At 37.5% G+C, this 112,803-nt stretch overlaps 3 protein-coding genes across 14 annotated transcripts; all 3 read right to left on the bottom strand.

The window, feature by feature from the left end:
* Positions 1-6,804: 6,804 nt before the first annotated feature.
* On the bottom strand, positions 6,805-18,944 carry LOC117399907 (gasdermin-E-like). Of its 5 annotated transcripts, none has more exons than XM_059021826.1 (10): positions 18,813-18,944; positions 16,619-16,852; positions 14,921-15,113; positions 14,272-14,440; positions 13,652-13,772; positions 11,797-11,982; positions 10,904-11,031; positions 9,898-10,099; positions 8,824-8,897; positions 6,805-8,176 (listed from the first exon to the last, which is right to left on the bottom strand). In XM_059021826.1, the coding sequence occupies exons 2-10, from the start codon at positions 16,827-16,829 to the stop codon at positions 7,958-7,960; spliced, it is 1,503 nt and encodes a 500-aa protein (XP_058877809.1). In that variant the 5' UTR covers positions 16,830-16,852; positions 18,813-18,944; the 3' UTR covers positions 6,805-7,957. The 5 variants fall into 5 exon arrangements, with proteins under 5 accessions (XP_058877809.1, XP_058877815.1, XP_058877810.1 ...); XM_059021832.1 differs by having other exon boundaries at positions 16,619-16,849; positions 18,813-18,917; XM_059021827.1 differs by lacking the exon at positions 18,813-18,944 and adding an exon at positions 18,069-18,380.
* A 4,281-nt stretch (positions 18,945-23,225) lies between these two features.
* On the bottom strand, positions 23,226-93,351 carry LOC117399346 (oxysterol-binding protein-related protein 3-like). Of its 8 annotated transcripts, none has more exons than XM_059021816.1 (23): positions 93,333-93,351; positions 65,617-65,861; positions 63,240-63,356; positions 62,094-62,147; positions 61,506-61,619; positions 60,309-60,476; positions 58,875-59,001; positions 58,262-58,365; positions 57,999-58,091; positions 57,694-57,853; positions 55,891-56,021; positions 52,478-52,585; positions 44,529-44,663; positions 41,122-41,197; positions 36,615-36,862; positions 34,601-34,738; positions 33,152-33,215; positions 32,728-32,806; positions 32,082-32,226; positions 30,678-30,822; positions 27,191-27,317; positions 25,376-25,498; positions 23,226-25,103 (listed from the first exon to the last, which is right to left on the bottom strand). In XM_059021816.1, exons 2-23 carry the CDS (start codon positions 65,710-65,712, stop codon positions 25,007-25,009), a joined length of 2,649 nt encoding a protein of 882 aa, XP_058877799.1. In that variant the 5' UTR covers positions 65,713-65,861; positions 93,333-93,351; the 3' UTR covers positions 23,226-25,006. The 8 variants fall into 8 exon arrangements, with proteins under 8 accessions (XP_058877799.1, XP_034776493.2, XP_058877805.1 ...); XM_034920602.2 differs by lacking the exon at positions 93,333-93,351 and adding an exon at positions 91,424-91,720; XM_059021822.1 differs by lacking the exon at positions 93,333-93,351 and adding an exon at positions 91,424-91,720 and having other exon boundaries at positions 44,529-44,660.
* A 3,419-nt stretch (positions 93,352-96,770) lies between these two features.
* On the bottom strand, positions 96,771-102,488 carry LOC117400603 (cytochrome c). Its single transcript, XM_034000795.3, has 3 exons — positions 102,239-102,488; positions 101,159-101,334; positions 96,771-99,971 (listed from the first exon to the last, which is right to left on the bottom strand). Exons 2-3 carry the CDS (start codon positions 101,325-101,327, stop codon positions 99,823-99,825), a joined length of 318 nt encoding a protein of 105 aa, XP_033856686.1. The 5' UTR covers positions 101,328-101,334; positions 102,239-102,488; the 3' UTR covers positions 96,771-99,822.
* Between the last annotated feature and the right edge of the window lie 10,315 nt (positions 102,489-112,803).

Below are 112,803 nucleotides of genomic sequence, written 5' to 3'. Positions count from 1 at the left end.
CATACTTGATACACAGCTCCATTCTGTGATTATTTCTGGCAAGTACAACTGTGGAAATTAAGACAAATGAAACCCTTTGTGCCAGTCGATTTTTTAAAACCACCACTGCATTCTTTGATTTTCTTAGTTCTAATGCCAGGATCTTCCAGTAAAAATGAATTATTTCACTACCACATTATTTTAGCATCTGCTTATGTTAATGATACAGACCACATGGTTTGACATTGGGTGTTCATAGTTGGTACACAGCTGTATTCTGTGATTATCTCAGTAAAGTTCCATTACAGGTGGTGTTTAGTAGAAATGAACGATGTCTGCCACATTGTTTTAACCTATAGGGACATATCAATGATACTTTTTTTTTTTTCTTCATTTTTCAATTTAATTTATATTTACAATCAATTCAATATGGTATGACATTTCTAGTTTATGTGGAGCCTGTGTGGTCCAGTTGTTAAAGAAAAGGGCTTGTAACCAGGAGGTCCCCGGTTCAAATCCCACCTCAGCCACTGACTCATTGTGTGACCCTGAGCAAGTCACTTAACCTCCTTGTGCTCCGTCTTTCGGGTGAGACGTAATTGTAAGTGACTCTGCAGCTGATGCATAGTTCACACACCCTAGTCTCTGTAAGTCGCCTTGGATAAAGGCTTCTGCTAAATAAACAAATAATAATAATAATAGTTTAATTTATATTATAAGCATGCAGCTTACACAATAATTGCAATTTCATGCCATATTCTATCTATGGAAATGCCTCTTTTAGTCTGTCCGGTAGAAGGTGTCATTTTCTGGGAGTAACTTGCTTGCAAATAACATTTTTGTTTTGAACAGCACAAACAGCTTTGGTAACTTTGGTAACAGTTTTTTTGGAATTGTTAGGTCAAAATTAGGCAGAAATAAGAGTTTAAAAAAAAAAAAAAAAAAAATCTTTTACCCCAAAATACCACATACTGTTAACTTTTCTGTTTATGTGAACATCTAGGACGTAAGTTTTAATTGCCATTTTTTAAATAGTCATTAGATCCACAATGCATTGTTATGGGAGCAGCTGCTGTGTTGCCTTGAAATCTGTAAGACACATGCTTTCAAAATAGCATGTTTGCTTTTTATTATTAGTTTTCTTAAATTTTTATTTTGAATAAAACAGTACAGTATGACAATTAGAAGTAGTGAACAGCTGGGCTGAAGCCGATTAAGTCTGAGCACAATAATATAACTCAAGATTAATGTTCTTTTAAAATGTCTTAATTTGTGTTTCTAATAATTAATTATATGTTTGAAATTGATGGTTTACACCCCGGTAACAATTTTAAACAGATACCCACCATCTTAAATAAAAAACAAATGAAACATAATAATAAATACTGTTCTTATTGAAACAATGAATTTAATTACAGTACAGTGTATATTCCATTGGGTGATAACGTTATCCATTAGTATGGTTATTTAATAGTCAGCAGTAAGCTTAGTACCATCACAAAAAACAATGCAGTTCTGATTTATTTGGAGAAGGGTATGTATAGTTTTTAGTGGGCGGAACTCATTTGCATACAAACTCCAGATTTAGCTGGCCAGTTAAATATTTAGCTTATATTTAGGTTAAAATATTAACGCTTTTTTAAAAAATGTATTTTTTTTTTTTTTTTACCCACCCCATTTTTCCGGTGTAAATGTAAATGTGTATATATATAATATATATATATATACAAAATCAGCATGTCAAGTAATTGTTTTTACTACTGTGTTCGAAATCAAAGAGTGTGTGTGTGTGTGTGAACCTGTTTTAGAGAAAGTGAGTATTTATTTTCAAGAAATAAAATGTAAGTATTAATATTTTTTGAAGATGCAAGCCCACTTTTTTGTTTTAAAAAATAAATTAACAAGCGCTGTATGTATGTGAAATTTACAGTAACATACGATCTGTGTTCATTTACATGCTCACTCAGCTACAAAATACAAATTTCATTAGCTGACCTACATAGCTACACATAAATGCTGTGTGCATACACAACCAAACAATTTACAGATACTCGCAGATTTGTATTTCCACTGCATGACATACTGCCTTTTTAAAGGAAGTGTCTAACCAAATGTGTTTTTACATCAATTTCCAAGATTTCACTGACTTTTGTTCAAATTCATGATTTTCACGATTTCCGTGGACTCCGTAACAAAACCGTGTCCTTAGTTATTATGCATTAGTACCCTTTGATGAAGACTTGACAGCAACAGGAGTTTTGTGCCTCAAACTGAAAGCTGATTGGCTGAGGGGACTGAATGATTTTCTAATAGGAATGTAATACTCTCTAATGAATTCAATTTAATACAGTCAGTGTATACAGTAGTGTGTCCTGGAAGCAATGCAGCATAGGTTTATAAAACTCTACCCTGTGTTGTAAGTGTAGTGTATATTTCACACTAACCATGAATCTGTCTGACCACCTACTTCTTCAGTGACTGACGCGGCTGGCTTAAATAAATATTGAAAAACGATTCTGGTTGTCATGTTTTGTCTTGCATAACACAAGAGATTGGATGAAACGCCTTGACTTGAATAAACCCACTCTTCCTTCTTTCTTCCAACAACATTCCCTTCAGTTAGCTTTTTAGGAAGATACTTTTATAATAAGTATCTATTAAAATGGAACTAGCCTAGTAAACTAGCATGTTGTAGTGTTTCGGTCCTAATGAGATGATGGAATCAAGTGGGACAAGAATCCATTTCAGGCTGGGTTAAGGCACGTATTTATTCAGAATTCAAAAAGACGACAGGAAAGTGGTCAGGTAAGGGGGGTTTGGAGAACACACACAAGACTGAAGCCAGTTCCTCTCCACCTCCCTCTTTAGCTTACGGGCTCTCTCCCCTTCGTCTCCCTCTCTCTGGTCTACTCCATCGTGGCCTCGCTACCTCTCCCACTGTTCTCTGCTATTCTTCTATTCGTCCCTATTCTTCCCTTACATCCATCGGCTCCATAGCAACCCTCTTGCTTTCCCCTGGCATTTGCAGTTACACCTCGTAACCTCACGGCAGATCTTCTGACCAATTAATTATCTTGTTTTTGTTTGTTGTTGTCATGCTATCTCCTTTATCTCTCATCCAACTGCTGCCCCCTGCACTGACGCGGAGCCCCCTTTATCACTTCGTAGGCCCTGCTCCCAGTCAACCAAGGTTGGCTGGTTCCCCATCGTCCGATGCCCCTTCACCAGTAGTGGCGCTCCCCAGGTGTCACCCTACTGTTGCAATGTCTCTTCCTCGCAGCGTCCGCGAGCCCCCTCAAGACAGTGAACTGTCCCGGCCATTGCCATTTAGGGGCCCGACGGACCCACCTGCACCTTCAGGGAACCACCGTTAGGTCGGATGGAGACGGAGTGATGACTATGGTTAGCGGGAAAGAAGTTAGCCCCGGGATAGGCTACCTGAATAATGGGGACCAGCCTTCGAAGATGGCTGGCCCATGGAATGTTGGTCCTGGGTGGAGGAATACAGACCCTTCGGGGCATTGCTGGAGCCCCCTTTCCTGCCTCCGTCCTTGGTGTGGTCCTTGTCGACCCGAGGGGGCACTTGCTGGGGCTCCCTCCGCCTCCCGCCAGGAGGCTTTCACCGGCCTTCCCCTGTCTCCACTGAGACCCTGTTCAGCCTGGCAGCGTCAGTGTTGGCCTCTCCCCTGGAGCCTGCTGGCTGTTTCCCCCTCACTCATCTCGAGTGTGCTTCCTTTCACCCCTGGATGGCAGCGTGCCAATCTGTCGTGCAGGACGACGCGTTGCCCCCGGTGCCGCTGCTGGACCTGGTAGACCACCTTGGAGAACTTTGCTATCACTCGACAGGGCCCTGCCCAGCACGGTTGTCCAGGAGAGTCAAGGGCAGATGCAGGTCCATCTCATTGGACGGCTAAGGCCTTGTTAAAGCGTTTGACCATGCCATCGCTCTGAGGGTGTAGGGGGTTGGTCCTGGTCTTCTGTATGCCCAGGCACCAGCATAGCTCGGCAAACACCTGCAACTCGAAGTTTCATCCCTGGTCGCTATGGAGCTTCTCTGGCATCCCTAAACAGCAGAACATGCCCTCCAGTAATGCATCTGCGATGGTAGTTGCGCTCTGGTCCGGCAGGGCATAGGCTTCTGACCACTTTGTGAAATAATCGATAGCGACCAGGACAAATTTGTTCCCTGCAGTGGTGTAATAGAGAGAGAGGAATTCAAGCTGTAAGTCTCCCTCCTGGTATTGTTAATGGGCTCACCTGTCCTATGCCATGCACAGTGCTACCCGTGGTTCTTTATCATACACTTATTTATAACAGGTGTTGTTTATGGCCTCGCCGGTTCCGTTGAGTGTGATATCGTTCAGTTGTAAATCGTCACAGGTGTCGGGAGACCACCCGGGACACTTGGGCTTGACCAGTTGTCCATATCCCACGGCGATGTCTTTAATTACACTGATGACATAAGGCCTCCAAGCCTCCCCTTTCTTACAGCAGCTGCGAAAATCAAGCACAGCGTCTAGTTAGTATCAGTTATTGCACCAGGATCCTTGGATCCGGTCCAGTTGACATCTTTGTTTTCAAGTTCTTAAAGGGCATTTCGTATTGTTTTGGCTTTGGGTCCTGGAACCCGTATGCCTTTGCCTGAGCTACATGGAGCCATGTTGGCTCCCTTTGTTTTCCCTTTACCTTTACTGCGATGCACGGTCCCAGTACTTCCATGACATTGTACGGGTCCATCCGTCATGATACAAATGGCACCATTTTGGTCCAGCTTCAAATCATTACCTGTTACACAGGACCCGGCTACCAGATCCTTTTATTCTTTTGATCTAGTTACTGTTGAAGTAACCCTGCCTGTCATTACAAGGCTTCAGGTTATGCTGTTACTTCCTTTAAGAACCGTGTCTGAGTGTACTTCAGACCTTGCCCAATCAGGTGCGCCCCTACTGGGTCGATTGGTAATCTTATGTTTCTCCCTGTAGTAAGGGCTAATTCCAGTTGTGCGTGTGGCTGTGGTCCTGACTCATGAGCACCTGGGGCATATTGCAACACCTGTTTTGGTGATGCTTTTATTTTTAGGGTGTGGTCCATGTGCTCCACCAACCCAGAGCTCTTTGGGGCAGACAGTGTTCACGATCAAGCCAGTAAAATGTGTTCCTTGGTCAGAGTCTATAAACCTAAAGTTAATTTGTAACTTTTCCCATGGGCTGGTAGGGGAAGCTGGTCGTGACAGCCGTCCCTTACCTGATTTTCCAGCATTAACCTGCTTCAAACAGTTCAGATTGTGCTTCTAATAGTAAGATTGTCTGTCTGTGTGTTTCTAACACTGCTAACATGCTTTGCTTTGACTCAGACAGCCTGCCAGAAAATGTTTTAATATATATTTGCTGATGTTTCAGTGGGCTACCCGTTGCAGTCTCCATACCTCTTGTTGCCCACAACGTTAATCCCCATGCATACCTGATGTCATTATAAATTGTTAATGGGGAGTCAATTGTGTAACCTTTTGTTCCCTTAACATGCATGCCTAAAATGTTTCCTTGCTCATTTTTCATTACCCGCAGTTTGTGCTTAAACGTATCTTTGCCAATTCATAGCAGCAGTTTGCTGTTCCCCATTTACTCCTGCCATTCTTTATCAGGTAACTACTTCATTCCTTCTTTATTGTCCTTGTCATACGCACCTGCAGTAGTCTTTCTTATCATGACAACTTGTCATCTCTGCTTTCTGTTTTCCCTTATTCTCTGCTCCTCACCCCTTGTGCGCCATCCAACAATTCCACATACTCTTACCCTTCATCAGACACTTTGCATCTTTTTGGACAATCTCTCAACTAATATTCTGTTTTACATTTGCTCCTTTTTACTGTGATAAAAAATAAATTTGTATTTCTTCCTTCCCCTTTCTAATTGTTCTACTTCATTTTTACATTTGATCAATGTTCATGTTAACACTTGTTTTGTTTTTTCAGCACACAGACACAGTAATGCAGCAGGAGTTTTCTCTTATGTACTGTTGCTCTTCTCTGTTTCCAGACAAACATCACATCAGCCACTCCTTTATCACCAGTGCCATCAAATATACACTCTTTGGCTACTTTCAACCAAATGTGTAACTCATTTCAAATCAGTTTTTGTCTTTGGGACCACTTCCCTGCATCATGCTTGGCTCTTTGACTTAACCCACAAACCTTTGTAACATACGTTCTGTAATGGCTACCCCTGAATTAGATATTGTATAACCCTGTAATCTGTTAGGTGTTATCTCATAACCCCGTAATCTGTTAGGTGTTATCTCATAACCCCGTAATCTGTTACTTGTTATCTCATAACCCCGTAATCTGTTAGGTGTTATCTCATAACCCCGTAATCTGTTGGGTGTTATCTCATAACCCCGTAATCTGTTAGGTGTTATCTCATAACCCCGTAATCTGTTAGGTGTTATCTCATAACCCCGTAATCTGTTAGGTGTTATCTCATAACCCCGTAATCTGTTAGGTGTTATCTCATAACCCTGTAATCTCTTACTTTGTATTCTTCAATTCTATACAACAGCCTATTACACCATGCACATAGTATATTCCATTCATATATAGCTATATGATACCAAAAGACCGGTATTAGCCCAGGGAGCAGATGACCAGAACTATATAAGCATGTGTTTTATAGGCTTGTCAGCTCTGGGTGTTTATTTAGAAAGCGTGTAGTAGTAGTAGTAGTAATAATAATAGTAGTAATAATAATAATAATAATAATAATAATGTGTTTATAAATGCCTGCTGGAAATACATATAAAACTCAGAAGAAAAGCACAACACTCACGATGTAAAGGACACTATTTTATTAATTGTTACATAAAAAAGAGAGTACTCTGATGTTTTGGCCAGCTTTGCCTACATCAGAGGGTACAAACTACAGAAGAAAAACGACCTTAAATTCAAACATCAAATCAATTACATAATTACAAACTGATATGTGTACTCATCACGAAAAAGCACATATTTATAGAAGCATGTGTTTTATAGGATTGCCAGCTCTGGGTGTTTATTTAGAAAGCACAGATATTACAATTTAATAATAATAATAATAATAATAATAATAATAATAATAATTTTTTGCACTGCTGCCTTGTATATTTAATGCTATAACTTTTCAACTTCCCTCTTGCAATGTTACGTTGTGTATGTTTGATAAATTATTAAATATATGTAGTTCGTTGCGTGTTTATCTTACAGGAGCTGCTGATCAATGGCAGCTGTTGCGCGTTACCACAGTACTTGCTAAAATCAGCAGACTACGTGTAGTGACTGGAAGATCGCTCTGCACATGCGCACAATGAGCAGGGGGCACTGAATTCAATACTACACCAGCTCCAGTGATCCCGGATGGATCCCATCCATTTTTTGATCTTGTTAGTACAAAATAATCACAAAGTTAATAATTAAATAGGAAGCAATATTCCAAATAGCAGCATTACATTAAAAATGCTGAACGGTTTCCTAAAAGCCTTTACTTACAAAATACAAAAACAGCTATTTGGCGCCATCAGCTGGAAGTTACTGATATAAAACAGAACTTTTCAGCACAGTAAACATGCTCTAATAAGGAGTCTCAACACATTTAAATCTGGCTGCAGATCCCTTTAGACACTTGTGATTATCAGTTATCTCTTAAATATATCTAACTCATTAAAGTCCAATGCTGAAAAATAAAATAGCTTAAAATACTTTTAAACTTTCTTTAAAATATGAAATAGAATAATCAAACACACAATTTTGAAAACATCTTTCTACTCAGATTAGACGTGTTGCTATGTTGTTTAAAAACTGTAACTGTTTTACCCAAACATGTACTTCATGAGTTCTAAAACATTTTTTTTTTAACTTTACACCTTGTAAGAAATTTATGTAAATCATTGTAAACTGTAAAAACAACTGTTTAAAAAACACATCCACAGTTCATCTCGTCTCTGACACACATTAATGGCTTTCACTGAGTGTGGCCAGTCCACTCACAGCTATACACAGGATTAAAGGAAGGAATCCAGGCTGTTTTCCCGTCGTTGCTCTCACTGCAGATTGATCCTTCCGCAGATTAATGTTTGATAAAGCAAACAGGTGCTCAGCTATGTGGAATGTCTTCTCATCAATCAGAGGGGTCTCCAGTGAAGAATTGCCTTCTGCTGTAATTCTGCTTAACTGTAACAAATAGGGATGTCAGTATGTGCAAATGCCTTCTTGCAACCAATATCTGTGCAGGTTGTTTAATCAAAAAAAGGGCAAATAGATCTGCAGATACAGCTTTCAGGAGCCCAGCCAATCAAAACTAGGGTACCACTACCTAGTAGAGGGGTGGCCAACCCTGCTCCTGGAGAGCCACAATCCAGCAGGTTTTATAGGTAACCCTTAATCATCAATTTCTAAAGACTTGGAACAATTTCATTTCGACTAGTTAAGCAGTGTTTATTTTTCAATTTAAGTAGTACATTTGTTCAATTAAGTAATTCAGAGATCATTTGGAACAAAAACCTGAACGTCCTGCAGCTCTCATGGATTTAACTGAACTTGCTAAATTCATCAACAACTTGCATTCTAAAGCAATGAATGATTTAAGGGTTACCTATAAAATCTGCTGGATTGTGGCTCTCCTGAACCAGGGTTGGCCACCCCTGACCTAGTACATATAACAGCTAAACAATACTGTACCAGGAACACAAAATACTGGTATTTCAATTAGTATGCCGTGTGAGGCATTGGTGCAAATACTGTTGGTTATACATTTTTAAGATCCTGAAGATTTGCATTTAGAATTAGAAAAAAATGTATTAGGAACAGAAACTACTTACCAAAGAACACAAAGCTTGTATTATTTGCAGGTCACAACAGCTGCCAAGTTCTGCAAGACTAATATCGGACATTTCTGGAAAAAAAAAAAAAGTTAAATATTTTAAAAAGCTATTTTCTTTTCTAAACAGCATACTTTGAGTGAGGAAACAACTAATTGTGTGATAAGCTGAATCCAACTAATATGGATATTAGGAATTATTACTGCTATTATTTTTATTCTAATAGAAATGTGCTGCAACTATGGTACAGCTTTGAGCAACATACACATTTAACTACAGTCTAACTTCACTATTACAAACCCTTCTTACAACAAACCACCTTTTTTAATGATCCAAGCAGTAAGAACCGTTTTTTTCAATGGAAATTAGCCTTATTAGAATAATCACTTTTACAAAATCTACCCGGATAAAACGATCTCGGTAGTGACTGACACTGAAATTTCTCCAGTGTGAATGTGTTATTCTCTCAGTGAAAACAAAGACCTTGGTAGGCTAATTCGAAGATAAGGCTGATTCATAGATAACCTGTTGTAGTGTGAATCATGTGTGATGTATGCAACCATTGCTATCTTCACACAAACTGCAACCATGACAACAGGCGTGAGGAGGTAACAAGATTGGAACAGCGTGCATTGAGAAAAGCATGACAAATATGAATCAATCTACGCTGGATATGCTTTTCACGAGAAAGGGCATGTAATTACTGTATTCAGCATGTAAGTGTACTTTTTATGTTTTTCATTTCTTTACTGTCTTCTTTTACATATACAGTTTAAATGTTGATCAATGTGAAGTTGTCTTTAAAGAACCACTGTATACTGTATAAAGATGTTCAATTCAATTTGGGCGTTTCTTCATTATTCTGATACAGCAAATTGCCAAACCCTATTATAGTGAACAACCTGATATAACAAACATTTCTCCAGGTCCCAGGGGGTTCGTTACAATGAAGTTAGACTGTAATGTGAGAAAAGGAATTACAGCCTTATGTACATTATTCCTTATATTATCATCAGGGTGAGAGTCCAGAATGATATAAGCAATACATCACACAGATTAAAAACTCAAAAGTACCTTCCATGGCACTGACGAGGAAGTGTGTAGCAGTGAGAAGGCGAGGAGATCTGTGAAGACTGTCCGTCTCCATCAGCTGGCTCTGCTCTTCACAGCTGTATCCGATGGCCTGCAGCAGGGTGGTCGCACATGCTTTCTGAGAGGGGTTTAACTCCTCCAGTTCTGTGAGATCTGGCTTCTCACCCGAGCTGAGCTGCTCAAGCTGAAACACAAACAGACACACCAGGGGATCTCAACATGTTTGCAAAAATAATGTATTATATTCAGTCAGCAGGATATATTACAGTTAAAACATGCCATTAGATAAGGGTGCAAATAAAAATAGATTGAATAGTCAGACTTTCTGCACATACGAGTAGGGGCATGGCAGACATTGAGGTAAGATCCTGTACAATTCTGATACAATCTGCTCCATTCACTCCTTCAGAATGTCTTTGCCGGATTACTGGAAGACACAATGGGCCAATTTCTGCATTTATTAAGTAAAAAACTAAAAAATCAATGAACACACATGCTGGCTTATTTCTTCAAAGTTATTAAACATTAGCATTTATGTATTTCAAGAATAAATTGAAGTGCAGTGAAGCAGCTGTTTAGACCCAGCGTGTGTTAATGTAAATTCAATTACCCATTGAAGGAGACAGAGGCCTCAACATGTGTTCCATGCAAGAGTCATTTGGGCAGTGCAAGATGTGACCACAGTGGGGGTCTATTCAATTGATATTAACAGTGGCCGACCTACCAGCCCTATATATATTTTAAGAGGCCCAAACCTGGCATTTTACTTACATTCAATGAAGAATTACACCAAAGAGACACTCACACACTGTTATAGATGTGGGTTCACACAATGCACTGTTGGTTTAATGACTTGAACAATGGCAATACCTAGATCCTCCACAGTTTAAACCAACCCATTGTCTTCAGACACAAGTCCAAAGGTAATTTCTTTTCAGTTACATAACCATTACCATTGTTCACCTGCTTCCATGAGCTGAGCACTTACCACATTCTCCACAACGATAACCACTGCTTTATCATGCAACACTTTATTCACCATTTTGAACAATGTGGCTCGTTTGTCTTCAGGCATTTCTGCAAATGGTTTAAACTGTGTCTTAAAATCCTCTAAATCTGTAATAAATAAATAAATAAATAAATAAATAAATAAATAAATAAATAATAATAAACAAACAAACAATGATTATACTATGATTATAGCTTCTTATAAAACGTATCAAGTACAATACAATTTGAAAATATATACATCAAAAGACTGCAAACACATCTTCACTGGATTTATTTCAGAATCCTGCACAACAAATTAAAATGATGAAGCTGGGCTCCCGAGTGGCGCATCCAGTAAAAGCACTCGCGTAGAGTGCAGGATGTTCCCTATAGTTTGGACGTTGTCGGTTCGAGTCTAGGCTATTCCTTTGCCGACCGAGGATGGGAGCTCCCAGGGGGTGGCGCTCAATTGGCCGAGTGCCGCCCGGGGGGAGGGATGGTTAGATCGGCCACGGTGCTCTCGGCTCACCGCGCACCAGCGACCCCTGTAGTCTGGCCGGGCACCTGCGGGCTTGCCTGTAAGCTGCCCAGAGCTGCGTTGTCCTCCGACGCTGTAGCTCTGGGTGGCTGCATGGTGAGTCTGCAGTGTGAAAAAAAGCTGTCGGCTGACAGCACACGCTTCGGAGGACAGCGTGTGCTCGTCTTCGCTGCTCCCAAGTCAGCGCAGGGGTGGTAGCGGTGGGCTGAGTTAAACAAAAATAATTGGACACTATTAAATTGGGGAGAAAAACAAACACACACACAAAAACGAATTGGCGACTACTAAATTTAAAAAAAAAAAAAAAATGAAGCTATAATTACCAATACTACACAGAGTTTTAAAGAAATGACCTTGTTTCAGGACAGCGAGTGGAGCTTCACTAGGGATGTTTCTGACATCTTCAGAACGCTTCCTCCGAACGCTTCCTCCGTCGGACTCCATCGGCCCATCCACAAATGATATGAGATCAGGAGAGGCAGATTTCTTCCTGGCTTCAGCTTCAAAGCCCCCACACTTGTCAGGTAGCAGACATAACTCTGTCAAAAAATAGATGCATATACTGTATACAACATACCAAATGAATGCGTCTGTCACCAACTGTTTCCAAAAATGCCACTTAGATTCAAGAAACTATTCACAAACAAGATCATTACTGTTTCAGTGTGGTTTACTTTATTCTCTAAACTGTAGAAGGTATATGTAAGCAATATAGCATGTCGGGGGGGGGGGGGGTATATCGCCACGCCTTGGGTGTAAGGTATGAGGAGTTCCTTCAACAGCCTGAGAAGTGGTGATAACCCACAAATCACACCCATCCTGGAGTGCCATATTGCCATTATACAACGGCTATGAGGTCATTTTAAATGTAAATCAACCAACAAAAACAGGTTTAAAAGAGAACCATGGCCATGTCCTGAGGTTTCTCAAACCACACTGGTACTTTCAGCTCTGCTCTATCACTGGGTTTAGATGGAATTTATACACCAGATAGAGAGAAAGATTTTTGTAAGGGTTCTTTTTGACAAGCTCTTCCCTTGAAGATCTGAATGCTCGGTTTAAAATTAAAAAAAGAAGCGTTTTTTTGGAGGACTGCTGCTTGTAATACTTTTGAGAGCTTTGTGGATGACAAATGCACTATATTTTGAAAGGGATTACAGTACCTGCTCATGACGAGACGCAACATATAATATTCATTTTAGACCAGCAATATAATATTTAAACATGCATTCTCTAGTTCAGCACGAACACTCCCATTTTATAAAAAGATTCACTCATCTGAATAAGGGCGTTTGGCACGAGCGATATTCCATGCCATGCAAAACTCGCTTGAGTCGTTACATCAGCTTCTTTACTGAACTCCGAAAGGAGAATCTGCTGACTGCTGAGGCCAGCTTGTTCCTCCACAAGTCTGATCCAGGAGGATATACAGATGAAAGTGTGTTGTGATTTGTTTCATAATGACGTTTGAGGTTGCTCACTTTGTACAGTGTGTAAGCGATTTGTTGCAGATGAGACTGGGAGCCGCACTTGAACTGCCCAGGAGCCACATGCGTCTCACGAGCCATCTCGAATCTATTGTTTGTTTTACCCTGACTTTTCTACTCTCCTTTAAGAACGGATACCTGTTAAACCATTTGTGCAGATCAATCACAACTGAGAAACGTGTTAATAGTAAAACTGATTTGATTTATGTTTGCACTCCAAAATCTATTCTCAGGTGTCATTTACCAACACATTTCAGTTAACTCCCTCCCAGCACACACGTGTGCTACAGTAACCAATTCAACCATGTGTGTGTTCTACATGTCATATTTTTAGTAAATTACAATGCTAAGATTTAAAAAAAAAAAAAAAAAATAATCACTTCCCTAAATTAGTAAAAATGATTTAATGAAACAAACACAAGGCATTTTTTTACATTTTTCCCATAAACAAATAAAGAAATAAATGTTTGTTTTAAAACAGTGTTGTCAAAGATATCCTTTTGAAAGTGGTAAAACACACGTTCATTTTGCAGAAACCAAAACCAAAAACCTAAGTAAAACACATGTAGTTCTTTTAAATCGCTCAAGGGGGGGTTGTTTTTCATTTTGTAAATATGAACATGATTCCCCACCCAGTTTCCAAAAATAGGAGTTTATTAAAGAAAGGATGAAACGCTTTGAAAATATGGCCCATCACCCATAAGGAGAAGCACTGACTTACTATACTGTCCATCAGTCTTAATACTCAGCTCAATAATGCTGTAAGCTAGGACAGTTTCCGGTGGAATTTCTAACACCACATTGCTGTCCTTTTGAATGTTCCTATTTTCTTGGACTGACACCTAAAGAAAAAAACAAACACGAAAAGAAGTTTAATTTCACAGAAAAAAAGAACTGGCGCGATTATTGGTACTTAATAGGTATAACAGTGGCCCTGAAGTGTATTTGTTATATGAAGCACTCCATAGTTATTCTCTGAATTAGCCCTGAACAGTTTGAGATTGCTGCATTCCCAGTTTCTGTTCTTGAAGTCTTTTACTTTTTATAATGATTTCAAGAGGTGTGTTCAGTACCCACACGTATGGACAGCACTTTTAACCCTGAATACATAAATGCTCTGAAAACCACACGGTTTGGCTGAATCAGGACATTTCCTTTTTTTAAAGTTACATTTCCGTCATGTTAACTCAGCAAAACTAATGTCAACACTGGGCTAGGTTTGTACAATGACAGTTTCATTATATTAGCTCCTTTCTTTTCATAGCACCAATTTAAAAAAGGGTGTTATCACATTAAAATAGAAATAACAATAATCATGTAAACCCATTTTATTGTTCTTACATTAATCTGTTTAGCTCTAAACCACAACATACTGCCCCAATGTCCTTCTTGAATTTGCTCAGAAATCGAGCACTTCTGAGTGGTGATGATTTTTTCTTTAAGAACACCACACACTTCCTTGGGCCTTTCACGAGTCTGCTGTACAAAGGGGTGGTCCATGTTTATCACCCTAAGAAAGAAAAAAGTAATTTGAAAAAAATGACTGCTTTATACACAGCTATGGCCAAAAGTTTAGAATCACTATAGAATTATCTAATTTTACTTCATAAAGTTAAATGAAACCTGCTGAATAATGTTACCTTAACATACTGACTTGCATATCGCTTTGTAGTTTTCCATATACTTAATGGAAAACTGACAAAAATGTTAAAATGTGACGTTTCAGAATCTAACATGAAATACTGTACTACTATTATGGCTTCCAGTAGACTTTTGTGATATCACTTTGTAGTTTCTTTGATTAAATGACTTTAAATAAAAGATTTTATATATATATATATATATATATATATATATATATTTTTTTTTTAATTATGTCTCAATCCTAAAACTCTAGGTGATGCAAAGCTTTTGATCATAGCTGTATATATTATTTATTTATGCATCATTAAAATTAGTTTGCAGCATACACTGTACACAAAAAAGTTACCTTTTTTCAGAGTCTTGCAGGAGGTTAAGAACATCAACTTCCTGCTTCCTTAAGTCTCCAAATGAAGACTGCAGTTTTGAGGAACCTTTTCCTTCCCCCTTGATGTTGAGGCCTCCCACTTCAGTTTCGACATTCCCTGCGATGGCATCCCCAAATGTGCCTTCATACTTCAAGAAATCAGACTCCACCACAACTGAAAAACACAAAGTCAACTTCATAATCTAGAAACAGGCAATTCAAAGTTCATAATGGGATGCAAAACATAGCACTATGCAACTTAAGTAAAAACTTTATTTGAACAATTGTCTGTTCCTGCATGTAGACTCAGGCTGTGTTCACACTGGGTCCGTTTTGAGGGTTTGGTCCAGTACAGTACATTTGGTGTGATGTGTGAACAAAGTACGCTTGAGAAACAAACCATACTGAGTCCACCTAAAGAGGGGTTCTCGGTCCGTTTGGCAAACGCGCCGAGTCTAGTTCGCTTGTTAAACCTCAAGTGAACAACTGTTGGCCTCGGTCGTTTTTCACAAGTAGAAAAATGCATCGACATGCTCAAAAAGATAAAAGCAGAATCATTTATTAGGTTGTGTTAGTACCATTAAAAAATAAAATAAACAAACAAACAAACAAACAAACAATCTTATGGATTATGTGTTTATCACGTTTAAATGGTAATACCAAGAGCTGATCTATTTTTTAAATCTGGATTTTTGTACATATTTAACATGTTTTGAGATCACAATATAAATAAAATAATGAGTTATCATCTGCAATAAATACACCTGTTTACTTTTTAAACTATCATTGTGTAATTATAACCTTTAAACGGCTTTGGAGTTGGTATGGCGTCAGTGAATTGAAGAAGAAAAAAAAAAAAACCTCCCAGTTTTTCACTCTGCAAATCTGATAACCCTAATTACATGAGCAGTGCGAGAAACTAAAGCTCTGATATCAATTTGGTCAGACACAATCCAAGCCGAACAACCGGACAAAACTCAAAATATATATTCAGTCTTTTCTTAAATGAATGCCAGTAGGTGAACCAGTGCAGTGCGTAACTGAATACTGCACGTCAACAGAAGTATTAATTCAATTAGCAACGTGCTCCCCCCGCGCGCCTGCTTTCTTCCACAGCAGTATGTAAGAATCTGCAATAGCTGCCATCTTTCAAGATACTGTACCTTGCAAGATACTGTAAACATTCGGTTCACAGACCATATAAACAAACCAAGTGAACTTGTGAACACAAAGGGACTTGGTCAATGGAAAAGGAACAAGAAAAATAAAATAATAAATTTTACCTTGCATCCAAATGAATTCGGTCCCTTTGCTCACCAATAAGTGTGAACAACAAGCACCTTGATACCTTGTTTTAAACTAAATGAACCAGACTGAGTCTGTTTGAAACTGACCCAGTGTGAATACATTCAAACTTATCTGACCAGACACTTCCATCTGCTTGTCACAATTAAGGTTACATTTTATTGTGCTAAAAAAAAAAAAAAAAAAGCATTTTAAAAAATATATCTATATATATATTTTTTAAAACTACAGCACATCACTAACAGGTTTGCAAAAAAAAAAAAAAAAACTCTTAGTGCTATGAAATACTTGGTTGGCCCTGATTCAAGAAGTTATACTCATTATTAGCAATTCTGCACATTGTGTTGTACTTTCTAAAAAGACAAAGCCCCTTACCAGGTTTAATAGGCTTGTCTCCAGTAAGCACATCGCTCAAGGTGAATGGTGATGAAATATACTTTGGCTTCTGCCAGAACCAGAATCTCTTGCGTTTAATCACCAGACACAGAGGCTGAAGCTTGTCAGAGTCATTCAGCCGAGCAACAGGAATCAGCTCTCCATCCGAGTCTATCTGCTTCACAAAGTTACTGGTGGCTTTGGCAAACATCTTCGGCAATTACCCAATACCTGCTTAAGATCAGAAAATAAAAAAAACAATAAAAAATCACATATTCAAATCAATCAATCAATCTTTATTTTATATAGCGCCTTTCATAGAGGACCACCATCACAAAGCACTTTACAAGATAGTGAGGAACAATGCATAATACATTAAATACAGTGAAATACAGGGCATCGTACATTAAATACAAACAGTAATTTTTTTTAAAAAAGTCTAATTGGAAGATGATTATTGAGGTGTTTTCAATATTATTATTATTTTTATTTATTTCTTAGCAGACGCCCTTATCCAGGGTGACTTACAATTGATGTTTTCATCACTAAGGAGAAACCCACAAAAGAAAAGTTAGCGATTTGTTTGAAGTCTGACTGTAATCTGCAAGACACTAAAAATGCATTGTCTAGTCTTTGTTTTATGTTTTTGATACTTCAACTGAATCAGAAATAAGTAATAAAGTTTTAAATATAAAATAGAACAGCCCTGAATACTGACACTATCTCAAATTGTTTGCAATGTTAGCAGACTAAACCAATATTACAAGTTTTAGGGAATACATAGTTCTGCATTGAAACTGTTTTGTCTTTTTTTTGTATTACAATAGGCAAGCAAATCAGACCTTTTTATATTCAAATGTAACACGTCAAGGGCAAAAGTGTGGTTATATATATATATATATATATATATATATATATATATATATATATATATATATCCTGTCTGGCATGCAACTGTATTCAGTAAATAAGAATCAACCATTACTAATGAGCACAGATGCAAGTCCTTCAACCATTACTAATGAGCACAGATGCAAGTCCTTAAAATTATTTTCGAAAACTAAACCATTGCTTAATTTCCCATGAACTGTGCTTTCAGCCAGGACTCAAGCTTCCTCTCCTCATGAAACTATCCCTGAGTCAATAGGGAGCAGTACGGGATTACACATTAAATATTCAAGCCCTGGAGGGATAAAACAGACGTTTGTTTGTTTTTAGAAATATTGTGTTATACTGTACATTTTACAATCGTCTATAAAGCTGATGTGATTACAGTATGCGATTAAATAGGCAACAACCGCATTTATGTAGAATCGGTTTTTTTTTTAAATAGTAAAGTGACACTTCACCTTGCAGAACATCATGTTTACATATCCTGGATCCTGGAATGAGTGCGTCGCCGCTTGAAACAATCACATTTTATTATCAACAAAATAAACCCATCACTTACAGTACACACGGGGTCAGTCTTAACACGTAAATTATCATCATAACTGCCCTCTCTTGAAAGGCTCAAGGGTTTGCTGAACTTTGTTTCCACGATTCTGAACCTGTTTTTATCTCCAGTCCTCCACGTGACCCACGTTTGCAAGTGGGAGCTGCCCTTTTTAAATCAACCTTGTGGATCTACAGTACACTGCGACAATGACTAGATTACTTTCGCAACATTTACTTGTTTTCAGTTCTGTTGGTCACCTGTAAAGTTACACTTGCTACAGCGCTACAAACTGCACAATACGTAAACTACAATCTGGATTTTATTTTTAGATCCACTTCTGCACAGAGAATAATGCCGCAAAAACATTTATTTGGCAAATTGTGAAAAACAAACACTGAACATAAACTTAACGAATTGTTATGGCTCTGAATATATATATATATATATATATATATATATATATATATATATATATATATATATATATATATATATAAGTGCTTCCGTTAAATAATATTACAAATACAACACAAGTACAGAAAAAATACATAAACTGAGTAATACATTACAAACGCATTTGTTTTGTTATTAAACTACAATTCAATGACACGTTGAATTAACATTCAACGTAATACATTAATTGTATAAAGAAAACATAGCCTAGTAGTACAAGCATTTTCAATCATAAGGATAGCCTATACCGGCATTGTACCGATACGTTCCTCCTTTCAAAATAGCGATAGCATCAATACTCACCTCTCCAACGCTGTAATGATTTGCTCTTGCCAGGGTGCTCGATAGTGTCTTAAACCAAGCAGTGGAAAACCCGCCCAGTTTACCATATTGTTATCTCCAATTGGTCCATCACAATATGTGAGAAGCGACCTGACTCGATAGCTGTAAGGAAATTGTCAATCATGACCTTGGTTTGGAGACGGCCAACAGTCCAAATGTGGGAGGTGACTGGAGGTGAGGGCCTCGGGGAACTACTTATTTTAAGAGATCGTAGTTAACTACAACATTTTCTATCAAATAAATAAATAAATGAATAAATAAATAAATAAATAAATAAATAAATAAATAAGCAAACAAAGCCACCTGCTCTGAAACAAGAACAGGCATGTCAACCCCAGGCTTTTTAAGCCTAGGCACATTTTTAAAGAATAGACTTAATTTTGAAAAAAAGGAAAGTTTCAACTTGAGTAATACAAAGCACTCAATACATTACAGAAAATACGAACAACCTACATTTAAATTAAAATGTTAACATCCACCAACGTGGATTACAATTTTTCAGAACGTGAGTAACGTAACAAATTAAAATGATATAATTTTGTAGCATAAAACACTTTATTAAAATGAGTGACATTGATTGAACGTTCTCCTGTGGTACGAATTACATTATTATTATTATTATTATTTATTTCTTAGCAGACGCCCTTATCCAGGGCGACTTACAACCGTAAGCAAATACATTTCAAGTGTAATGGATACATGGATGTATGTTCAGTAGCTTTTTTGTACCAAACGCCTGTAGCTTAATACCAGTTAAGGTAATGATTATCAAGTTTATATAGCCCTTTGTAAATTAGTTTAAACACACACAAGCCATAAACCATGCATGCAAGGTCACAATAATGAAGATCCTGAACTCAAGAATTCAAGATGTTAACAGCATGTTTTCTACAGCTCCACGTGACTCAAGGAGGTGTACAGCACTACTGTAATAATACCACGTATTATTTTTGTTAGCCGATTCCCAAATGATCTTTTCTACATCACTTTTTTTGTCACACCACTTAAGTAGGTATCCTAGCAATTTACCTTCTAAAACAACAACATAAATATTACATTACTAAATATATCAGTTTAATTATTACACTTATCAAACTAGAAACAGAATACAGAAGCAAAGAGTGTCTACAATCATCCCTCTATAAAAGTCAATCATAAAATATGCTGACATGCCCTTCGTGACATTGTAAAAGGCATATCTTACATTACAGTCGTACACGTCAGAGATTTTCATAACAAATCAAGAACATTATTGTAATATTTTACCACTCACAAGGGTTAAAGGTACCAAACAAATGAAGCAGCGAAGTAGCCAACACAAACGCCTAATGGGAAGCGTCAGGTATGTATAATGATTTGATTTCCATTACAAGACAGTAGATGTTAAAACTTCATGCTGATTTGAACTCGGCTCTTGCCAAGATAAGCACCAACTAAGACGTAGCTTTACAGTAAACTAATGTGATCCATCCACTAATGTGATCCATCTGTCTCCATCCAATTGCGTTTCCTTCCATATGATGATGTAAATATCCTTCTGTCTGGTGTTGATGGCTGAAGTGTAATGCTGGCTCCAGGGATCAGCTTATTGCCTCCCTAGCGCATCAGCACACACAACGACTGCGATGCTGGCTTCGGGGATCAACCACAGCGCGGTCTCCCCCAGCGCATCAGCATGACAACCGTAGGGTACATCTCTGGGGTCTCGAAGTGGGCACCTTCCATCCTGTGTTTCGTCGACTAGCCCACGACACCTCAAGAGGTCTCAACAGTGATTCTGGCGCCCCAGCATCACCCCCCTCTGTCCCCCGCTCAACTCAGACCAGCTCACTCACCCGTACATCAGCGTTTCTTTTTATTGTGCTTGAGATACCCAACCAGAATGCAGTGTACTTGGCATTATATAGAAATAATAACTGAAGATCAACCACCAGTCTCCTGGTTCAAAGGCAAAGTGGCGGTCTGACATGTTAAAAGAGCCTGCTCCATTTGCAAAGCAGACGGGCAAGAGTTCTGTTACCCAACTCAGCCAGCTGCCTCAGCTGCAGTTTCATCATCCGTGGAGGATCAGAGACTTCGTCAAACTTCAACGCCAAACTGATCAGGAGAGGAGTTAAAATTGTGCAAAAAGAATAGTTGGCAATCTACTCATATTCCAGACAGGCTCAAAGCAAGCTCAAAGCCAGGTAAAGACAGATTTATAGGAGAAAAAAAAAAAACATTACAACTCCATATGAGAGCAACAGAACCTAGAAACACTCAGAGTGTTTGCAAACGAAAAATGTAAAACATACACACATTAATCAATAACATGGATTACAATGACTCCAGAAGTTACTTTTTCTTTAAGCCACTCCACAGTAATGTGTGCAGTCTTAAGGCCACTGGCATTATAACGCTATTGGGGATACAAACTGAATTAATATACTTGAGAATGTGGCTGGCCATGGGCATGTATCCTCCTAGGAATGATCCACTTACTTTGGCCAGCCAAGCAGCAGTGAAGTAAACTTGTTTCCCTCAGATCCTGAAACAGCTCTCTATTGCACTGCCGGTCTTACAGCTAATTGCTTCATAATATCCTGTGACTGGATAACTGGATGCAATTCAGACATTTACTTTTAAAATACTAGGCCTCAAGTTATCTTTCTAAACAGACACTGTGTGTTGTACTGTTATCAGCTTTGACTTGAACTAGTCATCACATAGTTTAGTTTATGAGACAGTTGTAAAAGGCAATGATCACTCCACTTTGAACACGGCATGGCAACCACAAGTATGTTTTGCTTGACAACATAATTATTATTTCTTGCATTTATATACAAAAGTATCGCAAAGCACTGTACAGTACATAGCAGAAAAAAAGAACAAACCACAATACATTTGTATAGCATGTCACACATACAACTGCCACAGTCAGACCATTTAAATAACAGTATACACATCATAATACAAAAACAGCAATTCTAATGTTACATTAAAACCCACTAAGGTAAGAAAGCCATTTTATAAATGTGCGTTTTTAGTCTTGACTTGAAAACTGTAACGGTCCCAGCTTCCCTGACAAACGAAGGCAGAGCATTCCATCATTTAGGATTTCTACAAGAAAAAGCCCTACCTCCCGTGTTGCTTTTGTTGACCATAGGAATAACCAGCAGCCCCACATCCTGTGATCTCAGAGTGCGGCTTGGAAGATATGGGGTCAGTAACTCCTCAAATAACTAGGTTCTAATCCATTCAGGGCCTTATAAGTTAACAGCACAATCTTAAAATCAATTCTATACTGCACAGGGAGCCATGTAAAGAGGCCAAAACAGGGGTAATATGTTCCCTTTTCCTGATTTTAGTCAGAATTCTAACAGCGGTATTCTGAACAAGTTGCAAGCGGGATACCACATGTTTTGGGACACCAGAAAAAGTGCATTACAATAATCAATTCTAGATGAAATAAAGGCACACATTAGTCTCTCGGGCATCAGATACGTAAATAATTGGTCTAAGTTTGGCTATATAGTCATATACTCATATTTCATTAAATGCAGTTAACTGTATTAACATTCCTTTTTTTTTTAAATGTAAAACTGTGCTACTTGTAGCACATGACTTTCATAGAGATTTTAACAGTGTTTAGTGCCAATAGAATAATGTTGACTTTTGTGCTACTCTGGGGTGTTACACAAGCTCTATAACATTTAACTGGATCAGGGTTGACCTGAACTGTTTATCAAAGAGAACATCATTTAAACCCAGTTCACGGTTGTACTGGGAGAATGAATTAGTACAAATCAGGTCTGGAATCAACCCATATCAAGCATTCCCTTCCAATTAGAAATGCTAAGGCACACAAATACGATGGGCAAGAATGAAACCCATGGTTAACATTACTGTGTGAATCACTCAACAAGCATGTAGCTGTACTTTCAAGTGCATGGCCTTCCAAACTGGGCTAAGTGAAGATCCACAACAAGCCTTGTATATATTGCCTCCTTTGACGCCAGATAATGACTGGCATATTAACATCTTCCCATTGCATCATAACCAATGGCCGATATTTACCAGGAATTACACTGAACATGTTTTTCTAAACAACAGGAATGGAAAAGGATTATTACAAACACTGTTACTTTTGCTTGATCTAGAGCACTAGAGCATCCCACACAAACAAATACAACCAATACCAACGTCTGACGCATACATAGGGCCGTATTCAAAGCCTACCAACCTAAAAGCACACGTGGCACATTGTAATTCATTTAAGTGCATGGGTTTTGTGTGCCATGCAGAAGTGGTTAAAGTTGCATTGCAGAGATTCTTAAAACACAAATAAATATATCTCACACACACACACACACACACACAAGACTGGAAAATCCCTTGTGAGTTTACAAAGATGAGTTTATTACAGATCAGATTACGAAACCCTCACAACCCTGGAAGCTTCAATCTGTATATCTGAGATATTAAAGCCATTACTTTTCTATTGGGTTTGTTATAGTTATCACTGAACAAGGCATGTCATAAATACATTTCAAGTCTAGGACTGAAGTACAATGTGAACAGAATACATAGATCTTAATTTATTAGATAACAATGCACATTTTTAAAGAGCTAGGTGATACAAAATCTAATATATTGAACCTGTAAGGCAGCTGGCAAGGTATGATATACAAAGTGAAGTATGCTGTGTATCTTAGGAGGTAGAAAATGTCAGAGTTAAGACAGTGATTTTATGCAGCAATACTTCTGGAAACTATTACAAACAGAGAAAGAATATATATACAGCAACAGCATTAGTTTGGAAAGGCCTCATAATTACATATTCATGCCATGCGAACCTCTGTATAAACCGGTTATGGAAGCAGTGTGTAGTTCAGGAGGTGCTTTTAATCTACTTGTGCATCATCAAGGCAAACACAAAAAAAGAAACACATACAGAACACATTTGCATATTTCTTCTACGTTCAAAAATTGCCATAAAAATAAACGCTAAAACATATCTTTATTATTTTAACCACTATTTGCTGGTTTCACAGACCCCGATTAGCTCTAATTCTGGACTACCTTAACCTTACTTTAGAATAAGTGTTAAATCAGGGGCTGTGAAACCAGCCGTATATTAAGGCATTTTAGCTCTATGAATTGCAACAAGACCCATTAATAAAAGCAAGGGGAAAAAAAAAGGATATATATTTTATATATATTATATACACACACACACACACACACACACACACACAGTATGGCTAACATTTTTGTATCCCCTAGTATTTTACGATCGAGACTATATGAACATTTTTTAGATCTTTTATTTAACATCATATAATCAAAGAAACTACAAAATGATACCGCAAGTATCTACCGGGATCCATAATAATAGTAGTACAGTATTTCATGTTAGATTTTCAAAATGTCACATTTTCAATTTGTCAGTTTATCGTTCAGTACGGTATATGGAAAACTACAGTGGTATGTAATTCAATATGTTAACATAACATTATTCAGTAGGTTTCATTCGACTTTATGAAGCAAAATATGTTATTCTATAGGGTGATGCAAAACTTTTGGCCAGAGCTCTAATGTGTGTATATGTATATATATATATATATATATATATATATATATATATATATATATATATATATATATATATATATATATATTATATTATATTATACACACACATACAAACATACATACACACACACACACACACTCTATGTGTGTGTGTATATATATTATATAAAATATAGCCAAAAAAAGGCATTTGTGCACTACAATGCTTAATATTGATGAGGTGCTGACCAGTATAAGGTAATTACATGCAACAAGAATTGAAGTCTCTACTGAAAAACAAAAGTTCAGAATTCTTTCAACCAGTTTGTTACATCATGGTTTTAAATTAATAAAGATAAATTTTATTAAGAAAATAAATGAGCAGGAGTTAAATAATTAATCCTTTTGAAGAAAAATGACGACCATGAATGTCTCTACGAAAACTTTTTGGTAAGCCATTTAAACTGGTAGTCTGGCTGAAAGAATTGGGAACTTTTGTTTTTCAGTAGAGACTGCACTTCTTGTTGCATATGCTTATATATAATGTCACCATTACGTAACAGCATCTTGGGAATGATACGCAGATCTTCGTAATGTCCGATTCACCAAAGTACTGGGTTGTCAAGATTGGCAAAGCCAGGGTCTTTTCTCAGATCCCAGTATGTTTGTTTGCTGACCCAAGTATCTTCGCTTGATTTTCTGTCACAAAACAGTAGAAAAATAAAATCAAATCACTTTTGCACACCAAAGTAGATTTAAAAGAAAAGATGTAATGCTAAAACTTTCTTTAAATCTTACTCCTACCTGCTTCGATTTAAATGGAAAAAATGGTTAATGTAGAATAATCCTCTGAGCTCCCAATTTGATTTGTTTACAGAACTTCAGAAAATGTGTTTTTCCTAAATACAGGATCCACAAAGCACAACATGCATTTATTATAAGCAGTATTAAAAGGCAGAGCTGTTTAATACCTGAAAAAACGAGGTTGATGTGTCATATTGTTTTCCTCCAGAACTCTCCTCCGCTCTCTCTGAAGGTGTTCAATTCTTTGTTTCTGCTCTTCTGCTAATTCTACATTCCCTTCCTCAAGTAGCCTACAAACAAGAGGATAAAAAATCTATAAAACAGATGTGTACAGTACATATCATTTCATCTAATCTCTGGTATAAGGTTTTAAAAAAAAAAAAAAAAAAAAAAAAAAGATTTCTAGTCATGTTTGTCAGAAACCTAAGCATTTGGTAAACTGTCTTTTCAGTAACTGGTATTAAATATCTTACAAGTTACCATACATGAATTTTGTTTTTTGTTTCTACAATATTGGTGCAACATTACCATTTCAAGATCAAGACATTTAATTTTGGAGGTCAGGGCTGATTATAATCAGACTTTATAGCATGTGGTTAATGGTCACCAGGTTTAGCTGGCAGTAAAACGTTATGTTTTTTCGTGTGTCGCAACAATAAAGTCTTTCTCTACTTCCACCCCCATAAGCATCATTTTCAAAACCCCACATTTCTTTAATTTCTTGCCAAATCAGATTGCCAAGATTGGTGCTGGAATCCTTGCTATGTCGTCTGTCTCTTTTCCCTCAGTAGTGGAAATGAAATATTTCAAAGTTTATAAAGACAAGCATTATTTGTTTTCACTATTGACTGACATAGCTATCCTGAAAACTTATTATACAGATTACAGTTGCACCCTCCAATAACTTTGCTTCCAAATAAAACCAAGTTCAAGTTAAAGTACACCTTCGGAGCCACTTGTCCAGATTTGGTGAAACTTTTGGTGTAAATTATTCCACATGGACATACAACAGACTCTTCTATGTGCTGTGGATGACTAATGTCCCATTTCAAAACAACTTAAAACAGACTTGCAGTGATGTGTTAGCCATGCAATAGATTTATTTATTTATTTGCTAAATAAATTATTTACAACTGCCGCAAATTACTTTATTCTAAAGGTATTCTGCAATGCTCCCAGACTAGAGTAATCTGATATAGCCCACTGCATGTTTGAGTATTAGGATGTAAACCATGCCAGGATAAACTCTTGAGTTTAACACTTCTGTGACACATCAGTGTTGAAGCACAAATCCTAAAAAAAAAAAAATCTGATCCCATCAGTAAATTGTATGCAAATTAGTATCAACATGCCACTCCTTCAACAAAGAGGATAAAAAATATGCTCGAAAGAACAGATTCAAATGAATGGCACATTAAAATAAATCATGTAAGAGTGCTCCACGTCAAATTTCTGCACAGCTTTACGTTATGAAACTCACCAAATAAACACTTCAATACTGTAGAAGAACACCAAGCTGAAAACATCACATGCAACGAAGCTGTAAAATTGCACTTTGCACATTGGAAGTGTTTGTATGGATGATGTGTATTTTTTTTTTTTTTTTTTTTTTTTTTTAATCATAACTGTGGATACTTACTTTTCTCGATCAGTGTTCTACAGTGCAGAAAATACCTGCTGTAGTGCTGGCACTCCTTCAGAGCAGTCCGATCATCAAAATCTTTAAACTCAAGCTGTTACCAGCACAGGGTTTCAAAACAGTCTGTTTCAGAAGCAAATTTCTCCAAAAAATACTTGAAGTACAATCCACTACACACACACACAAACTAAAACTGAAACCATGAGTGACACCCAGTGGCCAAACAGAGGAACTGATCAATCACTTCAGTAGTGGGCAGTTGTATTTATAGATGTAGATAACGTGTGTGTGTTTTTTTTTTTTTGTTTTTTTTTTTAAATCTAATAAGCAAACTCTGTCTCACCTTTGGTCTTGCCTGAATCTGGTGTCAGTCGGTGGCAGCAGCAGCTTTGTTGCAGGGTCCAGTTCATTTAACTCTAGTGCAAACTTGGTGAATCCATAGTACTGTTCAAAGTCATTAGGCATGGGATCTGGACAAAAAGAATGAATTATTGACTCGCTGTAACAGAATCAATTGATATCTACAGTAGTACTCATCTGCTTGCTTGCGTGCCTGACTCGTTTTATTGCATTGTATAATTAGGGCGTCTGATTTTTGGGTTTTACCCAAATCCTTTTTCCTGCATTCAGTTTAAATGCATACTGTATATGTATAAACGCATGCGCAGTTGTCTGTGATTCAAATGCAACAGAGCAGAACTGGCGCCGATGACGGTAAGATGATTTACCTATTAGAAAAATGTGGCTTCTTAGTGTAATATATATATATATATATAATTTCAAAATTACAGCAATATAGCTTTAAGGTTTTTCCTTTTTTTGCACACTTTTTTCCCAGTTATTTGTTTTATGAGTGTGTGTTTAAGCCAAGATCATTCAGATGTAACAGTCGATCATTTCTCTTTGTAAAACAGCATGGAGTAAAGTTGTTTAGTTTTCCCGTATGTTCTGTGTGCAATTATACTTGCAACTCCACTACAAAATAAAACTTGATTGGAACAGAGAAATGCCTCCATATACAGTATGTGTGTGTGTGAGAGCGAAAGAGAGAGATGGGAGAGTTGTCAAGTTTGCATACCCCAATGTGTGGAAATATACACATGCTGAGGATTTAAACTGCTGACCACAACTTTGTCCTTAAGATTTTGTTTATTTATTTCTTGATTATATATATTAAAAAATCCACCCAATTTCAATTGATTTTTACATTAAATAATTCTACTGATTTTTAAAAAAGCATTCACCCGAACTTGGAAACAAATTTCACCCAAAAATCAAACGCCCGACGTATAATGCATTGTTTTATTGCATCGTATAATGCATCGTTTTATTGCATCGTATAATGCATCGTTTTATTGCATCGTATAATGCATCGTTTTATTGCATCGTATAATGCATCGTTTTATTGCGTCGTATAATGCATCATTTTATTGCATTGTATAATGCATCGTTTTATTGCGTCGTATAATGCATCGTTTTATTGCATCGTATAATGCATCGTTTTATTGCGTCGTATAATGCATCGTTTTATTGCATTGTATAATGCATCGTTTTATTGCATCGTATATTGCATCATATAATGCATCGTTTTATTGCATCATATAATGCATCGTTTTATTGCATCGTATAATGCATCGTTTTATTGCGTCGTATAATGCATCGTATAATGCATCGTTTTATTGCATCGTATAATGCATCATTTTATTGCATCGTATAATGCATCGTTTTATTGCATCGTATAATGCATCGTTTTATTGCGTCGTATAATGCATCATTTTATTGCATTGTATAATGCATCGTTTTATTGCATCGTATAATGCATCGTTTTATTGCATCGTATAATGCATCGTTTTATTGCGTCGTATAATGCATCGTTTTATTGCATTGTATAATGCATCGTTTTATTGCATCGTATATTGCATCATATAATGCATCGTTTTATTGCATCATATAATGCATCGTTTTATTGCATCGTATAATGCATCGTTTTATTGCGTCGTATAATGCATCGTTTTATTGCATTGTATAATGCATCGTTTTATTGCATCGTATATTGCATCATATAATGCATCGTTTTATTGCATCGTATAATGCATCGTTTTATTGCATCGTATAATGCATCGTTTTATTGCATCGTATAATGCATCATTTTATTGCATCGTATAATGCATCGTTTTATTGCGTCGTATAATGCATCGTTTTATTGCATTGTATAATGCATCGTTTTATTGCATCGTATATTGCATCATATAATGCATCGTTTTATTGCATCGTATAATGCATCGTTTTATTGCATCGTATAATGCATCGTTTTATTGCATCGTATAATGCATCATTTTATTGCATCGTATAATGCATCGTTTTATTGCATCGTATAATGCATCGTTTTATTGCATCGTATAATGCATCGTATAATGCATCGTTTTATTGCGTCGTATAATGCATCGTATAATGCATCGTTTTATTGCATCGTATAATGCATCGTTTTATTGCATCGTATAATGCATCGTTTTATTGCGTCGTATAATGCATCGTATAATGCATCGTTTTATTGCGTCGTATAATGCATCATTTTATTGCATTGTATAATGCATCGTTTTATTGCATCGTATAATGCATCGTTTTATTGCATCGTATATTGCATCATATAATGCATCGTTTTATTGCATCGTATAATGCATCGTTTTATTGCATCGTATAATGCATCGTTTTATTGCATCGTATAATGCATCATTTTATTGCATCGTATAATGCATCGTTTTATTGCGTCGTATAATGCATCGTTTTATTGCATTGTATAATGCATCGTTTTATTGCATCGTATATTGCATCATATAATGCATCGTTTTATTGCATCGTATAATGCATCGTTTTATTGCATCGTATAATGCATCGTATAATGCATCGTTTTATTGCGTCGTATAATGCATCGTATAATGCATCGTTTTATTGCATCGTATAATGCATCGTTTTATTGCATCGTATAATGCATCGTTTTATTGCATCGTATAATGCATCGTTTTATTGCGTCGTATAATGCATCATTTTATTGCATTGTATAATGCATCGTTTTATTGCATCGTATAATGCATCGTTTTATTGCATCGTATATTGCATCATATAATGCATCATATAATGCATCGTTTTATTGCATCGTATAATGCATCATTTTATTGCATCGTATAATGCATCGTTTTATTGCATCGTATAATGCATCGTTTTATTGCGTCGTATAATGCATCGTTTTATTGCATCGTATAATGCATCGTTTTATTGCATCGTATAATGCATCATTTTATTGCATCGTATAATGCATCGTTTTATTGCATCGTATAATGCATCGTTTTATTGCATCGTATAATGCATCGTTTTATTGCGTCGTATAATGCATCGTATAATGCATCGTTTTATTGCATCGTATAATGCATCATTTTATTGCATCGTATAATGCATCGTTTTATTGCATCGTATAATGCATCGGTTTATTGCATCGTATAATGCATAGTTTTATTGCATCGTTTTATTGCATCGTATACTGCATCGTTTTATTTTTCAATTTGTAAAACACATACATTATTTAAATGTCTTAAGGCACTCAGCACTTTTATGAGTGGAGTGAGATTTAAAACAAACACAGCCTAACTGAATAACAACACTCCACATCCGATTTAATAAGCATTTGCTCCAGGGCAGTTTGTACAAGTTTTGAAAGAAAATTCATCTGAATGAAGTTAGCCAGAGTTGTGCTGTTTTATTTCTAGTTATGTTCAGCTCTTCCTTCCTTTTAGATAAAGCAGTTCACAATGCACTCATGCCCTGCTTCTACTTACTTGGTCTCCAAACACAATTGGCTGAAGGTGGCACCCCACAGTACACGCCTTCGTGCCATTTTCCAAACAGTCGCTGCACTACTTTCCCATTACCATCTGTTATTGTCCCTTCAACTCCATTCACATCTGAGTTCCAGTATTTTGCCTTAAAGTTGCATTTAAAAAAAAGTTTGCATTGAAAAGAGCACTTTTGACTAATAGAAGATTTGAAGACTTAGGTATTATTTAAATAATTAATATAACCAATAATATTTAATAACATTAACTTCTAAAATTGGAGATATTGTAGGTGTTACGGTAAAAGTCTCTATATTACCAAGTAAATCGGTAAATGTCCAAAATAAAGATGATAACTCTTTACTTCGGACATTTACCGGAATAACCAAGTGGCTTTGGCTAATGACCAAAAGTGAATCGCTTTAGCACATTTCTGTAGTTGCCAACATGACAAGTCAATTGTTTCTAAGCAGCCTCTTTTTGGTGAGTGATTGTTGAAAAAACAAAAAGTCTGAAATGATTTAATTTGCATTTAATATAACAATGTTATCTGCAGTATAATACCCTTCAACACCATTGTGAATTGTTTTATACACAAATTTACCAGAATGTTGGTTGTTCTACGTAAGTGGATCACAATATTGTTCAATACTATGTTGAACAAGTTTAAATTGCTCAATTGTGCATCACTGTAAGCTCATTAATGATTATTTTGTTACTGGAAAATGTGTCTGCAGAAATAAATATATTGTTCGACAATGTTTTGTGTTAATTAAACATCTGTATGCAGAAATACATATATTTTCTTCTACATTAATGATAATTTTGTTAACGGAAAATGTGTATACAGAAATACATATATTGTTCGACATTAATGATTATATTGTTAATTGACCATTTATCTGCAGGAATAAATACATTCTTCAATGATACACCTGCATTTGCCAATATACTTTGTTAAATCATAAGATTCACCGGTAAATGTCTGAAAAGCAATCTATTTCTTCATCATTTTGGACAGTTACCACCTTATTTGGTAAATGTTGATATTTACTGGTAAAACTTAAGATTGACCAAATTCAGACTTTTACCGTAACATATGCTTTAATATTATAGAATAATATTCAGAGTAATCCACCAGCAGAGGGGCTTTGGAGCACTTTGACCATAAAGCAAGGGTGAGGATTTGTAAGTTTATTTATCTTAATCCACGATAGCTAAACAGCAGTAGTTACTATAAACCTGACAAATACATCAAGGAAAAAGGCTTCACATGTATATTGTCATTATCTGAGAAGTTCTGGAATTGTGTTTGTTTAACACACCACTAATTCCCAATGTTCTTAGGCTCAATTTTCAGTAATGGTGAATCCATATGAAAACAATACAGGTTGTCTCTTATTGTACCTTGATAAATGTCACTTTGCATTGACAGATGTCACTGTTTGAATTTCTGATAGAAATCTCTCCATAGTGCTCTATCCACCTCTGGCCACTCAGGATGTTGTGTATACAGGACGTGATCTTATTCCACTCATAGTGGTCTCCAAACCTAGAAATCAATGGACAGGTATCAGCAGCAGAACAGTGGATACAGCTACCACTTTCAAAATGATTTTAACAAACTGATCTTTAGACTATTAACAGTTTAAATATTAAACTAAACCCAAACCTGTCAGTTGTACTTACTTTTAAAAATAAAAATACACTTGCAAGGCAATCACACGCATAGGAAGATGAGGTGGTTTTTCCAAATTGAATGATTTAGTATTTAGATCTGTCACTCTTTGGACCAGTTGAATTTCCCCCAGTGTATCTTTCATATTTTTTTTAGCTATAGTAAGTACTCTAATGCGTATAGGCAATACAGAATATATCTTTCAGTTTGTATGAAATATTGTGTTTTCACAGAATTTTATATACACCGTCTACAAAACAAAACTTTAATTTCACAAAAAGTGAGCAGTGATAGCACAACTAAACTGATGTAGATCAGCCAGACCAAAAAACAACCTAAAAACTCCAGTCGTCATCTCGGAAGTTTTTAACTTACTTGGGCAGCATCACGTGTGTTGTTCCAACCGGGACGATTTCCATGGACTTTCCCCAAAATTTATTTTTCCATCTCATATCTGAAATAGAAAGTTTTAATCTGTATCGAAAGTCCTTTACATACACCCTCCTTTACATATGAATTGCCATTGTATTCCATTAAATGAGAAATATTCTACGGAAACGTATTATTTACTATTGTACATCATTTGTGTCTCTTCCTTTAAAAATCCATTTGACCTAATAGAGAACTAAAAGACTTCTTCTGAAGTACTCAAGCAAGCAATTTCTTGTTGCAATTTATTGTACAGAGAGTGGGGGTAGTCAACAACAACAACAACAACAACAACAATAACAACAACAACATGTAAAGTACTGTATTATTAAAACCCTTAAAAGGTTCTGCAAAGGTTATAAATACTTACCTTGCCAAAAGACAAAGTTTTCAGATTCAGTGTGGCAAGCAGATATTGGTGGGTGATGGCTAACCTAAAATATATACAAAAATAAACAAATGCCTTAAAATAACAGAGGGTTTAATACAGGTACCTTAACTAAGAAACACAGTGTTCATTTGCTGACAGTAAGCAATGGGCTTTCTAATGTATCATTCTGAAATATACAGAAATCATTCCTACAACTATTCTGGGTTTCAATACTTTTATCTAACTAGTTTGAATCTAGTCTGAAAAAACGATATAGAATTTATAAACCATGTATGTTATTTGTGAAACTGGTATTCTTATTTCTATCTCACAAGAGACTTTTGTTTTCACGTAACATGTTGGGACAGACAGTTACGTGAAAACACCTTCTCATGTTGATTTATCATATTGTGCTTCCTCTATTAACATAAATAAAGATTCACATGGACTCCCCACTTCTGTTTCTCAGAACATGTTAGCAATTACTTGTATACATTTGTCCTGATTTTACGTAATCACTGTTTACTGAAATCTCTCTATGTCCCATTTCCAGTCTGCTGAAAGTGCAGATTTATGTCCAAGACGTCCACGCAGGAAAGCAAACAGTGCACCATACGCAACAAAATTGTCTCTTATCTAAATAAGGTGTAATCTTCAATATTTTACAAAAAAATAACTATCATTTTTCTATTCAGATCAAAATCCCCCTGCCTTCCACTACTCTAAAAAGGGCTCTACAGAGTCAGTGACATTCTCATTGGCATGTGATTAACATGCTTTTGCATGTAAAACCACAGCCAAAATGAGGCCAAAACAAAGAATGTTTAATTATAACTGATATAAATATTTAACAGGAACACCAACACACACTTAGCTGAATTGTAATAATGAGATTTACAAAGCAATTTGTTTTCAGTTACTACTTGACCTTTGAAACAAATAGCGTTTGTGATTAAACCTATTCAACAACACAAACCATCAAAAGAGCAATACATCCACATGAATGACAATATTGAGATCAAGTGCAGAGACATTGCTTTCAATGGATCTAAAACAGCACTGGGATTAAATACCTCAATCAGTGGAAGCCAAAACAGAAAAAATTACATGTCAAATAAAGTTTGGAAAGTTGTTTTGAGATGATAGGGTACTTAATACCATTGCTATTTATATCAGTTAAACAGTATTTAAAAAAAAAATGTAAATGTAATTTGATGTTATTCACAACAAGCATAGGGAAAATGTTCTAACCATTTACTCTGATCTTTAATTTCCTATTTTTCTATGAAAAAAGAAACTGCGAGACTGAAGACACCTTTAAAATTATAGATTTAGTGGTTTGGTTACAGCTTTGCCATGTGCTTTTTAAAGACTGGAATGAACATCTTAAAAATATGACCCATAGTGTTAAATTAAGTGGAGAGATAAAAAAAAGAAAGAAAACAGTACCTGTTCTGCAATGCACCTGAAGCCTTTATCTTTCCTTTCACATTCATACGTCTCTCCAAGCACGGGGTTAAATGGTTTACTCCCAGCTCGGTAGTAACTGGAGGCATACGCAGATATTGCAAAAGTAGCTATATACACCTGGAGAGATTTAAAAAAAACCTCTTTATATAAAAGTCACTTTTATGATACAAAAAAGTCTGCGGTGTCAACGAATGACTGCTGACTGGACACACAGTAGGGATATACATATTTGTTTAAAAAAACAGAATACTAGTTACTGCACATTTGAAACACCACCACACGAGTTTCTTTGCAAGTATATTAATAAAACTATATTTGAATGACATTCACAGCCATCTCAAACATTTCCCTGCCTCCTGGGATAAGCATCCTCCGCAGGGTATCATAGCCAGGAGCCAAGACCAACCAGCTTCATTCACAACAGCTTTCATTTGACCTTTCTTGTACGTAACACTATCACGCTTTGCACAGCTGTGAGCTAAAAAGCCATTACAACTGATAATTGCAAACGGAATGATGCGATACAAATATCAATATCATCAAAAGCAATCCCCACCACTTTGAAGGGCATCATCAAGTAATTCTTAACATCTCAAAATATTGTTTTGCAGGTTCTCAATATCAACACAATGGGGCTTTCCATTGGAACTGGAAGATTTGCAAACTGTAAATCACTTGTTTTTGAGAATGTGGACAGGATATAGAAATGCACTAAAATGAGGGATGGATGTGTCAGCTGTCATCTGACAAATTCAACATCATAATGGCAAAAAAAAGCTTTCTTTTCTTAGATAATCAATTGATCTCGTCTTAAGTGTATTGCATTATTACAGATTTATAATAAGAAAATCTCTTCTTGTTTTCTTTTCCTCACTCCCACCCCAAACACATTTTCAAATCCGCTGCAGTGAATGCATGAGCTGCTGAGTCAAGGGGATTTGCAGATACACTGGAACAGAGATCTACAGGTAAGTGAGAGACTATGCCCACTCAAAGAATAATGAGGCTATGCCATTTGAACCAATTCTGCAAAAAAACAAAACAACATAATAAAAGCATCTGTCTGCTTCAATTATCCAGTAAGGATTAACCAACGCTATCCAGTTGTGCACTGAGCCTCCACTTACAACACATTTAGATATATCAACAGACTCAAAGTTTTTTCCTAACCTAGATACATATATTATTTTAATTTCTGGAAACATTAAAAACACACATTGCAAATGAAATGTATATTATTTCTAAAAAATAAAAAAGACTTTATAGAACCAGTTTTCTGCTTCCACACATTTTCCATCTCTTTGGCCATGGGTTATGCTGTTTGAACTGTATAATCCCATAATACTGTGGTGGGAAACCCCACTGTTTTAGGCAGCACTCAGACTTTTTATAACTGTATTTAATCGCATCACTGAAGTGATCCGGTTTCAGCAATCAGAATTAAAAAAAAGAATAATTAAAAGAAAAACGGACTGTTTTTAATATTTAGTGCGTATCTTTGATTTGTTGCTATTACATTTCAGAGTATACAGCTATGGCCAAAAGTTTTGCATCACCCTAACTAATGTTGCTTCATAAAGTTGAATGAAACCTGCTGAATAATGTCACTTTAACCTATTGAATTACATACTATTTTGTAGTTTTCCATACATGAAAAAGACAAAAAATTAAAAAAATGTGATAATTCAAAATCCAATATGAAATGCCTGTACTACTATTATGGCTTCCGGTAGACTTTTGCAATATAATTTTGTAGTTTCTTTGATTACATGACGTTAAATAGAAAATGGTGTTCAAATCTTTTTTTTATTATGTCTCAATCATACAATTCTAAGGTGATGCGCAAAACCTTTGGCCACAGTTGTGTGTGTGTGTGTCTGTAATGTTCGAAAGATGAAAGTGGATTGTGTGTGGTTGCTGTCCCCCCCAGGATGCCAGGCATGAACGAGATGGTGGATTATGAGAGAAAGTATTGAATAAATAAAGCCCTTACCATGCGCTGGAATGGATCCTGTGTCTCTGCAGCCGTGTCCAGCAGCTCGCTGTACTCCAGCTCCTCACACAGACGCTGCAAGGTGTTCAGGGGTTCATTCAGCTGGACAGGCATGGCCACCTTGGACAGGTCTTTTCCGATGTTGTTCCTCAGGATGTTCCACAGGCTGATATTGCTGGTGTCGGGGCCTGGAGCAGGCAAGCAGAAGCGCCTCCGGAACGGCTGAGGGGATCCATTCTGAACACAGCCTGAACAAAGGACAAGACCAGGGGACACTTACAACAACAACATTTCATGTGACTTTCTTAAAGATCCAGTATCAGACTTTAAACTTGTGTTAATAGTGTTGTATGTGCATTGTTTTCCCCCCCAATTATAAACTTTTACCAGAAAACGTGGTGTTCCCTAGATGGGTTTCCTGAGCGATTTACATACCAGAAATACAATTCCAACCATCAAATAACACTGACTCGTTTTCAAAAGACTGCAGGAATCAAAATCTACCTGCTCACCACAATAGAAGTAAGCTATCATTCCAATATTGCCACCTTATCAGTGGAGGACAAAGCTAGTAACAACACAAGTTCTTAAAATCATGTTTGTTACAAACATTTGCAAATTATGAATTCAAAATTAAGTCTAAAATACGAAATGAAACATGTCTAAAACCGATAGGCCATAGACTTCATTCATCCCAGAAGACACTGCTGCATGTGACGCCAGGTTGACCATATCCTAGCAACCTGAGTAATTACTGTCTAACTTATCTCGAGGGATCTCTCAAGTGAGAATAATAAGTGCATGTGCATCTAGTGACTGTTATCCTGGTGCACCTCTTACTACCTGACCAAAAAAAGAACAAAGACCCTAATTACATTTTTGTAGCCAAAAATCTAAACATACCACCAGGCATCGGGAAAGATGGGAGTTTCCCTAAGCAGTTAATACTAAAAGCTATTTTAAGTGATCTGGGAAGATAAGAAACGTTCCCTGAAATAGAAAAGTAACCATTACCACCTGGGTATTTACTTCCTAAAGACCCGAAAACTTGAATAAATTATACCAAAGCTGATTGATCGAGCCTGTGACGCAGTCATGGCCCGCCCCCGAGGACATAAAACTGCACGCACAGATCTCTGCTTCATTTTTCCTTCAAGCCTGCTGCAATCATGGACACAGCGACCTTGAAGGTTAATGGTTACATTTCTATTTCAGGGAACCAGAGTTATGAGAATAACCTAACGTTCCCTTTCAAGTACAAAATGTAACCATTGCCTGTTTCAATAGTTCGGGACAAACACCAATCACAACATGTTTTAGTACAAATATTTATTGGGAATAATGCACAGTATGCAAAATTACACAGAAGTATGTTATATATGCGCATTCATTTGGCATCAAACCTAACTTGGTTTGAGGGCTTGCTGCCTGGCTGATTGGATGAGACGGAGACCACCCCCCCCCCCCATAGATAAAACCTACATTTTTAAAAAAGAGGTGGAGATGGGGAGGTGGTGGGTTATGGGCGTATATGGGTGAGTATACCAAAGCTGTCGCAAGGGCAATATTGCAGAACGACTGGAATGTTACAAGGATAAGCCGAGAGGCTGCCTGTGCGTTAGCATATGGAAGCCCAGGAACAAGTAGCTAGGGGTATAAAATGTAGGGAGAAACTCACCTCTATGCCTGTGTTGTAAGGGTCGACTGAGAAGCCACCCTTAACTTTCTAGTTCCAAAACCAGGGTTTTGAGGATCCATGACATTAAGTCTGTAGAACCTAGTAAAAGGTATGGATGAGTCGCCTACACCGCTGCTGTCCAAATGGATAGCAGACACAGTCAGGACTGCCTATGAGCTGGCCAACTTGCCCCATTTCACCAGAGACATGGCAACTTCGTGGGCTTTATTCCAGGGTGCATCTGTCAAGGACATTAGAACAGGGCTTGACCATGGGACTTTGCCCCATAGAAGACAAAAAATAGTTCAGACTGCCTCCAACTTTTCATCCTGTTAACATAGTATGCCAAGGCCCACACAGTGTGCATAGAGCTGTTGCTCACTGGAAAGGAGTTGGATGGAAAGCCTCCAATTCGACTGGTTGACATAGAATGCGGAGATCATCTTCTGCAAAAAGGCAGGATTGGTACGGAGCGTAACCTTTGTCCTGACCTCTGTAAAAATTAAGCAGGCTTTCGCTATGGAAAATGCCTGCATCTCACTCACCTGCTTTGCAGAGGTGATAGCAAGCAAAAAAGCTGCTTTGAGCGATAAATATTTCAGCTCAGCTGAATGCATGGGCTCAAATGGAGTCAACGAGTGCATTAACTTCCAGCGAGGAACAATGTCCTTCATAGGCAGCCGAAGTCACCAAGCCCCTTTCTAAAATTGCCCTGCCGGGAAGTTAGCTCCTAGGGAGACCAAGGAGACCAAATCAATTTTGACATGGCAAGCCGAAATGGCGTCCGGACCTTTAACAAATTGCAGTATTACTGCCATGGGACAAGTTGTGGCATTGAACCCACGAGGCAAACACCTCGTCTGAAAGACGCCCCACTTGTACCCGTACTGGGAATGTGTGGACGCTGCTCTGGCATTTTGTATGATGTCAATAACCCTATTAGACTGACCCAGACAGCTCAAATGCAGCTGTTCAGGGGCTAGATCCTGAGCTGCAGGCTTGATGGGTTGAAAACCAGAGTCTCCTGGGCCAATACGGGGCTACTAGGAGCACCTTGGCCTGATCCTGCCTGATTTTCTCCAGACACAGCGGGAGCAGGGCGAGTGACGGGAAGGCATATAGCAGCTGCCTCGGCCACTGGTGTGTCAAGGCATCTACTGCCAGTGTTATGGTGAACCAGAGGGGACAGTGGGTCGATTACTGGGAGGCAGAGATCTATCTCTGCTCTCCTGAACCTCTCCCAAATGAGGCTCACCACCTCTGGGTGAAGCCTCCACTCTGAGGCGCTGGGAACTGCTTGCGAGGAGGTCAGCCACCTAGTTTGTACTGCCCGTGGTGAGAGGAGGTTCTCGTGTGCCCAGAGCAAAAGCTTCCAGGCCACTTGATGGAGACTGGGCGACCTGAGCCCGCCCTGGTGGTTGATGTAAGCCACCATTGTAGTGTCTGTACAGACAAGCACATGTCTCCCTCGAACCTCCTGCAAAAAATTCTGCAAAGCCAGCTAACCAAGAGAGTGCCTTTAGACAGTGATGAGACACGGATGGCAATACTCCAGACGGCTCCCTGAAAAGTGGGCCTAGGGCCTGTAGCAGCAAACCCCTAGGGATGCTGCAAGGCTTGTGGCTTGGCCTGAGGCTTCTGTCTCTGTGGTGGGTGGTGGAGCCTATTAGAGCCTCAAAGACAGCCAGCTGGCTGCTGGGGCCACTGCTCTTTGAAATGTGAAAGTTCAGTGTAAAAACAAGAGAGATGAAAGAAACGGCTCAGCATTGTTTCTTGTAAAGAGAAGAATGGAATACTGTTGACTGACACATTGTGAAAAAAAAAAAAAAAAAATAAATAAATAATAAAAATAATAATAATAATAATAATAAAAATGACTATAGGACAAATGTTACAATTTTTTTTTGTCAATAGTACATTGGCCCAATTTGGATCTCCCCCCCTACCCCCCCCACCACACATAAATAATTGTCTTACTAGTAAGATAAACCCTCAACATGCCAAAATACCAGCCACTACTCCCCTACTGTACCCATGAGCAAGGTACGTTACCTAGATTGCTCCAGTAAAAACCCAACTGTATAAATGGGTAATTGTATGTAAAAAATAATGTGATATCTGTATAATGTGAAATAATGTATGTGAAATATATGATATCTTGTAACAATTGTAAGTCACCCTGGATAAGGGTGTCTGCTAAGAAATAAATAATAATAATAATAATAATAATAATAATAATAATAATAATAATAATAATAATAATAATAATAATAATAATATTGTATGTGTTCAGGAGGAGTCTCCACACAGAGGTGAACATGGCATTGATTTCCATGATTAATAGCATGTTTAATGAGCTTCACAACTCACTTCTTTATTAACATATAACCTGCTTTTCAAATGCTACCCAAGTATTAAAATCGCACTAACACAAGCTTGTTGGTAAGCTAGGTGCAGGATGCTTGGAGTTTTATAGCATTTTACAGACATGCCAAGAAGACATTTTTAATAATTCATTCCTTATTACTCAGCCAACTTCCTAATAGCACAACACCATCAATTAATATAAAGACTTACATTACAAACTGTGGGACTGAACTGCTGAACAGTCATTTTTTACTAATGGTTGTAATCATTATGAATGCCACAATGAAAACTGTATTTCTGGCAGCAGACTTAAGATGATTAAACCATGAAGCTAATTGCCTCTTGACAGAATCATCAACCAACCATATTTACTCTACTTAAGTATTGATGTGACAACCGTCAACAAAATCAAAAGCTGTACAAAAGAAAAAGAGAGGCTCATGCTTGCACTCTGTCACTCACTTTCAACATCGTTGCTCAAGTTGTCCACTGAAACGCTGTCACTTATGTCACTGATGTATGACTCATCATCTGAAGCCTGGAATAGAACAGAAAAGACGTGACTAAGACATTTACATAATTAGTGGTCTGGGGCTCCTGATGTCAACACCCAGGCAACATCTATTACTTGCTATTTTAAATCTGGACAACTATTGGTTACTTTCAAAAGCGGTTTCTAATTGAGAAAGCAGTCTCGAAGCTTCATTCTACTTCATGCAGTTTAGACCCTTGGTCTACCTGGCTCATTAAGGAGTCTAGGTCAGTCCTTGGTCCTGTCTTAACTAACATAGTGAATTCCTCTTTAATTTTAGGTACAGTTCCCCCAGATATGAAACTGGCGCAGGTGAGACCTCTTCTTAAGAAACAAGATCTCTCCCCTGAGGGGTTAGGAAACTACCGTCCTATTTCCAACATACCATTTCTGGCAAAAGTAACTGAAAAATGTGTTACTGACCAACGTTATGACCATCTCAGCAGTAATGACTTGCTGGAGAAATTCAACCTGGTTTTCGTTCTGGTCATAGTACTGAGACTGCTTTACTGAGAGTTTGCAATGATCTTCATTTGGCTACAGACTCTGGAATGCTTTCAGTTCTTGTTTTATTAGATCTCTCTGCAGCATTTGATACCATTGATCATGAGATTCTGTTAAATCACCTGCAGTCTCATGTTGGTCTTTCTGGGAAAGTTCTCGATCTGTTTGTTTCCTATCTATCTCATTGTCGCCAATTTATCTCACTGGGCAACTGTACCTCTGAAATAGGTACTGTACAGTTTGGAGTTCCTCAGGGCTTTGTTTTGGACCCTTTGTATTCAGTGTATACATTTTACCTCTTGGGTACATGATTAGAAAATACAATCTTGGCTTTCATTTTTATGCTGAAGATACACAAATCTATGCATCATTTCCTACGCAGGCAGACATGGCAATAAATACTCAAAGTGTTTAACTGAGATCCAAATCATGGATGGCCACAAACTTGTTGAAAATAAACCCAGATAAAACGGAGGTCTTGTTAAATTGGTTCTAAAATGGGTTTAGCGAATTGTAATCCAATCAAAATTAATTTTAATGGCAATTCCATTTTACAAAAATAGCTTTTTTATCATTTGAGAAATGTTGCCAAATTAAAATCTGTATTGGATGCAAGGGATTCAGAGATGTTGATACATGCATTTATAACTTCTCGTCTTGATTATTGCAGTTCTTCGTTTGTTGGAAAACCTGCCACTAAACTCAGAAGGCTTCAGCTTGTTCAGAACGCAGCTGCCAGACTGCTTTCTCACACTCGTCCTTCTCAACACATTACTCCAGTGCTCAAGTCCTTACATTGGTTACCAATGAGCTACCAAATTGATTTTAAAGTTGCTGTAATAACTTATAAGGCCCTTCATGGATTAGGGCCATCCTATATCCAAGAACTACTAACTCTATATGTTCCTAGTTGTTCTTTGAGATCAGAAAATGCAGAACTTTTACTCGGGGTTGCCATGGTGTGAAGGGCGCTATATAAAAATACATTTGTATTGTATTGTATCCTTTAGGACAACAGACAGAAGCAATAATACACTTGTCATGTTAGTATGATCTAAATATATACCTTGTACTTGATGCAGTCTTAGAGGAGTCTGTTAACATTGCATGTGTTATGTGTGGAACAGCATGTGAAATGAAGTATTTCTATAATAAAAAATAACTTCATTTTCTGAATATATAGAATAGAATTTCATGCCTACAATGCTCATTGTTTACTTATGGGGAAGCTATTTTTTAGAAGTTTGTTTTCCCAAGATATACTGCCTTCAATAGCCCAAAATATTAGATGTCAATACAGCAAAAATGGTTAGTATATTCAAAGAAAGCTAAATGGAACAACTGGTCTATGCAAAGTTACAAATGTACATCAGATTTGGGCAAGAAGTTCTGAAGATTTATTAGATCAACCAATCACAGGGCAGAATGTATCTAAAAGTAGGTCACCATGAACCAGATTGATACGACCTCAAAACCTGCAAGTCTTGTGACAAACTTAGGTTTATATGTTATGTTGAGCTTTGTTTCATGTGCATCTCTTTATACATTTTATTTCATTTTTATAATCATACATTTAATTGATTGCTATTTTTGTTGTTGTTAAAGCTTAATAATAAATAATACATAAATAAATAAATAAAGCATTAGATTTTTTAAAAATTCTGTAGTTACAATGTTCTTGTGCCTATGCAGCGGTGTGCTCCAACAGGTACTAAAGCCACAAAGCTGGTGATATGCATGAAACACTGGGATACAGACTGACAGTCGTATGCATGATTTGTATGAATGATGTTTCTGGTAGCAAGTGTACTTTTTGTAACAATTTGCGACTTTTTTTTTTTTGTTCAACTGAATGCTTCCTCCCAGAACAATGAATGAGCTGGGAAGAGGGATACTGAACATTTTCAGCGCAAAGGGTTTTTGTTGTCGTCATGCTCCCAATGTTTCTTTTTCCCAATTTGGAACTGAAACTCATGCAGGGCATAGCGTACAGAAGTGACCTAGAATACAGTCGTCTCCAGCTAAGAGAACACACCCCTCGGGAAGCAAGCAGAGTGTTCTCTTAGCAGGAGTGTTCTTTAAGACGGAGCTGAACACAATGGGAGCTTACAATCGGAAAAATCTGTTTCACCAAAAGGGTGTTCTCTTAGCCGAAGTGATCTCTCAGGAAGTGTTCCTATACGCAGACATTACTGTATCACTGCTTACTGGCTGGTATGTGCTCTGGAGAGCTGTTCTACTGGTCTCAGAACAAATGCCAAGCATGTTAGGTAGATTGTACTATTGCAATAATTAAAACCTCATTTACAGAGGAAAAACAACGGCAATGGAATATCTTAACTAATCTTAACTGTGGAGCTGTGAAGAGACTTGCACAAGGTTACACAGTGAGTCACTCACGGTATCAAGATTAAAGTCCATTTCTTGTCTGATGTTTTAAATAAATGCTAAAATGTGTGTTGGCATAACTTATTACCAAAGGAATTTAAAGACAAGAAGGTTTTACAAATTCTAGCCAATTCTTAAACTTTCATTAAAGAAAAATAACAACTTTTGCTCTATGGCATATCATCGTGATGGCTAGAAATGGTTAAATGTTAGGAACCTCACAGGTTTATATAATGAACCTGGAAGATATGAAACACAAGTCACCTACAGCAACCTTGAGCACAGTGCTCTCCATGTGGTCTGCTTATTCAATGCCTTACTTATCTCTTAGCCACATGTAGTTATCTCCCTCATAATAATGCATTAAAATAAAACAGCGATTGAAATACTGCAAAGCTGATAAGATACTGTCTCTTGCAAAAGCTATTTGCTGCTTTGTACTGACCTCATTTTCAGAAGAACTTGCAGACAGCAACACTTCCTGTGCATCGAAGAACTCCGAGAGGGACTCAGTAATAGAATTCCTGCTTTCATTAGAGGCCTGGTGAACCAGAGGCCTTCTGCCATCAATCGGGTCCTGCTTCCGAAAGAAAACACAAAGTAACCACCTACTTAAAACACGTACTGTCAGAAAGACAAGCTTTATTAAAAGACAATGTACGCAGAGGCACATAAAGGCTTTAAAAGAAGTACCAAAAAACATCAGCAACAACAATACGTTTTGTCATATTATCTTTTTTCATTATGTTTGCCACATTTTTTAAAGCTGGTAAAAGGGAGAGCAGCTCCATAACTAGGGACAGCACAAATTCAGTCGAGCAGAAGGGGCAGTAAGAAACGGAATAGGTAACCAGTACTAAAGTGAAGTTTTGCATACTCAGTTACAGTTCCCACTGTAAATCAAACAAACAACTGGCAATTTATCTCCATATTTGAAACACGCATACCACCTTATCAGTTGGAAGAATGCTTCTAAATTCAATTAGTCACCAAAAAGATCATACATGACACATTTGTCCTTGAACTGAAGTCTGAAGTGAATAGCTTCAATTTAAAACACTACTCTGTCCCTGAGAACAGTGTATACTGCTGTGTCATGAACAATGTCCAACAATGGTGTTAACAACACATTTTTGTTAACATGTGATTGTAACACTACTATTACAATCTATTACGACTGTAACACTACTATTCCTGAAAAAAAATCCACTTGACCCTGTTATTACATAGGGCTTACAACTAACTGCAAAAGTGCCATGCCAGTGGGTGTCATGTTATGGTAATTAAGGAGGGGCTATGCAAATATTTTGATGTCCCTCATAATAAGAACTGTACCATTAATTAAATGAATGTGCATTGCATTAAACAGGGTTTTTACAACAACTTGAGAAGTTTTCAGAATGCTTTTACAGAACGTTCCAATTTGACTTACCCAATTGGGCCCTGAGTGTAATTACTCATTAAATGTTTCCATTAAGATTCCATCTTAGCATAAAATAGATTTGATAATGTGATGTGTAATAATTGTGCCAATAGGCTATAGCTACTAATTGCATTGAAGTAATTTATTGAACTATGTTCTATTAATTATGCATTTCATGCTGTTACCCTTCCTTAACCAGCAATGCAATCATCAGTACCAACGGTAATACAGTGTAATACAGTGCTACCCCATTATAATGCGGTTGTCGGAGTCCATAATTAGGAGACCGTATTATTTGTGTTTCGCCTTATAACAAATATTGGCATGTTTGTTTCCAAAATGATTTACAATGCCCACAAGTCAAATTAATATTGTAGCCTACGGTGGAATATGAATGAAGGAGACACACACAATTTGCAGGTACTCTATCCGGGTGATTATTCCCGGTCCGTTAGCCTGGGCCACACCAAAAACAACCAAGAGTCTTGCACTCACACAGCAGCTTGTTTCACTCTTCAGCGCAGCGCATTTTTTTCCTACAGCAGCTCTCTTTGGAGTCAATCTTATCAAGAAAACCTTAGTTTTTCTTGGTCTTTTAGCCATCCACGCAATGCAGATTCTGCAACATTTATATCTTTTGAAACTGCTGCTTGAGTTTCACCTTTTCTTACTCTGTGCACCGCAACGAATTTCATTTGAACAGAGAAACTTTGTATTGTATATCTGGAACGTTCACGAGTCAAATTGCACTATGGACGAAATGGGAGACACGACTTTACCGTGTTATAACCGATTCCGGACAATAACACGTCATATTATAACAGGATAGCACTGTATTCATTTCAATAACACGTCATGTTATAACAGGATAGCACGTATTCATTTCAAGTCCAAACCTTAAAATCAGCCAGCTCTTCAAAATACTTCAAACTAACATCCCAGAGTCATAAAAGACAACTGCGTCCAGTGGTTCAGAGTGAAATTTAAAATCCTACTATTAATTTTTAAGGCTATGCATGGGTTAGCACCAAACTACATCTGTGACCTTCTTTCACCATATACTCCTATGTGTAGCCTTCGATCTTTTGACTCTGGCCTACTATCAGTACCTAGAACTAAGCAGCGTTCTTCTGGTGACCGAGCATTTTCCTGTATAGCACCTATGCTGTGGAATGACCTTCCGAACAGTGATACTGTTAGTATTTTTAAATCTACACTGAAAACCCACTTTTATACTTGGGCTTTTATTGTCTGACCTGTTATGTGTTCTATGTATTTATTGTTTTTCTTGTTTTATTGGACATTATGTCAATTGTTTAAATTGCTTTTTTATTCTTGTGAAGCGCATTGAGATGTGCACATGAAAGGCGCTATATAAAAAAGATTATTACTATTCTTATTTAAATCCACTAAGGTTTGATTCTACAGCATCAGCAAAGCCTGTACCTTTATTTTTTATTTTTATTTTTTAAACATGTCATGTAACGTGGTGTTACTACAGACAAATAAATAAAAAATAATGGGAAGACAGGTCATATGGTCGTGACAGGGTAGCGTCACGGCCCAAGCTGTTACCGGCAGGAAAGAGCTGGCAGAGACAGATTTAACCCCCTCCCTGCCAATCCTGCACACACCATTTACAGAAGCAGGGCAACAATGGGAATTAAGGCCTACAGCACTTTGCATCTCCCCTTCCACTTTCCTGTCAATATTCATAAATACCAGGCAAATGACAGTGTGCATGGATGGTGAACACACACAGATGTTATCAGTCATAGTATTTGGTTGAAACCCTTTAGAAATACAGGGGTATATTTTTAAAGTGTTCACTCCAGCATGCAATTACTTGCTTGGTAATGTTACAATATATACAGCTATGGCCAAAAGTTTAGCATCACCTACATTTCTTTTTTGTTTGGATGGAGACCCAATTAAATAAATAAATAAATAAAAATAAACAAACAAACATAGATTAGTATAATTTATATATTTTGTTTAACATCATGTAATGAAATAAACTACAAAATGATACAGCAAAAGTCTACTAGAAGCCATAATAGTAGTACAATATTTTATGTTAGATCTCAAAATGTCAAATTTTTCAATTTGGCCATTTTTCTTGAAGTATATGGAAAACTACAAAGTGGTATGTAATTCAACCCTTTTCAATATATATGCTGGTACAGGGTGGTACTTCAGACAATAATTGCGCAGTTGTTGTCATTCAAAACAAACTGTACTTTATTTGTAACTTTTACAAATTAAACAAACAAAACATATCTTCCTTCGAAGATACTATACATTCACTCTCTATTTCCCTCACTGGCAACAGGGCAGCCAAGCTGCTTACCTGTACCCAAAATCTCTCGAATTATCTATTCACACCCTTAATTACCCAACAACCTATTACTTAAGGCGGTGAACCCATTTTAGGCTGATTGCCATTCAGCCCTATAGATTTCTGGGAAATGTAGTTTTCCTGGGCAGCTCCTTTCCTTTGTAGATTTCCTGGGACATCTAGTGGTAAGCCTGGAGTACTACCCCTAGAAACCCTTTATTCTGGGAACAATGTTTTTGTTAACCTCAGGCTTATATATTGGTCTTCTACCGCTTATATACACACACAGTGGTTTGCAGAAGTATTCACCCCCTACCAATAACGTCACATTTTGTTGAATTACAAATAGTTTATGCACAGTTTTTCAAATGAAAGCTGTAGTGGTTAAACTGAATACTGTTATATGAAGAGGAGGTTAAACGTCAGCAAAACTTGCAAAGAAAATGTACAAAATGAAATTTACTGGTTGCATAAGTTTTCAGCCCCTTAAGTCAGTACTTGGTAGAAGCACCTTTTGCAGCAATTACTGCTATGAGTCTTTTTGGATAGGTCTCTACTAGTTTTGCACAGTAGGATGGTGACATTTTTGTCCATTCTTCACGGGAAAATTGCCCCAGTTCTGATAAGTTTGCTGGGGATCGTCGATGGACTGCAATCTTCAAGTCTCGCCATAAACTTTCGATTGGATTCAATTCAGGACTCATTGTCCTGCTGAAATGTGAATTTCCTCCCCAGTTTCAGAGTCTTGGCTGACTCAAACAGGTTTTCCTTAAGGATTTGCCTGTACTTTGCACCATCCATTCTCCCCTCTATCCTGGCAAGCTTCCCAGTCCCTGCTGAAGAGAAGCATCCCCATAACATGATGCTGCCACCACCATGCTTGACAGTTGGGATGGTGTTGACTGGGTGATGTGCAGTGTTGGGCTCGCGCCAGGCGTAACGCTTGGAATTTAAACCGAAAAGTTCAATTTTTGTCTTGTCTGACCACAAAACCTTTTTCCACATGTCTGCAGTATCATCTACATGCTTTTTCGCAAACTCCATACATGCTTTAAGATGAGGCTTTTTGAGTAATGGCTTCTTTCTTGTCACCCGTCCATACAGGCCAGCTTTGTGTACGGACCGCCTTATTGTTGATGTGTGAACACTGACTCCCATCTCAGACACAGAACTTTGCAAATCTCTCAAGGTCATTGTTGGTGACATCCCAAACCAATTTCCTGCTTGCTCGGCTGCTCAGTTTGGGAGGGTGACCTTATCTGGGTAGTGTCTGGGTGGTATGATGCATCTTCCACTTCTTAATGATGGACTTCACTGTGGTGAGAGGGATAATCAGCGCCACTGAAATTTTCTTGTACCCTTCTCCTGCTCTGTGCCTCTCTACCACTTTATCCCTGACTTGTTTCGAAAGCTCCTTGGTCTTCATGGTTGCTTTGTTGGATCACTATGTGAGTTGCAGCTTGAAAGTCTTTATATACCTGAGGGAAATTATCTACAAGTTAACCCTTAGCGGTCCATTTATTCAGCGCGTCTCAGGTTTGTCAGGTCCAATTTATTTTCACACGCGCAGTTTATTTTAGACGCGCTGTTCAAAAGTATTTTTTTCACAGTAAAACAGGTTTAAAAGGCACTGCATATCAACAGGACACTCATTACTGCATCTCCAGCCCTGCCCCACCCCTTGTTCGCTGCATTTTTCACATACCTCTTCATAGTAGTGCATACCGATAAATCATCTCCTGATCACTTGTTTTATCACCAAACTCCTCAATAATGCGATCCAAGTCATTATTTTATTACTATAACATCTAAAAAAAGCTTTGCAAATGTCTGTGATATTCTTTGAGCGCTGGATGCAGAAGCAGCTATCTTGTTTGTTTATGTCCGTGTTATCTATGTGGTGCCGGCGCTATCTGTATTCATGAGATACGCCCCTTTTTTTCCCCCCCTCGGCTTCTCTCGGCTCCTATTGGTCTCACTCGGCCATTGAATGGCTTTCTCGGCTTTTTCCGGAGAAAGAACGACTAGAGGTCTGTTTTTTACGTCTTTTTGATGATGTCGGGCAGGGTCCGACATTGGACCGGAAAGGGAAAATTGCAATGTCGGACCAGGTCCGACATAGGACTGCAAAGGGTTAAACCACTTTGAGTACACACAGACTGAAACCATTTCACTAATTTTGTGACCTTTCAAACAAATCATTTGCACCTGAGCTGATTTAGGGCTGCAGTAGCAAAGGGGTTGAATACTTATGCAACTGAGATTAATCTGTTTTTCTCTGTAAATCTTACTTATTTGTATTCTATATACATTTTTTAACTTTATCAATGTGGAGTAGTTTGTGTAGATTCTACATGTAAAGTCTAATTTGAAAGCGTCGTGGAGTATGCGCAGGTGCCAACAAAATGTGATAACTTTGCAGGGGGGTGAATACTTCTGCAAAGTTGTTATCAAAGATACCTTATAAAAGCAGCTTGGAAAATGTCAATGATTTGATTGACAAGCAAGCACTATTTCATAGATGTATAAAAATGTCAGTACAAACTTACTGGGTCTTTTACAATTTCATGACAAAGGCTTTGCCTCCCCATACACCAATGGCAGACAAACAGCCTGACATACCACTTTAAATAAATTACAGATATCTCAAAATAAATGTAACATGTCTTAAATTGACAAATATCTCAAGATAAATTTCCAAATAAAACAGGAAGTTATTTTATGATTTAAATGAACAGGAAGTAAGTGGAGGTAATTTATTACATGGTTCATCATTTTAAAACAACTCTTAATGACAATTTGGCCTGGTTAGCATAATTCACATTTAGAGATATCTAAAAAATAATGTAAAGTTATCTGCAAATGATATTCAGATACCTTTAATTGATTTGCAGATATCTCTAAATCTATTTTAGATATTTTTAAAATTAGCTTAATTAGATATCTGCACATTATTTAAAGATATCTGCAATTCATTTGGAGATATCTGTAGATGGTTTAGAGATAGCTTAAAATACTGAAAACTATCTTGAACGGCACAGTGGAGTAGATTTCATCATAGAATAGGAGGTTCCAGGAGTCTACAAGACAGACGACCACATGCATTCAAGGCACACCTTCAAAATGACCAGCAACAAGTCTGTGCAAAGCATCAAATCAGTGGGTTATTACAAATGCAAACATACTTCTGTTTGTACCAATCCATTATGCACACTGTGTAACCTACTATTTGTTTTCCTTATTGTTTTGGTTGACAAATAAAAAATCGTATCATTGTTCTGATTCATCAGATTTTTTGCAGATAAAATAATATTGTTCAGATTCCTCAGAATGTGCAAGCTTGAACTTGAACACCACTCGGATCTAGTTTCATTTAATCAATTCAGGTGGGAAAATATGTTTAGTGTTAATATGATCTTCCATTTTAGATTTTGTTTTCTGGGGGTGGGGTTGCATGACTTAGCTAATTTTATAAAATCAACAGATTACTGTACATAATAAAATCACACTTTCTGTAACTGGACCCGTTTCATTTATTTTCGCAGTGGATATGCGTGCCTTAATGGATACAAAATATATGAAGGGGCTTTTCCAACACAACTTAATAACGAGAAAATGGAAAATCCATCCCACTGGGAGATTTTGTCCTGCTGTGATAATTGGAGGAAACAGATGATTTTCCAGTAAAGCCTTTACTGATGTCCTTTCAGTGGTGCTGAAAGCCTTTCAACAAAACTATAGCTCCTGTATATGATGGAAACCATGCACTTGGTTGCTATTATGTTAAACATGTTAAGAATATTTTTATTTTGGTAGACAGCAGTACTGCTTTAAAAATGAATACACATTTCAAGACTTGAACAAGTGCACATGCATGTGTCCCCTTGAGAAACAAAATGGATGACAAGACTGATGTATTATTTTCAACATAATTAATATCACTGGGCACTGGTTTTGAAGTAGTTCAAAAGGCAAGGGAAATTCTCATTGAATTTAAATTAATTTATGATAAGCATGAAAATAACAAGAATACTTACTGTGGTATTGCACACTATTTCATCATTGGCCTTTTATAAAAAATAGAAAAGTATTCTGTAGCTGCTAACTATGTCATGATGTTTTTTTTTTTTTTGCTATTCAAATGAAAGAATGAACCTTTTCACTTTTCATTTTATTTATGAGCCCCATCTCTTTTCTCTTCTATCAGGAAATGTGTGTTGGATCCCAATGGAATGGTAATCAATTTACTGTAAGTAACAAAATAATGGATAAAAACAAGAGTGTGAACGCATGCTTTCCCCTCTCTCCTCGTTTTATATTTATTTCCTGCATGTACAATTTAGTGGTTTGTGGATGCTTATCATGCATTTTTAGATGTATTAATCTAGTTAATCAAGCGAATCCCTGGTGGAAATACCTCACTTTAAATGGCAATGTGTTCTAAGAAAACCATGGGTTGCGATTGGTGGAAAAAAGTGAACCTCTTCTGTGAAAACACCAACTAGTTGTAACCTTTCTTACAATGAAGAATCCCTTTTTTTAGGTCTGTTTTGAACCCACTTTTCTTTAGTTTACCCCGGGATGGAGTGAACTCACCCTGCAGTAATTAGTAAAGCCAGATCCTAAAACCAACCTGCACTGGACCAGAGCTTGTGTTTGTATTGCCAGCAGAGTCTAATATCCTGGACTCTGCGTGAATCCTACACAGCCGGCCCCTCAGCTCTGTATTTTGGGCTATCATCTGAAAAAAGGAATGGTTCAGCAAGACATTACATTAAGCGTTGATGCAATCAATTGAAATCACCACGACGAGTTTAAAGGGATGGGTGTATTTCACCTTGAAAGAGAACTTTTTTTTTTTTTTTTATAAAAGCAGGTTTGTAATACAGTTTACTCGTGTTGATAAAGTAGCACACGTATCTCCAGCAGTCTGCATATAATTTGGTTACGACGGTAATTTTATATTTTATTATATAAATACACCCAGCCTTCTTCTACAGCTACAGTCTAAACACTGAATGATCATAAGGCAAAGGAGAGACTGTACAATATTTTAAGCATGTCACTTTGCCAAATAATCCTCTTCGTAAGGCTTTTATCTGGGTCTAGTGTCAAAACACTGGGACAACTATGACATGCATGTAAAAGCAGAAGGACAAAAAAAGACTATTTTTATTCCTACACAGTCAATATGAAATATGAGTACATAAAGTACTACCTCTATCGGACAGTGATGGCTATCTCAAATTTCTTTCTTTCTTTTTTTAAATGTTAGGAAAAAATTCAGTATGATTTTTTTCCCATTTTACAATACATGGCTTAAATTCCATAGTATTTAAACAAACCAGCAAATAACAGAATTGCAGTACACCATGTAGTGAATATGCTACGTCCGTGTCTGTTAAAATAAACAAAGGTTTCTGTTGGCAAGCCATCAGGAAATGCCTGTGGAGAAAACAAAAAAGCGTCGTTTTTTCTCTGCACGCTCAATTCCTGAGAGGAAGACCTGGGGCCTCAACCTTTGACACAGTCCTTATGAAGTGTTTGTGTGTGTTAACAACTGTTTTTAAAAGCTGAATGACTTCTTTCACCTTTTTACTATATCATCCACTATATCAGCATGAATGGCTGCATTCAATAATTGCCTTCTGCATTTAACACACCTGTTTCATACGACACTGTTCCTTACGAAACAAACACAAAAAACAATATTAATTAAAAAGTGTATATATTGCATGACTAATAAATATCTACAAAAGATCTATGCACATGATTTTGCAGTAGATATTTGCCTGCTTTATTAAGCAAACAGTAGTTTAATGTTATTTTCTTACCTAGATGATCAGTGAACGAGGGCATACAAGGTTAGCTTTTAATCTGTGCCAACACAATTTATACACCTTTAATTTAAAATAATCTTTGAAATTATGCAAAGTATAAATCTATTCACCTACTGTATATCTTCAGATTAATCCATTAAATGAGCTGGACAGCAATACAGCCTGAATATTATTGAATAATCTGCTGTCAGCCATGCATTCCCACAGTGAAGTAGGTGGTCACAGGTAGCACCCTATCCCACTTACATACAGTTTACAGTTTAGATACAGCCATAATAAAGAATGGAACCATATTTCAGTTACAAAACTCCCAATATTAGCAAACAGAATTATAAAACTGGATTTTTCATGCCTGGTCTGACTTCTAAATTGACAGCTCTCTTAAAAGACGCGAAACCTCTTTAAAACGTATTCATATTTCAATCCGGGCAGACGCCAGCCACATTTGAACACAGGATGGCTATTTTGGTATGGAAAGGTTGGGATGTAAAAAACTGATTAATACTCTAGAAAAGGCAATCTTTCAGGACACCACTTGGAATGCATTAGGTAGATTACTCAAAGCAACTACTTTAAGTGATCTATCTAATACTATTGTTTCCTGAGATTCAGAAATTAGAGGTAATGTGTAGACCAAAAAAACACAAAAGAAAACCGAGTAAAACTAACATTCCATTTGTGTAATAAAGCAGATAAATACTGAATTGATTTAGTGGCTTATACCTCGTGTTTGATTTCAATGTTTAGGTGAATGGTTAAACGTTTAGTAGTAGTAAAATAAACTCTACGTGTTTAAATTAGATTTTTTTTTAAAACATGTATTACTAGGAAAGAGGCAGTTCCCAAGAACCTCCCAATGTCATATGGGTCACATGACATTCCAAACGGATGTCTGGGGCAAAGCATGAAGTTCCTAGCTAAAACATTTCAGAATAATGACAAAAAAGTACATACAAATGCCTTGTAACATGAGTGTATGTGTTTGCGTCCCCTTACAACTTCCTTGAAAGAACAAAAGGTAATGTATCTCCATAACCCTTCATGTTGAAATTTAAATTAAACAAACAGATCTATTATAATTGAATATTGTACAGTGCAAGGATATGTCTATCAAAACACTGTGCCTAAAAGGCCCTGTATCAGGTGCAATACACGATAAGGTAAATGGCTCATCAAAGTAACAAAAACATCTATTTGGGGAATACTGAATTCTGAATTACAGAAGCAGCTTTTTAAACTATAAATAAAGCTGCCACTCCAAAGGGTGAACACTGTTGCTGCCATGTTCATTTTACCAGGATGAAGTGTGGAGGGACCTGACACATAGCAAGCTCTGATATTTTGCTCACTCAGGCTCTGAAATTCCCTCTCCCTTGTTAAAATATCACTTTGCCTGTGAAACTGCAGTGAATCAGGACCAATTAGTCCAAGAGGTAACTTTGGAAAGTGCTCAGAGCAGAGAACACAGCTTTTAAAAGCATTTGCTGCTACAGGCCACAATCTGTGGGTTTAATTTAAGCCCTTGGGTACATCCCCATCTTTCAGAGAGGTCATCTTTGATAAGGGCAGTCTGGGGTTTGGTCTGCTGAATGAGTAAATTGTACATTACCTTACTGTATGCAGTTGTCATGGAGTTGTCACCGAGTAATACTACAGCAGATTGTTAAATAATCTACAATCCACTACAAATTTGACAGCCAAAATGTCTACTCTGGCAAATCAGACAGTTGTTGAGGTGGATACTGTATCTCCTGATTTATTTGAGCCATAATGCACCATCATCATATACAGACTGAATGATATGCAACCTGCTGGATGTAACTATATAACTATAAAGTGTTTGAAATGAATGATCGCTTTCAAAAAAAAAACAAAAACAACAACTGACCAATGATACTCTATTTCATTGTGACACAGCTTCAGAACATGCCAGCTCTTGGGAATTTCCAGTCCTTATTTGCATTATACAGCACCAATATATATAGAGAAGATTAGTCAGGTAAAAAGGTGCACCACAAGGTGGCTTACCTCATGATAACACCCGCAGACATTCCGTCACAGCAATGCTAAATGTGCCTTTGGAGACTGTACATCTGTTCTGACAGGCCAAGACCACACCCCCCACAACCTCAACATAAATATTGTCTGAATTAAGAGACCTCTAATTATTCTGCAGGAAACCCAGGAGAGACGAATTTGAGCTTACAGATGCCAGGGTATTCTTCAGACCAATCATCTGTGCGGATGGTGGCTGGCCCGCTTCACAATCCAACGTCTGCTTGAGCTTTCCTCGCTCGGTGGTTATTATACTGAAGGCTGATTTTAAGGTGGAATGCACTGCAAAAAAAAAAAAAAAAAAGGTTCTTGGTTAAAATCTAAAAATCCTGAGAACAGTTTGAATCTTTTATTATTATTTATTTATTATTTATTTCTTAGCAGACACCCTTATCCAGGGCGACTTACAATTGTTACGAGATATCACATTATTTTTTTACACATTATATTTACAAACAATTACCTATTTATACAGTTGGGTTTTTACTGGAGCAATCTAGGTAAAGTACCTTGCTCAAGGGTACAGCAGCAGTGTCCCCACTTGGGATTGAACCCACCGGTCAAGAGTCCAGAGCCCTAACCACTACTCCACACTGCTGCATTGTTTTAATGAACATTTGGGGAAAAAAAGAGAATTCCAATACAGAAAATGCCACATCACATGACTGGTACAAGACAGAAAGCTTGGTGGTGCATTACAGTACGATTAATGAAGCACCCAAGCTTGGAATTAACACAAGTGACTTGAAACTAAATAACAAAGGACACAGCTCATACAAAAGATGAACAAATCCAGACACAGACACACTTCTAAATCAACAACTAGTGATGTTTTAAACATTCTACAACATGAAAGCATACAGAATAACACAATAGAGTACTTCTTAAAATCTATATGGAACAATTCAAATTTGTACAAGCTTCAAAGAAGAACCTACAGTGGTCATTTAAGATTATTCCACTTCATTGCCTGCATCAAACAATCAATCTTCATTACAGCTATAGGCCAGCAAAAGATGAACCGATATGCTTCTAGCATATCACAATGAATTTCATACAGGAAAAGGCACTATCTGCAAACTGACAGGAGAGATAGAGATATCTGAAAAACCGATGCAGGGTCATATGTCTACAAAGAGAGGGCTTTTAAAAGGAATTACTGTGTTAATGATGAATTTAAATTCAGCTAACGGCAACATGATACATTTCAGGTAAGCTGACTGATTAAATTGTACACATGCACTCTAGCAGCTGCACTGAACAATTCTATTATAAGACAATACAATGTGCCTAATATAACTTCACCCAGAGAACTGTAAAGTCACTTAGCTTGTCATCAGGAGACAAAAAAAGTAAAAAACACTGTCTTTGGAAAGGAATGTTAGTTTTAACTTTGATGTTGAGTGTTCTGGAAATTGGTACTGACATAATTAAGCTTATGAAACTCGCTAAGAGAACACTGTCATATGATATTGAAAGTACAGGTCGATTAGAAAGCAAGTTTACCACATTAACGTACCATATCTGATGTGGTAAACTTACTTTCTAATCACCCTGTACACTGTCAGGAAGAGGCCCTGACATTCCTTTGTGATAAGCAGTTGAGTATATATGTTGGGGGCTTCACAGTCTTTGAGACGCCTTTCACTGCAAAGATTCTACATGTTGAATCTAAGGGCCTCTCCCCGGGACTTTCCTTATTGCTGTGCAAATCTGCTCTACCCTTTGTGTGCCGTTGTCTCTGTTCAACCCCTGGGGTTCCAAGAATCTAAAATTCAAATAAATAGTTTTTTCATTCAAAAACAACATCTAGGATAACTGTACATTTCAGGCCAAGGTAGCATTACAAATGTAACTACAAAGTGGTTCATTCCTGCTGTACAGTTTTCATAATCAAGCCAGATGAGAGAATGAAATAATACAGCTTGATACCAAATTTAAAGCAGTTTCTTACAATTGTTTGCCACGTGATAGAAGTCCTCCAGGAGTTTGGAAGCATCTGAAGGAGAGTCTGCGTTTTCGGAAAAGTTTTTGTCATTAGCATGACCTACAGTAGACAGATTGGGATTGGAAGCATGCAGCCTTATCGAACCAGATGGTGTGCAGCTGGGGACCTAGGACAAGAAAGACATACGAGTGTGTGAAGTCAAAACATTCATTTCAGAGCAGCACGATCCATTTCATTTGAGATCTATTTAACAAGGAAGTGGTTGCTGCCAAGCTTATTTATTTGTTTTGTTTTTGGTTTGTTAATTTTACCTGTAATGTTGTTTTAGAATCTTTGCCATAACCCTTGGCACGCCACCTTCTCTGAGTTCTTTTTTCCTTTTTGGGGCTTTCAAAGGTAGAAGCCTGAAAAAATATATATTGTTTTGTAGAAACGGGTCATTCTATACTAGGTGGCGTCCTAGCAACAAACAGAACTCACTAACAATCCACACTGTTCTCATGTTGACTATGAGTGAACAAGCCTGCTGTTCACTCATAAAAAAGGGGCATAAAAAAGTGGGTTTGCATTGTACCTGAAGGACACTGATAGCTGGTGCAGAGTATGTTCTGTGCAGAACTTCCATGCTCTGCAACAGGTGGCTCAGCTCCAATAAATGGGACTGACACAAGGTAAGCTCTGCAATGGGAAACGAAAACAAGGCTTCAACTCCAGCGGAGCAAGTTGCAATCAGTTAAGAAATATGAAGAACACAATACACAAAATATTACTGTTTGATTATTGTAAACTGAACACAACCATTTTTCTATAATAAGGAATATTTCTCTCTTTATCATTTTATTAAAAATTGATTAGTACGGCAAATCCTGTATAACATGTAGATCACGCACACAAGTAGTCATATATATGTCTTTATTTTAAGATTATCCTTTGGTTCACCGGGACAGAATAATACTGCTGTTGTTGGGAAGTTTAAGTCTATAGGATACATTTATATTACAATTTGCTTCTTGTTTTCTACATATTTATTATGTAGATTTATGATATGGCGGGGGGGCACACTCGGTTCCAAATTATAATTGCCTTTCTCAGGAAAACAGTTTAGTTTACTGTTTTTGTTGCCTCCCTATTTCAGAACAGATGGAATATCTGGTGCCAGCTCAGACAGAGCCTGTATCTACGATTACCTGTAGAGCACCTGTCCATATCTTCAGAGGACTGTAAGCAAGCTGACACTTTAGCCTGGCTGCTGTTGAAGGTTAATGGGAAGTTGCCTCCAGTGTGGAGTGAGGCTTGTTTGGCAAGAATGCCTCTCTGTTAAGTACAAAATAAAATAAAATCATTCAAAATTACAAATCACCTTTTTTATATAGTTTGATTTAGCATTACCGATCATTATTGGCTGGTTTCATAGACCCCAGTTATCACAAATCAGGTGCAAATCTGATCATTTGAAACAAGCAGCAAAATCAGGAATCAGGGCACACAGAAAATCAGGCATACTTTATGTGACTTAATTCCATAATTAATTAATTAATTAATTAATTAATTAATTACAAATGTTTTTTCACAGCACACTAATTGGCAGTTTGATCATGAGGACATGTACCTGCCCATCCTTTGTAACACACATCATGTATAATTACCTGGTGTACATCAAATAAATCGCAGTGTTCTTTTTAACAAGGGGACACCCGACCCTGCTTTTGTGACACCCCTTTTCATCTCTACATTATCTATTGTCTTTTTGTATCTGGGAACTCAGGACAGAAGGAATAGCCATAACTAAACTAACAATGAACACTATTACTCACAGAGAGGTATGTAATGACTGGACACAACAATAGAAACACCTGCCATAATTATAATGTGTTTACATTGCTTTAGACTAATAAGTGGACATGTTTCAGTGATTTCCACCACTAACTCACAAGACAGGGCTGGAAGTCTACAGCAAACTCTGATCTCCGGAATGGCCCATGGAGCCAGAAACCTGCACAGCCCAGGACAAAAAAGCATCTGCCAACCCAGGCCCTACTATCATTCCTCTGTTCTGTCAAAGGCTGACTGGCACTGAAATGCCTTTCTACAGTTTATACAAGAATACACCTCAAGGATGCAATTTGTGTAACAATTTACATTAAACCAAATACAGAATAGCAATACACCTGTATGAAGGTCAGTGGGACCAATTTTCAACAGTACGACAAAATTCCCACCTCATAGTTTACATTTACATTTGAGTCAGCAATTTACATACAATTCACCAACAGTGGAAAACATAGGTTTAATATTTAAGCTTATGAACTGAAGCAGTTGTATCTTGTAAGAAATTACTTTGGATCTGAATAAAAGGTTTGGTACAACACAACTAGATTGAGTCGGGGGTACATTACTGTTTTTACATAATTAAAAACTAAAATAATTACAAACCAAAAATAGATTTAGTAATGGGTACAATTTTGTAAAACAAAAACAAAAAAATCTCATTTAAACATTCTCCAACTGCCAGCTCCCTAAAGCAGTAAGATGTCTTAGTAGCAGTCACAAACTATGACTCATACATTAACCAACTGCATTTCCTGTCTATACCCGATAAAGAAACACATTTCTTTAGTTACCTTTCTCAAGGATGAGGAATTGGATGGATTAGGAGAATCATCAGTGGGGAAGTGGGAAAAGAAGTGGTTGTTTTGGTCAAGGGGAAACATTGTGATTTCATTCTGCCGGTACAGTCTGTGATGCCGAAGTTTGGAAACCCATTCATCAAAAAGTTCCTGGGATTTTATCTAAATATAGTACACACAGTCAGACTGGGAGGCAAAAAAAACCATGACACACATAACAAAATGCTACAGCTGCTTTACCATTTCTCTGTTCTGTATTTGTGAGGATTTAGGTTTTTTTTCTGTATTTCTGTATTTATCTACCTAAAAACAATACACAAAAAAACAATACACATTATAGTTGAGTATATATGTGTATCCATACTCTCACAAACAAAGAAAAAAACAAACAAACAAGTAAAATGAACAAACAAACAAATATATAAACTGCAAAACTGTTTGAAAATGTCCAGCTACAATATAATGTAAATACACCTGAATCAAAATTGGCAACCAAAAGGGACTGAACTTTACTTTCCATTTCCATAAACCCAATATGCATGCAAGAGGATCTGAAGTCTGCTAGTACAACAGTACATGCCCTGCACTTATGGAAAGAATGAAGAGATGAATAATACAAGGAGTGCTTGGTAAATTAAAACAGCTTAATACTTAATGTTAGTTAAAGGGTAACGAAGTAATTTCAACAAAATATCCTTGTGACAGGGTAGGGTCACAGCCAAGCTGTTACCAGCAGGGAGAGAGACTCGGAACACAGAAGCTGCAGTTTAAGTGCTATTGCGCACGTTTAATAATAACAAATAATAAAACAAACAAAACACAGGAACAAAATAAACAGGCACGGTGGCCAAAACAAACATTTAGACAAAACAATACACCCTTTACGTACCCTGTGGTTTCAGGCCGAGCAATCGCTTACAATGAAACACACGGCTTCACAAAAACTCTCCTAAACACCAACAGTACACTGCACAGCAATAACCCCCTTCACCCGTATCACAAACATGAAGTCTGAAAAATACCCGTGATTCCCCTTTTTATGCACCTGTGGCTATTCAATTTACAGCTCCAGTCACATTCACTAACACTCACAGACACACAGACACACACACGCATGGCTTCCGCCCTGCCACAATCCTTCAGCCACATTATAGAACAGACGTCTCTTTTAGAATCAATAATTCTCATTACCTTAAGATGGTATATATGTTCCTCTGCATCCAAATCTATGCATTTAGCCCTTTCTTTTATAGCCATGACAGACAAGCCAACATCAATGCAACCATGTAACTTTCCCTTTTCAATCTGCGGTGAAGCAAACAAACAAATAAAAGAAACAGAGCAAGGTTATATTGTTATTGTAGAGGGAGCTGACAGTCTGTTTGCAGAGTCGAAGCTGTGAGGACCACAGCACGGTTTCACTTACAATATTATTCAACACAAAACAAAACACTATGATATCTGCATTTGATCATTTTAATGATAACGCCGCAGAAAATGACAAAAATAACGTCTTACAGCAATTGTTTGTTTTGTCATTTGGTACCTTTTAAAAAGCTGCTATAAGGAGAGTGAGATGACATGAATCCTAGGGATAACTGGAAAGCACAGGACCCTCTGAGGTGGTGTATGTAAGCACTGAACATCCTTTTCATTTTTTGAGCCCTTGGTACTGGAGATGCAATACTTTACACAGTACAGGGCTCAACCTTCAATGTCTATTTATAATAGATCTACTGAACAGTTTTAGCATTTTGGTTAGCAATTCCCCGTACTTACGTCAGCTTCAGATTTGGCATACTTCAGGATGCCTTTTTCTAAAAAGAAGTATCTCTGCAGAAAAAAAAAGAAACCAATGAATCCTCTGAAATGGAAAACAGTGCATTCCTAGATGTCAAAATAAGTGCTTTACTTTTTATCATTTCATCTATTTTTAATTCCTCAGTGTAGTGACCTTTGCTGGAACATGTGCTAGAACTGGCACCTGGAAAGTCTGATGAGTCATCTGGGATTCAGATAGGTTTCTGATTATTCACCCTCCACTGGGATAATGCTTCTCTCATCCTCATTAACCTGCCTGCTTTGCACAGTACAATTTAAAACACAGTACCTAATAAGCATCTATCTTCACCTGTATTGTTCCACTCCAACCCTCCACAGCAATGACGAGCTGACTTTATCAACCACGCTGTGTGAAACGGTTCTTTCTGACAACCTGATCAGGCTTTGTCAGCAAATTAAACCTTGATGTTATCTCATTTTAGTATCCAATTGTACAGTCAACATTATACAAAACTCCACACCACTGAAACGAAGGACAAGAAGAGACCCTTTGATTTTGCTGTCGGCTGCACCAAGAGTACTTCTGAAAGCATGTCATTACCAGCACTGCAGCATTTAGAACATGAAAACCCAGTATAGCTTCCATTATCCCAGCAGCATTGGTGACCACCAATATGATACGTCTAGATGTTAGTGAACAGTTCCAGAACAGGAGAACTTAATGATACTGCAACACCCTCGAGAATTGTGAGGGTCTGGAACCAACTCCCCAGTAATGTTGTTGAAGCTGACACTCTGGGATCCTTCAAGAAGCTGCTTGATGAGATTCTGGGATCAATAAGCTACTAACAACCAAACGAGCAAGATGGGCTGAATGGCCTCCTCTCGTTTGTAAACTTTCTTATGTTTCTTCTTATGTTCTTAACACTCTTTTGTACAATTTCATCAGCTTGTATAATGTATTTTAAAGCACAACTAAGTCATGTCTACAATAACCCTAGGAGTGGGTTATGAGGAACGTTGGAGTGCTTTGTGGTATATTGTAAAGTCTATTCAGGTCTTAGTAATAGACACAACACAGCAGCTTCATACTGCCCAACCAATCACCACCCTTTTCCAGCAAAGCTGAGAAAGGATTCTTACCTTATGCCAGCCTTTCAAGGGCCATTTTCTTCTCTTCAGGAGGAAGCCTTTCTGTTTCTGTGGCTCCTGGATATTACCTGCACCCCCGCGCAGGCCTTCCACAATCTCCCAGCTGTCCTGCTCAAACCAAAACAAACCAGCAGTTCAGCCTTTCACTGTCAGATATATAGTATAACTTTACTTTAAGGCTACCTCAGAAAAAAACGCCACCTTTCAATTAAGTCTGGAAATTCTCCTACTGACGGGAATACAAAGCCACCCCTGTACTCTATTAAGGCCACCGTGAGCAGTCCCAAATATATCCAACTGTCAAATTACTTCTACCAAACCCTCTGAGGCAATATGTTTTGCATGGATTTAGATAGGAGAAAACGAAAACAATAAATACATACATAGTGAGATGTCACTGTATTTGGAGAGTGATGATTATATGTAGGGCTTCTAGGTTTTGGTTTTTATTTATTTTCCATCTCTCTCCCTCCCTTTAAACCTTAATAGTTGTTAAGCCTTAACTGAATACCAGATTGTTTAAATTTGCGACGCACTACTAGAAACTAACACAGTGTAAATTAATAAGCTGAATGCGGCGATTAGAGCCAGAATGAAATGCAGGTTCAAATAGAATCAGGTAAGATCAATGCATGTCGTTCGTTAACTCAATCAAGATGTGAGGGTAAAAAGAAACAACTTCCTTTCATAATTAGTGTTTGATTAAGAAAGCAAATCGGCTCAAAATACGTTTAAAAGGGACATCACGTGATCAAAAATAAAACCCGAAAACTAGAAGTCCACCAAGACCCCCCAGGAGTGGTGAATAAGTTTGTTATTATTATATCTCTCTCTCTATAGGTGTGGTATGCTTTTCAAACCCACCACCAAATACATGGCAGCATGGTTGAGTTTCAAATGAACATTCGCTTTCATTGTTGTAAATAGCAAGCAGTTGAAGTTAAGTAAAAAATCACTATCATTCGTTATTCTGCCAACATGCCGTTTTCGTTGTGAGCAGAATTCTACTGCAGAACATAAACCCTTGATAGATGCAGCCCAGCAACACTCCGTTTATCATTCCAGCCTAGTGCGATTCATGAGTTCACTTCATACGATCACGTCATCAAAACAACCACGCTACAGAATATGGAAAATAAGTCCACGTCTCTTTACGTTTTTCAAAAGTATAACTAAATTGAGAAGACGATTGCCAAAAACAGACTTTCCTAACTGTGAACCACTGCATTTACATTTCTCAGGGCTCCTCTATCTCTAAATGTGCCAGCTCAGTTTTAGTTTTAATGGAACATCATCAACATTATAGACTAATAGCAATAAGATCAATGTGGTGATGTATTCTAATACATTTACAAGTCTGTGGATTCCCATTATTTTGATATTAAACATAAATGAACTGCTCCTTCCTGCAGCCAAGTAATTACTTGCTGGTTCTATGCCAGTATGTTTACTTTATTCCTCATGTAAAATGTGCCTTTGTATATTGAGAACCGTACTACTGCAATTCAATATAACAACTGCAACACCAGCATAATGATAAGGCAACCAGATATATGCTATATACAATCTTCTTATGGTTTGAAGCAATATCAAGCAACACCAATTAAGATATTGTAGAACGGAAAGTACAGTATATTGCCCTCAGCAGCTTCTGTATCCAAGACACTTTCCCTTGATTCACACCACTGTCTTCATAAACACAATCCCAGCACAGAAAAATCCAACAAGCATTTCACAGCAACCTCATTCTCCATGTGGCCTGTGGTAGAATTAGGACACAGAATAGGATGGGGGAAAGCTTAAAATAGTTAATGCAACCTATGAGGGATGTTACAGGTTTCTAAAAATATCCCTTTTCTGGCTGGGTGATTGCTAAGACTATGTCCACAGATGCAAAATATCCTTAAATATAAGGACACCGCAAGGGTATAACCCTAATTCAGTTTTACAAGGACGCGTTCATTTTGCTTGCTTGCTCTAAGAACCCAAATTGGATCAGTTTCCTCTGCCAAGCCAGCTCACCCCATCAGTCTATCAAGGTTTACACACAGTAGTACAGTTTTATAACAAATCAGATTAGGTTGTCTACATATTTTACTTAGCATATTATTTAGCTTCAAGTGTGAGGTTACAGTTATATATTGATGATATGAATAATTATGAATGCTGCAGGCAGAGAATAAACTATTAGAGTGCCAGCTCATTTTGACAAGCCATACTGCTCCACAGTTCTGACTCACAGTGAGTTTGCAGTGACGAATGCCATCCTCATTTCCACAACGCAAACATCAATTGTCTTAATTTGCAGTTCCCGGTTAAAAACGTACATGAGCACAAGACAAAACACAAAACATAATAAGAAATGTACCTGGCGGCTTTCTTGTTTAGAAGAGCAGCTGCTGTTGCTTCTTGAAGGAGAGGAAACTTTCTGAGGCATTGTGACATTCCTGTTCTCACTGTTCATAGCTGTTGGTGAAAGTCTTTCTGCTCAATGGAGCGACTTATAAAAACATTTGAGAAAAGGTGTTCAGCTGTAGAAGGTTCCAAAGCAGCAAGTCTCCTCGGTTATACGTCATACAGGGAGTGCATCCTTTTTTCTGTCAGTTCCAATCCCTACAAGTATACAGAATAAAATATATATATAAAAAAAAGAATCACAGCAATCCCTTTACCTAACAAGAAGCAGTCAGAACTAGCAAGCTATTTAACGAGTGGTGTAAACATAAGAAATTCAAGAACGAGAAAAGGCAATTCGGCCAACTATGCTCGCTCGCATTGGTGCCAATGTGATCTGTCAGCACTCAGGAGAGGAAAAACAAACACACCTAACCAGGTTTGTAGGGGAAATGAAACCTCTGGGAATCCGTGGCTAGACAGACCGTCCGTCCTCCAGGCAGCTGGTTAAAGGTCTCATTGTGGTCACACAGAGTGTTATACAGTATAGTTCATGACAGCAAGCATTAAATAAAGTGTTTAATTAAAGAGTTTAATGAACTGATGTAATCTTACCAGTCAGTTGTATGTTATAACCTGTGCATAATCATGTTAAAACAACTAGAGAAACACCCTGCCCTTGTGCGTATATTGTTTGCTTTGTGTTTGTGTTGTATTATTAGGATTTAAATGTTATTATGCACTGCTGTTTTAGGTCGGCAGGGAAGGGTTACTTACCTTCCCTGCCAAATCATTTCACATGCAGAATGTGCCCGAGCCCGACAATGATTGACGAGCAATCAAGCTCAAGCACAGCTGCATAAAAGAGGCAGGAACCTCTCAGGTCGGGGTTGGGTGTTGTTCAGAGGAGGAACGTAAGTTAAAGATATACAAATAACAATTGTTACTCACTTATTCACTGAGTTTAACTATTGTGCCTGTTTGTTTTGGCCATTGTGCCTCTTGTTTTGTGTTTTGGGTTCAAACCTTTTATTTTATTTACAATAAATACTCGCAACAGTGCTTCATCCTGCAGTACTGGTGTGTGTACTTCCTGGTGTGACGCCATCACCAAGCCACCCGGTTCAACATGCTTTACAAATATAGAACATTACAGTCTGTAGGAATCAATACTGGAATTCAATATTAAGCATATTATTTGTACATTTTTAACAGAATATTGAGCTATCCTAGAAGAATGCCAGTATGGCGATTGATTTAAATATGATTGACTAATGCAGTTGGCATTAGGTTTTTCTAGAAAGTCATTCATATCCTTTTATTAGGAAATAGCTAGAGGTTCCAAGATGCCTTAGCAGGGTAGCACTCTATAGTAAAAGGAAACAATAGACAGGGCAGGTGATGTAAAGGCTGCCGTTTGTATCAGTGACATCATTGAGCAAGTGCAATAGGGAAGAGGAGGCCTTGGTCTCAGTTTGGATCTCCAGGACTTGTCTGTTCAGTTTGTCTCAGTTTGTATGTTACATGTATTGTAAGGGGAACGGGTCACACTGTTACTTAGCATGTGTTTGTTACGTGCGTGTAAAATGCTCAGGGGTGCAAATTTGGTTTAGCTCATATAGTGCCAACAACATTAAAATCTTTCGACAGTAGACATGTTTACATTTTTTAAATTCCTTAGCAACCATAGATGCTGACAGTTTTTCACTGGGTCTGGACTACTCACATGACCCACCCACACACACAGGAGAGAAGGTTCTTGCGTGTCAAGTGGGAAAGTGGTAGCAAACGTGCTGCAGCGCACCTTTATACAGTTATCAATTACATCTGTCAAAAAGGTATGTGGGCAAAAGTAGACTTAACAGGTAAAAATACATTGTAAAATAAGGTATTGCGTTCGCCAGCCTCTTATTTATCGCGAAAGTTAAGCTTTGCTAGTTTACAAACATGTTGTTGATTAAAAAAATGCTTTGGTTAGATGCATATAATCACAGACTTATGTTAAATCCAAATCAGTTGTTGCAGCGAATGTTAATCGAATCTATTAATACAATTCAATGAATTCATGAGCTATTGTTTTCGTTAATATGTCGAACGATAGGGCTACTCATATCTGCCATTTTAGGCTTCTTAATCCTATCGCAATTTTGAGCCGACAGACCACTCCAGTGACAGCTGCTTCTGGTGAGCGCAGCGTTTCCAGGCTGAAATTGATCAAGACATATTTGCGCTCAACAGACTCAAAAGTTTGTAAAATTTGGCCATATACTGTCAAATGAGAGCGAGGTTGCCAAGAATTTAGAATACTCAGATTTGATGACTTTGCTGCTGAGCTAGGAAAATGTATTTGCAATGTATGTTCTTACGTAATATTAGAACATAAAATGGAAAAAAATAAATAAATAAATAAATAAAAATATGATAATGCCCAGGGGTTAATTTGTTAAAAAAAAAAAAAAAAAAAAAAAAATTAAAAAAGTGACATTGCACACAGTGTCAAGTGTCAAAGAGGGATTTTTTTTTTTTAATGATTATTATTTATTTCTGTCTGGTTATTCTCGTTTCCGACCTGTCAGAACCCACTTAAATCGGGCATTACAGTATATTTCAATTTTGCAATTTGAGCAAAATAATTCTCAAAAGACCAAAATAACCTTTAATTTCGTTCTTTGATCATTTTTAAACAGATTGATCGAGTCCTGACTCTGGGTGTAACACATATAATTAATATAGTAACCTACTGTACTACCTCCCAGGAAGAAAAGCACTTGAACACTGAATGCATATTGCTACCCGATTGCATTTGTTTTGAGGAGTTTCCAGTCTCTGTTGTGTAAATGTGCAGGCCACTAGAATGCACATGATAAAAGCGAATCCAGTGTTACCAGCCATACACTGCACAAGCTTATGCAGCATACGCTCATCATTTAGTTTATTGTTTTGTACTGTGCTGAAAGTTCACATGATTATTAATAATAGCAATAGCATTTAGAATATGTGCTTGCAGGTCTTAACCCCTTTGGCTGGTAAAATTGTATTTCTGCATTTCCAATTTCAAAATGTCATTTAGAACAGGCGATTTCCCCACTGAAACTAATTTATTGAAAAGCCAAAGCAAACCATCTGTCTTTTTGCTTTGAGGTGTACTGCATACTGGAAATACTGATTTATAAATAAAATATACGTAGTATACTGGATTCTGCATACTCATAAATGATTCTGCAACAGAGAGGAAACATATGCAAAGAGCACAATTAACAGTTACTGTATGTATGATTATTAAAGATTCCTTATTCAAAAATGTTAACAAGCATGTCAGATGTTCTATTCTGTTATGTGTAATGGCTATACCCATACCTATTAAACATGCATTTCCACTTCAAAAGTCTACTGCTGTATATTGCCTTCTGTTACATTTCTCATTTATTATCCAGGAATACTATGTTTTAATATGCACCATACCAGATTATGATGATCTGTAACTTTTACTACAGAATTTGCTAACCTTCATCCCAATTAAAAAAGTACCTCTCTAGATATATGCAAGGGTGGTATAGGTAAAGACAGACAGGCAGGCACCATTTTTTATACCCAGATTCTCACAAAACTTTCATTATGATTGTAAAGCAGTGGTAATATTTTAGTGCCTCCAGCAATCATTGTTTAACGGTTGCCATGGAGCTGTTGTGTTTATGTTCCTATGGCAATTGATAACATCACACACACAAATAATAATAATAATAATAATAATCTTTATTTATAGAGCGCCTTTCATACCACAAGGTTCAAGGCGCTGCACAAAAAACAAAAAAGAAGGTAACAGAACACAAAGATTAAAATCAAAGTTAATAAAATGGCATAAACTGATGAATAAGTTAAACAGTTACAGTTAAAAAAAAAAAAAAAAAAAAGAGAAAAGACACAATTTAAAACAACTAAAAACAACAATATATAAAATCAAAAAGCTAAATTATAAAAATAGGTCTTAAGCCTAGATTTAAAAGTAGCTACTGTAGGTGAGCCTCTGACATGGTCGGGGAGAGAGTTCCACAGCTGCGGAGCATGAACACAAAAAGCAACCTCTCCTTTCCTCCTGAGCCTCACCCTCGGAATACAGTGGTAGTGGTAGTGCAAATAAAATGTGTTTATTAGTACTTTATTTATGAGAATTACTTTTAGTTTTAAGTTAACCTATAATGTCTGTCACTTTTAAAAGACAAAACAAAAACAATAATAATAATATGAATACCAATAATAAATCCACCAAACTGGTCTCAATACTTTCATTTATTCTGCCCCACACAAGGGTCCCCTGAGTGGCTGACCTGGTAAAGCACGGTCACGTGGTATACAGGGCGAGTCATACAGTCAGGGGAGCACAGGTTCACGTCCTGGCTATGTGAAGTCACAGGTCTTTGCTGAGGATTCTCGAGGGAGCCTCGCATTGGCTCTGGAGCTCCCACGGCCAGGCACCGAGTGAACTCAGAGCAGACACCTGCAGGGCTGGCCTTTGTCCTCCAGAGGCCTGTCACACACGGATATTCACTCTCGAGTTCCTGGGTGTAAAACAGGAAACAGTCTGGGTCGTGGGATCAGAGGACCCCCACTGAACTTCCAGTTCTCCCGAGCAGTGTGGGGAATTGCTGCGGTGTCACAGCAGGGAAAAAAGACACAGCTACTCCGTGGGCGTGCAAACTGCACAGGGGTCAGGGCTGATTCAGAGGGATGTGGAAGTAAAGTAAGGTCACCCCTTTCAACCCTGCTGGAAGCCTACTTCCATGGGAAGATGTCACCTGTCTTAATTAATGACACACAATGTTAATTACGATGAAAAGAAGATCTCATTTCACTGTATGGCCTGATGCCACAAAGGACCAGGAGCCGGGGGAATCTGGATTTCAATCCAAGCTCAGACACGACTCCCTGGGACGCCCTTTGCAGGTCACCTAGCCTCTTTGTGCCTCATTTCCATTCCAGCTGTAACACTGGGTGGAAACAGGGCCCAATTCCATTACAGGACAGAAATAGGGTACGGATCAGTGTCTCATTCATTTCATCTAGTCCTACACTGAGAGTTTCCATAAGTAAATAGATTCATTATCTCTATACTCTCTCACACACATACACACCTGTATACACCTAGCATAATCCGCACAACAGTCTACCAACAGCCAAGGAATACTCGATTCTTAGACATTAAACCTTTTAACAATTGCTTTCCAATGACTACTGATCTATCATGGGTAGATCCAAGCTCACATCTGGCATCTCAATGCTGAATTAACAAGATTAAAAATAAAATAATTACCCACTTCAAACTTTATTTGAGGTCTTCCTGCTTTTAGGAGACATACTGCTTAAATTAAATTCATGTTAAATCAGTGCTGAAGTTTAAATGGAGTTTGAAACCTTAGGCCTTATATATGGCACAGTCCTTCACTCAAAATGTCACATGGTTCCACTTCCTGCCTCACAATGTGCCTGCCTACATTATTTGCGCATAAAGAGATTAATGCATTTTTTCCGAGGGCTTGCTTTATTATTTTGTCTCCAACAGATTCATACATTCCATTTACATTGTTCATAAGATGAGAAGTAACCAAGGGAAACACCAAACCACAAGATAAAGTAGAGCCTAACAGTGAGTCAGGGGACATCCCTTAAAAACATAAAAACATACGCCCAACAATCCATTTAATCTTTCATTTAGCTTCTGAAAATAGAAAAAAAAACTGAGCATTTTCAAGATCAGGAACAAATGCAGTTTTGAACAATGCCTTTCAATTAAATAAATCCAAACTACACTGCTCACTGCCAAAACCAGGAGAAGGTACATTATTTTGTAATGTGTTAATCAAGAATTTATAAGCAACATTCATAATTGTATCTTATTAAAAAAAAGTCAAGGGAATGGTTCATTTAATGGAAAATAATATTTAAAAGCATTTCCTAATTAATACAAGCTCAGCTTCAAAATGAAATGCAGAATCAGAAAAAAAAAAATATATATATATCATTTGATTTCAGCCAGTAACATGCTTTGGCCCAGAAAATAATGCTCCAGGGGAATGACCCAGAAAGTACAACTGTACCAGATATCCTGAAGCAGTAGGCTACCAGACATCAAAGTGCTTTTAACATGCATCTCTTTGTTTTTTTTAAGTGAAAACTGAAGTGCAAAACAGGTCATGTTTACAGAATTGTCATGTTACTGTACAAATAATTGAACTAACTTTAGCTTATAATCATGGGTCTCTAAACAGATTACCCATAATTATCAGAATATAACCATTTTTACAAATCTAAGGTGCTTTTCTGTGTGTTGTACAGAATCCATATCAGTGTCCAGGCGAAATGACAGAAGTTAAGTAAATCCTTGCACGCATTTACCACCTTGCAGAATATGCCCAAAAGTTTCTACAATGTCAAGTGCAAAAACAGCTTTTGTCTGATGTGTGGCGTTAATATATTTAAAAAACAGTGCTGCTCTTGACCCCCCCGATTTAAAATGTTTTTGGCAGCAAGAAATAAACAGCCCAACGCTGTCAAACAGTGATCTCCACCAGCTAGTCACAACTGCTGCTTCAGATTGGGAAGAGAGCTGGAGTCGAGGGATGCAATGCAGGTACGTCCCTCCGAAATGCATCTTCCAATACTGGCCCAAATCTGCATGGAAAATGTTCTGTATAGCGAACAACGTTTTGTTTTAGTTTTATGTTGGCCTCCTATTTCCTGTTATGTGGAACGTAATAAACAATGAACCAACACCACGTCCCGTTTTCCATATTTATTTTAGTTAAATTTGACAATTTTCAGTTGCTTGTTCAGATAAAAAATGCATGTACCCTTATAAAAGTTTCCTATAGTAAAAGCATAGCAAAGTGTGATAAAGCATAGTGAGAGCATGGTAAAGTATAGGTAAGCACAGTAAAGCCCGGAGGTAAACCAGGGTTAACTGTGGTAAATGCATAGCACCATGGGAAAAGCATTGGAAAACTGCAACATTCAATTCAATTCAATTCAATTCAAACCTTTATTTAACCAGGTAAAGACATTGAGGACAAGATCTCATTTAAAATGCCAAACCTGGCCAAGAGGCAACATAAATACAAAAGACAACAATACACAGACAGATAGAGACATTACAGCAATACGAAATCAATAATAAAAAAAAAAAACACATGACCTTGCAAAAACACCATGGTAAACTTTATAAGGGTAACCCTCAGTAATACTACTGTATTACTTTATAAACATGCGTGGAGAAAGGACAGTGGCAGGGATTAAAAAAAATAAACACAATGTATACTTTATGTACTGTTTTTGTCATTTATTTATTTTTTTAAAATTTTAAACTAAACTAAAGTATGCCATCCTGTGTTTTGTAGTTTTCTAGTCAGAGGGGTAAAGTAAGGCCTTCACAACCTTTTACTTAGTCTTACATATAATGGCTTTGATTACATTTTGCAAATGTACAAATCTGAATTTTGAACAAGAATACTTTATCTGTATATTGACCCAGCAGTGAACAGCTTATTGTACAGTAATTCATCGTGTATCTGCCCGTCATTTATCCGTCCTAATCGTTTATCCACCCTGATCAAGCTCTTCAGCAACATCACCCAGTGCTAATGCTAAGGCTACAGGAAAGCGAAAGCTAGCTGTGCTTACAAATGGATGTTTTTAGTTGTTTTTTTCCTCGAAAACCTATTGTGGCAGGGTGTCCCGCCCCTTTGTGTATATATTTGTTTATTATTATTAATATTGTTATAATTTATGTAATGAAGGTGAAAAGCCATGGTTTATTTGTGTATTATTCTGTGGCAGGATTAGCAAGGTGCCGTCCGCCATGGTATTGTTTTGTTGTTTATATTTTAAATACCTTGTGGGAATGTGTGACTGATCAGCTACTAAGTATATAATTAGCTGACAGTCATAGTAAACCTGTGCAGAAGGTGACTGAGGGATAATACAATAAGTGATAGCTAGCTGATCCCTCGGTCACCCATATAAAAGAGCTGCAGTTTGGCTGCTCGAGGAAGAGTGTTCAGAGTGGACAGTTACACGGTAAAATTATTAAAAAGAAAAAAAAACAATTGCTACGCATGCCGGCTCATAAACCAGCACGATACTTGTTTAAACCCGTCAGCTGTGTTGTGCTGCAATGACTTCCTGGTCTGATGTCGCCACACACCTCATCACTGTCGCACCTATGCAGTTTGCTACTGTGTAAATTACCCGACACGAATGTAAGTGTATACAGCACTGTGGCAGGGCAGGAGCCCCTGCGCATGAAGAGGGTTTTTTGTGTAGATGTGTATTGTAAATAGCGTGTATTTATTGTAATTTATTTATGAAGTACCTTACGCTCCTGGGAGAACCTGTCTGCTGTGTGTGATTACCAGGTGTGGAATCCAATAAGCAGGTAGGTGTGTTCCAGTGGGGCGTCGGGTATACAAAGGTTTTATTCACCTCAGGGCTGCTGCAAAACCAAAGCCAACTGGGCTGAAGAAGCTGAAAATTGCCAACGTGTGTGTGTGTGTGTGTGTGTGTGTGTGTGTGTGTGTGTGTGTGTGTGTAAGAGAGAACCAGAACCAGGGTTGGATACCGAAGAGTGAACAGCCAGAGCACGTTTATTGGAGAAGATTAGTTCAAAGAATGCAGAACCCACCAAAGTTATCGTACACTGTGTTGTATTTACTCTGTGCGCTACCATTGCTGGTAGTGTCATGTGAGCTGTTCAGTGTGTTCATGTGTAAATAAATCCTGTTCGCCTGCGGGGAGTATCAACTTCAGCCTCTGTCTCAAGCTCCTGCCTGTCACTCAGCAGTGAATGCACGCACCCACACAGCAGACGGCTGCTCTGTCACAAGCATTAATACCCTGTATCTTTCTAAACAAGGGATTTAGGGGAGCTCCCTAATAAAAGATGAATCTCAAAACAATAATTGTGTGAATATAGTAATTGTTACAGCTGTGTATAATGGTCTTTAAAACATGATTCATTTTTCCGACTTTTTACATATCTGCCCTTACTCTGGTCCCACTGCAGTCGGATATGGATACTGTTTTCTATATCGTATATCATGCAAGTTTATATATAAGAAATAGGCTTGCTACTATTCGATTTTCTTTTTTTTTTGCCAAATCGATTAATATCAATATTTATTTTAGAAAGAATTCAAGCAGAGAATGGGTGAAATCGATCTTTATGCTTTATATATAAAAAAAATACAAAAAAGGCATTATGCCATTGAAAAACATCTCATTTAGCAAAACCCCTTTATCATATTTAACATGCAACGAAACCATGGTTACCAACATTCTAATTGAAATAACGTTTGGTCACAGCTGAGCTATACATTTAAAAATGGTCTCAAATAAACCATAGTAAACACAGCATATGAAAGTATATTATACAGACCTTAATAAATTTAGCATAAATTTACAAGTAAAAATAATATGCACAGAACAAAACATTAGTAGTCTGAGCTCCCCCTCTCCTGCTTCAACACAGCTGGACTCAGAGTCACTTGAAGGCAAGGTCAGACGGGCCCGCTTCATCCTGCCACGGAGACTTCAGCCGTCAGTCAGGGTATTGTACACAATATTCATTAAGTGTTTTTCTCTTGCGCCCCATTTTCAAATCATACTAGTAACTGTCACCGTATACCTTAAGCAAAAGCTTACATAAACCTTAACCTGCTCATTTCAAAGTAGGTGCTTTGAATGGCAGGCGCTGTATCTGGCAAATGAAAGCATTCTAGCACTGCTTCAGTCAACGAGATTTGTCAGAACAGGGTGAAACTACAGTACTAACGGACCACTGAGATGACTGACAGCGACCCCCAGCCATTCAGAACGGAACGGAGACAGGACAGACAGCAAGTATAAAAACTACACAAAATAGAGAGGATTTCTAAATGATTATTTTTGGAAAGAAAGTAAATAGCGAGTGGTTTTACCGACGTTTTGGGAATTCAACGTTTAACGAGCATTATTAATATAGAAAAGTAGCAAGCCTAATTATAAAAAAAATGTTGCTAAACTGAAAGCTATAGCCATGACCATAACCATATATTAAGTTGCTTCTGAGTTTACTTTTCTTTCCTCGACTGGCTTACATTTACATTTTTATAAAATCATGTCAGTCAATTTTATTTTTGATATAATTGTATAAAGATTGTGTATGTTCTTATCCCATTGTAAATTCCTAAGCATAGATTTGTGTGGAGACCAAAACACTTCACATGCACAGACTGTTAGATACAGTATCAATTGGCCAAGTTGTACCAAGGCAATATTGGGACTTGTTATTAAATGATCTGCTTGGTTAAAAAGAACAAAAAAACACATACTGATTCATTAAATGAAGACGCATTAATACAATGTTTTACCAAACGGCAATTAACCCTGTGAATTATTCATATTGACATGCTGTGGAGTTACATAATAAATGTAAGCCAATTAAATATAGAATGGTGCTGAATTTCAAATAGAGAAAATCATTTCAAAAGCATGGGCAATAGCATTTTCCTGAAACAAAATGAATGTTAAATGTAAATGTTACTGATGTCATCTAATGCTATGCAACCACCAGACAAATGAGCTCAAACGTCGAACAATGGTATGCTAGTGCACAGTAGCACTATATATATATCACAGGAAGATCACGATTGCTTTTCTCAAAGATCCAGTGGTGTAGTCTTACATTTAGTTAAGATCAGGAACATCAGCCATGTCAGGACAATTCTCTGGAACTTTTAACACGAGGGTATAGCCTTCAAATCAGGATTAAGGCAACTGCTCTTTAACGCTCTCTCCACAGCAAAGCCATGGTACTAGAACAGCGAGACCAGGAGACAAAGGGAAGAGGAATGGAAACCTAATCATTTATTCATAAGTTAACCTGCAAATAAGATACTGTATATAGACAGCCAATGCAACTAGCCAATAATAATAATAATTATAAAGCATCTTCCTAAAAGACACATTATCCAAGTAGGGAAACAAAAACCAACATAAATTATTCATAACATGTAATTTAGAAGCCCTTCAATCCCTAGATGCCCATTAAAACTTTATTGTAAAAACTTTCCACTGCTCTATGCTACCGATTACAACAAGCTATCCTGAGGTGCAACAAATGCATACAAACTGATTGTCAGAGCAAGATTCAAGCTGCTTTTTAGTTGCTCAACGTCAGTTTACTTGTTTTACGAAAAAGTGCCAATGGGAGTCTGGCATCATCAATCTCAAAAGTCAGGACTATAACTTAATATGTCATGACTAAAAAGATATTATTTCAGCTGTCATTACAGCTGTTTACAAGGGGGTCCTGGAAAACAATAAAAAAAAGAATAATGACAAAGCACAAAAACAATAAAACATGTGTGGTTCAAACTTAAATCAGCATCATACAGCGATCACAGGACAGAATAAACATGACCTTTAAAACCAGAGAAAGGCAGGTTATCAAATTCTATCTTCATACTACCATATGATGGAAATAGTTCCATGTCTTTGGGAGTTGATATGCAAAATATAATTCTCCCATAGGCAGCGCTCCACATAACATAAGAACATAAGAAAGTTTACAAACGAGAGGAGGCCATTCAGCCCATCTTGCTCGTTTGGTTGTTAGTAGCTTATTGATCCCAGAATCTCATCAAGCAGCTTCTTGAAGGATCCCAGGGTGTCAGCTTCAACAACATTACTGGGGAGTTGGTTCCAGACCCTCACAATTCTCTGTGTAAAAACGTGCCTCCTATTTTCTGTTCTGAATGCCCCTTTATCTAATCTCCATTTGTGACCCCTGGTCCTTGTTTCTTTTTTCAGGTCAAAAAAGTCCCCTGGGTCGACATCGTCAATACCTTTTAGGATTTTGAATGCTTGAATCAGATCACCGCGTAGTCTTCTTTATTCAAGACTGAATAGATTCAATTCTTTTAGCCTGTCTGCATACAACATGCCTTTTAAACCCGGGATACTTCTGGTTGCTCTTCTCTGCACTCTTTCTAGAGCAGCAATATCCTTTTTATATAGAGGTGACCAGAACTGAACACAATATTCTAGGTGAGGTCTTACTAATGCATTGTAAAGTTTTAACATTACTTCCCTTGATTTAAATTCAGCACTTCTCACAATATATCCGAGCATCTTGCTGGCCTTTTTTATAGCTTCTCCACATTGTCTAGATGAAGACATTTCTGAGTCAACATGAGCACTGGGTGTGTTACGCTGTGACAGGGTGACGTCAGGCAGAAGCAGGAAGGAAAAATACTGACACCAAGCAAGTACTGCAGTTAAAAGTAAGACGCGGCAGGCTGACGTTTTTATTAACAAATCACAAAAATAAATAAAAGGTTTGAACAAAAAAACACTTTGCTCACAGAGCGAAAATAAAAGGTGTAAACAGAAACAAATCTCGAACACAAAATATATAAAACACAGGTCAGGCTGGGCGGATTGCCTTCACTGTTCCTATGTTTAATTTTTAAGTTTCTCTCTCTCAGTTCTCTCCACTCTCGCTCTCTCCGCTCCTAAAACACCCACCACCAGCTGGAGAGCCGCAGGCTTTTTATATTCAGGTGACCATCTCCTGATTAGCAACAAAATTAATCACTTAATTAATTCAGGAGATGGCCACCTTCTGCACGAGTTTTTCCATTACTCCTGGCAGAGGACGAGCACCAATCTCGCCTCTGCCAGAACACGTTTTAAAAATAAACAAAACAATAACACAGCGGTACGCCGTCACAAATTACAATAAATACATCGTAATACAAAAGAAATACAAAATACACTGCACAGGGGCGGAGGAGGTGACCCCGATCTAAAAATAAATAAACAAAACAATGTACAGGGCACCTCGCCCTGTTACATACGCATTAAAAACATATGAATTATGAATGATATTTAAATTCAGCGCGTAACGAATACTCATAGCAATTTTTCTGCACAGCTTGAGTTTGTATGGTATCAAGCTTCTCCTTTGTTGGTTCCCTGCGTCTCAATGGTCAATATACTGCATGCGGTAGCTAAAGAATGGATCATAGAAATGCCGGGACAGCTAAGTGTAGCCTGCTTGGGAATTGACAGGAAACACATGACCAAGAAGTCTGTGTTTCTCAATAAAAAAAAATTAAAATAATAAAAATAAAACAAAACAGCTGATCCAGTCACTTGCAAAGTCAAACTGAAAGACACGATTTGCTGATGGCAAAGTTCCTGTTTCTTTTGTTTATATATTTTTTAATGTCACATTGTGAATGCTTTGTAGGTAGATGGCATCTCAGTTTTGCAGGTTTAAGTGTTTTGTTTGGCACAACCTCCTGACAAATAATGCACGGGGGCTCGAGTCATTCTCGGATCCAGTAAATTACCAGTGCTGGTCCCCGCAACTGTTACCTTCTTGTAGCAAATGAATCTATACATTTCTAACACAACTTATTCGCCAACTTCACTCGAACATATAAAAAACACTGTAATATGAAGACGAGGTGGGTGATAAGCTATTTGAAAAACAAATAAAACATTATTGGAGAGTGTACAGGATGTTACTTGCCACTTCTGGGCTGTGTTGTGTAAATTAAATGGGGTTGTGTAACAGAGACAGAATGATTCTTGGTGATAAATCTCCCTCCCGACCTCCGAGGGCGCTGTGTAAAGGGAACAGAGTGCCCTGGACTGGATGGCCAGACAATTAATTCCCAGGTTTAGGAGGAAGTCGGCCACTAGAAAGGGGGCGGAGCTACAGTACACTAAATCATCGACCCGGAAGGGAAACGATGTGGCAGCCGTGGATTGGAGGAGCGGTTGCAATCGTTAATCAAGGGGTCATGATTGACGGTATATAAGGGGATGTAGCGAGGTGATCTGTTCCTTTGTTATGGTTAACGCTAAACCGGAAGGAGACCCGTATTGTAATCGTGAGTGTTTTGTCGTGTCTAAAAACTGTTTGTTTGTTCTTATTAGACAGCTAACATGATCCGGAGCTGTCGCTAAAGGCCAGCACTAAACCCAGACAACATTGCACTTGTTTATAATATCTGGACTTATTTCGGCGCCAACCCGTGGATTAAACAGAGTAATACGCATACCATTGTGTATTGTCTGTTAAGGGCTATACACACCAGACCCAAATGACGCGAGCGAGCGAATTCGAGGCGAATAAAGTATGCACACAAAAAAAATGACAACTGTAGCTAGTCATGAAAAGTAAATACCGTCTCCTTTTGCTTCTTTCCTGGAGACGAAATAAAATAAATAAAACAAAGAAAAAGAGTATGGGTACACAACACACTAAATAAAGGAAATTTAACAGTGACTGTTTATATGTGATCTGATTTAATGTGGTAATCTCTGCACGAGCGAGACAGTGACAGTCTGACAGCCACTACCTTTGACCTTATTTCTGATTGGTCCATTGCGACGCAAATAGCTTGTGGCGCGAATAGAAATAAAACAAATTAATTTCTAAATTTGCACGCTTCGTTCGTGCCGCTCGCTACAGCTGTGGTGTGCATTCCTCCATTTAAATCAATAGGTTTAATTATTTTTTATTCGCACGCGTCGTTCGCGTCCGGTGTGCATAGCCCTTTATCATTATTGTTTACTGTTTTGTCATCAGACTCTGGATTATAAAAATAAACCATCAATTCACCAGTACTGTGTTGTTTGTCCTTGTCCTGAACACTGCAACCACTTTGCCACAGGTTGGTGACGCACAGTCAATAGGATTTATAGCATTTTGGTTACACGTGACGACATCAGAACAGACTGCACACATTGTTTCCAGAAGTAGTGTTAAGAGAATTTCCTTTTGGCATCTAGTCTTGTGAGATATTAAACCTGGCTGAATAAACCAATATATAACTTGGAGCTGAAATCGATCATTCACACTGTGGTACAGTTCACTACAAATAGAGCCTGTTTTTGTTTCACATTAACCTCTATTACTATATGCAGAGAACCTCTCCAAAAAACGTATGGAAATAATAGGTATATTCCTATATCCCTGGCAACACTGTAGCACATATTTTATATTGTTGAAAATGAAAAGTACTAAAACCTTTTTTTTTTTTTTTAATTTAGTCATTTCAACTGAGTTAGGAATATCCAATGCAGAGCACTACTTTTATGTACTATGTATTTTTTCCCCTGAATAGTGAACACAAACAGTAGAATTAGCACAGATCAGATTTATGTGAATGCTGGTTTTTTTTTTAAATAATGCTGGTTGAAAAAAAAAGTCTGTAATTTTGACAAGACAAATATGCCTTGATAATGTGAAACTTATTTAGTTAGTATTTTACTCACCCAAACATATTACTCACACAGTGTCTCAACTGGAGAGTTCCCTGTAATAAAGTGTTTCTCAGGGAGGTGAAGGGGGGGGGGGGGGGGGTATTCAATTGATCTAAACAGGGGCAGATCTAAATAGTTTCAAATATAAATGCAAGCCCATGTTAATGAAAAGCAAACATCCTACACTGCAGGTTAGAGCCTTAAGTGTATTATCTCTTCAGAAAAAGTCAAACTCTCTCTACCTGACCTTTGTTTGACTGGGTTCAATCTTGTGCAGCAGCAAAAAGGTTTGAGGAGAAATACAGCAGGCAATTCCCAAGTTGATGTGCATGCCAGCAGTGGTTCATTAAGATATCCATTATCCTTTGGAAATCATATTGGAGTTTTATTACAGGAAGCACTTCAGTCATTTTACCAGCAGTAATTCCTTGACTTCGTTAAAAGCTGCTTATGGGTAATATTATTTTAATACCACCATGCAGTGTTTTCTGTACCCTAATGAAGTTTTATAAGCGGTCTTGTATTCAGGCACTGTAGCATTAGGAATCTATCAATCTAATTGTATATTAAACTGAACCAATACCTCAAGGAGGGTTATTACTATGGCTGGGACAATGCATCGAATCACTGGAATAACCATCGATGAATAAACTAACCATCGATGACTGAGAAAAAAAAAAAAAAGCATCTATTAGTTTATTAATAGGACCTTTTTTTATTTGGACCGGCAAAATTTCAATCTACACTCTCATTCCTTGCCTTTCCTTTGGTTCCTTTAAAAAAATATTTAAAAAAAACCTCCCCGCCCACTATGCAGTATTGCTTGTTAAATTGTAGATTTAATTTAATTTAAAATAATGCCGTCAGATGTTTGGAAGTTTTGCGCTGTTTGTGGCATTTTAATGAGCTTCTGTGGCAATACCGCCAGACTGCTGGATCATTTAGTGACAGCACCCGACAAAATACGACAACGGGAACACAAGTAAAAAACAAAAGGAAGCAACACCTTCAGTGACAGCTTATTTTGGAAAGAAAGTTGATCCGAAAAGCGTCAGAGCAAAAGAAATAACAGGCCTGACAGTGGATGTGGTCACACAAGAGATCAGACCTGTTAGTATAGTAGAGGGAGCTGCGTTTAAAAATCCATTTCGAATCTTGCTCCGGGCTATGAAATGCCCTGTCGAAAGAAATCTCCAAATTCATTACTCTGGATCACGAACATGCAAAGGAAAAGCCTAGACAGGATTTAAGTTAGGAGTGTAATTCAATGTCCATCACTACCTATGTATGGACAAGCAAGGCTCAAGTTAATACAGGACATACAAACAGGGTGGAACACTGTTTATTATATGTTTGAATGCTGCCTTGAATTAAAATGGCCAGTTATTGCTGTTTTGTCAAAACCAGATTTGACCAAAAAGTCTGACGCAGCTACTTTAGATCTCACAACTGAGCAGTGGAAGCTAATGGCTGTGATACTACCTCTACTACAGCCATTCGAACTGGCTACAGTACTTTTGAGTGCAGAGAAAAACATTACGGCTAGTTCTTTGTACCCACTTGCAACAGAGATAAAACACAGACTGACTGAAGTTCCTGGTGAAGGGGAGACACTGTCTTCTTCAAATTCAACTGATTTGCTAATTCCAGTTACACAGAGTTTGAGAGATAAGCTAGTGTGTAATTTGTCTCTGCAATTTTGTTTACATCAGCTGAATGACCCAAGTAATAAGGTTATGCCACTGCTTTTTGTGTCATTTCTTGACCCCCGATTTCGCCATCTGGATCCAAACAGGCCAAAGACCGCGTGTCTGAAGCACTGTCTTCCAAACTACTGAGGCTGGTGGAGGACAACCTCGAAAATGATGGAAAATCGTGCCTGTACAAGTGAGTGCAGCACAGAGGACTTACCTGTTAAAAAGAAAACGAAGACCGAACAAGCAATGGAATTGTTACTTTGTGGACGGCAACAAACACACACTACTTCCAAGGAAACCTTACAAGAGATGACGATGTATGCTTCTGAAACTCCATTAAACATCAGCGAAGATCCCCTGATTTGGTGGAAAAATAACCAGACATCCTATGTCTTTCCCATCCTAGCAGCCTTGGCAAAGAGCATGCGAAGTATCCCTGCAACATCGGTACCGAGCGAGCGTGAGTTCAGCAAAGCAGGGATGCTTGTGAACAAACTGTTCTTTGAAACCGGAGAATGTGGATGCCATAATATTTCTAAATAAAAACAGAAAATAAACTCTGGAGAGAGCACAGACTTTGTTACGTTGGACTTGTAAATAGCTATTCTTATGTTCTCCGTTGGAGTTTTTTTTTTCTTCTCTAATCCGGTTGCTGTCACCTTAAGGTAAGACAGTAATATTTCTTTTTTTTTTTTTTTTTTTTTTTTTAATTTAGTCGTCGCCAATTATTTTTACCCCGGTTTTTCACCCCAATTTAGCATGCCCAATTATTATCTGTATCCCCGGCTCACCGCTCGCAACCCCCCCGCCGACTCAGGAAACGGAGGCTGGAACACGCGTCCTCCGAAACGTGCTCCTTCCAAGCCGTCATTTTTCGCACTGCAGATCCACAGCTATGCTACCAGACCTATAGTGCCGGAGGACAACACAGATCTGGCGGCTCCGCTGCAGAGCCACAGGCGCCCTATCGGCCACAGGGGTCGCTGATGCGCGGTGAGCCGTGGATTCCCCTGCCGACCTAAGCCCTCCCTACCCGGGCAGCGCTCAGCCAATTGTGCGCCGCCCCCTAGGAACTCTCGGTCACGGTCAGCTGTGACATAGCCTGGATTCGAACCAGCGATCTCCAGGCTATAGAGCACATCCTGCGAGGAGCGCCTTTACTGGATGCGCCACTCGGGAGCCCGACAGTAATATTTCTAATGTTTTATTAACTTTTTGTGGGGAACCTCGCCGACAGCGTGACAAGACATAATTAATTAGAAATGTGTAGTTTTAAATTCAACTGGAGAAACGTTTACTTTTCGTGATTAGATTTGATGAAGATATATGTACTTATTATTTACACGTTTCTGCGTTATGAAAAAACGATGCATCGGGTCTTTATGAAAACGATGCATCGATAGTAAAAAAAAACACTATCGTCCCAGCCCTAGTTATGACCTCATTAGCTGCTGGCTTGCCAGAGTGTAACAAAACTGCTGCAGGCAGAAACACGAAAAACTAGAATATATTAATTTGTTATGGTAGATCAGCTGCCACCCAGCAATCTTGTTGAAATCTGATGACGTGGCACCAGATTTAATAAGACTGCCGGTAAACCCTTACAGTGCATCAGAGCATTGGTGTGTGTTGAGACTGGCTCCATTCAATACACAGAACAGGGTTTCACAAACTCTTCAGTACAGAACCCTTCTTATTCAGTCTCAATAATACACAGACCTATCCCATGTCTAAAGTAATACAGCACTGTGCACAAGCTACTTCTAATCTCACCTATACAAACACAAACAGCTAAAGAGTCAAATAAATGTTTTTGCAACACGCCAAACTTGATTAAGATTAAAAGATTAAAGATGATCAATATTTACAGTTGAAATACATAATAAAAACAGATTATACTTTGAAACAAATATTTAGAGTAAATGTAGTCAAAAGACATTGCGTCTCCAATTCTTAATAGAGATTTAAAATTATTCCTTTACAATGCTGACTACTGCATTGTGGAAAACAAGCAATTACAGCCAAGCATTGCATGAAACAATGTTTGGTTGTTTAATAATGGGCCAGAATGTCATTGAGTCAGTATGCGATTCTACGAAATACTGTCATTGAGTCAGTATGCAATTCTAGGAAATACAAACCAAACCATATATATATATATATATATATATATATATATATATATATATATATATATATATATATATTATATATATATATATATATATATTAGTAATATATTTAGACCTTGTCAGCCAGAGTCTGTGTTGTTCTTCAGGTAAGTGTCTGTCCCTTTAATTACACTGGAGGTTCTCTTTAAATGACGTGGTGTAAGTTTATTAGCAAACTGGGTTCAAAAACAAACACAAAACAAAGCCTAGCCCTTCTTTGGGCACTAACTAAACAGGTTAACAGTAGTCCTATCTAACACAGGGCTGGGTAAGCCTGTTTTCCCTGTTAACCTAATCCAAATCACCATCCAGCACCATCGTTGTCAAAACCCGTACCTCTGCTTCGTTATCAGAAAATCCTTCTTTGTCCAACACACTTGTCCACTGTTCAGTTTTTCCCTATCTCTCCACTTCAACCCTCATCCCCAAACACACACACACATATATATATATATATATATATATATATATATTATATACAGTGCCGTGAAAAAGTATTTGCCCCCTGTCTGCTTTTCTGCATTTTTGCACATTTTTCACATTGTATTTGGTCAGATTTTTTTGTGGGTTGTAGTAGTATATAGAGGGAGAGAAAAAATGACACCAAAGTTTGGTGCTTCTTTCATTTGTTTGGTGTGCAAGGTAATCAAACGTGCAATCTTCAGGTGTGAAAAAGTTATTTAATACAGTAATTTACACAGTTTAGACTAGTTTATACAGTGCGACTAATATGGTTGCATATGTGAAAAAAATGTGCTTGTGCGAACTTACATTTTAATTTAGGTGTGCCACTAGAAATTCCTAAAGGTTGACTATAAAAAATAAACATGTTTTTTTTTTTAGCTGACAGTAAAACATAAAAAAATACAGATCTAAACTATTAAAAACTACAAATCCCATACCCGGCCAATTTCACTGATTTATCAGTGTGATGGCTACAGTTCGAAAACTTGTCAAACCAACATGAGGAAAATAACAAATTATTCTCATGTGATTGAAGAAGTTTTAAAAGAAAACCGCGATGAACAAAAGTCATATGATCCACATGTCGGCGTCTTTACAAGAAATGAACAATGAAGGTATTTATTATTATTATTATTATTATTACTTCTGAAAAAGGTTACAGAAGTCTACAGATTTGAAGGGACTAAATGTATGTGTACAATATAGTATTTAAATATGTATCATGCACTTAAAACAGTAGGTTTCATTCATTTTCATAAAGAAATGTGTTACTTCTACAGGGTAATGCAAAACTTTTGGTCATAGCTGTACATAGTGGACACACTAGTAAATACATAATACAGATTACTTTCCAAGTCATATGATCCACAATGCCTGGACACAAAAAGCATGATCACCAGTCAACAGAAAAAAACAACAACCACAGTGCACTGATGGTTGAAATTAAACCCTGTGTCCAATTAGAAACTTAAACCTTGTTCTGCTTTTAAACATTTAAGCTTTTAAACATTTATACTGTTTGTATTAAATTGCCGAGACCTCGTAACTTAGATACAGTGAACAATTTTAACCCCTTCAGCACTGTAGTTCAAAACAAGTTATTTGTATTGCACACCCTGCATTAACCACCACACTGACCTCTTATAGCTACAGCACAATAAGGACATTACCAATTCACCAGCACCTCTGTTTATCTTAGGGAAACATGTGTTATAACTAAAATGTCTTCATTTAAAAAGATACAGTACCAGTGTTACAAAGAAAAACTCTAAAGCAGTCATGCATTTTTCACACCAACCACAAAGTCACTTTGCATTCCTGGCTGACCCTTTCAATTCCCTAATGGTTCTACTTCATGATCTCTCTCTTTATTTTTAATCTGTGGCATGCACAGTATCTTTGGTGTTTCCATGTGCTGCATTTGTTTAATACATTACTACATTCCTGCATCTGTAGACTAGGGATGGGAATTTAAACGTTTAAACATATAAACTCTAAAGTGGTTAAACGTTTAATAATATGCTAGACATATAACAAATATTACCACATGCATATTTTTTATGCATTAATTTTAGTAATTTATCACCAGTAGTCTGTCGCATATCAGACTGCTCTATTGCCACAGTAAGGGTGGATATTATAAAAAGGAAGGGGTTTGGCAATTGCCTCCAGGTAGCTTTTCTAATTGGTCCAACAGAAAGATTGACACTGGGGCGGGTTTTATTCTCGGTCGATCTGGCGCTTCATTGGTGCACTGTGTGTGTTCATGCCTGTAGTAGGCATGGTAAAGACTATGCTGCCTTCAACTGCTCTAACCCCAGCTACTGTGGGAGTAAGAGGATTTGCTACAGAACCCTTATGTTAATTATGGTATTGCTTGACAAGTATAAAAATACAGGGGTTGGATTAGAACTAAGCCTAATAACGAAATGCTGCAATTGTAAACGCTTCTCTTCGACTTCCTCAGGAAGCTAATGACGCTTTGTGACAGGGAGGACCCTGTCGCTGGTTCAGCTGCACTGCTGCTGTGGCAAACAGGAAGGCTTGCCCAGAGCTGAGCTGATCAGGAGGTCCTGATTGGCTGAGGGCGTGCCCATGGCGCTGCTGCATAGCTACACAGGCGGGCACTGAGCGAAGGCTTGCTTTGTTTACGCAGGATAACTACTATGGGGGCCTTCAACTGCCAGTCAGTCACGTTGCTGCTTGTGTACTCGGGCTGTCCCATCTTTTGTTGGCGATTTTACGTGTGGAGTAGTGGTTAGGGCTCTGGACTCCTGACCGTAGGGTCGTGGGTTCAATCCCAGGTGGGGGACACTGCTGCTGTACCCTTGAGCAAGGTACTTTACCTAGATTGCGCCAGTAAAAACACAACTGTATAAATGGGTAATTGTAAAAATAATGTGATATCTTGTAACAATTGTGAGCTGCCTTGGATCAGGGCGTCTGCTAATAAATAAATAATAATAATAATAATAATAATAATAATACACACATCACTATACTGTACTCTAATTTAAGACGCAGGCCATTTCTGAGATGAAAAAATTGGTTTAAAAAGTGTGTCTTAAATTCGAAGGAATACAGTACTTTTTGGGGGAGGGAGTTATGCTATGATCGCCCACATATGTCTGTATCTATACCTACAGTGTACTGTATGGGGAATAACTAATACATTAATAAAATTAGGTAAACAAAAAGTTTTACAGTGTTACTGCTATGCACGATGCTGTAAGAGCAAAGTGTCATATTACGAAGGATTCTTCACAGCAACACAATGACACCAAAATAATGTGTGTGGTTATACTGTATTTCAAGCACATTTCACTCCATTTTCCATTTGCACTTGTTAGTTACAATTTGAATTATTTAGTTAGTCTCAGCCGGGGCGCTAATTGACCTATGCCAGTGTTCCCATAGTAACCTAGTAAACATACAGTGAAAATAATCTCGCTGATTGAATAAAAGAGAAGACACTATGAGGACTGTTTAAATGATCTAAGCAGTGTGTAATGAACCCCATATTATATTATCTGTACCTTTAAGAGTGAAAGACCAGTGTGTTCTGATGCCTGCTACATACAGAGTAGATGGGGCTGACACAGTTGAAAAGCCACAGTCTTCATTGCATGGACAGCTGTTTATTCCTGACACTTAGGACTCTCCAGACAAGCTTAAAGCAGCTCAATGTACGGTAAAGGCAGGTTTAAGAGAACAATGAGAACTCAATATTAGAACAGAACATAGAACCACTCAGAATTAATTAAATAACTATTACAAGGTATTTTGAAGCAGTTTATTTTCTTTTTAAAAAGCCCTCTATAGTAGTGAAGTATATATAACTTTTAAGGGAATTCAAAAAGAATAAAAAATGTCTACACATTATATATATATATATATTATACACACACACAGTACACCCTCACTATAACGCCCTTCATTATAACAAACCTTGAGTGGCATAAAGTCACCCAACATCAATGTGAAAAACTGGTGGAGAGCATGCCAAGACGCATCAAAGCTGTGCTTGAAAATCAGGGTTATTTCACCAAATATTGATTTCTGAACTCTTCCTAAGTTAAAACATTAGTATTGTGTTGTTTAAAAATGAATATGAACTTATTTTCTTTGCATTATTCGAGGTCTGACAACACTGCATCTTTTTTGTTATTTTGACCAGTTGTCATTTTCTGCAAATAAATGCTCTAAATGACAATATTTTTATTTGGAATTTGGGAGAAATGTTGTCAGTAGTTTATAGAATAAAACAAAAATGTTCATTTTACCCAAACACATACTTATAAATAGTAAAACCAGAGAAACTGATAATTTTGCAGTGGTCTCTTAATTTTTTCCAGAGCTGTATATATATTTATACACACACATATATATATATATATATATATATATATATATATATATATATATATATTATTTTTAAATTAAGTTTTTTAAAAGGGTAATTCATAACAAAAGAAAAATAATTCCCATAAACAAATTTGTGAGAGTGATGCTTGTTTATCCATACCGAGGAAAGATGTCAAAATACTGTAGGGACAAAATTACCCAACCCAGCGAAAACATTCCAACCCTTCGTTTGACACCCGTCAAATTCATGAGAGGGGACCAAATTAGACCAAAGAAACTTGGTTTGATAAAGGTTAATGCAGTTTTTGGCAACCAATGGGGAATACATTTATTTACATTGGCTTTCCTTTGTGGCCTTCCTGTTTTCTGGGCTCTCCAAAGTCATTTCCCATTCCACGTGAGATGTCAAGGACATTACATGCTGGAGACCATCACACATAAGAACGGGTACAGGCAAGGACACGTTGAAATAATCTGAGAATTTCCCTTTTGCCTCTGTGTACTGTTACATTTGTTATACACATGGCCCTGCTAGATTCACTTCTGCTGTAACTTTCTGCACATTAAACACCATAGGCCTATGTTGAGTTTCCCTGCTTTTGTACTGTACTGTACTAGCCAAAGGCAACTCTCGTCCTTGGAATCTTTTCAAACCGACTTAACCGTTAAATGCTTGCTTCTGGCCAACAGCCAAGGAACTGGAATATGGTAGTGCAATGTCAAATTAACAAAAGATACAGTGCTATCATGATACTGATACGTTACCAGAGCCTGATGCTAAAATGATCCCTCTATCGTAGGTGCAGACAAGCCTCTTTCAGTCACCTGACAAAGCCTCAAAGCTGCTTCCCTTACTCCACTCCTGCTCTCAAGTCTACATGACGGCAATAATACCTTCTTTCTCTTTGCTTCCTACCCAAAAGGTTAAGGCAGTGAAGTTCTGTGAAACCTGCTTCTGAACCATAAGAGCTGTGAGAAGTGATGCTGAAGGAAACCAATTCAAACTATTGCAAAAAGGACATGTCACCATATCTCTGTGTAGGCTACATTGAGAAATCAAATGTTTTCCAGTCTTCAGAATTGTGATGGGCCCATGATTATTCTATAGCTACACTGATAGCAGGCAATTATATAACTGAAAAGTATAAATGTCCCCTAGTTTTGGAAACACTGTATGTTTAATGAGCAGGAAAAGAGAAAGTAAAAAGATATCAAGGGAATCCTTAACTAATCAGGTTCCATGAGTTATGCTACAGTATTATGGTTGTACACCTACTTTGAGTATGATCCTGCCTAGTAATGCATAAGCAATGGTGATATTTTTGTCCATGCAAATGAGTGCCACGTGATCTACTTTGTAGCAGATTGGACTGGTGTCAATTTCACAAACTTCAAGAGAATACAGTATAATGAAATGCAAAATACAATACAACTGTACAGTGTGCTGTAGTGCGCCATTTTTGGATACTGCATGTCGTTTATTGATAGATATACAGTATTAAATAATGCTAATCACTTCAATCCGATTAGCAAGCAAAGCCCTAATTCTAAAACATCGCATTGTGCAACACTAGGCACGCTCTTTATCTAACATGTCTGTAATAACATTCCGGTAACACCCTCTGCTTGAAGTCAAATATCAGGCCAAATACCAAAATACTCTGTACATGAATGTAGGCTGCAAAACATTAACACACCTTAGCAACAATACAGCAAGTATGTAGAGCAGGGGTCTCAAACCGCGGGCCTGGAGAGCTACTGGGTCTGCTGGTTTTCGTTTCAACCGAGTTTCCAGTTACTTTATTACACCAATTATTGTCTTAATTAGTCCAGATTAACAGGTGTTCCAGATCTTTAGCCACTGATGTAAAGACACCGATAAACCTGCTAGTTAGGGGCATTCCAGGACTAGGGTTGTTAGAGTCCCCTGACGGACAACATACCTGAACACCCTCTCACTGCACAGAAACAAAGAAAAGTTATCGCGATTCCACCACAGTTACGTTCTCTATCTAGGTTTCAACTTTGTCATACAATGCATGACGGATGTACTGTAACCAAAAAGGATGTGTTACACGCTAGGGAAAGTAGTCAACATTACGGTTGGTGCTACTTGATCAAGTTAAAAGTCATAATTTTACGGAATGCAAAATACCCAGAGGCATATCGTAGATCTTGGGTTGGGTAGCAGTTTACAATCTTTGTTTTGCTCTTGTGAAATACCCCCCATACAGCTATGGGCAAAACAACTGGGGTGAAAAAAACACCACATTACCTGTGCAGAAGTGACAGCAGATCCACTTGATTCGGGAGCCCACTTCTGAACAGTATACAGCGCAGTGCTCGGAAAGACCCCTTTTTTGGCTTCTTTCACAACCAGGAAGCAAGCAGTAAAAAATAAAATAAAATAAACAGTCCAAAATACTCCAAAAGCTAAAATGCTGCTAATTGCTTTAAAACAATCTTTGGAAATTGTTACAAATCAGTTGATAGAACGACCAAGAAGTTTAGCGATTGACTGACTATACAGTACCGCCTCTCAGTCTCAGAATGCAGCAACGCTTGAAACTCGAAAAAGCTTCTGAGAGGTTTAGAATTGGGCGGAGATAATGTCTGATTGACATATTCTGTGGCCAAACATCTCTCAAAAACCACAAATACGTAACATTTCTTTTTGTATTATTCTAAGTCCTGTCTTAAAGAAAACTCACCAGCCTTTCCGTGACGTTGGAATCTGAGAAAGTCAGATCTTTTTAGATGCTGTGGTAGATGTTCATGTTATTCGTTATTGCAATAGGTTCCCGTGTGTACAGTGCAGTAGCAGATACTTTACGTGTACACACACAAAGAAAGATTAACCGGGCACTGAGAGGCGCCAGTCGTGTTGATTTTGGGAAATCTTTTTAAGAGAATGTGTACAGTATAATATTTTTGTATTCAGCAATTTACAGCGGTTAAAAAAAAAAAAAAAAAAAAAACACATGCTACATTATTGATGGATGAACTCACGGGTAGAGCGTGGGTTCTCATTTGGAATCGTAATCCATCGCTATTACTAATAATAGTATAATAATAATAATAGTATTAGATGCCGTTATGCCGTATATACGGCTATGACGGACACAACATATGCCCAGTTTGGTTTTTTACTACTGTACCGTGAGGCCTACTGTACAGATATACATGTGCACATAGTAGTCTACATTTTGCACAGAGAACACAGCAATGTTATTTCAGCACAGTAGTGTGTACATTTAAAATAAATTAAGCAATATATGTGTATGCGATTTTTTTTAAAACCCGACACCTTGTTATTTCAGACAACTTGCCTGCCGACATGTCCGGCTTAGCGAGGGTCTCATGTTCTCTCCTCTCATACACGTATCAGAATGTAAAAGCACGATTTAAAAAAAAAATAAATTAATTCAAGTAAAAAAAAAAAAGTTGTGTTAACAGTTCAATAATGAACACATACAAATACAAATTTGACCAGTTAATATGAATCAAAAGTAAATGACCATGACCTACTGTAAACATCCATCTTATTTCAGGATAGATCACACATAACTGTAATTTGGAGACTATGGACTTGTTTAAAATACTTTACTACACTCAATGACTGTGACTGGACATCCACAAAAGTTGCATGTTGTGTTACTTACAATACCATTTTCATGAAGTAAAACAGTTAACAGGTATATGTATTTCTTGTATGTAATGTGTGTATTTGTTATGATAACATATCTGTGTATACATACACATTATTTCCGTATTCAGTAAAAGAGAGACAAACTGTATATACAATTCAGATCTGTATGTGTGTATATATATATATTGATTCCCAGTACTGGCACAGCGTTGACCTTGGAGTGGAAACATCATGTTTTTTGGTCAATAGCCTAGTTACTTCCCAATCATGGTTAATAAGAGGTTGGTGGAAAGAAGACAGGCATCAAATATTGATCTGTTGCAAAACTTGTAAAGGAGGCCACTGGAAGGGGTGTCAGGACGTCTTTGACTTTTTTTTTTTAACTTATTGTTGTTAACTGTTATTTTGGGCTAGATGTATCCATACATACTGACCGCTGTTTAGTAACAAACAAAACTGGAAGCATTGTAATCCAAAAACAAACCAAATGCCAAATGTAAAATTGATAAAGGGTAAGAATGAAACGTAGACTTACAGAAGACTGCAGGTTTTCCAAAGCTCCCCTGGGCTGCACTGTTTCATTTGCGTTCCGTGAGCTTCTGCAGGATTTATTTTTCTTCCTGTATATCAGGACTGGAATTCTTCACAGTCAGACTTACTTAAAGTGTATTGCACAGCAGGTGGACAGTCTTGTCACAAGAGTGACAGCTGGCAGGGTGGGGATTGCTTATTAAATGTGAACCCTTCCTAGCCAAGGTTGACGTCATTGCCCAATCACCAGCTGAAGCCCTTCTGTCTCTTTGGAACACATACAGTACAAAGCAGGAGTATGGGACAGCTCCTAATGTATACTGTAATCAAAGTATACCCAGAAACTCTTTGGTACAATGTTGGAAACCTTAAAACTGCAATGAAGCGTATGCTGCATTAAATTATATCTCTTGTTACTGGAAATGGCAAAAGACCTTAAAACATATATACATGTTGTAAATGCATACCCTATTTTGCCTTGAACTCATGTTCATTTACAAAAGAAGTATGAAATATGGGTATATACTGAGGCTAATGAGTTTGATACTAACACAAAAACAGTTAGAAGATAAAAATACATGTGAAATTGCACTTCTTTGCTTAATTTTCATCACCTCCATGGACATGCTTGCTTCATTTGATTTCCCAAAGTGGTTCAGAAATAATAAGCTCATATTTGAAGAATCACCATCTAGGACTACGGATTTGCAGGGAAATACCATTGCTGATGGTTAAAAAAGGCAAATACATAATCCAGTAGTAGAAACCGGTTCTAATTGACAACACATTTGTTTGTTGCTGCTTTATCTTCTTTGTAAAACATTGATATGATACGGTACACATACAGTATTGGAATGCATTTATTGTCATGCAAACACGTGTACTGGTATGTTGAAGGGCATATAAGGACCTTTTTATTTTATTGTGTTACATGTTCCTATATGTTGCTACAACTGTTTACGTAAGGTGTGTGTATTGTTTTGATTATATTTTTTTAAATATTTTGACCACTTTTTTAAACTTTTAAATTGCATTCCCTGCTCACATATGTAACTTAGATTTATTTACCAGGAGGCTGAAGGGAAATGTAGTTCTGAGAGGTCCATGCTGGTACATGGGACGCCATCTTGAGGCAGGGAATGCAATTTAAAAGTTCTCAGACAGAACTGGTACTGTAGACAGGGCACTGTTCCACCACTGCCAACTACAGGTTATTTAAGGACAGAAGGTCAATGATTGCCTTGATGTTTACAGTCTGTGTTTAATTAATGATAAAAAATAAAATATCCTAGAATCATGGAATGATACACAAAAAACATAGAGGATAAAACCTACTAACATTCAGATTTTAATGAAAAAAAATCGAGTTTTTATTTATTTTTTTATTTATTTATTTCTTAGCAGACACCCTTATCCAGGGCGACTTACAATTGTTACAAGATATCACATTGTACATTATTTCACATTATACAGATATCACATTATTTTTACATACAATTACCCATTTATACAGTTGGGTTTTTTACTGGAGCAATCTAGGTAAAGTACCTTGCTCAAGGGTACAACAGCAGTGTCCCCCACTGGGGATTGAACCCACAACCCTCCGGTCAAGAGTCCAGAGCCCTAACCACTACTCCACACTGCTGCCCCTAGATAAAGATAAAGATTTTGGACAAAAAACGTTGAACTAGTCTAGCTTGCAGAACACTTTTTTTTTACTCCTGTGAATGAGCTGCTAGCACGCCATCTCTAGACACTTATTTGCAAACATTTTTTTATATACAAACAATCTGAAAGCCATCACATAATGATGTGATAGAGCCAAACCCATGCAACACCTTGTCTCCTGAAGCAGTTGGTGTCACTATTGTAAAATTAATTTAGTAAAAATATAGATTGTTAAAGATTACCTTCTAGACAGACAAAGATAGACAGTCACCGGGGATGTGGATCCTGACCTCTCCATACTGACAAATGAGAACGAGAGGAAGAGTACACTTTGAAGAGCATCACCTTGCAGTTGTGGTGGCCTTCTGCTCTCTGCATAGTTACTCGAGACACTGCTCTGCTGTTAAAGTGATTGGGTGTTTCATAATTCTCCCTGGTTTCATTTCATAACTCTCCCTTACTCTAATGAAACATGTTACACTTTCACTTCCTGTTACCTGGTGTTTGGTGCATGTTCGTCATTTGGAGAAGCATCTGGTTGGTTAAGAACATGACAGAAGCTTTTAAAGGGGTGGGGACAATTTCACTTCCAGGGGAAATGACCATGGATGTGCAGCACTTTCTAGAGGCATGGCTTGTTAACAGAAATTTCTCGAACCTAGTGTAGTACCAGATATAAAATATATTTGTACTATAACTATAACTGCACATTTGATAATAATAAATAAACATAATTTATATAGTGCCTTTCATGCTAAAAGCAGCTCAGAACACTTTGGAAAGAAAATACATTTAAAATACAGAGAAAATAAACATGTGAACTAAAGGAGAGAATTTAAAAAATAATTAAGAATTAGTACAAAAGTGATAAAAAACAATGTAATACAAGCTAAAAGAAAACCTTCATTTTAACCACTAGAGGCAGCAGAAACAAAACACATTAAAAGTACATTCAATTTAAAAAGGCTGTATTGTAAAAATGTGTCTTAAGTATTGCTGTTGAGGGTGCATCTCTGACAGAAGATGGAAATGTGTTCCACAGTCTGGGAGCATTATAACAAAAAGCAGCCTCTCCTTTCCTTTAGCGCTTTACCCTCAGAACACAAAGTAAGTCACTGTTAGCTGACCTCAAAGGCTGATATGGAGTTAACATCTCAATTAAATAGTCTGGTGCCTGACCATTAAGTGCTTTAAGTGTTAGTAATAGAATTTAAAAATCAATCCTATAACGAAATGGAAGTGCACAGGATATAAGGTAAGATTTATGGAATTTATTTTGTTAGCGACAGTAACTTTACCCTTGTAAGCATATTTCTAAATGGATAAGGGTGTTATTGACCATCATTAAGTACTTGGAATGCTTCATCCAGCCTAGCTTTGCACAGTGGGCTGTAAGTATTTACAACTTCCTGAGCACTGAAATAGATTAGATTGCCAATTGATGGATGGAATGGCTGAAGCAAACAGGAGCCAAAAACGCATTAAATTCTGAAGCTGCATCGCAACTTCAAGTGTGAAAACTTAATGTACCAAACAAGAGGCCTTTCACTAAGTGTAAATTCCATAATACTAAAAGAATGAGGTAAACAAGAAGAAAAAATGATTAAAGGTGAAGTGCTATTAGCCACAACAACTAGTGCATACTTATTTTTCAAACAAGGATTATTTATCATTAGATTTTTGTTTGTTATAGTTTAGTTTTATTTAAGAGCAAAGCAGAAAATCATGGTTTAAGAAAAAATCATTGAGAAGAAAATTGACTAATAATGCTGTAATAAAGATGTGAACAGTACATGAAATATTAGACTTGCATGGTTTATTAACGTCAATCATTGAATGAATCCCTTGTACCTCACGCTAACTATGGTCTTAAAATTCAAACTGGATTTACAGAGTCATACAACACCTTAACATTGTACAATGGCATGACTGTGCAGATAGTATAATTGGATAGTATTTTTCAGGCTGTGGTGTAACCGCTTACCAATATTATTCTTGTTTCTTTAAAGTTTTAATGATTATTAGGCTTCCAAGCTGGCTTGGGAAGCCTATTGTTACTGTAAAGATTATTTTTTGTATTTATTATTATTATTTTTTTATTAATGTTGTTTTTCCTCCCAAAACTTTAAACTGCTCCTGTTAGCACACGATGTAACCAATCAACATGAAACTTGGCAGGTATCATCCCGTGCTGTAGCCGAAGGCCAGCTCCAAACCGGACACCAGCACTTCCCTTGTTTCACGGAGAACTGGAGTTACTACCCATATATGCTCTATTCAAAAATTGACTTGACCGTGACCTTTGACCTCGCCTTTAAGTCCAATGCAAAACTGGCTTATAACAAGTGTAGATAGGGTCATAGTTACTATGGAACACATATAGGAAACCATATGTGCTCTATGCAAACATGACCTTGCCTGCAACCTTTGACCTCTCCTTAAGTTAAAATGTAAAACTAGCATATAACTCCTTACTGAGTGCATATAGGTTAATGGTTACTATGAAACACAGATAGGAACCCATATATGTTCTATCCAAAAATCACCTTGCCTGTGACCTTTGACCTCTCTAAGGTCAAATGTAAAACTAGCTTATAACTCCTTACAGTGCATATAGGTTTATGGTTACTATATAACACATTTAGTAACCCATATATGCTCTATTAAAAAAATTACCTTGATCATGACCTTTGTCCTCTCCTTAAGGTTAAATGTAAAACTAGCTTTTATAACTCCTTACAGTGTGTAGATAGGGTCATTGTTACTATGGTGTTTAAAGTTATAAAGCATCGTGAGATAATGAACTAATGCAGTATTTTGAATTGAAACTGCTCCATAAAACTGATCTGTTGCTGAAACTTGTGCTGCAATGCTACAGTTTGCCAAAATTTCCAACTGGTACTGAGCTTGGAAGCCATAAAATTACATTGGTGAATTGGAGATGTGGTTGAGGACTTGGTCAACATAATATATTCAAATCAAAATAACGTGGCGCTCCAACTAAACAGAACCTAGGGAGTCCTCAATCTCACCTCCAATGGAATTCAGATACCCAGTATCAGGCATGTATTCCATTGACTAAATAATCCCATTCTTACAGCTATTAAAGAAAGGAGCTGGATTTTCATTTGACAGGCAAAATAATCACATAGGAGCCATTCTAGATCTCCTCCTACCCCTCTCACTACAGACAGAGCCAGTGCCGGGCTAAGAATGTAGGAGCAGCGGCAACACGAGCTACAATTGCTATATGAAGATACACACCACCACCAGCATACACACCACTGGCAGTCGAGTCGAGAATATGTCGAGTCCAGATTTAAAAGCCTCAATAGTCTCACAGTCCTTCAACTGTCCAGGCAGATTGTTCCAAAGGCAGGGGGACATCGAGCCCATAGTGCAAAGCCTTGTCTTCAGCACAAGTAGATTAGAGTCATTAGCAGACCGCAGGTTCCGCGGCGGCAAATAAAGGTTAAGCATGTCCCTGACATATGATGGGCCAAGGCCATGCAAAGCCTTAAACGTCAGCATCAAGATCTTGTAGTTTATTCTGAATTTTACTGGCAGCCAATGTCATGATCCACAATATCAAAGGCCGCACTTAGATCCAACAAAACAAGAATGGATGGGGTGCCTGAGTCAGCAGCTGTCAACAAATCATTTCCTAAACTAGGGCAGTTTCTGTGCTGTGTGCAGATCTAAAACCGGATTGGAAAGGTTCATGAAGCTGATTTAACACTAAATGGGACTGAAGCTGAGACGCTACCACCCGTTCTAAAATGTTGGTCAGAAAAGGTAGATTTGAGATTGGCCTGTAATTACATAAAGCTTCAAGGTCAAGATTTGTTTTCTTCAATAATGAAGTAACAGCAGCCAGTTTGAGAGGTGAGGGAACAACACCAGATCTCAATGATTAACTTATTAAACTAGTTACAGAGGGGCATAAGGATGGAAAACAAAACTTGAGTAAAGAGGAGGTAATCTCTACAAAGTCAGTTAAAACAGTCCCAGTGTCGGCAGGAGAATCAACAGATAAGGTAGCATTGGTTTCAGAACACAGAATTTGAAGTTGTATATTATCAATCTTATTTTGAAGGAGTTGAACGGGTCAGTTGAGGCTGGTAGTGGGGATATGCATGCTGGCTTTAGCATACGATTGATAGTCGAGAATAGCAGCCTAGAATTACCACTACCTCCCTCAATCACGCCAGACTAATGCGATGACCTAGCTAATTTCAAGGCAGTACCATAAATTAATTGATGCTGCTTGTAGGATTGTAAATGAACATTTAGACCTGTCTTCTTCCACAAACGCTCAAGTTTACGCCCTGCTGCTTTCATTGTACGTAACTCCTCAGTGAACCACGGGGAAGAACGGGAGAAAGACACAAGACAGGTTTTTTCCGATACAAAATAGTCCAAAGTGTCACTTAAAGAATGGTTGTACAACTCTACCATAGCATCCAATGACACATTATCAATACAAAATAAGGTGCAAAGAAAGCTTAACCATGTTACAATAGCGTAGTATTAACAATGTTTTTTTGTATGGTTTGTTGTTAATGAAATAATATACAGTATATGTGTTGCGAGCACAAATCCAGGACACTCATCCTTTAGATAAAACAATTATACTTTTTTATATTCCTGCAGGCCCCAGCCCAACTATTCCATATAATAATATCATCATGACCAGAAATCTAAAACCCTTTCGAAACAAAACCTAAACAGTCATTAAAAGATACAATGTATATACAAAATAGAAATCATTATATTTAGTGTAGAAGGAATGTGGAATAAATAAAGCAAAGAGGTGATGCATGAGGTTATGCAGATGTAGATTCTTTGAGGTAAGCAATCACGTCTTGTCTCTCAGACTTCTTCTTGATACCACTGAATAGCATCTTTGTTCCTGGAATGTACTTCTTTGGATTCTCCAGGTATTCCATCAGTGTATCCTCACTCCAGGTGATTCCTGTGAAATTCAAGCAAAACACTTGATAAGCAGAAGGGTTAACAGCCTGCAGTTCTGGCACCTTTTATGCAGAGTGGGCACACAAGTGGTCCTTGTCATTATACCTAAATAGTGCCTGGAATAGTGTAAAAGATCACTGAACAAGCCAAGCAAATAGGAAATACCACTTACTCGATTTCACTAAACAAACCCTTCCAACCATCGCAAAACTGGCTAAACTTAAATAGAAGGGCAGGGGTCTAAATTCAGTAATGAGAGATTCAGTTTTTCTATTGTGTTTTGAAAATGATGAAAACTTTTCATGTCCATTTCACCAATGTCCTGTTAGAATGTTCAGAACAACTGTTAGTGTTCTTATAACAATTCTGAACAAGGGATATAGTTTCTAACTTGATGTCTTTACAATTACATACTGTGATCAGTTAAAGATCATTCTTCTCCTCCAACCTGTCATTAAGCTGACAAATTGACATCCTTTACCTGTTTTCAGGTACTCAAGGGAGACAGGAAAATCAGCAGGTTTATTGTGGTAAATATTACTGAACCAACAGAATGAATTCAGAGTATAGTTAAAGGTTTATGATTGCTTAGCAGGTTGAGTCATTCCAGTTTTATTGAGAGTTTAATTAGACACACCTCACAACTTACAAGACATTTGTAATTAAGGCTCACAGAAAAGCCTGGAATGGCTCAAGCTGCTACACACTGTAAGCTTTACATGTTCCCTGTTAACTGTATAAGAAGGTTATTACAGAAGTCACATTGGAATGTAGAGACTCAGTAGTAATCCTGCCATGTTTGTACAGTATATAACTGAACTCTTTATGTAGATATCACATCTTAACAAAGCCGATGCTTTATTCTAACTTGGCTGTTTTTGTAAATGTGAAATGCTTTTGGCAAGATGGCTTCCTTCATTTGTCAATAACATCTGAATCATAGATGGGTGTTGGGAGTTATCCTGGCAAACTGTTACATGTCATGTGCGATGTACACATTAAAATGAGAGTTCATGCAGTTACTCATGTACAGTAACGCCTCAGTTCCATAGGCCAGTCTATTCTTGTGGCAAGTCAATACACTTGGTCTGTCTTTTCAAGCTGTCATGTCCTGTACAACACCAGCATAAACCTTTACAATGGAGCAATCAGGCTATTCGTTTCACAGGTAAGCTGCAATACCATTACCTTTGTTTTTGTTTCCCTCTGTGTATGAGAACCCTTCAGCCTGGCCAGTTTTGCGTCCAAACAAACCATGTAGGTTGGGGCCAGTCTTGTGTTTCCCTCCATTTTCCACTGTGTGACACTGGGAACACTTCTGAACAAATACCTTTTTGCCCTTTGCAACGTCGCCCATTTTTAAACTGAAAAAAAAAAAAAAAGATTTAACATTTCGATTAAATCGCTCATCACAATAAAAAGCCTCAAATGAATGAAAACAAACACACATAAAACACTATCTTTTTCAAATGTCATCTTAACAGAAAGAAGGCATGTGGTTGGTCTTTAAAATGACCCTGCTACCAACGTCATGAGCTTCTGTAGAAGCTAAATAATAATACAAAATCTCCACTAAAATATATAGGATTTTATGATAAAGATGTATCTAACACAGTACAATTCTGAAAAGCAGTAACTACTGTAACAATCGTATAGCCCCTGGGGCACTCTTGAATAAGTAGCCACATGATTTACTGAAACTGAATGTTTGGAATGGAGTCAAGTCTCTTTCTGCATTTTCTTCTATATTCTACACCTTACCTCATACACACCTTAGTGTTTCACAACAATACACCTGCCATCTTCCGAAAGACGCACTCTAAGTTATTTTATAGGATTGTCAAGTTTTCAAAGTGCAGTAGCATTAAAGAACAATATCCCAAATGTTTCTCAAAACTATTTTGTTTCTGTTTTTGTGTTCTTATTGCTGCATATACATAAAAAAATATATATTAAAAAACAACAAAAAACAAACAATAACTTAAGGAACTCACATCTTTAAGTTACATATGTTTTCAGATAACTATTTTAATTTACAGCAACAGAAAACTAAATCTCCACAGAATGTTATTAAGAGAATAAATACGTCATACATATGCTTTTGTTTTTACCAAAACTCCACATAATTTAAACAAGGTATCAATCACCAAGATCAGTCATACAGGCTAACGTCCCATTCTGCCACACAGACTTTAAAATATACTGAGCTTTATAGGAACCCTAGGTAACAAACTTTTAGTTTATGTCATTCACAATTATTAGTCTTACCTTGGTAGGGATTCACTCAACAACACAACTGCTTTGGCAATATTCAACTACTCAACCACGCTGGTCTAGCAGAATGAAATTTCCAACTATAAAGTTACTGAACTTGGCAGCACAGAAATCCTGTCTGTATGAACTGTATTAGTTTAAATAAAAAGAGAAATCTGAAACGTCAAATACGATTGGATAATGTTGCTATGAATCATGGATGTTCTTCTCTGAACTCTGTATTTCATCTCACTGCTGGATATGAGGCAGCTGAGTAATGCTGAAAGGAGTGTCACATATTTAAATAACATAGTCACCACTTGCCAAAAAAAAAAAAAAAGTCACAGACTTCCAGCTAAACATGTTTTGTTGGCATCATGGATATGCTACACATTTGTGTAGGAGGAGAATGTGCATTTATTTATTTGAAGAGCTTATTAACGCTCAGTTAATTAAACCTCAGAAACGCTAATACTTTATGAAAATGTGTCACTAGCCACTGTTTATTGCGAAGAACCTACAATGGCAGAGAATTAAAAAAAAAAGCTAATTTTGTACTGTTTCTGCCTGAAATACACATGAAAAAGGTATAATTTTGACATCCTCTGCTTTATAGTTAATTCAGTGGAGCAAAATAAAGCCTTCACAAGCTATTCTGGAATATTACAGTTTTACATATAGTTTTTGGAAAATTGGATTGGAAATCGCTTTCATTTCACTAGATTTAGCTGGGAATTGTGCAGCATGTGATTGGAACATGAAAGTGAAAGTAGTTTTTGCATTCCATCACATTAAAATCTTCCTACTTACCCATTCAGTTGTTATTACTCGTGTGACCAGACGGCACTTTTCTTCCAGACACTATTTGGCATTACACTGGTGTGGTGCTATTTTGCAGTATGAGTTAAAACGTGGTACGCCATGTAGGCCTACTGCACTTGCACAGGCATGCGCAAATGATTTTAGCACAGAAAACAAGGAAGCGCCCATTTGAAACGGGTACAATGAACTGAGTTGGGCCCTTAAAGTTATTTTTAATGGTTTTTTTTTTTTCACAATTCAGCAAATTTACGTGACTTTAACTGATGAGCAAAATATTGTTTTATCTACAATTGTAAACATATATACGATTGTGTGGGTGAACTACGTTTTATCTTGTTGTAGTGATTTGTGCACTCATCAATCACCCTGAATCAGTGAGCTCTTTCATGGGGGGGGGGGGGGGGGGGGGGCTGGGGTGACAAAGAGTTAGTGTGGGGGGGGGCACACAGAAATGTTTACATTGAATTTGACAAATATTATTAAATGAATAGGACTTTCACACATTTTCTTAACATGCATAGAGTATTTACACTTTTTTGTACACAGGATTGTTACACTTAGGCCCTGTGCTTTCACTTTATAGATATTTAATAAAGCATACCCCGTGCTTTCACTTTATAGATATTTAATAAAGCATACCCTGTGCTTTCACTTTATAGATATTTAATAAAGCATACTCTGTGCTTTCACTTTACGGATATTTAATAAAGCATACCCCGTGCTTTCACTTTATAGATATTTAATAAAGCATACCCTGTGCTTTCACTTTATAGATATTTAATAAAGCATACCCTGTGCTTTCACTTTATAGATATTTAATAAAGCATACCCTGTGCTTTCACTTTATAGATATTTAATAAAGCATACCCCGTGCTTTCACTTTATAGATATTTAATAAAGCATACCCCGTGCTTTCACTTTATAGATATTTAATAAAGCATACCCTGTGCTTTCACTTTATAGATATTTAATAAAGCATACCCTGTGCTTTCACTTTATAGATATTTAATAAAGCATACCCTGTGCTTTCACTTTATAGATATTTAATAAAGCATACCCTGTGCTTTCACTTTATAGATATTTAATAAAGCATACCCTGTGCTTTCACTTTATAGATATTTAATAAAGCATACCCCGTGCTTTCACTTTATAGATATTTAATAAAGCATACCCGTGCTTTCACTTTATAGATATTTAATAAAGCATACCCTGTGCCTTCACTTTATAGATATTTAATAAAGCATACCCCGTGCTTTCACTTTATAGATATTTAATAAAGCATACCCTGTGCTTTCACTTTATAGATATTTAATAAAGCATACCCTGTGCTTTCACTTTATAGATATTTAATAAAGCATACCCTGTGCTTTCACTTTATAGATATTTAATAAAGCATACCCTGTGCTTTCACTTTATAGATATTTAATAAAGCATACCCTGTGCTTTCACTTTATAGATATTTAATAAAGCATACCCCGTGCTTTCACTTTATAGATATTTAATAAAGCATACCCCGTGCTTTCACTTTATAGATATTTAATAAAGCATATCCTGTGCTTTCACTTTATAGATATTTAATAAAGCATACCCTGTGCTTTCACTTTATAGATATTTAATAAAGCATACCCCGTGCTTTCACTTTATAGATATTTAATAAAGCATACCCTGTGCCTTCACTTTATAGATATTTAATAAAGCATACCCTGTGCTTTCACTTTATAGATATTTAATAAAGCATACCCTTTGCTTTAACTTTATAGATATTTAATAAAGCATACCCCGTGCTTTCACTTTATAGATATTTAATAAAGCATACCCTGTGCTTTCACTTTATAGATATTTAATAAAGCATACCCCGTGCTTTCACTTTATAGATATTTAATAAAGCATACCCTGTGCCTTCACTTTATAGATATTTAATAAAGCATACCCCGTGCTTTCACTTTATGGGTGTTTAATAAAGCATACCCTGTGGTCCAGTTCTGGCAGGAGTTTCAGTTTCAGGATCAGGTGGGTTCACTGCTGGTCCAGATGCAGAAGTTGCATCACAGTCACTGTCCAAAAGCACATGACTTGCTGCCTGCAAACTCTCACAGTCAACATCACTGTCACGCTCCACCACATCCAGGTAATTCAAGGTCATGAGAATGAAATGTTTCATCGTCAGAAATGTCCTCTCTTTTTCTTTTCTGCCTGTGACTGCAATCCACTGAGGAAGATGCTGCAGATTCTTTGCTTACTTTGTCTTTCAGATTTAAGAGCTTCTTCATGGTTAAAGTTATGTTTTTTGCTACCCATCCACTTATTCTCTCTCCCTCAATGTTAGTCTCTCTATCGACTGACCTTTTCATCTTTCCATACCTTGACCCTCTTACGTCTTTCACCTTGACTTCCTTTTTAACACTGGACTGCCAGCCAGCACCTAGGTAGGAGGCAGTGAAACTAATCAGTACTAATCACTATGAATATCAATTCAATAAAACTCAAAAATCTTTTTAATTGTATTAAAAGTTTACATATAGAAAACCATGTCACATAACAAAGAGATGGGAGAAATTTGTATAATTTACCACAGTGCACAAACTGACTTACCCAGTACAATTGTAAAATAAATAAATAAATAAATAAAGGTTGAAAGTATGTCATAAAAAGGCATAATGTATTTTTTACTATTTACTACTTATATATTATCGAAACACGTATCCTAGCCAATAGCCTTATTTGTCCACATCAAGGAATGTTATTGTGAAAATAAATACTGAATATTATTTAAAAGAAAATTAAAGGATTCTGGCTATTGAGCAAAGTGGCGATAATCTGACGATAAACATTTTTATAATTATTATCATTACCAACAGACAATGTGAAAATGCCAGAACAGCAATAATAATAATAATAATAATAATAATAATAATAATAATAATAATAATAATAATAATAATAATGCACTTTGCGATAGAGTCAAGAAAATATTATAATTCAAATCTAAATACATTAAATAGTGTGGAACAAGACTTACAAGTCAATTTTTTAAATAATGCGATTTCTATTACGTTTTTACTCTTTCCTTTATGAAGCAGACCTTGGCCATTCTTTAAATAAACAAAGAAACAAATAAATAAGTAAACAAAGACCCTAATTATTATTTAAGTTGTGCATGGCTGACTAGACCGCTGGATTTATGTTTTTGGTTCATTAGATAAACTACTCATGACTTGAGTGACCCAGACACAGACCATGTTTACAATTTCAACATCTTCATTTTAAACCTAAAATTGGTATCTCCGTGTGTTGTGCTATCACACTGTTCGTCACGTTCTAACTATATTGATTCACTCAACACATAGCTTAGAACACAAACTTCTTTATTATTTTGCACACATGTAGTGTCGTTCTTACACTCTGCCACGTCTCAATAGACTCATTTATATAAGGGACCCAGCACACTCTTTTTGACCAACCAGTATTAACTACAGTATTTTACTCAACTTATCTGCATTTCTTTTTTCTTTTTATTTTCAATTCAAAACAAGGGTAGACTGCCTTGCTTTGTAGCGCTGCATTATCCCTTCTTGGAATATCATTTGCTTGAGGTTTCTCTTCTTTAATTGTTTGTGTTTTTTCCTCAACGAGAGTTGGTTCTGGAATTTCAGGATCGGCTTTGATGTGTCTCCTATTCCTTCTGTATTCTCCTTTCTCTGTCTCTACAATGTACGATCTCAGTGAAGAATGTTTCTCCTTAACTACCGCTGGGCTTTCCATCCCTTTTCTCCATCCAGTTTGATGCACACCAGATCACCTGGTTGTAGTTCTGGCAATGGCATGGTTGAACTTCCTTTGCCTTCTTGTCTGCTTCAGCCAACTTCTTTAGATGTGGCGTCTTGGACGTAAGTTTCTTGGCAACGATGGAACTGTTGTTCCAGACTTTCGCCCCATTAGTAGTTGTGCTGGACTTACACCAGTTGCTTTTACTGCTCTATAGCCCAGAAGTGCCAGGAATTGTCAGAATTGTCTTGGCCATCTGTACTGCCCTCTCAGCCTCTCCATTGCTTGGGGAAAATGCAGGCTGGTTTAAATATATTTTTGTCTTCTTAAAATGCATTACCCTGAATTTTGACTTTTTGCCTTTTTTTTTGGTCCCAAAATGCATATAAAATGACCCAATCTTAATTAATTGTTGGTAATTTACTTTACACAAGAAAATGGGGAAAATGGGGAAAATATGTTAGTTATTTTTAAAGCCTTTCTTTAGTCCTACCTTAATTAGAGCTTTGTATGACTGGAGAGCTCATTTTAAAAGGTGTCAATATAACTTTTTAAATTATTATCACAAGAGATGTGTATTTTAAGTACAATAGGCTTTAAAGGAATGGGGCCATACTAAGATCACAACGATATCAGCAGCATTTCTGTTAGTTTGTTTTTGCCGATCGCTTACAACTATGTGATAGCTAGTTGATAAATGCTTTTCTGGGACAGAAATGAGTGAGGGAAGGGAACTGGGAGTCGAAAATGAAATAAAATTATTGCAATTAGTATATGTTTCCTTTTGTCCTTTCCCACTCTATCTCTCTGTCTCCTCACACACCCCCTCTCTGTCACTCTATCTCTCTGTCTCCTCACACACACACCCCTCTCTGTCACTCTATCTCTCTGTTTCCTCACACACACCCCTCTCTGTCACTCTATCTCTCTGTCTCCTCACACACACACCCCTCTCTGTCACTCTATCTCTCTGTCTCCTCACACACACACCCCCCTCTCTGTCACTCTATCTCTGTCTCCTCACACACAAACACCCCTCTCTGTCACTCTATCTCTCTGTCTCCTCACACAAATTCAAATTCAAATTCAAAGGTGCTTTATTGGCATGACCATTATTCACAGTATTGCCAAAGCAATGTATACACAGTACATCATCTGAACATTAAATAGACAATAACACTGATGAGAATAATAATGATAATAATAATGGTAAACAAATATAAATAATAACCACGTTATTAATAAGTTAACAATAACAACAATGAAATATAACAAGATTTGAACCTTAATGTAGAGTGCTCACTGTCTGTCCCTCAGGCTGTGACAGGCAGCTGTGTACTGGGCTGCCAGTTGGACACAGCTGGACTTTTTGAGAGTCTGGCAGGTCTGGGAATGTTTTGCAGAGATTTTTTATTTGTGGGAAGAAAGTTTCCCTTATTTCTGTGTATTTTGTACACTGCAGTAGAAAGTGCATCTCTGTCTCTACTTCTTGGAGTTGACAGTGATGAGCCGGTCCTCTTTGGGCAGCCAGGTCTGCCTGTGCCGGCCTGTTTCTATGGCCAGGCTGTGCTCACTGAGCCTGTATTTGGTTAGGATCTGCCTCTGCTTGTTGTCTTTCACCCTGCTCAGGTATTCAGCCAGGGTGTAGTGTCTTTTTAGGGCCCGATAGCACTCTAATTTGCTTTGTGTTTTTGTGTGTGTGTCCCAATAGGTGAGGTAGTTTTGTTTGTGTTGTGTTATAATTTGGTTAACTCGAATTGTCTGTGTTGGAGCAGTGCTGTCCTGAGGCTGGTTGGTGTTAGTGTGTGTTAGTGCAGTGAGCTTCAGGACCGGCTGGCTGAGGGGACTCTTCTTTTGGCTCAGTTCTTGGTACTGCAGGGCTTTACTGTGGTAGGAGTTTGGGTTGCTTTGTTTTAGATGAAGCCAAAATTTAATTGCTCTTTTTTGTATTGAGATCAATAATGGATATTGACCTCGTTCTGCCCTGCACGCGTTGTTTGGTGTTTTTCTCTGTATTTGCAGGATGTTTTTGCAGAACTCTGTGTGCAGGGCTTCTATTGGGTGTTTATCCAATTTAGTGTAATCCTGCTCTGTGAGCGGACCCCACACTTCACTGCCATAGAGGGCAATGGGTTTGATAACACTTTCAAAAATTTTGAGCCAAATTCTAATGGGGAGTTTTATATAAAGCTTTTTCTTTATGGAATAGAAAGCCCTGCGGGCCTTCTCTCTCAGTGCATTCACTGCCGGGTTAAAGCTACCTGATGCGCTGATGTTTAGGCCCAGGTAGGTGTAGTGCACGCAGTGTTCTACACCTCACCCCCCCCCCTCTGTCACTCTATCTCTCTGTCTCCTCACACACACACCCCTCTCTGTCACTCTATCTCTCTGTCTCCTCACACACACACCCCTCTCTGTCACTCTATCTCTCCTCACACACACCCCCTCCCCCTCTCTGTCACTCTATCTCTCCTCACACACACCCCCTCCCCCTCTCTGTCACTCTATCTCTCTGTCTCCTCACACATACACCCCTCTCTGTCACTCTATCTCTCTGTCTCCTCACACCCCCCTCTCTGTCACTCTATCTCTCTGTCTCCTCACACATACACCCCTCTCTGTCACTCTACCTCTCTGTCTCCTCACCCCCCCCTCTCTGTCACTCTATCTCTCTGTCTCCTCACACACACACCCCTCTCTGTCATTATCTCTCTGTCTCCTCACACACCCCCTCTCTGTCACTCTATCTCTCTGTCTCCTCACACACACACCCCCCTCTGTCACTCTACCTCTCTGTCTCCTCACCCCCCCCTCTCTGTCACTCTATCTCTCTGTCTCCTCACACACACACCCCTCTCTGTCATTATCTCTCTGTCTCCTCACACACCCCCTCTCTGTCACTCTATCTCTCTGTCTCCTCACACACACCCCCCCCTCTGTCACTCTATCTCTCCGTCTCCTCACACCCCCCCCCCCCCGTCACTCTTGCTTGCTTCAATTGTCCCGGTCTTTTATTTTTTAAGAAAATATAAAAATGAAAATGTGTCTTTTTTTTTTTTACTTTAGCAACTCCTGTCTCCCTTGTTTACACATGGTAACATTCCTATATAGAGTGAAGAGGTATACTGCAAACACTATTTTAGCTCCAAACTTTTTCTAGCTATAGCCAACATAACATATCCAATGTTGAGTCCTTGGTATACAGTGCACACAGGCAGCATGCATATACACCTCATTTAATTATTATATATTGAAAAAAACAATGCATTAAACGTACTTGAAATACAAACATACCACATTTTGATAACATGAAATACAAACATACCACTTTTTTACAGCTTTAATATAAAGAGCCATTTCGTTTTTAAAGGTTATGTCTGACGGTATTGAGGTATTTGAAGGGATTGGGAAAGTTAAATCCATCCATGGCTGCTTTTTTGAAGATTTGCTCTGTAACATCCTTTTTTCTTCCTTGATAAGGGAATAATGCGTTAAGAATTGCCAGTGCAAAGCCATTTATTTTTACATTCAATGTCAGTAAAGTATAATCCATGTATTAATAAGCTAGAGTATGATGGGGTGCATACAGTATATTGTGTTGCATTTCTAATCTTGCGCTGGTGAAGTACACAACCCCATGAAATATATAATGGAAGAGATTTCCAGCAAAGGGACACAAAAGCTTTAATTGTATTTAAACAGTACATGTTTTAAGGATTACATCTAGTTTTGTATTAATGCTCTAGTTTTGTTGTTGTTTTTAATACCAGTTTTCATGCATGAACAGTTTCATGCATACAAATCATGCCTATTAGGCAAACATTTTCAATTCTTCCAATAATAAAACAAATCTACTTTTCTATCCTAAAGTCAGCACAGAGAGAACATTTCAGGTCACAGCCAAACAGAACAGATTTTATTGTATACAACGGATGGACGGAAGGACTGGCAACTTCATTGGAAATGTTTTTTTTTTTAATTATACCATCCTTTTTTCAGAACAATCATTATTTCTCAAAGATTCATCATTTCCCTTTAATGGCCTCGTGGAATCTCCTGTGTGCACCAGACTCGATGAAGGAGTCCTGCAGCTTCAGTACTGCGGTCTGGGGGTGGGGCACTTCACTACCACTCCCTTTAATAGCTGCATGCAGCCTGACAGAAGTAGGCCTCGGCCCGCACTCAGTAAGATGGAAGGTACTTGGATAGACAGCATCTTGAAGAGGGACTTCACTGATTATTATTATTTCAAATAAACCCTCTTGGTAGACATTAGCCCACATTACAGAACTACCACCCAGTTGGGTGCTTGGGAGAAGCCCACAACTGAATGGCAGGGTGAATTTGGGGCCCTTACTATTTAGTATCACTGACTACATACTGTCTTACAAGCAAACCATTTTTTAATGAAAAGGCATTCCACAAGTGCAGCCATTCCCCAAAATGTTATTAGTTTTGTAATACAGAATTAGGGGTGGGACATTTATTAATATATTTTGCTTTTATTCAAAGAGGATATAGTTATCTATTCAGTAATACCAAGAAATTTAGCAAGTAAGGGCCCCAATTAGTAGTTGTTCTGTTTCTAGGCTGGTGTCTGGATAGTTTTGGCAGGGCAGTTTATAAATTTGAAAATTACTAGTTCAGCTGTGTATGGGTTTATTTCTCCGGTAACATCTGCAATGATCTTTTCATGATAGTCAACCAGCTGCACAGGGTTCATGGGGCCACTTCCTGAACACAAACAACATATTATTATGTCCCTCCCCAACACTATTATTGCTATATGCCTTGTGATGGAGTGTATGTTCATAACCGGAGTTTGCAGGCGTTAGGACCCTGGGGCTGAGGAATGTACACTCCATCTTGGGGGCTTTGAGAGGAGGCTATCTTGGTGAAGGCCTCAAGTGTACAATTAATTGTTTGATGCAATATTGCTGTGACTAATTATGGGCCCTTTAAAAGCACAAAAGAAAAAGAGAAAAAGAAAAAGAGCGTCAAAAGCGTGTCAATTGAAAAGAAACTGTGTTTTGGTTGGGCTAAACAGGCTTTGTCCCCGTTTAGACAGGGACAGTATTCTGTTTAGTTGAGGACTCTTTGGGAAGACATAGTTTTGTTTTGTTTGTATTGTTTTGTGTTCATGACAAATAAACACATGCAACAACATGTTCATTTATCCACGGTGTATTGCATTTATAATTTACAGGAGATAACAGTGTTTGTGAGGGCTGCCATCTTGACAACCTAAGGAATAAGGAACAGCCTCTAATAGCCCAACGCTGTCAGTGGACCCTTGGTAATCCAATAAAGACGCACCAGGCCATAGGTAGTAAGCATTTAATGAACTGCATCTGGTGTTTGCTCAGTACATAGTTAACCATGCTGTTGAAATGATACCTACTCTAATCAAATGTGACAAATCATCAGGTAATCACAGCGATAAGCTTAATAGATACGTACTTAGAAATTGTATTTTCCTATAATAATAATAATATTTCCTACAATACTTTCCCTTAGGCACCAGTCAAAATTAATTACAGGGATTCATTAACACAGTAAATTGGACTGTGACATTTTTATCACATAGATACAGTATGCATTCATCAGCTCCCTCATAAATGTTGGAAACAAGATGGTGAGATGTTTCATTTTTACTCTGACTCAGGGAAAAAAAGTTGATTTCATCAAGGTTTGGAATAAAAACAAAAAAAAAGTTTAAAGCTGCAATGCCTCACAATATTGTTCAAATTTACACAAATATAAATGTCATTGGCGCCTGTGCACTATAGCCAACTCTTCTATAGCAGGACCTTTTTGACAGTCTCTCAAAGGTAGTCTGAGCTGGTGGTAGACCAGCTATTTCTATAAGAGATAATATTATATACATTTGTTTTGCCCAATTGTGGATTGGTATGTTCATTTGGGATGACAGACTAATTTGTTGAAAGACAACAATAAGTATGGAATCATACCAGCTATAAAACACTTATTCT

Source organism: Acipenser ruthenus, chromosome 4 (genome assembly GCF_902713425.1).
Source record: "Acipenser ruthenus chromosome 4, fAciRut3.2 maternal haplotype, whole genome shotgun sequence".
NCBI classification, from domain to species: domain Eukaryota; kingdom Metazoa; phylum Chordata; class Actinopteri; order Acipenseriformes; family Acipenseridae; genus Acipenser; species Acipenser ruthenus.
Note: the sequence above shows the minus strand (reverse complement) of the source record. Positions and strands in the feature narration are given on the sequence as shown.

Excerpts from the sequence above, each read along its gene's own strand:
- LOC117399907 (XM_059021826.1), bottom strand. The coding sequence starts at position 16,829 with ATGTTTGCCAAAGCCACCAGTAACTTTGTGAAGCAGATAGACTCGGAT. Across the intron at positions 13,773-14,271 it reads TTAGAGCTAAACAGATTAAT|GTGTCAGTCCAAGAAAATAG; the intron begins GTAAGAACAATA and ends TTTTTTCTTTAG. Across the intron at positions 8,177-8,823 it reads TACAAGCTTTGTGTTCTTTG|TTAAGCAGAATTACAGCAGA; the intron begins GTAAGTAGTTTC and ends TATTTGTTACAG.
- LOC117399346 (XM_059021816.1), bottom strand. The coding sequence starts at position 65,712 with ATGAACAGTGAGAACAGGAATGTCACAATGCCTCAGAAAGTTTCCTCT. Across the intron at positions 61,620-62,093 it reads ATGCCAAATCTGAAGCTGAC|ATTGAAAAGGGAAAGTTACA; the intron begins GTAAGTACGGGG and ends GCTTCACCGCAG. Across the intron at positions 60,477-61,505 it reads AACATATATACCATCTTAAG|ATAAAATCCCAGGAACTTTT; the intron begins GTAATGAGAATT and ends TACTATATTTAG.
- LOC117400603 (XM_034000795.3), bottom strand. The coding sequence starts at position 101,327 with ATGGGCGACGTTGCAAAGGGCAAAAAGGTATTTGTTCAGAAGTGTTCC. Across the intron at positions 99,972-101,158 it reads AGAGGGAAACAAAAACAAAG|GAATCACCTGGAGTGAGGAT; the intron begins GTAATGGTATTG and ends TGAATTTCACAG.